This window comes from Paramormyrops kingsleyae, chromosome 10, assembly GCF_048594095.1.
Source record: "Paramormyrops kingsleyae isolate MSU_618 chromosome 10, PKINGS_0.4, whole genome shotgun sequence".
NCBI lineage: Eukaryota > Metazoa > Chordata > Actinopteri > Osteoglossiformes > Mormyridae > Paramormyrops > Paramormyrops kingsleyae.
In genome coordinates this window covers 26352121-26489823 of record NC_132806.1, presented here as the reverse complement: position 1 = coordinate 26489823, position 137703 = coordinate 26352121, and the positions used below count along the sequence as shown (strand labels likewise).

Sequence of the window (137703 nt, the reverse complement as noted above, 5' to 3'; positions counted from 1 at the left end):
GTTTTGTTGTGTCTTCAACTGTATCCTGACCTGTGCTGCCTTTTCTCTCTCGGTCCTGATGAATTTAATCAACACTCCCAAGAGTGTAATGAATAGTGAGCTGAAGAATCATAAAAAATAACAGATACTGTGAGTCTGTTCTCAGCAGCACTGGCGTGCCAAAACCCATTTCAAACTGAACTGAATGTAAATTCCATATTCTGTCAATGTGGATCTTTTGTGTCATTTGGGAATAATGTTGCACATTTCCCTAGAGGCACATTGCACATATACAGTCTGGTGTATATATTTTAAACTTGATGTTCGTTTTTTTTTCTGTAAATTTATAACTCCAATCCAACTGCTTGGGTTTCTTGTTGAATTCTGTGATCCATAAAAATTAATATTTCCACCCTTTCGTCATTATAATATAAGAATGACTCTGTTTTGTGTGTTTTTATTACACAAGGCAGATCGTTAATCATGGGGTTCCATCGCGCCAGCGACCAACTGAGTTTTATTTACACACAGAAAACTCAAAATTTAGCCACGTACCGTGTCCAGTCGCTTGCCAAGTATTACACATCCTGCCACACTGTAGGCCTACTGAAAGTAACATCTACTGTGTTCTACAAAAGTATCTATGCCACCACATTTTGCTTCTTCACATATTTGTCAGGGCGTACGGCACTAGAGATTGGGGGGGGGCTAAGGCTTTATTAGGGAGGTCTGACGGAAATTGCCCAAATTATTTAAACTAATTAGTGTACCTTTATTTGGGGGGGACTGTACAACGGACACTTGCCCGAATCAGTTTCCGGATTATTTTTTTACGGATACCGTAAAACACAGTGACTGTCGGGGAGAATTATGGCAAATAATCGGTATCTTATTCGAGAGGCGGAGGCGGTAGTCGGTAGCAGAAACGGGTCGGGCGAGTGTCGTCGGCGATCAGAAGGCTTAGGCAATATTCAGATTCACTGGACAGAACAGGGTTCGGGCGAGGTGCGCCGTCAGTCGTCGCGCTAGGCAGTAATCGAGGTATAAAGGCAAAAGAAATCGGGAAAACCAGGCAGGACAGGAAAAACCACAAGCGAAACGCTCAAACCCTATGAAAACCAAGATGAGCTCTGCTAGACGCGTATAAGTCAATTAGTGCAACTGATCAGGACTGGGAAGGGGCGTACGTAGCCCCAACCAGTTCTGCTGTAAACCGGGGCGGGCAGGGAAAAGGCTTCCCTGATGGTGCCAGTTGTGCAACTTGGGATTTCATGGGTGCGAGGATGTAGAAACTCAGTCTAACGTCATCGGGACTTACCCGGACCAGTGGGTGACACATATTAGTATATTTTTATTTTTAAATAGGGCCTACCGTGCAATAGGCCTACATCAGGATTTTTCTGCTAAAGATCAATATTGTATTTATTCTAAAGTACATTATATACCTAAATTCTCTGACCCTTTAAGTCTCTTTGTACAAAAAACCCCCATATAACACATATAACTGGAAACAATTTTTTTTATTATTAAGATAGACATATATTTTGAAACCGGTTTCAACGGTTCAGCAGTTTTAGACTGGACTTTTTTTTAGATTTGGCACTATCATTTGAAAACGCATTTCTGTTTTATGTGCATATAATGCTGGAAGACCCTTACATTTTTTAATTACGACCCCGTAAACACTGGTGTATAAATCGAATACGTTTGAATAACGTATGTTGATAAATGCTGACACCTAGTGGGCATTTTATTATTTATGTCGACATGAATGGATCAGAATTTTATTTTTTCATTTATACAAGTGTATATATTGCTGCATTAAAATTATATTTAAAAATCATTGAAATATTTGGTCATTGCGCGTGTGCAGTCTGTGTATTCTTCCCGAGTCGCGTGGTTTCTCCCCGCAGTGCAAAAGCATAAATTGCATGTTGTGTGTATGAGCCCTGGAATGAACTAGCATACCATCCTTGTACTGTGTTGTATGGGACAGTCTCCACCATTTCAAAGCAATGCATGCTTTGTTTATCAAAGAGTCAAAAGTAGAACAGTAAAAGCGATTTAACTGTAATCGCCGAAACTTAATACATATATCTTCCATTGGTGCCACTTTACAATAAGGCTACTCTTATAAAGGGATGAATGGTTATGAATGGTTTATAAGCAGGTTATTAATTAAGTTGTAACACTTTGAAAATCATTGCTAGACAATTATAAACAAGTTAAACCACAGTTTTCTTCGTAGTAATAAGTTATTACCATTTATAAGTGGCAATAGGGAGCCTTATTGTAAAATGCACCCTTCCATTTTAGACCTTGGCATGTGTATGTGCAGTATATCTCCGTGCCTGTATCTAAATATTTGACAAATATTGTGTCCAATAAAGTAGGCCTATATCTTACTTATCTTTTATTCTGTATGAACAGTTCAAGGGCCCAACAGCAGGTGATATACCGTATATCATGTTGTATGCTGGTACTGCACTACCAGAATACTATACTTCTGCTCTTAGTTCTCCCACGTAGATGAGAAACAGCGTCTGAAACAAGCATTAGCATCCAGCCTGGTTTTTGTACATGTGAAATGCAACAGCACAGCGGTAGGAAAATGCAATCGTATCCAGATGCTGAGTTCCAGGTGTAAAAATAGCACGGATAAAAGAATCCAAAGTATAAATTTTTGAATGCTCTCGGTATATTTAATTATCCATGAAAACACGAACCAACACTGCAAATGCAAACCTTCATTGAGACCAGATTAGGCTCATCATGACTGAGGCGGTAAAGCAATTAAGTGTGAAGGCTGAGGTCGAAAGCCAGGACCACCAGCTGGGCAATGGGCTGTAGAACTGTGGGACCTTCCAGAGGCGGGCGAACTCAAGGTGACGGGAAAAATCAAAGGTCAGATCGAGGGAAACCACAACGCTCAACTGACAGCAATTTTAAAGCATTACAGCCGGATGAGTATCTTAAACGCGGAGTTTTCTCTTTAGGGATAGTTGGATGCAGGGGCGTTGCTAGAGATTTTGGGCCCCATGAAAGCATATCATATTAGGCCCCCCAGTCCAAACCAATCCAGTTATTTTTTTAGGGCCCTTGGAATCGTCCTAGCTTTCCTCCCCCTTACGGCGCCCCTGGTTGGATGTGTAAATTCCGATTTAAAACTTTTGCGATAACCCACGACCAGCGGGAACTGGCGCACTTCCCATGCGGATGTAATGTTTCTCTTCCCAGTGTTCCCACCCAGTGATATCCCCGGCTGACGTTTTCCGAAGGTACAATAGCCCTCTGAACTGGGTGTGCTCAGGAACTCCGCACGGTCTGGATTATAACTTTGTGTCACACTTCTCTTCCGCATATTATTCCCCATTGGATGACTCGATTTTGTCCATTTAATCCAAATGACATCACTCTACTTCAACTACATTTTTCATCGCTACAGGCTTTGTTAAAATCCCTAAGAGATAGGTGACTAATGTATTCAGCCACGATGACTCACTCAGCATTCAGTCCACTGAATTAAACACATCGTGGCATGTATTTCCTACATGTTGTGTTGTCTTTTGCATACCGCCTGTGTGCATAATACTCCCAGCCTTTGTTTTAAACGCCGTCTTCGTTGTTGCGTGAATTGCACACAAATTTTATTTTATCAGGTCACTCTCCTTAAACTGTCGAGCAGACCGTTTGCAAACCGAGCCGAAGTGGTCTACACTGGCCTACCATTGGAAGTGCTCCAACTTTTTTTTAGGATTTGTGACTCATCGGAAATTCCCAGGGTCTACTTAGTAATTTTATTTTAGCTAATTTGAAATCTATCCCCGTTTTGCCCCTACTCTACATGTTTGGCCAGCTGGTTTTGCTGCCTGTGCATTTTTCGGAAGAGTAAACACAGGCTTTCTTACTACCTGAAAAGCAACCCACCCTGCCTCTAATCTGTTAAAGGCAAATATGAAAGGACTTTTAATTCTCGAAGGTCAGTTTTCCTTAAGTAAAAGACAAGGATGTAGGTTTGGTTTTAACATTAATAGGGACCAAATCAGCCACAACCCCCTCGCCCCCCCAAACAACAACAACAACAAATTTATTTTTGTATAGCGCATTATCACAACATTACATCGTCTCAAAGCGCTTTACAGCATCCCCACCCAAAGCCCCCAGTGGCAAGGAAAAACTCCCGAGAAGGAAGAAACCTTGGGAGGGACCAGACTCAAAGGGGCAGCCCATCCTCCAGGGACCGGCAGGGAGAGTCAAACACAGTAAAATTTGAGATACAAACATGGTACTCCCACAATATTGGTAGGGACACATGCCGACCAGGGGCAGACTTACCATAAACTAAAGGGTAGGCAGCCGCCAGGAACCTCATGAAGACAGAACTTCCAGAAGTTACATTTATGGACATAAGTTATTGACAAGACTAACACTGCATACCCAGTGTCTTTAGATACTGCCTCACTAGGGAGGTAGACAAATTGAACAAACGATTAACTAGATGGCCTCAAGGGTGGAGTAAGGTGTAGGGTAAAGTCTTCACACCATAAGAAGGAAGAGTTTGATATCTTAAATTTGCTTCCTCGATCCACCGGCGTGATACCTCCCCCCGGCGGTGAATTTTACCTACAGCACTCCCGCCCCCATCCTGATCAGTAAGTTTTAAACTTACATTTCAAGGAAAGTTTGAAAACTTACCATTGGCACCCAGCGTTTTGATTAGAATATTATTGATGTTCCATTCGCTGATTTGGGGGGGGGGGGGGCTATCCATGTTAGCCTAGAACCAAATGAGAAGCTAGTCCGCCCCTGATCCCTACTGTCTGTTCCCAGAAACAGAAATGTTCGCTTCATGTGGGGGTGGTCTGTTCTAAACTCCATCATTTAAAATTAGACACCTCTAAATACATCTAAATACACCTCTAAAACTGAAGTGTAAAAACTATACTACAGTTTTATTTTATTTATTAATTAAAAAAATAATAATTCTGGTCCAGGGTGATGTGTTAATCCAGTAAAGTAATGCAAACATTCAAAATGTTTTGATTAAATATTATTTATGATACATATAGTCATAAAAAAACAGTGAATGGTCTTTCTGTTGGTATACAGCCATTCATAACTAGTTCGGGTGCAAGCGGGTACAGCGGGTACAGTGGGTACAGCGGGTACAGAGTCCACATAATGTGCATAATGGTTATATACTTACATTCTGCTTAGGCACAAAATGACTCTCAGCACTTCTGAACTGAACTGATATCACAATAAAATTAATACACAGAGAATTTTTTGGAGCAAACATTTATAAGGCAACAGTAATAAGCAGCATTGTAATTTCTCTCTATTGGATTGCATCCAGTTTGTGCCCCGCAGGTTAACGGTGAGAAACAGAGTCCCTACCAGGATTAGCTCATCCTCATCCAAAAACAGCAACTTGAATTCTAAACGATAGTCAGTAAATATCCGTGTCGACCGACAAACTCTAGTCTGCTCTGCAAAAAAAAACGACTGTACAAATATACAAAACGCTGCAGTGCCCATGAGCTTTAGACGAAATTACAATAAAGTCCTCATAGCCCTAAAAGCTACATACAGTATTTTCTGGAACCAAAAATACACAAATAATTCAACTTTGGTATCCTGCAGAAAGTCAGGCATGGGAACTGGTCTCCTAGGACTCACCACAGCTTTGGGAGGCCGGTCTGTGGACGGGGTGAGTCAGTATGCCAGTGGGTCTGTGAGAAACATGGTGGGGGCTTTAGAGAACAAACGAATAAATAAATAAATAGTGAGATCGGGAGCCTCATACATATGAAGACGTGCTTCCGACACGTGGGAGAGGAGGTTCATTCTGGGCCGACTGCTGATCCAGAACAACAGACCTCTATCTGCAGGATTTGTCCAGGCACCGGATACCCACACAGCTCAGACTGTGCTCCAAGTTTTGGGGAGATCCAGAACTGCAACCGTGAATGCTTAATAAAAGCCCTTTGGTACTCAGTTGAGATTTTAGAATTAAATGACCCAATCCGTTCCATTTTCCATCTCCGCTTCTCCGGGACAAGACTGTGGTGGGACTGGAGCCTATCCCAGGAAGCACAGGGAATAGGCCGGGGGACACCATGGACAGAATGCCAGTTGGTACAGAACATACACAATATGAGCAATTTACAAACTCCAGTAAACCCGATGCGGGGACAGGAAGCAAAACCACAACCCTGAAGGTGTGAGGCCACAGCGCCACCTGCTGAACCACTAAATTAGTGTTTCCTATTAATTGCATTCTGAGAAATTTTCTGCATTTCTGGTCACCGTCTGGAACATTCTAGTTACGGCTTTCCGCCGTCTACCCACACAGCCCGCTGGGAAAAATCTCACTCCAGAAATAGCGCAGGAAACGGGAGCATAAGTGTGGCACTGTGAGATAGCGTGTGTCCATGGGGGTTCTGGCTGTGATGGGAGCCGGGCCAGGTCCAGAAAGGTGTGCGTCTGTCACGTCAGATGGCACTGGGACAGGGACGGGACTCAGTAGCGGTCCTGGTTGGAGAACTGCGGACGACAGTGCCTGAGTGTTTGCAAACACTAGCAGCTGAAAGCCATGACTGGCTGCTTGCTGGGGCTCCTGTCTGGGTCCACTGACGGCGGTCAGTGATGACTGGAGCCCAAGCTGTTAGTAGCACCTTCGTAAGTAGCCCTGTAGTTAGCAGACACCTTGATCCCAGGCCCAGGGGAAAATGGTCACTGTAGCCAGGCAGTCAGTAGTAGCCAGAGCCCAGGTCCAGGGGCAGCCCGAGGCCCAGCCCCAGGCTCTCCTTCAGCCCGCGCAGCTGCTCCTCGCCCAATCGGATCTTGTCCTCCAACTGCCGCTGCTCCACCAGCAGGGCAGCCTTCATCTTGACGAAGTGGCTGTAGTCGCGGAGCTGCTCGGCCGTGAGGCAGCGGCTCAGCACCAGGCACACCGCCTGCTCCCGCCGGTCCACGTGCTCCTTCAGCTCGCGCGCCTCGCCCAGCTGACTCAGCAGCTGCTGCTTCTTCTCCTGCAGGGGGAGCTGCAGAGCAGATGTAAATGGTTACTGGTGGGAGTTGTAACATGATGTGCCAGGTAGAATACAGCTAAATAAGAATAACTATAGGAACTGTGGTCATAAATGACCCCAGCCTTGTAAAATAAAATCAATCAGGAAATCCAAGTATTAAATTATATTGATTTAGCAGACGCTTTTGTGCACAGTGATGAGTAGAGTTAGCCAGTTCCTGGAGCAACTGGGGTTAAAGGTCTTGCTCAAGGACTCAGTGATGAAATAGGATTCAAACCAATAACCTAGTGATGGCCAAACAAAGCTTCATGAACCACTTGCTGTATTTTCTGATCCCGCTAGATGACGCGCTCTGTTCAAAAAAGGGCTCAAAACATGCCCCAAGAGCAAACCAATAGCGCCATCTAAGTGGGGACAAAAAAATGCAACAAATGATGCATGAAACTTCATTTGGCTTCACTACAACCACCTCCAGCTCATGGGCACAATGTCCCAGTTCGCAATCTATACAGGTCAGGAACTTCAATCCCCCAGGGCCAGACACACATCTCAGTTTATGAAAATCCACAGTCTTGATAGTTACTAACGTGCTGCTTGCATCTAATAAATGCAAAGGCCTTTCCTAGGCTCCCCTTTCCCCCAGCACCCTCAGTGACCCCTAGCCCACAGCCCCTACCCACCTTCTCGTGGTGGCCTGCGTCCGGCCCGAGGGCCTCCAGTGTGCTCTCCACGCGCAGCAGCCGACCCGACAGCGACAGCAGCAAGCTCACCACCTTGTCCAGGTCCCCAACCAGCATGCGGAACTTGTCCACTTCACCCGGCCTGCACACAGCGAGCACCAGCGCCTCCACCCCCTCGCCGAGCCGCGCGTTGGCACGCACCTCCTCCTGCAGGCCCCGCTGCGCCTCCCTCAGTACCCCCAGCTTCCTCCTCAAGCTCTCCATCAGCTGCTTCTGTGATGGAGGGTGAGGGCACAACCCTGAGCGCCCAGTCACTAACATAACCTGCCCCTCACATCAACCAACACCTTGTAGTAATATTACTATCACACTTACAGAGCGTCCACAGGATATGACATAACAGATATGCTCCTTAGACACACCCGTTCATTTCTGTCCTCTGTCATAAACTTTATGTCTTTGCTCATAGATCTCATACTATACGTGCCACTTGATTAAGTCCTCTTGTTCCAGAATGACAGTTAAGGCTTTAAGATGACATCAGAAATGTGTGGGGGTGTGGTTTTTACCATCCCAACACTTAATTTATGTAAAAATAATATTAATAAAAAAATGCTTTTCCCCCCTGGATCTCAAGGGAATATATATTCAAACAAGCAAGACAGGCAGTAAGCCACCATTAATCTGTACTACTCAAAATAATTTTTAACACTCCGAAGCCTACAGTTAGGTGCACGATTTTGGTCCCATGTTTTTCCCTGGGAGCAGGGAGTTGTGTTACCTTATAGGAGAGCTCCTGGTCGTCCTCCTCGTCGCCTCCCCCTGACAGCTCCTTAGCACTGCAGGCTGTGGAGCAGCAGTGGGTATGCCCGGGGCCCGAAACCTGAGGTCCAGGTGGCCCCTGTCTGGACCGCCTGTGCTGGGCAGAGGAGGACAAGTGAGGCTCCGGAGCGGCAAAGGCTTCCGTGTCTTATTTTAATGGCATGACTTTGTCCCATCTCCAGCAACCGGGAGAAGGAGTTTTTACGTCACTATGGTGTTCAAGCCCCACGGAGCTGTGGAAACAGCTACCCACCTTTCCAGGCTGTCCAAGCTAACGCGGTGGCAACCTCTCCACATCTCTGCCCTCTGCTCTTCCTGTCCAGCAGGGGGCAGCAGCTCTGCCAGGAGGTCAGCACGATTCCCGAACTCGCTGTCGGCGGCCGACAGGGCTTCTGTCGGACAGCATGGGTGTCTGGGAATAGAGGGGGGTGGGCGGGGCTCTGTCTCTGACAGCACGTCTATGTCCGTCTCCAGGACCATGGCCGGCTGAGCGAAACCCTGCACCTCCGTCTCTAACGTAGCCTCGTCTTCGCCGCAGCTGTCCTGGAACTCGTCGATGTCCGTCTCGAACGGCTGGCTATCCTCTGGGCATGCAGGGCTGAGTTCGGTCTCCTTGGTGGACAGCAGGCTGCACGGCTTCCCCTGGTGCCACGTCGTGGCATTTGTGGAGGTTCTGGCCTCGTATGGTGATGCCATATGGTGGGGGGTGTTACCTGTCACGGGGTCCCAAGGCCCACAATGACCACCCTGCGGGGGCCTCCTGTCCCACTCCGCTGTGCAACGCTGCGCCATGGAGACAGGTTTCAGGAGGGTAGGCCGGTCTCCACCAGCAAGGCCTGCAGTCCCTGAGTCACATGACCTGCAATGGGGCAGTAGCACCAGGTTAACTATCAGCCATTTATATATGCGACGGTCTACCATGCTGAATCATGGCAATGAGTGTCATTTCCTGAAGTAATGGTGAAAAAGCAAACAAGTCAAGGTAGTGTAACCAGGTGGTCTATAGAGCTGGATTAAGGCTCTGATCCTACTGCTGCCACATTCTGAATACTGAATCAAGGCAAGGGCAGCTGCCCAGACAGACTGCAGAAGAGAGGAGCTTATTTACCTTTGACAGGGCTCTGCCAATGGGCGGAGCCTGTTGGTCAGCCTGGGTGGGTCTGGGTGTTGGATTGGCAGTTCGGGTTCCTTCGGCGGCGGAGCCACTGGCCGAAAAGCCCCATGTGGGAAGGTGGGGCCGCACACGGGGGCCAAGCGTTCCTGGGAACATCGTTGGCACTGCCCAGTCTCCACTCCCAGGGGCAGGCTGTGGGAGCGCTGCCGGGTCACATCAAGGTCAGACTGTAGGGGGCTCTCTCTGCGAGGGGGGCCTGAGCACTGGGGGCCAGGGGCGTCCCGAGGTGGGGGAGGCGACGGGGTCGTGAAGAGGTTTTGTTGGGACGCCCGCCGGCGGTGGAACTCTGCCCAGTTGGGCGGCGGTGGCCTGGGAGGAGGAAGCCTCTTCTTCCTGCATCCTGGGCTGCTCTCCTCCAGCTCACTCAGCACGGGCCCCGCAAACTCCCCCGTGGGTGCACGTGGCCGCCACACACCCAGCCTTACGTCATTCTCCGACAGGGCACGGCCTCGCTGCAAGCACTGCTCCCCTGCAGTGACTTTGGAGTCACCCCAGCGACTCTCATAGCCCAGATGTCCAGCGCCATCTGCTGGCTGGATGTCTCTTTTGTAGCGAGGGTTGTCTCTGCAAAAAACAAGATGACAGATCTCAGCAGGAGGGACAGGATAAAGAATTCTGTTTATATAAAGGAAGGACTTTTCACATTAAATATTAGACACTTTTATTTAAAGCAGTGCACTTCTTTTTTAAGGAAGTAGGGTCAGTCAGTCCCAATCAAAGGAAATAAATGATTGCCGTTGCTAGGCGATGCGCCTGACCTTTCTGTTAGACTGTAGTTCCGGCTCAGGTTGGTTTGTTCCTTCTTCTTCAAGGGATGTGCCTGGAGAAGAGATTAACCAGCTTTTTACCCACGGACATGTGGGGGCTCAGATCCGAGATGAAGGACACTGTCCTGTGCCATCTGACCTTGGGGTGGCTCTGTGACTGAGCAACAGTCAACACAAACTCATTTCTGCTCCCCACTGACTCAAATACACATGTGCATTGTCGCAGAATTACAGCTACGCATATCCTGCATCCTTTCTAAGTCCTGGTTCGTGATCTATTTTATATTCCCCACACTGGCAATCCTCTCGCCTTGCGGGGCTTCCAGTCAAACCAGTTTAATACACTCGCACATCTGGTAATGCAAAATGAGAGTGGGATTATGGGGCGGTTATAAAATACAGGTCAGGATTTTCACCATGCCATTCGTGCTCCCTCACCCGGGGGGGGGGGGGGGGGGGGGGTATATGGCTTAACCCCAAACGACTGTAAAAATACCACAAATGAATGTAGACCTAAAAGAATTTGCACCTGAAACAGCAATGGTGGTCATTGTGAACTCCAGATTTATTTTAGATTTTCCGCAGAACTCTGTTCCCATCTTTTGTAGTGCATTTTGATTAAATGCAACAAGAAATCAACAGCGTCATAATCACCATGTTACAGTAACCTGAGTCAATTACCTTAATAGAAAGTGTGTGCAGTCAGATGAGGGCTCTGTTTTAAGCACTCCCAGTGGGGGCTTGGGGGGTCAGGCTACTGTGCAGACCAGTATATATAATTCTGTATGTCAATGTTTCCCAAACCGGTCCTCGGAGACTCCTAGACAGTCCACGCTTTTGCTCGATCCGAGCTCCCTGCCAGACAGTCCACATGGGGGGACCGGGTGACTGAGGACCGGGTTGGGAAACACTGCTCTATGTAATGTGGGCAGAATTGGCCCCCATATCCCCACCTGGAGAACTCCTCTGTGTCTGACGACAGGGCATGTGTTCTCGACCCAGCCTTAAGGTGGGTCATACGTTGCTCTGCAAATTACACGTTCATATTTGGAATCAAACACCAGCTGGACTTTAAGACAGGCGATAAAATGACCAGCCATGAGGTGGGACGGGTAGCAAGGGCCTTGACTGTGTACCTGGGGCATCAAAGGGGCATGGATACCTTGGCAGATTCAGGGGGCCCCAAAATCTACCTTTGGTGGTCCAAAATTTTACCTAAGGGGCCCAACATGACGTTTTGCCGTGCACTGCAGGGTTACGTTATGCAAATTAATACCCAGCTGGCTGAACTTAGGAACCGGAAAAGGGAGCATTATGTGTGAATGGTCATGTGATCTGTCTACTTGCTCACCTCTGTTGGCATGGATCTGTACCCAGGGTGCAAAGGCTGGCGGCCCTGACACCCCAGGGCGGTCACCGGGCGGAAGGCAGACCGGGGGTGTCTGGACTCTGGGTGCTCTGTGGGTGGTTGAGGATAATTCTGGGCATGGTTTTGGGGCCTAGTGTCTTTCTTGGTTCCCGGTGGGGGGCGGACTTCCTCTCGCTCACTCACACGCTGCCCATGACCCTCAGCAGGGCGCTGGGCACAGCCCTGGTAGGAATACCGCCTCTGATTGGTCACCAAGGTGTTCCACGGCGGGGTCATTCGGGTCAAGCTGTGGTGTCGCTGATTCTGTGCCTGGGAGCCCGGTAGGCTGGACATCGAGACGCTCCGGCTTGTTTGCTCGAAGAACCTCATCCTGTCAGCGAACGGGAGGATGTCACACTCGTCAGTTCTGGAGGAGCGCGAGGAGGTGGTCCTGCCCCTGCTCGGCCGTGCCCCCGTGTCACTCTGCTGCTCAGGCGCTGCCTCGGGCTGCAGTTTATGCTCCGGCGTCCAGCGCCAACGCCGCACCTTCCCTGCCGAGCCAGGCTCATCCGCCACTTGGGCACAAGCATGCCTGATCATTTGAGGTCGCTGGGCCACTGGCGGAGGACACCTGGTCTTGGTGGATGGAGATGGGGGGCATGGTTGAGGGGCAGACAGTCTATCATGTAGGGCTGGCACACTGGGGGCAGACAGTGGGCAGGCAGCCTCTGACTCCTGTAACTCGACCCCACTCTCCTCCTCCTCCACAGTCTCGTCCCCATAAAGAGGTGTACCGGGCCCCCGACTCTTCTGCAGCTGGGCCTTCTTGCGCTGGATCTCGTTGCGCAGATTGGTGGCGAAGCGTTCGTTGCGACGCCGCGACCTTGCCAAACGGCGTTGTCGGGACGAGCCAGGCTTGGGCTGCGGTTCGGCGCCTTTATACTCCTCGGCCTGCACTTCCACCGGCGAGGAGGCTTCCTCGGGTTTTCCCTCTCTTTCGTCAGTTGTCCCTGCAGGCACGCTGAGGGAGCGGCCCCATGTGCACGGGACATGCTCTCCGGAAGGTTCCGGTTCCTGCCCCAATGCAGGTGTGGAGCTCCTGCTTCCATCCAACCTCCTTGAGGCCTGGAGGCCGCTTTCGAGAACATCTGGCTGCTCCTTTGCAGGAGACCCAGGACATTGGCGGCCGGGTGAGGGAGTGCGACGGGACAGCCTTCTGGAGAGTTCCAGCTGCTGCAACTGATCAGACAGGAGCTTTTCGGGGGCGCTGTGCCTGTGCCCTCCAGTCAGATGCTGCCTCAGGGAGGACTGAAAACCCCCCCTGCTTTGACCATCTGGTGGCGTGGGACTGGGGGTCAGCGAGCCTGCCTCAGGGGCGGACAGACATGTAGCTGGGCTGCTGTCCCTGTAGCTGAGGGTATAGTACTGCTCCAGGCCAACGCCCTCGCACCCGTCATTGCCAACCGAGTCACACTGGTAACTCCTTGGACTCAGGTCCCGGTCAGCGGGTGGATCTTCAGTGTGACATTCAGGTGAATTTGAATGATTGGCAGAGGGCTTGTCTAGGGCTTCCACATGCCCCCTGGTAGCCCGGAAGCTGTCCCTGCGCATGGGGGGCTGTGGGCACCCCCGCGCTGCTCCTGTGCCACCCTGTTCCTCCTCGCAGCCGACGGACGCTGGCTTGGTTTCCTGCGTTTGGGAAAGGCAGCCAGGCTGCTCGTTCAGCACGCTGCCCACCAGCAGAGGGCGACTCTCGCCATTGCGGCCCAGCCCCTGGAGCAGGTTGTCAGTGGAGCCGGCCTCGCCGTGCCGCAGTGACACTGTGCAGTCCGAGGTGTTGGAGCTGGCTGAGAAAGAGCTGTAGGCGGAGTCCCGCTTGTTGTTGAAGATGGCTGGGTCCACTGGAGAGAGCTGGTTCTCATAATAGCCTTGACTGGGTAGGTCCAGACTCTCCATACTGCCCAGAGAGCCACTGTGATCAGTGCTGCAGTGTCCCGACAGCTGATTCCACTGCATCGACGGGTCACTGTAACAGCATCAGGGTCATGTGGTCAGCATACCCTCACGTCAATATCAAAACAACACAGCTTGTCCCATTTATCTCATCCTCCCCAGTACCACAGGATGTGCATGCAGCGATGGTCATAGTAATCTAAAGGAGTAAAAACTTCACTGTACGCGTCATTTTAATAAACGAGTTTATCATGCAAATCATTTATTATACACGTCATTTTTAACGTTTGAATGAGGAAAGGCTCTAGCGGTTTATTAAATACATACAGATTAATACAAGAAAAATTATCCATGTTATTGTCACGTCATCATATTGGTGTAATGTTAGCATTAGCATGAACCAACAGCTGTGTTTACGCCACGGAAATGTCCGTTAAAGGTGTGGTTACATCCAAATGCAAGATGCCCATATTTTGCTTTGTTCCAGAAACAACACATTATAGTATTAGTTATGTATGGACCGAAACACGGTTTTTACAATAAATGTATTGATGCAGTCGGTCGTGTGACGCATTTGAACCCACGGCAGCGATATGTGTATGAATGTTAAATCTGAAGTCCAGTCGGGACATAACAGCCTCGGGCCAGATAAAACACCAGAGAAGGTACCAAAGCCAGTAGTCTCGGGGATCTCGGTATGAAACGAGCTCAGTTTTGTGTAAATAGTCTATTATTCCAGCCAGTTAAAGGTAATTTAAAGTAATAGAGGGAAATTATGCCGATGAAATCAGGCTCTCGTTATGAGGAACACGCACTGAAATAAGTAAGTTCGTTTTCTGTTCGTGTGCCGAGGTACAACGACAGCAGCATATTCAATGTATTTATAGACAACAGCGGCATGTAATTGTGAATGCTGTCATTTCGGGAGCGCTTTTTAAAAACAACTGCAGGAAAGTACATTCTTCCGCAAATACCAATGAGACATTTGTATAGAGAAAGAATGGCTTCATAACAGCCCCAGGCAAATTTACTGAACCCTCGGGCGGGTTGTCCACGACTCCTGCAGTTTATAGAAAGAGTACATGCTCTTTTTAGTTTAAACACGCAGGTTTTCCCCAGGCACTCCCACTGGTCAGACCAAAAAAGACGCCTGAAATAAGCCCTAAAAATAACGGTAGCATCCTGTGTGGCGTATGTTGACTTTGGAGGTGAGATCATCGACTTCCTCCTGATTGTTTTTCTTTGGAAAGCTGTCAATGGCAGAAATTCCCAACACGACGGAGACCCACTTCAGGCATCTGTTTAATAACTGCATTATATTAAGCATTTTATTTTTATTTATCTTTATTAACCATTACGGCAAATCGCATTAGCGGTTTTTGAGTACTATGGGGTCTTGCTGAATTTGAGTGGGTTTCCCCTGGGTATCGTGATTACTTTCCACTTTGAAAATCATTCTTGCTAATGGTGGAAACTCTGCGAGTGACTGACGGTGTGTGTGTGTGTGTGGCAGAGCGCCTAAACCTCTGAAAAGCCTACAAACATAACTGGATAAGTAGTTGCTGAAAATGGATAGATAATCATATATATATATAAAGCCCATGTGAATAAACAAAACGTTAAGGAATGGTTGTCCTCTCACCTGTTGTCACCACCAGAATGCCACGGTGCGCTGAAGGGCATGGAGTGTAGCTGCATGGCAGAGGGGGGGTCCGGGCCGATGCCGGGGGGCTCCAACAGCTTGGCCAGGTGCCAGGAGTGGGGTCTGATAACCGGTACGTTCCGTCTGTCAGGTGGGGCACAAAAGGTAGCCGTCATGAGCTGGTATCTAACAGAGAATGTTAAAGGTCACTGTAGGGGACTGGCAGACATTTCAGCAAACAAACTGCAGGAAGAAACAGGTCACTAACATTTAGTTGAAGATTCTAGAAACCTGCAGGTGAAACAGAGAAGAAGGTGTGTGACACTGGAACAAATACAGATACCTGCGTGTGCAATAAGTAACTATCACTGTGTAAACACATCGAGTTGGGGAAGAAATGACTGTTTTCCGTGAAGCTGATAGCCCACCTGACCATCAGTATCTATCCACGGCCACCTCACAGTTTGGGGGGGTCTATGGATTGGTCATGAGCTGTGAACCAGCAGAACCCCCCCCCACCCCCCCCACCCCAAAAAGACACAGTCTTCAATCACTCTTTCAGCAGAATCACTGGCTAAAACCACCAGAAAAACTGAGACCTGCCAATATGGTTACGTAGCCGTTTACCACAGACATCGAATAGTTCTGCCTGGAGGACCTCAAGCTATTTCTGTAGCAAGTATACAGTAATTTCTAAACATCAGTTCTACATCTTGCATTTTCCCAAATTGAGTACCGAACAATTACAGATTATTGAGTAACCTTTTAACTGAAGGTGACAGTAAACAATAATCAGGACATGTCCAACAGGCAAGTTTAATTAATCTGCATTATTCCTCCTCCTCCCCCCCATCAAGTGTTCTCCAGCACAAACACCTGTATCCTGCCCACCCATAAACCCATCCTGTCCAGCCCGTTCTCCTTCTATAAGTCTCCAGTCCAGAACTTACTCAGCACCCTAAGGATTCACACAGCCACGAAACGGTGAGCGAGACCAGGGACAAAACGGCCGCTCTCCAGGTCTGTCTTATGAAGGCGTCCCCCTTTCAGATCCACGTATAGATAGCAGTGTCTCTTCTGACTCCACGAACGGAATCTTTCACCCTCCCCTACTTAATTCGGGGGAATCTGTCGCTCTCTCTGGTCCACAACGCAGTCTTGCTGGAATGTGCCACAACGAGCAGGTTGACACGTATAAATCCCGGTGTTTCCCATGTGACACGGGAATTCCCAGGTGTCCGCTGCCTGAGTAGCCGTCAGACACTAACCCATGTGACCGAGTTGCTTTTCTAGTCTCATTAACATCACAGAAAAAAGCTTCTTCTCCCTTGCTGCTAGTCTTTTCAGTGCCTGCCTGTGACCCGAGAGAGAGACTGGAGCAGAACTTCGAGAGAGTCTGAGATCGATGGTTCACTGTCACCAGTCTGACCGTTCTGGGCAGGAGTGAGCTCGGACCACTGTGTTCTCATACTCCCGCGGTCCTGGCGGTCCCCCTCTCGGTGACGCTGAAGGAAGGAAGCCCGCCTCAGACGGGGAGGAAGCAATGCTGGGCGGAGATAAAGGTCAGCCAGTGGCACTCCGCGATATGCTGGGCTCACTTCATTGTTGTTGGAGACAGCAGGAATGTGGGGGCTCTTTTCCTTTTCCTATGGAAGCCATTTGATTGGACAGGGGTGTCAGTTGGGAGCACAGAGGCCTCTGCTAGCTCTTCGCCATATGATTTACCTTTACTTGCAGTTTTCTCTCTGCTGATATCAAAACACCAATCTGGGTGTGATTGTAGGGGCCTGAATTGACCTACTCTTTGGACTTAATGCCTTAATATTATGAGATGGACAGATCAAGATGAAGTGTGAAGGTGGCTGATGTTCCAGGGACAGAGAGGTTGCCTGATGTTTAAGCGAAGGACAGTTCATACTTGGTCTGAACTCTGAGGCTGTTCTGTCTAGGTCAGATGGTGTCTGGGTTTAGGACATCCCAAGCAGAGAAGCTAGATAAGCCAAGTCTGATACCTCAGCATCTTCCACACCACAACACAATGAACCTGCCACTGATAGGCCATGCTGTATGAGAAAGTGTAATCACAGTGCATCATGGGATATGTTTTAGAATCATAGTGTATGTATCATAATTTAAACAGAGCTAGCAGGGCTGAGGTGAACAGTAGGTTCTTTGAACAGTAATTCTTTGCCCCCCCTCAACCTCTTCTGAATCACAGCTGTGGAAATGGGGGGGGGGGTCCAACAAAGACCTGCTGTAAGGCAGTTGGGGACAAGGGGTCAAAACCATTTCAGCTGGGTTGCCTGAAGTAGTAGGTCACACTCCGCATTAGCAGCGTCCTGGGTCAAACCATGTCCCTTTAGACTGATTCATAGGGTTCTGGCCCGACCCGTTAAAGCGCAGAGGAGCAACATGCGAAGGCCAGCTGCAGAGCAGCAAAGGCATGCCTGCAGAAACTGCCGGGTTCAGAGGGGAGAGAAACAAACCCCCCTCCATTACGAAAGAAAACAAACAGGAGAAACAGAGGCTAATGAGCTCGTCTCCCGGGATGCGGCCCGGGGGGGGAGGCAGTGGGAGACAAATTGCGGTGGGGGCATTCCCCCAGTGGATGGAAGAGGGAAAAGCACCCCCCCGGCAATATTTATTTTTTCTGGGCACCCGCTTTCAGAGCACAGCCGCATTCCAGCTAATCAGAGCAGGGAGACAGGGTCGTTATAACAGCCCCTGCAGGAAGGGTGCCGCCCACCACGGCCAACCCACACAATGCCCCGCTTGTTTGTTCTGCGTTGTTTTTGGTAGCTGAATTGAATAATTCCCCAAAGCACGTGACCCAGGGTGCAGCGGGAAGGCAGGACCCCCTCCACATTCCTGAAGCATCCTCCTGTCCCACCCCACCTGTAACAGGATGCAGGTAGGACTGAGGTGGCTGGATTGTATGTGGCAGCAGGTGTAGCAGGGGCTACAGGAACTCCAACAGCACCTGACCCACACGTACTGGCTGCTCCAAGGAAATAGGGGGCTAAACAGATGCCACCAAAAATGGGAACTGGTACCATTGAGAGCCGTTACAGAAATTCCTGAGATGAATACAGGAGCCATCAGAGGGGGGCCTGGATTTACGGAGGAATGTTGAATGGCTGGTTTGGGCCTTTTTTTCCCTAATCACTGGCCCCACCAGGACACCCTGGGGTCTGCCCCGTCCCGAAGCTCAGTACTGCCCCAGTGCCCTTAAAACGGTGTGCTCTAATCACCTCAGTGCTTAATTTATGGCCCTTGATCCGGTCACGTGCCGGCGCTGGTGTGGCCCACGTGTGACACGCGACCTAACAAGCAGCCGGTCCCTTAGCCAAACGCACCCACAGCAGGGTAACGTCACCTACGTCTGACCCCGGGTTGGTGCTGGGGGGTGCATAGGGACCCAGGATCAGTTGAGAAGAAGCCCATCTGATATCCATGAGAAAATACACTCAGGGGCCAGTTTATTAGGTACATCTGCTTGCTAATGCAAGCAGCCTGCTCCTCTGACCGGCGAATTGTGTCTCTGCCGCTGAGTAGATGCACAGATGCAGGGTCAGGAGGTTCAGTTACTGTTTGGCCAAGCATTAGAATGGGTAAGAGGTGTGATCAAAGTGATTCTGAAAGTTGTGTGATTATTGCTGCCAGAAGTGTTAGTTACGGCATCTCAGAAGCAGGCGCCCCGCAGAGATTGTTCACGCAGTGCAGTGTCTAGACTTTACGGTGAAAGGTATAATGAACAAGAAACATCCAGTCAAAACACTTAATTAACTGTTAATGAGAAAGGTCAGAGGGGAATGGCCAGACTCGTTAAGGCTAACAGGAAGGGCATTAGTGCAAAAATAACAGCTCCTACAACAATGGTGTGCAGAAAGGCTTAACTGAGAGTTACAATTTACCAAACTTACAGAGGTTCTGGAGGAAAAAGCAGGTTATACCCAGTACTAGTAAGGTGTACCTAATAAAGTGCCTGAGTGTAGGACAGGCCAGCTACTTTCTTCACCTTAGATTAAACTCAAATCAAAGGAGATTTAATTATCCAATAAGACAACAATACAATACACCTCTGTTTATGCTGATTTTTCTGCAATAATTGTTAAAAGCATCACATTTTCAGGCTTAAAGATATTTTAAGTCTTTAACTATCCATGGGTACCCTCGTCATTACTTTTCATCTGTCAAAAAATGTTTGAAAATGCACAATTACAACTAGGTAAACAGAATAATTACATATTGACATTGAGCTGCAATCTTCACTGTAAACACGAGCAGGTTCTCTAGTGGCCCAGCTGGTTAAATAAATACAAACATTAACAAATAACTTCCCAGAAGTCGCATAGCTGCAGGTTTTCTGAAATGACCAAATGGGCCACGCGCTGTCTGTATAAACACCTTTCCGGAAAACAAAGGGATGTTTGCTAGCAGTGCGGAAAAGGTCTGACACACACAACCCAAGAATGCAGCCAAAGGAAACACAATCAAGCTGCTTGAGATCAGATAACAACCCCCCCCCCCCCCCAAAGCACTCAGTCTCCCCCCCACCACCAAGACAAGCAACACCATTTACCTAAATGCAGCTGAAGTTATGAAATTAGGCTTTTTACATAGGTATTCCGGAAAGGTCCACCAAGCTGCACATGGCTTTCCTGTGAGACTCCAGGCCCATTAGGGTTAGGAAGCACAGCTGTGGAGGAAGACCAGTCTAGTTCCTTAACTCAGCCTGATGGTCCAGCACCCTCTCAAAGTGACCCTCAGGAACTCTGGCTTGTTGGAGCCTCTTTAATTCGGAGGCCCAGGTGACATAGCAGGTATGCGACTGGATATCATGTGACCAATAGGGTTGTTTTAAAGTCTCAGAAAGGTGTGCTGCTGTGGACTTTCAGAAAGCTACTTAGCATGCATGTTCACCTGCCTAACTGATAAATTCCAAATTAAACTGCAAACTATGCAGGTCACTTTGTATGTCAACAAAGACATTGAGAGATGTAATTATATAACAGATCTCCTACTGCTGTCCTGTTCCTTATCAGGCCTTGCAATCTGACCACGGACTGTGACATGATTCAACTGTGAAGTTGTTATGCTGACAAGAGCTACCATCTCTGTCAGGCTGGGTTGTTGTTCCGCCATACACCACCGTGGGGCAGTGTTACACGGAGGAATCCATGAGCCTCCTTCAATACAGTGCGACACTGTGGGAACTGGAAGCTGCCATCTGCCTCCCCCCCTCCCCAAAACCCGCCGTGAGTCAGGGCAGCACGGAAAAAGGCAAACATTCCAGACGATCTCAGGAACTGTCGGGATGTGTCAGAGGGTAAAGGTTACCCCATGTACCGGCGGCCGGCCACACTGACGTCAGCCACACTGCAGCTCGGCCAGAGTAAACACATCCAGCGAAGCAAACCCCTCCACTCCCACAGCATGCAGGGTCGGGGGTTGGGGGGTGCAATTCGGGGGCTAAGGAGCAGTTCCTTTTCCTTCGACGTTCTTATGTTCAGGTGCCTAGGTAGGCCGGTCTAGCCCGTGGTCCACAGAAAAAAAACGGGTGTACAGTGATGACCTCACTGCATGGTTCAGTACCTTTACCTACCCCTTGTACTACAAGCTAAAGCTTTTGCTCTACTTAATTTAACACGACAGACTTAGAACTTGCTTGCACCATTAAATTCGCTTCCTCCTGCCGCGACTGTCCATGATTTCCTTGCGGTCCACATTGGCAGATTACGCTGTGAAAGGTAAGCGACACAGAAGAGGAACAGGAAGGTGGGGGAGAGGCTTAGAGACACAGTGGCATGTAGGCCACACCCTTACCTGCGCACAACCATCCTCAGGGTCCTGTAGGAGCCCTTGATGAGCACCAATGCCTCCTGGCGTGAACCGTAGAGCTCGGAACCGCAGATGTTCACCAGCTCGTCCCCCACACGCAGCTTCCTGCACTGTGCTGCCTTTCCACCCTCCTCGATCTGTTGAGGGGGAGAGAGGGGTCAGAGGTCATGGATCACAAGCATACCACACTCTAAGAAAACCCAAAGACGTAAAAGTCGGTATTGGCTGACAGACACCAGCAGGACGTGCAGCCAGGCTCTGATTCTGTACCACATATAGGCACCAAAGACAGAGACAGTCATTAACACACTCTAAACACACAGCAATCTCCACCACCACCTTACACGGCAAACTTCCACAAAAAAAATTACACCTTATCCTTTACAGTGGACTTTATGACTTGATATACATAACTTATTTTTGAAGTTATTGAAGTGACTCATTGATACAGTATCAGGGTAATTCTTTTTGGTCTAATATCCAGTACTTTTGGCCAAGGGTCCAGACTCCCCAATCTCTGTGCCCCTTGCAGGCTCTACACACAGACCCACCCCAAGACTCACTGAAAGACAAATACCCCCCTGAGGAAGAAAAGCTGAACCGGAAAGAAACCCCCCTATGCTCTTGTACTGGATAAGCAGTTGGATGGATGAACAAAAGAAACACTAAGGGAGAAAACCAAGGCTCTGGAGCAGGTGTGCAGATCAGTGTGAGGCTGACCATGGTCACGTCACTCCCATAGCCGTCACAGCCTCTCCATCTGAGTACAGCGTGAGACAGAGAGACTTTAGCTGGCCTGACCCCTCACAGGGTGAGAACGCTGAGGCTCTCACGCTTTCCACCATCTGTGTCCATCGAAGCCACCGCCAAAGATCCCAGACACCATTGCACAAGGCTTGGCACAGAGCAGGCCGGCATTGCGCGGCCTTCCACCCTCCACACCCAACCATTCTGAGCAGAGAAGTCTCCCATATGCCTTCCTTTGTTTACACTTACCCCCGTTTTCTCTGGCTCCTTGAATTAGTCAAATTCATAGAGGCCACCGGCCAGATGGCCGGATTGCGGCCACATTGTGACCATCACACCAGGCAAGGCGACATAGTGGAGCTCTCCTGATTCTCAGCTCTGGAAGAGAGACCTCAAAAGGCCAGCAAGAGCGAGCCCGTGGACCCCTACCACACCAGCTCCAGCTGGGAGGCCTATACAGAAGGAAGTAGAAGAACTTCATGTGCGAGAAAGGTCCAGGTCTCGAGTCGTTGGGATTCCCCAATGGGCCATGAAGTTCCAACCTCTCAGCTCTGCTACTGGGGGTCTGGGAGCTCGGAGGCCACCTGTAGGAGGATGCAGGTAAACTGGAACCTCAAACCAGCCTCCCACTAGAGAAATAACTACAGACTACTGATTTCTTCTTGTTTTCCATTGTCTCGAAGCTGACAGGGAGTGGATTGGGGAAAGGACTTGGACAGATTCAGCGGGGGAGTCGAGGCAGTCCCAGACCAGCACCCTCTCTTCCCATGATGCTCTCCTGGCATGGGGCCCTCCGACAGCCGTGACGGGAGGAATGCATGTAATGGAGAAGTATTGCACAATTTATAACTGCAATTATAGACTGACATGGGCTGCCCCCTCCCCCTATCTGACAGCCATGTGGAACATCCCAGACTGCGTGACTTCCCCCTCCTCAGCCATGCGAGACCAGCTGGACACCGGCCGGCCCTTCTGTGATTCTAGTATCCCCTGTGTGTTAGCGATGGTACCGTCCCTCAGAGGATGAGTCTCTCTCCTCAAGCCACTACAGGCCGAACCTTGCACACCCCCTCCCCAGGGATTTAGGATAAGCCAGTTTGCTCAGGTAAATTGCTGGAAGTTCCTGGGTTATTCCACACGGTCAGATGCAGAGGGCTGAGCTCGAGGCTGTTAGTTCCCAACAAAGCCTTTATCTCCACAGCATCCCCAAGAATCACAATGGGACCTCAGGTGGCCTCGGCAGTAGCACAAATTGCTGAATCTCAGGTCATTTCATCTTCTAGGAAAAGGATAGAAAGAATAAATAGAGAGCCAGGAAAAACGGCGTAGCTTCAGAGCTCCCTGCCGGCCATTCTGACTGACTTTTTCCCCCAAGGCTGTGACTTAATGGAACGTGAGCCTCGTTAATTCCGTCTCCCTTGGCTTCCGCGTTTATTCACAGCACGGGGGCCGAGGGCCAACTCCTGGCACGCTTCAGTAAACCCAGGGGAGCTGTAGCTGGATGGGGCCCCGCGTCAGAGAGCGCTATGGAACCCTGGTGGGTGGGACTTACGCGAGTCCGCGGTGTCAGACTAGGCTTGAGCGAATGGTGAACCAGCAGGGTCGACCAATAAGGAGAGAATGTGTCAGTGATTGATAGCACATGATAATACAAAGACTGGTTTCTTCCAATGGTGACTCTAAGGCTCTGTGTGCAGAACTGCCATTTAGTTGTCCAAGGGCTTTTTTTTGTGTAGTTTCATGGGCAGAGAAAGAGGGAAATACCCTCTTTCTTAGCTTGTTGCTGGTGCCACACCCGTGTTCCACTGGACCTCTCCACGTCCTGCTCCAGGCCTGGCGCTGGTCCGGGTGCCCGACCCCGATCCCCGGTGAGCAGCCACCGCCGCCTCACAATGAGGTCCTTGTGTGGCTGGGAATGCTGCCCCCCCCCCTCAGCACGCTCCCTAAGGAACAACTGCTCATTAGGAACCAAAAAATAATAATAAAAAAACTCCACCTTGATCCTTTAAATAGAACTGGGCATGATATTTATGCTGCCTATTTTTAATTAGCCTCCATTATACAAGGAGCCTTGGAGAAATGCCTGTTTGGTTGGGAGGGGGAATTGCAGAATTAATTCCCCCTTTACTTTGTCTCCAATTCATCAGCAAGATGAAACAAACTCTCGGAGCGTCTGGGAGAGATGTAAAAATAAACCACCCAATTACCAGATGGCTGGAAACAGTGCTGATTTCATGGAGGTGATGACTTTATACAGTGAGCAGTATTGAGATGATTTTAACAGCCTGGGCAGTATACCATAAAGACAGGCCATGCTTCCCACCTCTGATGTTCATAGAGATGACAAACATTACCCCCCCCCCCCAAATAATAGCTGAGAAGCTTGCTTTACACCACACTGCACCCCACTACCCATGGGAGCAATTTTGTTAAGGATCAGCTCAACAGACCTTGACGGGCTCACGGATCGAACCAACACCGGATCTTCGGGGATGTAACTTCCTGAGGTCCCTCTGATATCTGGCCACCCCCCCCCCCCATCCCGAGGCAGAGGGCACCCCGCACTGATGTGGCAGCTAAAGCAAGCCAGGCCCAGGTCTTCCAGCTTCCTGTACACCCCACTCCCCCGGTCCGTGTGCCAAAGGAAACGTCACACCCGCTTGTTCTGGCCGTGCCAGGGTGTATGCGCTGGGCACAGTGCCCACCATTGTGCTGGGAGGGTTACTCACACTGGGCACGGGAGCCTGATGGTGACGCTGCCCAGTTACCTTGTACTCCATAAGCCCAGCAGCTGTGCCAGTCTGCCTTCCGCAGCCATACTGTGCCACACACTCACTGCGCCCTGCATGCCCGGTACACTGTCCCTCCCCCTGCACTGTCCACTGTAATGTCAGTTATGTTCTCCTATATGTATTCCCATTGTACAGTTTACATATGTAAATACTGACTTCTTTATTCATTTGATACTTTGCACAACTTCCTGTCCCTTTACTGCCAGATGTACACTATTTATGGTTATTAATGACAATCATCAGTGTTTAATGTTGTTTCTCTTTTATATTTATGTTTGTTTTCACAATAGTTGGGCAACTAAGCATTTCACTGCACATCGTACCAAGTCTAACTGTGTATGTGACAAATAAAACTAAAAATAGTAAAAATAAAAATAATATCCAGCATGCTGTCCCTCCCCCATAATGTCCAGCATGCTGTCCCTCCCCCATAATGTTCAGCATGCTGTCCCTCCCCCATAATGTCCAGCATGCTGTCCCTCCCCCATAATGTCCAGCATGCTGTCTCTCCCCCATAATGTCCAGCATGCTGTCGCTCCCCCATAATGTTCAGCATGCTGTCCCTCCCCCATAATGTCCAGCATGCTGTCCCTCCCCCATAATATCCAGCATGCTGTCCCTCCCCCATAATATCCAGCATGCTGTCCCTCCCCCATAATATCCAGCATGCTGTCCCTCCCCCATAATATCCAGCATGCTGTCCCTCCCCCATAATGTCCAGCATGCTGTCCCTCCCCCATAATGTTCAGCATGCTGTCCCTCCCCCATAATGTCCAGCATGCTGTCCCTCCCCCATAATATCCAGCATGCTGTCCCTCCCCCATAATGTCCAGCATGCTGTCCCTCCCCCATAATATCCAGCATGCTGTCCCTCCCCCATAATGTCCAGCATGCTGTCCCTCCCCCATAATGTTCAGCATGCTGTCCCTCCCCCATAATGTCCAGCATGCTGTCTCTCCCCCATAATATCCAGCATGCTGTCCCTCCCCCATAATATCCAGCATGCTGTCCCTCCCCCATAATGTCCAGCATGCTGTCCCTCCCCCATAATGTCCAGCATGCTGTCCCTCCCCCATAATGTCCAGCATGCTGTCTCTCCCCCATAATGTCCAGCATGCTGTCCCTCCCCCATAATGTCCAGCATGCTGTCTCTCCCCCATAATGTCCAGCATGCTGTCCCTCCCCCATAATATCCAGCATGCTGTCCCTCCCCCATAATGTCCAGCATGCTGTCCCTCCCCCATAATATCCAGCATGCTGTCCCTCCCCCATAATGTCCAGCATGCTGTCCCTCCCCCATAATGTCCAGCATGCTGTCCCTCCCCCATAATGTCCAGCATGCTGTCCCTCCCCCATAATGTCCAGCATGCTGTCCCTCCCCCATAATGTCCAGCATGCTGTCCCTCCCCCATAATGTCCAACATGCTGTCCCTCCCCCATAATGTCCAGCATGCTGTCCCTCCCCCATAATGTCCAGCATGCTGTCCCTCCCCCATAATATCCAGCATGCTGTCTCTCCCCCATAATATCCAGCATGCTGCCCCTCCCCCATAATGTCCAACATGCTGTCCCTCCCCCATAATGTCCAGCATGCTGTCCCTCCCCCATAATGTCCAGCATGCTGTCCCTCCCCCATAATGTCCAACATGCTGTCCCTCCCCTATAATGTCCAGCATGCTGTCCCTCCCCCATAATGTCCAGCATGCTGTCCCTCCCCCATAATGTCCAGCATGCTGTCCCTCCCCCATAATGTCCAGCATGCTGTCCCTCCCCCATAATGTCCATGCTGTGTTTATTGTGCCTCCTCAGTTCATTGTGCTTGTACCTCCCTGTCCTTATTATCACAGCTCCTGCCCCGATCCTGATCCCATCTGACAGATCCATGAAAGAAGCCTCACAAAAGCCCATTTTGTAAAGGCCCTCAAGTCATTTTGATTAGTCTGAATGTGATTCAAGCCTCCACTGGCTGACAGAATGATTAAGACACTGATAACCTGGAGCTGCATGAATGTCTGGATAAATACAGAGTAGTGGATTGGAGATCAGACTAACCATGTGCTATTCCAGTACCAAACCAAGGGGGGCGGGACTCATGTCTTCCCCTAATCTAGAGAAAACCACATAAATGGTAACCACGAGGTCCCTGGAGGCATGCGGACGAGCGCATCAGATGCAGCGATAGCTGCAGACTAGACCAGAATGCAGAGATGTTCGAGCCATGTCTAAACACCCAGGTTATACCACATGCGGTTGTCAAAGGCATGCGAGAAACATTTGGCATCAATTACACTCCTCTCCCGTCTAATTGTTCATATAGTAACTGATCCCCATTGCTGTGTCATATGACCATGCGTCCGTCTGTCTGCAGTTACGCGCATTCCATATGCGCATGCCTACCCAGCAGCATGTTGCATTAAATGTGAAATCCGCTCAGGTCACACCAAGGCTGCTCCCCTGCCAGACTGATCTCCCAGAAACACTCACATGTGGACCAGGGTCTCAACAAGGGCTTGGTCCACTGATATATGAATAAGATATTCATATATAAGATATTACACAGACGTGGATCCAGAAGCAGATTCCTCCTAGTAGTACTGCCTGGTACAACGAAGTGCCCCCCCTTCCCCCAAGCACACATTCACATAATGAATTTTACAGGAATTTCACAAAAAAAAGTCGGTAATGTTAAATTAGCCCACAGAGTCGTTCAGTCTCCCCACTGCCCTATCCAGTTTCACACAGTCACCATCCCTGCACCCCCCAACTGTGCTCAAGCCCCATCCCTAATGCCCCTCCCCCCAGTCCCTCTGCCCGATCGCCGTCTCTGACTCCCCCATTGACTCTGCTCGATCACCGTTCATGGGCCTCCCCCGCATCCCTAGTTTGGCAGGGCACTGAAAGAGAGCTCTGCTATCCTGCCAAAAATGCAAAACAAAAAAAAAACTCATGACTCACAGTGAGCTGAATCAACAGATTTGTGATCCCTATGCACTTTCCCACTGCCGTAAAGGAAAACGGTAACTTGTGCTCTTATCATCGCATAGAAAAAGGAAGCACTGTTCTGTTACAACATAAATCAATAGAAATTGCTGTAAGCATAGATAATCTGCAATCATCTGTATTTTATGAAGTAGTTAAAAAGCACAACTCCCACAACGGGCATCTCAGACTACAAAGCACACCTCCACACCACCATAATGTGCCCTCTACGTTAAAAAGTGGTCGTAAATAAATCCAGACGTGCGCCTCATACGACACATTCGCTTTACAAACTTTATGATCCATTTAACTTTTATTGGACGAGAATGCGAATAGGAAAGCAAAATGACTGCAATGTTATGTAATATGTCTGCATCTTTCGATCTGAGTGGCCAGGCACTGTTATCTCTAACTCCCCTTCTCTCACTAATGCCCCTACTCTCTCGCTAATGCCCCAACACTCTCACTACTACCCCTACTCTCTTGCTAATGCCCCAACACTCTCACCACTGCCCCTACTCTCTGTCTACTAACCCCTACTCTCTCAGTAATAGTTATACTGCCACTACTCTCTCACTACTTCTGCTACAATCTCACTAATGCCCCAATTGTTTCAGTTATTCCCCGATACTCTCACTATTGCCCTTATTTTCTCACTACCTCCTCTACTTCCTCACTACTTCCCATGCTCTCATTCTCGCCTAAATTCTCTTACTTTGTCCCCTGCTCTCTCACTATTTCCCCTACTCTGTCACTGCTACTAATTTCGCTCACTGCTAGCCCTACTGTGCCATAGCAGTCCTTGGCTTTTAATGTATGATCCCACAACAGCGTTTAAACGACAGAAGTGAAACACACGATGTACCAAATTGGTCATAAACAGGCTCGGCGTGAATCCCACGTGCGTATGGGCTAAAGCCTTCGGCGTCTACTTGAACAGTGGCTCACTGTCTAGCTAATTACACCAAATGTTCAGGCAAATTCATGGAAAACTGAACATCAGCTAAGTCGCTCTTCTCCCCTGAAGAGCTTTCTGATGGACCTTCAGCTACTCCTCACATCTCAGTGCATTTCCGGGCTCCCAGGGCTCAGACAGTGTCTATAATGATGTAATGAGAACCGGTTACCAGCAGCCACTCTAAAAAAAATCTGGGGGTCAATAGTGGGTACGTGTTAAATTATCCCAAGTCCAGAAATCATCAACTGCTCCCATAGCTGCTCGCAGCATAGAGAGGCACAACCGCACGCAGAAATAAAAAGTATTAGACGACAACCCTGAGGCAAAAACAGCAAAACCTGCGGTAGTCTGCTTTAGTGACCAGCATTGACGATGCAATAACAATGCTAAACATTTGAGCTGCATGCTCAGATAGGGAAGAGGGACTTCGAGGAGAGAAAGACCACGGCCAGTTTGTTTTAACCATAAAAAATGTTGTTGTCTAAAACAAACCACATTTTATACTGCCATGCTGTGAAATGTAATGTTTCTGTTCTGCGGTTAAACTAAGAAATAAAGATCCTGTGTGTCTGAGGCCAGAGTGACTAAAACTTGTTGTGATACACAGCAAAATGTATGTCCAGAAACAGGATGTGGTCATCGATGACTTCCTGCCTCATTCCTGCCAAATCATGTGACCCATCTTTACGTCAGGCTTCTGCTTGTACTCAAACAGGCACCGGTGCAATATGTTCTTTTAGATGTTCCAACTAGTGAGTGTGTTTGGCCTGTGGCTGCTGTGTGTCTGTACTTCGGCTCCAGGCAAGAAGCTGCGGCCCCAAGTGTCCCTGTGTCTGCTTGACCTTCGGGCAGACGCCGGCGACTCCGGTCAGAAGCCCCCAGGTCACAGGTCTTAGTACCACAGACCGGGAGATGGGAGCGACCACTGCACCTAAACCCAACCACCTCAGTCCACTGAACATAGCTCATGACATTGATCCTTCTGCTACCAACAGGCCGACAACGGCAATGTCAGTAATATTCGGCTGCTGTCCCACCAAACGTGTGGCCATCATAATCTAAAAATGACTCTTCTGACTGTCACATGCTGGTGACTTCACTGGACGTTCACCAGACTGTTATTGAAGGCGGAACTCAACTACCGGAATGAATGGTGGGGGTGGGGAGGGGCAGGCGGGCATGGGTGGGGACGGCAGGGGTGACTTCCTGACTACTCCGCAGTCTGGAAAAGCTGGGTAATGCAGTCGGGGGAGTGATGGCATGAGCCCTGAAGCACACGGGCAAAGGGGGGAAGGAGCTTTTTCCCAAAATCCTCTCCTGTAGCCAACTTAGCGTTACAAACTGCCAGAAAGAGCCCAGGACCCTGACGGCATGTCAGCGTCTCCGTCTCCTGGGATGCCGCCACCGTGCCTCGACATGTAGCTCGCATTGTTAGCATTGCTATTACGCTGCTTTGCTGATGCTATCTAAAGCAGCCCACTGCTTTCAACCCATTTGTATTCCGCTGGATATTTTCTATAGATATTTATCTCTCTGCGACCCATAACCATTTGTAAGACTGATGGATGGATGGATGGATGGATTTCTCTCTAGTTTTACTGGTTTGATATTGATAAATGTAATGTACAGCACCCTGCAAAAGCAGAGGGTCAGTCAGTAACAGCTGAGGGTCAATAACCTCCACCCTCACAAATCTGTGTATTTAGTTAGTTGGTGTCTCTGCTGCCTGTCAGCTGTCCTTACAGATACATCGTCTGCCATTTTCTGTCGGGGCCAGACGGCTTTGACACTGGGCGAATGCTGTGGCATTCCGCTCTTCGCCCGAGGGCTTAATTCTCCTTGCCAAGGAGGTGCAAGGCTCACCAGAGCTCGAGACAAGAAAGAGCAAAATGCAGATGGAGTTCTGTGCTGACAGAAAGCAAGACTAAGACGGGGGCGAAATGTATCGACATTTTCATTTTCCCAGCATCCCCTGGGTCCGCACTTATCATAAGAGAGCGAAACGGGTCACAGAGCAAACCTGCAACACTTCTCTCCTACGCCTCACTTATCTTGTGTGGCTGATATCAATTTTACATAAGAACACCTAACAAACAACTACTCTGGTAAGACAAACATTAGTGAGTATTGTACTTTGGAATTATGAAAGTTACATTTTGGAATTTTGAGACTGGGAATGTACACACCAAAGCTCTACATGCCACAGCAGAGGCCTGCGACAGACCCACTGGGTGAACTGGAATCTGTATCACGAATGAAACTTTCAAAGTATGCTCTCACATACGTTTCATGTTCTCTCACATACAGACATGCAAAAGATGTGAAAATGGATGTGGAGAGGCGCCACACACCAACGACTTACAAGCACGACCAACTCACGTGACACCCCCCCTCTACCAAAAAAAGGAGTCAGAGAATGAGATCTTGGGGGCTTGTTTCCTCATCAATATCATCATTCAAGAAAAATAAATCACTCCAGTGGGACGCAGCAAAAGAGTCCGACCACCCCGCCAATCAGCCCATTCGACTCAAACAATAACAAGTATATCTACTGGGAACCTTTCCATGTCTGGACACTGGAAATACGCTGCAATAAACCAGCACTGACTATGCAAAAAGTAAAGACATAAAATCCACCATTCTACAGGTGTCACTCTCAGACATAACAATTCTCTAAACTAAAGGCAAATATTGATCCAATTACATAAAACGACAGCTGTAAGACTTCCTCCGGGCAATACAGTGATGTGACATGGCTGCATAACCTATAGGATGTATATTCAAGTTCTTGAACCCGGCTATAGTACTGCAGAATTAGCAAGGAATTTAACTAGTAATATATTCCAACCATATATGGGAGGGGAACCCAGAGTACCTGAAGGAAACCCCACGGCGACGCAGGGAGAACAAGCTCCACATACATGGAACCCTGGCAGAGACTGGAACCCAGGTCCCAGAAGGGTGAGTGCTAACCACTGCACCACCATGCCACCCCTAGTAATATATCTGGCTGTATAAATGTATAAAACTTGTAAGTCACTGTAGCTAAGATGAATCCTCGGTGATAGAACATAAGTGCCTACTCCTTTCAAAAAAGTTCAATCATGAGTTTTTAAAATGTTTTAAATGTTTTTTCAGTGTCACTCAGGTAGACACAAAGTCACAGAGCTCAACCCGTCAATTACACAGAATAGCTGCGTAAGAACAGCCCCAGTGTCACGTCTCAAAATGGAGACTCTGCCTTTAAGGTGAACTCTGAAAGGCAGACTCTTAGATGAAAGCAACGTTTATCATTTCACAGGGAAAAATCTCACAATGTCTTCATTCATGGATTTGGAGACTGGGACGCAAAGAAACATGCATGGTTTCAGTATGCAAATTATAAAATGTCTGGGGACATGGAAAATTTCTACAGTCTGGACACAAAAATTGACATAAAATGTTTACTTTTCCACCACTGGCCAAAAAGAAACGGGCGCGCGGACACACACACGCGGGATTCATTGTAAATCCATTGTTGTAACATCCATTCAGATTAGCTGAGGACAAGCCAAGAGTTTATATGCTGGTATTTTGGCCCTGGATTTGTAATCTGCCATCTCTCACGTACGTTGAATACCTCACTGACATAAACAAATAAAATTATATTTAAAAAAAATAATAATAAATCCGTCCCAGTTTCGGTGAAAGTTTCATGGCGGCGCAGAGGAGGTGGGTGTGGAAAAGACACTGCGCGCTATGGTATGCGAATTAGGTGGCAGTAAATAAAACGATTCAAAGGCTCAAAGTTCACCGCGGGACACCATGGGAGTTGTTCCCGGGCGTCGGATGTTAGATGGGAGAAGAGAAGCGGAAAAATTCACCGCGTGTGAAATTCCCTTCAAAGCTGCCTGGAGCGGGACCCTCCCACGGTGCAGATAAGGCTCAGTAATGCTGTCATCCAGACAGCAAAATACTTACCTAATTAATGTCTAATTCATTCAGATGTTTACCTTTCAATGTCTGTCATTCAGACATTAGATTATGCATGAACAGCACAACGATCGACGAATATTTTCCTACATTGTTAAACAAAGTGATTCAACTACAACGAGTCCAGCTTTAACATATTTTCCTCTGTCTGCGTTACAATACTACACTGGAATATAACAAGCAATATACAGTTACTTTACATGTGATTTATGATCTCTAACGGAATCGTGAGAGCCTACAGTTTTCCAGAAGATAAAATTTATAGCCTAACACCCGCACAAAGTAAACACGATATTTCAATAAACCTAACGAAATAAATACAGACAGGGAACAAACAGCAAGCTCAGGTGGATTCTGGCAGAAAGCAACATTTGGAAAGACCCTCGACTATAGGTGGAAATGGCCAAAACCGACTTGGATAGCTGCGCTTGGCCAGAAGCAACGGACGCAACTAATAAAATATTTAGTACTTGTTATAAGTCTCAATAAATTTTAACCTTCCATGTCCAAAAAAGATGTTAAACATTGCATTTTAGAAACACTTGCAAATGTTGATTTGTTCTCAGATATGTTCTGTCAGTAGGGTTCTGTTAGAAATGTAAAAGGCAACCTCTGTACATGTTGGAGTGACAATGTGCAAAAGAGGCACATAATTCAGACATACCGAAAATACCAAAACAGTGTAAACTAACGTATTTAATGGCCCCCAGACAGGCGTATGTTAGCGGGGTAGAAACTGCAAAGCCATACTTTTGTTATGATGAGCGGCTCCCCGTGCTCCAGACCTCCTTTCAGCGTGAATCCCCACGGAGCCCCTCCGTGCAGCTGGACCTGGATGTGGTGGAAGGACACGAGCTGCTCCACCGTCTCCATGCGCTGCTCCGGCCGCGACACTCGCGTCCTCAGATGATCGCGGCTGTCCATGCGGCGTCGAGAAGGTCCCCGGTTTCCATCACCGCTACTACATTGCGGCTACCCAAAGGGGGGAGAGATGGAGAGCTACTTTTCAGTCCACAGGAAAAAGGGATCATGAGTGACAAGGAGGGGGGGGGGGACGGTTATAAGTGGGTCAGTTTTAAAAGTTCTGTGCGGAGTACGAAACGGGGAGGGCTCGGCAGAGGATCAACAGTTGCATTGTGCCCCCCTCAAAACTTACAATCGCTGCCTGCGGGTACTAAATTTGGCTTATTGCGTGTGGCTGTAGTTGTGTCTACCCGAAAATGTGAAAACTTTAGTTTTAGTACGTGGCAATCCTGCTGTTAAATGTTACTGCAAGAAAAAAATTCCAGTGACCGAAAGGCTCGTAGTTTTTAGGTTTGAAATTACAGCAGTAACTGTCGGATTTTATTTAGCGCTATTTCTTTGTGTCTTCTCTGTCTCGAACGCCTTGTAAAGTTTTGTAGTCAGATAGCCCTTTTACAGCAGAGATAGGAAAACCTCCGGGCCAACTACTGATTATTTATGTGCAGCTTTTAAACACTGCAGAATGCATTTGCCCGGCACACGTGCTGGAAAAGTTTCGAGCTAACACTATTTGGGAATAATGGATCGCCCTAAGCTTATGCGAAACATACATTGTTTTCGAAAAGGCTTTAAATCTGTTTAACTATGAATACATTTTGTATCGGTTAGAAATATTAAATTTGTAAGAGCATGCAGCTTAGTTTCACACAGAAGCAGTAGCTCCCCAATGTACATTCGCTTAATTAACCTCGGGACAGCAATGTGCCATAGCCTCCCTGAAAGAGTCCAGTTCAAACTGAAAACAACTGTGATCCATGAAATGTATACGAAGACCAAAAGCGCCGGCAAACACGGGTTAACTTTTTCAGTTAAAATGCTCTTAATTTATAACGTGGATTTTGTAATCACCATGAAAATATTATCACTGAAAACGAAATACATAAAATGAATGGATTTATTAACTGGATTTTATGTTGTGTATACACTAGTTCAGGGAGGTGACATTTTTATTTCAGAAACGATGTGGATCTGGAAATTCCATGGTTCAAAATTTCCTGCTTTTGAATCACAAGTAAAATGCCTATGTGTTGATGGGCAATTAGGAAGTATATGATGAATATAGTTCTTAAGAATGTGCCCCGTACTCTATTCCTGATTTTTTTTTTTTTTGGGGGGGGGGGGGGGTTCTGGATCTTATCCCAGGCAACATGTGGCACAGGGCAGGGGAACACCCTACATGGGATACCAAATGACAGGGTATATACACGCCTTAGAGCAACTTAGAGAACACAATGTTTTTTTATGTATTAATGGTGCGATTAATAGTAACCTCCCACGTAAAATGTAAAAACCTACAGCCAATAGCCGAGCGGGCTAATTCAAGTCACGTGGGTACTTTGGTTCCGGTTGGATTAAACCAGACGGTGGCTCACAGCGCATCGTAACCTCGCCACGGATTAGTAATTGCTGTCATTAATTAACCAATTGATCCCCAGTTTGGGAAATTGTGCTTTGTTTTGCCATACTGGATATTTATTAAAATATGAAATATTTAATTATAAATAATTTCTACTAGCTTGTTAGAGTACAGTAGCCAGGCCTACTGTAAACGAAAAAACACGTGTAAAATAAGCTGAAATGTGTGCCTTTATTTTTTCAAAATAGTTCCTTATTTACTTGCTTGCTTGAATGTCCGTTATTCAAAAAAAATAAAAAAAATCCAGGAACGTGTACTGTGAACTTTGTCCGACGTGTCCTGCTGCTAAAGAAGCCTTAATTCCAGTCGCCTAAAACCATCCATAAATATATGTTTCAGCGCTTGTCAGAAGGTGTTGTTTTCTTAGACGAATGCTGAGCTGCTACTGTATACCTTAATTAGCTGGAGTTTTCTCTGCCTTTCTGCAGTCGTCGTCTGCCGCAGATGCCCGCAACTACAGCAATTATGGTACCTCCACCCACCCACTGCAGAAAGCGCTGCCCCCGCTGCTTGTTGTCCGTGTCGCTGGGGAGACGCCCGAAGAAGCCACTCGGAGGTGAGGCCTGAGCGGGCAGCCGCAGAGCCGCTTTTGTGCATAAGATGCACCGTAGACAGAGCAACAGCCAGCACCAATCTGGAACAATTCTGCCATTAACTGGTTTCCTTGGTTCCTCTCCCTCATCCGCCACATACATTGGCTTGCTTAACTCGGTTCACAATGGGCCCCTTTGAAAATAGCTCCAGGAGTGGCATTTCACGGAATGGCCGCATTCCCGGCTTCTTCCGCGGTTACTGGAGCTCAAACTCGTAGCTCCCTCGCAAACTACTCAAAAGACTTTGTGCTGGCAAAAAGTACATAGGAATACAGTCACACCCCCATTTTTTCTTATTACAATAAATTCCTTTCTCACATTATATAGAAGTTTAGCAGGCAGATTTTGCAGATTCAGACTCCGAATGACCTCCAGTCTAACATACAATAACAGGGAATGCGGCACCATTCAACCACAGTCACGATTAAGCGCAGCTTCGACCTACATAGTGGAAATAACATCTTGATAACGTGACAGATGGATTAATTACAAAAGTGATTCACGTAAAGTACTTTTCTCTGGGGTACAATAACTTCCACTCTCCCACCTTTTCCAACCTCTGTCTTTTTACTGAATTCAGTAGTAGGCTAGAAAACAACGGCGACTGATTGTGTTTATTGAACTTGTTTATTCTGGCTGAGTTCTTGACAACCAAATATGATAATTGCCTTTCGGAGACCAGTCGGCTTCTCTGCTGGATAATCACATGAACACATATGCAGAGCAGTATAGAATTCCAACTCAGATATGTTAATAATTAGTTGAAGCCAGGACAGGGGTGGTGTGACTGGGCAGTGGTTAGCAGTGTTGCCTCATACCTCTGGGGCCAGGGTTCAGGTCTCTGCCTTGGCTCCATGTGTTGCTGTGGGGTTTCCTCTGGGTACTCTGGTTTCCCCCCCGCAGTCCAAAAACATGCTTATATTGCCCATAGCTGTGCATGTGTGAGTAAATGGGGTGAGTGAGTGTGCCCTGTGATGGGCGGCTGCCTCGTCCTGGTTTGTTTCCTGCCTTGTGCCCCTGGTCCCAGGACCTCTTGTGGTCCAAAATCGGAAAAGTTGGTTCAGGAAATGGATGAATGTAGACTGGTCAGCAATGGGGGGGGGGGGGGGGGATGCTATTGTTTCCTCACTGAGAAGCAGGTGAGAAACGGGGGCTTGTCAGTATGTGGAGATGACCCTCAACTTGTTGGTTGCAACTTAAGATCCTTGGTTGGCTGGAGTTTAGGATTAGCACCTTCCAACCAGTTTACCCTGGTTTGATTCCCAGTATGACAGTATACTTCATGTCTTTTCTAGCTTCTGATATGAGTCACAAGACATTACAAACTAAGGGAGGTTTTCAGTTCAGCGGATGTTTTAGGGGCTCTGTGGCCAGCAGGGAGTACAGCAGCAAAGAATGTTTCTGTGTAACCTGAAACTTGCTGGTTCACTTTCCAGGAGGTTCCCTGCTTCTGTTCCTCTGAAAAAGACGTTTAACCTGAATTCAGCATCAAATGTATCCAGGTGAGTGATGATAATTTATCCTGAATATCACTGCAAATGGCTCAGTCAGGCATCCATACTGCTAAATGATTGCCTTTGAGTTTTGAGTCCAATTTAAGTATTGAGGACATACACGGGAGGTACTCTGGTCTGAATTGAACCAAAACACAATATAATCCAAACCACAACTCCCCCCATGGTCAAGGGAAACCACCCCCCACCCGTGGTCCTTGGCTTTGTTTGGTCAGTTTGGACCTCGGAGAAAAGTACCCCTGTAATTCACTTTGCTGGTTTTCTTTCTACCAGAAGCCCCGTATCCCTCTCCAGATATGACAAGGCTGCCCTCTAGTGTTACCATTCAATGCTGAACCCTAAACCTTGTCCGTATTTCCAAAGTCCACGGGATTCATCGCATAGAACTTTTTTGGCCAGAATTATTGCAACTGGAATAATCGCTTTGAACGTTTACAGGTGTGTGTGTAATTCAGCTCTTCCTCAAAATGCCCTATCAGCTACCCCAGGATCTACCTGGTCTGTCTGTCCCAGCACCTCAGAAACTGCCACCTTTCTGAGATTTTCATGCTCTACAGTCTCCAGACAATGGTGTGATTAGCAAAAAGCAGTGGCAGTTCTGTGGCAAAAATGAGGGAGGTCAGAGGAGAACGGTCAGATTCGTTAAAGCTGACAAGATGGTCACAACTGCAAAAATAATAGCACGTCACAACAGTGGTGTACTGAAATGTTTCTGCAGACACACAACTCATTAATGCTTTAGGCAGTCCTGGAGGAAAAAGTGGGTCCTATCTGGGTCTATCTAGGTGTGCCTGATGAAGTGCTCACCAAGTGTAAATAAAGGGTGATTTCACATATTAATCAAAAGTCATTAGGCATTAAGCAAACTGACACAAAATAAATATCTTTGTGCCTAAAAGTCATACTCATTGTAGTTGAAGGTTAATCAAATCATTTTTTATTAGTTATAATAGATTCTTTTGTTGATACTACATGCTGGAGTTTGGAGAATATGATTGTGAAGACGTTATTTTCCATGTCTCCTGTCCAGTTGGTGGATTGGTTGCTCTGAGGCTAGGGATCTGTCCCAGTGATCGGAATGTTGCCAGTTCGAATCCTGTGAATGCCAGGAGTGATCCTACTCTGTTAGGCCCTTGAGCAAGGTCCTTAACTTGGAAATGTTTCGTCCTGGGTATGATGTTAATCTACATTCAGCTCGGTAAGGAGGTCCTCCAGCTTACAAGGAGATTTGGGGGTTGGTGGCAGGATTGGCACTCCAGCCACCAGAAGAAAACTCACACCGGTCCATTTGGACTGGTGTGGTGCTGAGGTACCACCTGCTGCACAGCTACACTCAGGTACAGCAGCCTGCTGTAATCAGTGTGTACTCCTCACCTCTGTCCAGTAGAGGTCAGTATACACTGGAAGTACATTCAAAACTTGTTCAATACCACAAAAATCAAGGTTTGCTTCAAATTGGTTTTACATTAGTTGACAGCTTACATAAGGCTCTAGTTTTATTCCCACTGCTTTTGAATGTAAGCATGTGTGCATGAAATTCAGAACAGTGTGTTGAGGATTTCAAGTTTATATGGAAATGGACCAGTTTCACTCCTGCCTCCTTTGGATTTGGTTGGGAAATACGAGTTACTTTTGCCACATACGGTGTGGACATCTCACCAGGGGCCTGGAAACCAGTGAATGCATTTTTGGCACAAATAATATAGCATTTAACTATTACTTATGTATTCATTAACCACAAAGTATGTCTTAGTTACATACTAATTATTAATTACATACTCATTGTTAATTCATTATTAATAAATTCTGACGTTTTATCTCAAGCAGTTACGGTATTTATTACTATCTGTGTTAATTCTGTAAACCTTTATGAACTACTGAAGGAATCAATAACACAAGTTAATTACTGATCTCGTATTTGCTCATGATTAATGAATCATCAATCAACTTTTATCCCAAGCAGTTACTATATTTGTTACTATATCTTAGTCCTGTAAATCTTTGTGAACTATTAAGGGAACTACTAAAGGAACAAGTCATAAAAGACACAAGTGAAATACTGATCTTATGTTTGTTCATCATGAATGAGTCATGATGCATCTTTTATCTCAAACAGTGACTATATTTGTTCATGATTTGTACTTAATTAGTAACTCGGTTATTAATAAGTATTTGTGCCCCATCAAGTAAAGTTTTGATTAACTCTGCTTTTAATTGAATTCAATAATGTCCCTCTAGACATCCTATTCATTTCCGAAGTGATGAATATTTGTGGTCAGTTCCATGCAATGCTTGTGCGATTCAGATCTTTAGCTTTAATTTAATGATTGTTTTAACTATAACCAGGGCTAAGAAATCCTGTTTGTACACAGAGGGTTACTGGGTCTAAAACCCAGCGAAATTGTATGACAGACAGACACACACATGCACACGCACACACACACGCACACACGCGCCCTCACACACTCTCAAGCACATATGCAGTAGGCTGGGAGACATGCTGTATTGCCAGAAATGAAAAGAAATAATCTAGAAAACCTAATATTCAAATTTCAAAATTCAAAAATGCTCATGAAAAAAAGTAAAGGCAACTAAGGTTAAAATAAAACAAGACTGTATTACAATGTATACCATTGTTTACATGCTACATAAACTCATATCCCTGCAAGAACCTCAGTATCTTGGAAAATTGAATTCGCTTTTTCCGATTACATCACATCTGGCTCATTTTTGAGCTCTGCTCTGGTGTGTGTGTGTTGCAGGAGAGCTTTCAAATGACCTGTGTGTTAAACAAACACCCCTATTTAGAAACGGCCACGTGGGAGGGGGTGGGCCATAGTGTGACTGAAGCCCCCTCATTCTTCATATTCTGCTCTGCCAACAGGTACAGTGAGGTGAGGTCCTCTTAGACGTCATTGGCTGGTCCTTGTTCTTAGACGTCATTGGCTGTCCCGCGCCCATATGGGAGTTGGAGTGCTCATTCTGGCATGGTGTACCTCTGTAAATGGGATAGGCTTTGGGAGCTTGGTATTCCCACACTGTTACACACTGGGATAAGAGGACACTGGGGTGTTTCCAGTGTTGACAATAAACAAGAGATGTTCGTGATATATACGGGGTGGGGGGGGGGGGGGAGAGAAGTCACAATAGCACTTCAATAGCAATGGTAAATTCCAAGGAAAAGACCCGGGGTAATTTAGTCTGATTTATTTATTCTCGGTTAGCCCCCCACCCCACCCCCATAGTGATCTTTGATCAGGTTGAACATGACGTGATGCAGTGAATTCCTGCCTCCTCCCAAAATTATTCCAGTGAATTGTTTTGAGGTTATCTATTTATTCCTGGGCAGATGATTTCTGAAACCAGAAATATATAAAAATTAAGTGAATATATGTACAGGGTTATCTTACCAAATGAATATTTACCATTGCTGAAATTGTTAATGATCCCGGTTGATGTTCTGGTATCGGAATGGGTAGTCTTTTTCTCAGAAGTTCTGTTCCTTGAAGCCATGTCCCAGTTGACCGTGTTTAAACATCAACCTGTCTGGGAAGACCACTGGACTCCGCCTCTCTTGGCAGGGACTGGGAGGTCAGCTTGGCGTACTTTGTCTCGTCTCTGGCCAGACCTTGGCTGAGCTCTGCAATCGGACAGCCGTCTGCCAAGACTCACAAACAAACAAGGAACCAGCACCAAAGGTCACCACCAGCTGCACAGAATCAGCCGAGTCCTTGACACTCAGCGTGGAAAGTCTATAGTGAAGTAGTGAAGTCTATAGTGAGCAGCTCTCTTGGCATGAAGAGGTTTAGTTATTCCCAGAGTACTCAAGTATGTGTGAGATAAAAGACAAACTGTGCTCCTGTTTAGACCGTGTGAATGTTTGTGTCACGTGATTTTGTTAAAAATATCAACCTCCGTTCTAGAAAGAAGAAGAATTACTTAGAAATAGGCAGACAACTGCTACTAAACATTGTGATTCACATTCCTACATAAAGCCAAGCATCTACGGATATCAGAATTTTTTGGTTTAGTATTGTATAGCATAAGCTTGTGAGATTCATATCGAAAGAAGGCTGTGTGATCAATAGCAAAGACCAAGGTTTGGCATTAATATGAAGGTCCAAAACAAGGGGAGATCCATATGGGTTGGACAATGTCCAAACCAGCCCTTCAACAAGCTACAGTGCTCAATTTTTTCATTTGTTCTGGACATTGAGAGACTCGCATATAACGAAGTAAGTGAGATATAAAAAGACACAGGTAAGACTGCACACTTCAAAAGGGAACAATGTCTTTGGGACAGATTGTTCTGTTGAAATATTGACTCAAAGTGCAGAACGCTACATTCTAGGCCTCTGTGACCTTTTGGATGACCTTTCACTGCCCCAGATGTTAAAGCTACTTGTGGAGCTGTTGGAGCACTGAGTTCCCTGTATTGTGGGATGGGTGGCTCAGTGTGATGCACTACAGCTTTACACTTGTAGGGTTGGGGGTCTGAGTCTGCTCTGTGTGTGGAATTTGCATGTCTTTCTCATTACATTCATTTAGCAGCCACTTTCATCCAAAGCGCCACACATTTTTGAGAAATCATGATCAGTCAGTTCCTGGATCCTTTGGTTTAAAGGCCTTGCTTAAGAAATCTTAGTGATATCACACTCTGCTGACCCTGGGACTTGACCCATTGACATTCTGGTGATAGGGACAGTGTCCCAACCTGCTGAGCTACAAACCACCCCCATGCTGTGTGGGTTCCTCTGGAGGGTGTGGGTACCGAAGGTGTCGGAGTCCCCTACACTGATGATCACCCAAAATTTACAGAGCGGTCCCCGGTTAGTGTATGTTACTGATCACCAATGATCACACTAAATTTCCCCCTTGTTGAGCACCTGTCGTTCAGTGTGATCATGTGATTAGGCAAACTGGCATCTCTAAATTGCCGATGATGTGTGATTGTGTGCCTCGTGATTGACTGCAATTCCTCCGTGAGGTGCATGTGTGTGACAGATATATCTCAACAGAATTTGTGCAGGTAGGGTCTATATCTATGGTGCCCATGTGTACCGCTCAATGATATATGTATGTGTTTGTGTCATATTTCTTAAATCTTTGTGGGGAAAGAGTCCATGTTGCTCGATGAGTACAGTATGTTATCTGATGAGCATGACTGGAAGTTATGAAAAGAAAGAAAATACCACCACAATTCAGCTGCTGGAAGATCAGCAATATTTGGTCAGATACCATTTCTTACTGTCACATATTAATTTAACCTCTATTCACCTGAGGCTGTTCCCTGGGGAGGTGCAGTGGGACAGTCCGATAGCTCATGGGCACAAGGGACATTTTATCTGTTGAACTGTTAAGTATTTAGCAAACAGCTGACGTCACCGCAGCGTTTTAAAGGACGGCCGGAGGGTGAGAGCGGAGTAGAGCGCACTGCGTTCGGGACGCCAGGGGCAGAGACTCACTGCACCACCTTCAAACAGCATCACAAGCTCACTGCGCCCTTGTTAGCGATGCCACAGCCCGTCTGCAGCATGAAAATGGCAGCCGTCTGGGCCTCGTTGCTTCTACTGTTGCTCCATCAGGTAGGACTTGTGGTTTGCTCCATTACAGGTTGATCTCTTGCAACAGAACTACAAGTTCTGAAGTTATGCTTTAAGTATTGACAAAGTGAGAATTTTTGTTCAGTATGTGTGATGCTATTTTTATCATACACTGGTAAAAATTTGTACCTTTGTCACTGGGGCTGTACCCTCAAGGGTCCGTCAGTTGTACCCTTAGCTGTAGATAATTGTTTAATATAGAAATGGACTCTGAGGAACATTCCTGTATCATTGATGGCACATTAATACTGTTTGTACCTTTGTCAGAGTCCATTTCTGTACCTTAAAAGGTACAATTACAAAGGCACAGCCCCAGTGACAAGCAAAGGTACAAATTTTTATACTTTTTTTCTGAGTATATTAACGCACTATATAGCTAGAATACTTGTTTGTCTTTTAAGTGGTAAAATTCCTTGGATTTCAATCCTTGAATTTATTGACCAGTTATTTACTGCCTGTTGGAAGTACATGTCAGCGACTGGAGTAATACATTTTCTTACCTGTTGTTGCAACTCAGGTCTGTTTTTTACATTTTTATTTTCTGGTATTGATCCCATCTGGATATGAAGCACCTTGTGTTACGGTGTGTGGATGTACTTACTGGTGTGTGTGTGTGTGTGTGTGAAAGGTGTCTGCAGGTCCTCTGCCGCCAGCTGAGAATCAGCATGTTGCTCCAGCGGCCGTCGCACTGCTGAGGCGCTTTGCCCGCATGACTCCCCTGTGGAGGATCATGGGAAATAAGCCACACAGGGCATACTGCCAGAACAACTACGAGTGCTCAACTGGGATCTGCTGGTGAGACATGCTGCGTCCTGCTCCCCGGGGCTGCTGACCTGTGAGTGTTAGACGTCCCAGTCTGCCTCGTTAACTCTCGGGCACCTCTCCTCTCTCCCAGGGACGGACACTGCTCTTTCAATCAGCCGGTGAAATCCTACAGGACGACCTGAAGTTCCCTCCTGTCTGTCTGGGGAAGCCGCCATCCAACGCAACCCTGGGGCCTTTATCACGAAGCAGGATTTCTAGCTTAGCCAGATAACTTGTCAGAGTTAAGGTATCCCAGTCTAAAGGGACTTTGTCTTCATTCACTTACATTCATTCACTTAGCCCAGATAACTTAAATCCGACACGCTAACCGGCTAAGCAAGAAATCCTGCTTCGTGATACAGACCCCTGGCATTTACGAAATCCAGATGCTGCACTCATGATTGCAGCCGCATGAGACACCACTTCTCTTGCATTACTGTATTCAGGTCAACATAACTTACACGGGCACGAATGAGGTCAGAGATAATAGACCAAAAGCATGCATTTGCTAACTCGCCTTCGCTTAGGGTACACCTGTACATCCTCAAATTCACACTCTCTTTAGTTTGCTGCACATTGCATCACATGATCACATATGCAGACCTGCTCATTCTTGCCTATATATACACACACACAAATGTATGTGTAGAATCACAAACGGTGCCTGACACATTTTCCAAGCAGGTGACCTTTGGCTGGAGTTTGATAAGGTGGAATCATTTGCTGTGTCAGTGCTTAAGGTTTTATGGAACTGGCAGGCCCCTCAAGCAAGGGTTTCACCACATGGCTTATGCACATGGCCAAAGACAACCAGAGCTCTCTCCATAAGCTCAACTGCACAAAGACTGCCATTGTATTTCCAGTAATTAAAAAAAACACAGACCTCTTTTCCAACCTTTTAAAATATTTTGCTTCTTTATTGTATTTTCTTAATACATTTATTGTAACCAGGTTAAACAGCCTTTTGACAGTATTTCCCACACACACAGGATAATTTTTTATCTGGCAAGTATGACAATTGCCTGACTCGTGCCTTATGAATCCAAGTTCCTTGCTGAGATATGAGAAGCAACAACTGTTTTTTTTTTTAAAAATGAAATATCAGAAGGAACTGACTAAAGTGGAAGTTACTGAACCATAGAAAGCAATTGGGGACAATCAAGGTAGATCAAACTCAGTGCCTTTTCATATCTTCTATAGCTCTGTGTTTTTCAAAGCAGTTTTACCGGTTTTGTATTAATCTGTTTGTCTTCTGTTGTTTCATTGATTGCATCCTTGGAGGTATGAGGTATGTGGTCTGGGATACAGATTATATTTCATGGTTACGTGTCTTTATTTATACAGCCTTTCAGGAAGGATTTTATTTTGTGTAGCACTCTTTCAATGTACCATTTCAGTCATGCTATTTTAGATGCTGTAACGTTAAGTCGGACCTTGCTTGTTGCTATCAGTCTTTAACGGTTGACACAGAACTTCTCGTATGGCTGCCATAACCTTGGATGATGGCTGATACATATATAATTGAAATGGTATTTGAGTTAAATTTAGATTACACAGAATAAACATTGCAGAAGTTCTTCTCCAGATGCACTTGGCCACTTTAGCATCATGTTTTATATAAAGCTGAATTATTCCAAATGAACTTTTTTTTATAATAATAGAAGTAGTATGTGATTGTTCAGACTAGAGTGTTATATGCTTTAACACACCACTTTTTTGCGCTACAACCTCTCGCAATATGGCAGATTCAGTTATGTACTGTATTTGCACAACCAGCGTACTGTAAAAATTCAGTTTTGTTTTGTATTGTTGCCTGTTACATGCTTGTAGCATGATATTTGTTTCACAGAAGGACAGTACAAAACCCATCACACTCTGCTTTGGCAATAAAGCATTTTGTTTCAAACCTGATATTTTGTCCGTGATGTTTCTGGTCAGATTCAACAAGAACAGAAAAAATATATATATTTCAACTGTGGAAGAATTCCAGTCTGCCATGTACAGTTCTTGGAATATTTTATTTGCTTACGGCTTTTTCAATTATTTACACAACACTGATACGTATTGCCCAAACTATTTATATAGCTGGGATTCGGTTAATCGGGTTAGAAACCCTGTTCAAAGATACAGCAGAAGCCTCTGCACTACAAGCCAACTTCCTATACCAATCAGCACACCTAGTGCTGAAAAAATCATATTAATAGCATCAAGCATTTATTATATATAGAAACTTTGTTGTAAGCACATTTATAATACTAAATACAAGCCCAAACTTAAAAAAATCTTCATCTCTCTTTAAATGTACATTGAGATTATGATGACATTCTATTACCTTAGTAGATGCTTTTATTGAAAGCAATGTACAACAGAGAAAGCAAGGTCAGATTTTCACTGGAGCACCTGGTGGATATGTGTATTGCTCAGGGAGCAAACAGTGAAATCACTCTGTGAAATGTGGTATTTGAACCAACAACCTTCTAATCGCCGGCATGGTGTCCAAACCTGCTGAGCCACTAACCACCCCCATTATTACTCAGCAAATGGAGAATGAAACAAAAAAAAAACTGGTTGCTTGACTCCAGTACACGCAGTCCTCCAGCTCTAGTCACCAAGGTCCTCAGGGTTGTTTAAACAAAAGCTACGCTGATGCAGCACCTTCGGCCCACTGAGTGGCGCCCGTTACACAATGCAAACTGCCGCAGGGTCCAGGCCCTCCGGAACACTGATCCAACGCTTTGGTCGAGTGCAAAGGGCGGATGCCACTTCAGCAGGGGGTGAGGTTTGAAACTCCTCAAAGAAACCGTTGGCTAACGCTGTGCTTCGGAAAGGAGTTGAGCAAATGTAGAGCATAGGGTCCCAGCAGCAGTGCGCTACTGGGAACACATTTAGCCTTTATAACATGTAAAAAAAAATGTACATTAAGTTTATTTCTGAGATACTAAAAAATAACAAAGTAATGCAGGATCACATCCATCCATCCATCCATCCATCCAACCACTTATCCTAAGCAGGTTTGCAGGTTCCCAGAAATTTCACAAAAATAATAGTGCTGGAGACTAAAAGTCATACTCATTTGCAAGGGGGGGGTCCGGGAACTCCTGAATTAGGATCATGTAGAACAAAGCAGCTAACACAGTGTGACAACTGAAGAAGCTGGTGTAGTTTTTTAGTTTTTATCATTTCATAATAGTGTACATCACTTAAAAAACAAGAAGCTAAAAATTACATTAAAATATTAATACAAATACTAATACTATTACTACTACTAATAATAATAATAAGGAAATTAAACATTTGGAACATGATTGTACTTGTCTGTGTTTGGGGCCCAGTATGATATGCTTTCTGGGGACTCAAAAATTCTAGCGGCACCCCTGACATTCCACCTTAGACATAGGCCTACTGATTTTAGGGAGGAGGATGAGGGACAAAATTTTATCAGCAAATATGGAATAGCGTTGCTTTTCAAAATATCCTACTGTATACCGCAGTATTATTTTTGGACGATATGACGGTATTAAAAATTATATACCGCCAAAGCCTATTGCTGGCTGGCTTGGGGATACTGGGGTACCGGCGCTAAAATTTACTGGCTTGGAGGGGCGGTAAAACTCTCCGGTTAATTTTACTGCTGCAGAAACGGAAGATTTCTTGAACGTTGCGCATCATTCGCGAGTGTCATGGAGCTGCTCTCTATTTCAGGGAAGACTCCAGCAACTTTCGGGATCGGAGGGATGATTGTAGAGATGAATGTCAACCAACTAAATCAAATTGTATGTGGGGGATTGACGAGAAAAGTGAAACGCTATTATTGCACATGGCTCTGGGCATTCTGTAATATTCCCAGTACTGTTTTCCAAAGCAAAAGGCAGGGATTTCGCCTGCAGTGCAGATGTTCGCCTTCACGTGTAGTATGCTCTATCCTAGAATCAACGTGTTCCAGGAGAAACCACTGAATTAATCAGTAAAAATCCACGTGTTTTTGTGACTGATGTGTCCTAGTCAATCGTGCTCTGTCCTAGTCAAACTGTTGTGCTGTGTGTATCAAGTAGGTCTATTTGAGTGTTTTTTGTACTGTGAACTTTTAACAAAACAGATGCTTTGGCATATGCGCCGCGTGAGCGCACCTTTATCTATCCGCATCTTGATGCAAGTGTCGTACTGGAAGTGCCATGTGGCACGTCCCTTTGGTGCGCGTGCCCGAACCCGCACGCGCGGCTCGAGGAGCCTGGACTGCGAGCAGTTGGGGCGCGTCACCAGCGTCCCAGTAAACATCGGAGACCAGCCGGAATAAGAACAACAAAAACAATGTTTCTACGTTTTATCTGTGGAGCCCCTTTGGCTACCTCAGTTTTGCTTGTTTATAAGTTGAAAAACCAATGATAGGCTGAATGTGTGAAGAGTAAACATTTTACAATAAAATTTAAACGACATAACTAAGATAACCACTGGCGTAAGTAGGTACGTCCCAAAAACGAGCCTGTAAATGGTTATTTGGTTATTAGGTTGTGACATAGGCCTATATTAGCATGTATAAATTACAGGTTATTTGAATCAAGCATTATAAGTGCATTTTACGTTCTCTTATTTGTATACTGCCAGAAAAAAATAAAGACATAAATAGAAAATATATTTATTTTTGTATTCTTCATATATGAAGTGGTTCAAAAATTTTCTGCAAAAGTTTCAAATGTAGGACATACAATATTACATCTAGAATTAAACAAATGCTCATCCTTATTAAATGAAGACCTTAAAAACTACGCAATTGGGACCCATGGTCAGAGTGTTATAAATACATCACAAAACAAGCATTCCGTCCATTTCTTACCAAAACCGTGTAACTACATTAACTATACTTAAGCTTCGGTACAGGTATGGGGTATGTGATTGTGATTTCTAACATACCACTTTTTTCATACAGTTGCTGCATCACAGTATTGTCGGGAGTCATTTATTTGTTTAACTTAACTAGTGCATACAAACAAGAAGTTATTTCTATTCAAGGATAAAATGCCGACATTGGTTATCGTGACCGGTGGTTCTGTTTTCAGACTGTTTGTGTTTTCCATCACGTTTATTTTGCACCACAAAAATCAAGTGGAGAACACATTTTTCAGTCCAAGACGAAGTGGTTCGTAGGACTAACAACAATCTATAATAGGCCTATAATGTACATCCCAGGAAACGCCAGCAGTAATTTCACAGGACAAACTCTAAACCAGAGGAACCAAACAGGCCTAATTCAAAATACTATCCACTACATCTTAATATTCTAAAATAATGGATTATTCTAATATAAACTGAATGAAGTAGGCCTAAGCAAAATTTTGCAGAAAAGAAAAAAATAAGGGTTATTTATTTAGAAACGTGTCATTCGGGTCCCCCCCCCCCAATTAGAGCGTTATACAGTTTACAACATGACCAAGTCCAAAAAATTATGCCTCTGCATATAACCTGGCAGAGCCTCGAGCATGTGAACATTTGACATTTTCAAGATGTATTTACGGAGAAGAATGTTACTTATGCATACATGCTGCCATCTGTCGGGGGTTCGGTGCCAGTAAAGGCTTTACAAGAAGTACTGGTCATACAGGTCAGTATTACTCTGAGGGGTGTTCTGTCTTAACTGGAGTGTTTAAGATGAACTGTGGTACTGATATATGATTGTTAAAATGCGTCACTGACAAACGGAGTTTATTTTAGATTTAATAAACACTCAGGTTTGATTAATGAATCCAGCACATGAATAAACTTAATTGTAATAGGCTACTTCAAGTTATGGTAAAATCGTACTTTCCCACTTTCTCTAATTTCCTCGTCATGGTTGCTCTTCTCTATCGTCAACCTGAGATTTTTAAAAAAAAACTTTCTATGGAAATGCATCTGCGATTATAGTGGCAAGCCATGAATTCTCTTATTATAGATGTTTCACTTTTTCAACGAGGAACACGTGTTTTGTGACCTGACAGCGGAATAGACCTCCTCAGGTCCTGGCAGTCACCTAAAACTTTTTTTTCGTATTTTAAGTTCACGACATCCGTATTTAGGCAAATGAATGTGAATGTGTGTCGGAAGTGTGAGACATCTGTATATAAATGAACACTTCAGTTGCCTTCCGTTTGGAGGATATTCCTGTAGACTTTTTGTTTGTTGTGCACAATTATTTAAGGATCTCGGGATTGCCTGCCGAGTTTCGGGTTGCAGCGTTTGAGATCACTAGAAGGCGGACGGAAACCTGCAAATTACAGAAGTTATTCACAAACCAGTAAGTCAAGCTGCATTTTGTAGTACAATGCTGTAAATACTATTTGTTTTTACGTTTGGTAACCCAACATTTAACTGGCTCAGAAAATTATTTTTCTGGGCTTAGCATATAGATAACAAACTATTCTTCATTATACATCCATGGTAGTGTTCAGATTCCCAGTTTAGTTTGTTTACGGGCAGGTAGGTCTTAACTGTCAGACACCCATGTCTGACCGCTCTAACTAGATGCAAGTCTAGAGATTGAGACGAAAACGTCGGCTGGTTGTTGAAATCGTTACATATGTTTTACAGTATATACAGACAAATGGTAGTATTTTATGCATTCCATGGGGAAATTCCGTGTAGTACTGCGTAGGTAATTGCCCCTCCAGTATATAATCGGATGCTTTTTCTGCCCTGCAACAGGTGAAGTAGTGTTCGTGCTACCCGAGGTCTGAAGTTCATTGGGAAGGAGAAAGGCCCGCCATGAGGAGCCGGAGTAACTCCGGAGTCAAACTTGACAATTATGTTCGGATTGTACAACAAACCATCCTTCGCTACCAAGTGAGCCCTGTCCCACTTCTACAGTGAAACAAATGCAGAAACCAAACAGTATCTTCATATAGTTTAATTTGCACGGTGCCATGTCTTAGCTTCCAAGAAGATTAACTACTACAAAACAGTCTGCAATTTGATGCCTTGAGACGGGATCAAGTCACAGCATTTGTACCAGCTGAGGGTCTCTTACCTTGCTAGGAATAGGCAGTGAAAGTCACACACATGCCAACGTATTTAAATCACCAGCTGAGTGACACATGCACTGCCCCTGACACGTCTGTGGTCAGCCGGACCCACTAATAACATGCTTGTGCAGATTCTGACATGCTGTTAATCGCTAACGCCAGTGGACAAAGAAATTCACGGAATGAGTAGAAAGCTGTATAACCCTAAAACACAAGGACTAACCACGATGACAGTCTTGACAGAGAGCGCCCCCCCATTTTTCTTCTTCACAGGACCCAGTGACGGGGCTGCTGCCAGCCAGTACGGAGCAGCCGGATGCCTGGGTGCGGGACAACGTGTACAGCATCCTGGCGGTTTGGGCCCTGAGCCTGGCGTATCGCAAGAACGCTGACCGCGATGAGGACAAGGCTAAGGCCTACGAACTGGAGCAGGTGGGCTCCCGAAATACCCCCCATGGGGGGGAAATTGTTACAAGGCGAATGTTTTGTTGCCACATGGGGGCGCCTTTTAGCCTGTTCAATCGCTGTGCGTTTACCAGGTACCTGTGTTTCAGTGCGTGTGAGAGAGTACCATGTGAAACGTTTTGTGGGTGTGCTATGGCTCCCAGTTTCATCCAGATTTCTGTTTTTTCTCTAGAGTGTTGTCAAGCTCATGCGGGGAATCCTCCAGTGCATGTTGAGGCAGGTGAGTCAGTCTTCATGAGGGGCCACCACTGACCAGTGTTAAGGATGAGAGGACTGAGGGTGATATGTTTTTGTAGATGACTCTACTTGACTTTAGGCAATTTTGGGGGCTTAAGGCAGCTCATTGGCTGCCATCTTCCAGTAATGCTGAACCATGTAGCATGTTTTAAAACATGCATCCAGAATCTTGGTGTCAAGTCACCTTCCATATAGGAGCACACCCAGAACACAGTGTTATGTTTTAAGAGCAGGGACCAATAAAGACTCAGCAGAAAGCTGGAGTGAATCCTGGGGTTTATATTGGTTGGCCAGAGTTTGTGCATGATTCATAATTTGACTGATTTGAAAAGTATGCAGGGCAGTACCACCCTGCATCCAATAAACACTTTGCTGGGCACACAGCCAACTGGCTAACATGCTGAGTCTTGTGAGTCTTGTGAGTCTTGTGAGTCTTGTGAGTCTTGTGAGTCTTGTGAGTCTTGTGAGTCTTGTGAGTGTGTGCTATCAGCCATCTCTGATGAAAGGGTCACCAACCAGGTCCTCACTTCATCAAAGAAAAAATCCTTGTTCCTCAAAGCATTTTTTTTTTGTGTTTCCCAGATCGACAAAGTGGAGCGTTTCAAGTATAGTAAGAGCACCATTGACAGCCTCCATGCCAAGTACAATACACGAACCTGTGCCACAGTAGTAGGGGACCAAGATTGGGGACACCTGCAGGTGGATGCTACATCCCTGTTCCTCCTTTACCTGGCACAGATGACTGCCTCAGGTACCAAAGAATGCCCCATCAATGTCCCATCAATGCCCCATCAATGCCCCATCCGCTTGTTCGCCCTGCTCTCTGCTGACAGCTGGCTGATGGGGAAGTGCTGACTAGCTGGTGTTTCATTGCAGGCTTGCACATTGTGTACACTCAGGATGAAGTGGATGTGGTGCAGAACCTGATGTTCTACATTGAGACCGCATACAAAATTGCCGTAGGTGTTACCATATGTTTTGTTTGTTTATTTCTTTTCCAAGGAAAATATTGTAATACTCTTCCTGTTTTTGCACCTCGTCCAAGGGTATGGAATCGTCTGTCTGCTCATTCAGAAGTTTCTCTTTCTTTCTCTTCCTCTCTCAGGATTATGGTATGTGGGAACGAGGAGACAAGACTAATCAGGGCATCCCTGAGATCAATGCCAGCTCTATCGGCATGGCTAAGGTGATGTGAAAGCAGAAACGTCAGTCTTCCGTCCTCTTCTGTGGTTTGTTGTCATAAATGCCCGACTCCCAGGCCTTTTAGAGCGATTGCACCCAGAGGCCGGAAAACTCAATGAGAAGAATAAGCGTCACAATATAAGTGAGAGGCAGTAATCCAGGTTCCTGTACATTCACAGGCTGCGTTGGAAGCCTTGGATGAACTGAACCTGTTTGGTGCCAAGGGAGGCCCCGGATCTGTCGTCCATGCTTTTGCCGATGATATCCAACACTGTCAGGTAATGCCAAAAGGGTCTCCGCATCTTCACACAAGACCATGTAGACTCTGTGGATCCCTCTGTGCTCCAGGCACCTGCATGAATTGAAATGAACATAATCTGATTGCAGGGATATAGTCAAAAGCCCTCACATCTAGGTGTGACTGATGAGATTAGGCTAATCCTGTTCTCTGTGCCTTCTCTGCAGTCCATCTTGAACTCCATGCTACCAAGAGCATCTACCTCAAAGGAAGTGGATGCTGGCCTCCTTTCCATCATTTCCTACCCAGCCTTTGCAGTGGAGGACATCAACATTGTGAACATTACTAAAGAAGAGATCATCTCCAAGCTGCAGGTGAGGAGCTGTGCCCCGGCACGCATAACTGCAATTGGTTCAACCCAAGTGGATTGTGGGACACGTAGTTAAACTAATTGTCTCTGCTGCAGGGGCGCTATGGATGCTGCCGCTTTCTGAGAGATGGTCACAGAACTCCTAAAGAGGTAAGAAGTAATTAATGGGGAGGGTATCATATGGCTAAGTACAAGAACTTCTGCGCATAATTCCTAAGTGATCAATCGTGTGCCCCTGTGGGTCCAGGACTGAAATGTTTCTGCATTGTCTATTAGTGCCATAATTAGGATGGAGAAGCTTTGGTGTGGCAAGGTGTCTAAGTGATCACTTCCTTATATATATATATATATACCCTTCCCTTCAGGACCCAAATAGGCTCTATTATGAGTCAGCTGAGCTCAAGCTTTTTGAGAACATTGAGTGCGAGTGGCCTCTCTTTTGGACCTATCTCATCCTTGATGGGATCTTCATCAACAGTCCCGAGCAGGTGAGTGGGACTCTGGGAGTGTAACTCTTATGAGGGAGCGTTCTTGCATGGCAAATGTGTGGAACCTTGTCTGCACATTCAGGTTGAGGAATACAGGGAGGCCCTTGATGGGATTCTGATCAAGCAAAAGGACGGGATCCGTCTGCTGCCGGAGCTCTACAGCGTGCCCCCAGACCGTGTGAGTACTCAGATTCCACCCCGTTTAGCTGTACAGCAAGGCTGTGAAGTCCTCAGCTCTGGTTCTGTTGTCATAATTATATGTAAGGAACCAATGTAATTCAGGTATTAATTGAGCTGATTAAGCCAGAGTTTCATGCGAGTGTGCATTTGTTCATCTGCCTCTGCTGTCCTAAACAGGTAGATGAGGAGTATGTCAACCCGCACTCCGTGGAGAGGATTCCTATGGGGAAGTGTCCCCTGAAGTGGGGACAGTCCCTCTACGTCTTGGGTAACCTTCTGGCTGAGGTGAGCTATTTTTTTTTTTTTTATTTTAAAATTTAGTTTAAAATGCCACTTACCCTTAAAAAGCAGGAAGATGAGGAACGCAGGCGTTTCAGTTTGCATCCAGAGCTCAGGTGATGCTTCATGAACCTCAGCGGTTGAAAGGTTCCTCTCTGGGTTCCAGGGCTTCTTGGCTCCAGGGGAGATAGACCCCCTCAACCGGCGTTTCTCCACTATCCCCAAACCTGATGTTGTGGTGCAGGGTGAGTTCTCTGCATCATCTTTGATAGAAAGAAAAAGGTTAGATTGTGTATATTTGTTTAATACAATATAAATGATTTAGCACGCTAAAGGCAATGATATGTCATAATTGTTATCACAATAAAGTGGATTTCCATCTGAAAATAATTTTTCTCATCACTAGATGGTCTGTGTGTCCAAAGGATATTGATATATATTCCCCATAAATCACTTATATTTTGACTTATCACCAAGATGTGTTTCTTAGTGAATCTAAAGCAAACTTTGTGTGTTCATGTTGTTGGTAATGTCACCGGTTTGTCTGACATCAGACGTGAAACACTAGCCTTTGGTGCCTCATGAAGGTGATATGTTTCCAGTGTCAATCTTGGCAGAGACTGAGGAGATCAAGCAGCTGCTGAAGAAGCATGGGTTTGATGTTGAAAGTGTGGCAGACATCCACCCAATCCGAGTGCAGCCCTCAAGAGTTTTGAGTCACATCTATGCCCGACTAGGTAAAAATCTTGGAACAGTAATGTATTGATATTGCTTGTCCCATGATTTAGTATTCCATCTATATTGTGGGTTCTGAGCTAAATTGTCTTCGTTTTAAACTTTCCCTTGATGGGTGATTGAGTTTTATTATATTACCAGCAGGGCTGCTTTGCTTTGACTATATCTGTACTGATGTGATCAAGCCCAGGGATGTGGATGATGCAGTCTAGTTAAATCATCTTCTAAAATTTGGGTGTAATGTTGCTCTGATTGATCGATGATTCAGTGAAAATGATGAAAGAATGAGTTTTAACAGATGAAGTGATTGACACATCACAGCACACAGCAAAGAAATGTATCCTCTGTACTTAACCCATATGTGACATCATAACATAGCAGTGGGCATCTAATTCAGTGCTTTGGGGCAGTACCTTGCTCAGGGTACCTCAGTGGAACCTTGCTGGTTGGGGATTTGTATCCACAACCTTTCAATCACAAGTGAGCTTCTCTAACCATTAGGGCACCACTGCCTACGCAATTAGGTTACAGTTAGGTCTTATCATACCCTGCAATTGGATTGCTCTGCTCTGAGTAATGGTGTTTTGATCTAAAATAATTTTGTACATTTCTCACAGGCCGTAACCCGAGACTAGGTCTAACAGGAAGACCATACCGGCGTATCGGTGTACTGGGTACCTCAAAATTCTACTTGATTCGCAACACGATCTTCTCCTTCACTCCCCAGGTGAGAACAGCCTGCTCTCAGGATTAGAACAGCTGGACTTTTCATTGAGTAACTCATTCATAAATGCTTTGCCTGGTTACTGGTGAACAGGTAAAGGGCTATAGGTGCTTCTATGGTAGTTTAAATTATGTTACAACCTGAGTTTACTATAGGTGCTTTTCCACTGCCACCAAGAACCGAGCCATACCGCGAACTGGTGGTTCTCCATTGTAAAGAATGCGAGACGTATCCGAGCCGTAACCACGCCGATGTGGGCCTGCCTGCTAAAAGGTCTGAAAGCGTGACCAGACTGAGCTGGTTACGTCGCCACCACCTGATTGGTCGAAATGCATGGAGGTACCAATGTTCTGATTATCTAAAGGAAAAAGCGTATGTTCTATATATTATTCGTTAGTAGTAGTATCGCACATTGGGTTGTATTAATGCGTTCCTGAAAACTCGAAACGTGGAAATTTCTAACCTCCTACTTAAAAAATGACTGTAGAACAGCTGAACGCAAATTTATGCTGAACACTAATTCCGCATTTGACGCTTGCATATAACAGGGATTCTCACAGACGTGCTAGCAGAAATTAGAACATGGTAAAAATAAATGCACTAAGTAATTCATGATGTACACAATGTGAACGGTAAATAAGCATCTCTTGGGTTTTACGTCAGTCTTGCTTTCCAAACCTGACACCTTCACCAAGCTGACTCTTCTGCAGTGGAAAACCGAAGTGAGCTGGAACCGCACTGTAACTAGTCTCTCTGCGAGGTACAGCTTGGGTACGGGTCGGTTCCTGTATGCTAGTGGAATAGTTCCATATGTAAAACACATTTAATCAAAGATCTGTGAGAGCCTTTTTTTTGTATCAGCTAATAATGTCTCTCAGTCTTTGAGTTATTGAGCCTTACGACTGACTTTTAACTTTGACTCTCAAGTGATGTTACTTACTGTATCACTGAGGTCTCCAAAGGGTGGATTCTGACCCTTAAGAAACGGAAAGCCATTTTTATAAGTGTTAACCAAGTTTGTAAAGTTTGTTTAATAACCAAACGTTTCTCATTCTTTGTATCCAGTTTATCGATCACCATCAGTTTTACCTTGCGCTGGACAACCATATGATTGTGGAGATGCTGCGCACAGAAATCTCCTACCTTTCTTCCCGCTGGAGAATGACTGGTCGTCCCACGGTCACCGTTCCGATCTCCCAGACCATGCTGAGTGAGCGCCTGTCCTGTTGAAGCATGCACCAAATGTAACCAATGCATAATGCATTTTGGTTTAAAAACTAGCGGTGTGCATTGTGTTACGGGACCATAGAAAAGCTACAAGGAAATATTCTTGGACGCACCAAGCACACTGCATGCTAATATGCTTTTAGGGTCAGTTCTGAATATGCAAGCTTTCCTGATGGGTACGCTGCCTCATTGCTTGTGGTATGCCATGCATGATTCTGTCTGCTGCAGCGGAAGACCACTCGGACCTGGACCCTGCGGTTCTGGCCGCTCTGAAGAAGATGCAGGATGGCTACTATGGAGGTGCCAGGTATGGCCTAAAGAAACTCATGGCATGTCCTGAAAATATGGTACAGCAAGGCCTAACCTCATCATGGTCAGCCTTGGTCCAGAGAGGATTTCAATGTAAGAAATGTACAAAACAATCAAACACTAGCTGGATGTTATTTTGTCATACAATCATGACTCTGCTGAAGTACGTATGACCTGAGGTAGAACAAATAAGTCTGTCTTTCAGCTTTTCATGAAGCAGGGGGGAGGTTTTGCGCTGTCCCTGTGTCTGGATGTGCACGTTATCTGTCCTTGGACTTGCACACGCAGGATCCAGACAGGGAAGCTGTCCGAGTTCCTGACCACTTCCTGCTGTGCTCACCTGAGCTTCATGGACAGTGGTAAGAGGCATGAGGGCTCCAGCATTGATGAAGAAGATGACATCTCCTACTTTGCTGGTGGAGCTGTGCATGAGTTTCAGTTTGATGATGGTAAGGATGTTGTGGCTCATTATGCTGATGTTCTGGGACCCCAGTCTCTCTTTACCAGGATACTGTAACTTTTTAAGGATTCGTTACCATGATGTGTGTGTGTGTGTCTGTATTTAACTGCTCCTGCTATTAAATTAGTCTGGAAAGATGCCTATTACTTTGAAGGACCTGAATGCTATTTTTAAAAAATGGCTTTCCCAGAGTTAATTTGACATCAGACATCCTTTCTTCTCATACAAGACTCACCTCACTTCAAGATGTAGCCCATTTAAAACACTGATCCATGTTTCCAAAATGTGGTGTCCTGATCCCACTGCCCTTACCATCAATCCAAGAAGATGTGCTGGTGAATGCGGTTTGATATTGTAGCATCTTTTTGGCATGTTCAACTGGGCCCTTTTAATCTAATGTCCGATCATAAAGCCTCTCTTTTGTCGGATATAAATTCTTTTTTCGCGGCATGCCTCCTGACTGGGATTCACTTCCACATCAGGAGTGGCATGTGGATGAATAGCGGTGGGCAAAAGAAATCTCTAACATTCAAGTATCAAGATATTGGGCTTCAGAACAGCTTCAGTCCTTGAGATGATGTCGTACAAGTCCTGAACTGTGTGTCGTGGGATATTGGATTTTTTTTCCCCATGATGGAAAGCCTCCTGTACTTTGAGGGCGGAAGGTAGTATAAATCTACTTCACACTCCAGAACATCCCATAAAGGTTCATGAGGGAACAGCGTTTACGCCATAATATTCACTCGGTCGTGCAAAATGACCATGCAGAACAATCATCGGACCTAATGACTCCCACAAGATGGCTGCCTAACATAACATAACATAACATAACATTTAGCAGCAGACATTGTGGGTTGATGGCATTCTTTGGCTTTCTCAAAACCAATCCATCTGAATGTAAGAAAACGGAGGAAAGATGACTCATCGGACCATGTAACTTTTTCCCCCATTACCCAGAGGAACTGGTTTTGTGTTCCTTACCCCAGACTGTCATTATGTCTTGGCTTTAGTCTAGGAATTATCCTCTTAACAACCACTATTTCTCTGAGTTTGTGTGAGTTTTGCATATGTGGTCGTGATTTTTGAGGCTCTTCTCATTGATGCGTTAAATAATTTTGGTTTGGTTGCAGTTTTTGTGACTGCACTGGCAATTTGAGCCCCGACTGTTTGGCTTCTGTGGAACTTTGTGTGTGAATTGCTCGCTGTTGTCTTGGAAACTCCTCATATTGATTGTCAAACTTTTTTTCTAGCTGTCAGATACTGCTAACTGGCATTCAGCCTGGTATGACTCACCTTGCTTTTCCATGCTTGTGATTTACTTACTTCAGACTTTGTCCTTTTTATGTTCGTTTATGCCTGTTTTGTCCACCCCTGCAGGGGTTTTCGTCTTTTATTTAAAGAAATCAATTATGGATTTGCAGTGCCAAGAAAAGTATAGTAATAAAACAATTTTCCAATATTAAGTGGTTTAACTACGTAAGGCTGCCTGAGAACCAATATGGGTGATAAGCTGTGGCCCGTCTGTGTCCCTAGAGAATGATGACCTGGTGCAATACTTGGATCAACTGTTGGCAACCACTGCACCCAAGTCCAGCCTGAAGAGCAGCAAGGTCAAGGGGGGCCTGAGCAGATTCCGTGTGGCTGCAACCAAGACCAGGGAGATGGTATCACTAGTGCAGAAGGCCAAGGAGCTGAACATACAGAGTGAGCGGCCTGACATTGCTGCCAGCCATTGGTAGTGTCAGCTCTGTCCTTGCGACTGAGACTGGTGTCTGTCTCTCTGTAGATGTGCACATGTATCTCCCGACCAAGCTGTTCCGGTCTCGCCAACCCTCCCTGAACCTGACGCATACCTCAGGACCTCAGGACACCGTGGTGTGACTCCTGCTTCACCCATTAAATCGATCTGTTTTCTATCTGCCTGCACAAAGGGGAACAGTTCCCCTAAAATAAAGTCTGTTCTATAATTAAAAGGGTTCGATTTAAACACCATCTGCTTAATGTTCTGCATGTATGATATGGTAAATGAAGTGCTGATCCACACTGTTTGCCCAGGAGACACAGACTGCTCAGCTCTCTGAAGGGAACCTGCCCAGGGATGCAGCAGGGGACATAGACTACCAGGCCTTGGTGCAGCTGCTGAAGGACACAGACAACCTGCAAGATCAGGCTGACATCCTCTACATTCTCTATAAAGACAAGTGAGGCTCTGCTGTTCATTACTGAGGGTTTATTTGGCCAAATCTGCCTGCATTTGACAGGCGTGCACTGGTGTGAGCTATAACTGATGTTTCCAGTCAGTCTAACTACAGCACCTGCTATTGGCTGGGTTCTTTTTCTAGGCATCATGGGATGTGTCATTGACTGACTTACTGGAGTGGCTCAGTACTAGGGCTGTCACTATTGCTTATTGATATAATCAAGGAATCTACCAATTTAATCTGACGATTCATTGAGTAATCGTTTAGAATAGTATGTAATTATAATATACATTGCAATTGATGCATGCTCAGTCACATGGAAAATTAAGGCACTTCAAATCACCTAAGTTGCGTGTTTTTGGACAGTGGAAGGAAACTGCAGGATTCACGAAAAAGCCACGCGGGCACAGGCTGAAGATACAAACTCCCCACCCACACAAAGCGGGGGTGTGCAGGGACAGCACTGCCCACTGCAGCACTGTGCTGACCTGACAGGCTTTCATGATGTGCAATGTTGATATCGAGACGGCATTTCATGCACATGCAATTGTCACATCACAACGATCGCGATAGTCTGCTGTGATAGTTGCGCTACAACATTTTTACTCTGTCATTGGGAACCAAACTTTACAACTTTAATGGTGGACTCACTCATGGATCTTGTGGCGTGTTTGTGAGAAATTAAACAAAAATAATTGAAGAGGGGGGAAAGGAAACAAGAACTGCATGGTCATGAAAAGACATTTGTTTATGGAAATATTTTGTATTCCATAGAGATACGATATTGAGCAGAAGCAAATGATTTGTTGGCCCTGCTTTGTCTGCTGGCACAACCCCACACACCACTAACTTATTTTCCAGACGTGTTGTTAGATAAGTTCAATTTGGCTATATAATTAATTTTAACTCCTAATTAATCTCAAAAACTTCAAATATAGTTTGAACTTTTCAGTACCGTTCAGCCTTAAAATGACACATTAAAAAAATGAATTAAAACAAATTGGTTTTATGTACCGTATTATATACATAATGCAGGTAGGCAATGGGGCTAATCAGCAGTGATTATTTTGACGTACAGGAATTGTAAAAAGTACATTAAGCATAATAATTAAAGCCAACGTAATGATGCTAAGCTATGGCACATGCTAACATCCCATGATCGCGTGAGTCCGTCAGACTCGAATGTCGTCTTAACGTGAATTTGCACAGCAGTCATGCTGTACGGCTATTGAAGTTCTCCTTTGCAATACTGACGACTGCAGTTTCATTCACTTTGATGCTTTCGTTCTTCATTTGGATCCTCGTCGTTTTCCTTCCGCCATATTGCTGAGCAATCGATTACGGAAATTTTAATCTGTGCTTTTTATGAATTGAGTAATCATGACGGCTCTAGTTAGTTCTGGTGCTCTTCTGCTCTGGAATGTTCACCTGGCTGCTGCAAGAGCGCCTCCTACAGTCATGTAGGCCTCCAGAAGATGGGACCAATGGGACATGGTGGGTGATGGTTTGGCTTGGGGTGAACACTGAGGTTCTTAAGCAGAATACTGCTGTATTGAAGTGCTCTTTCATATTCCAGGGGCATGGACTGGGACACTGGCCTACATGACCAGGACCCCACGGTAAGGACCCTGCTGACTGACCTGTATCAGCGGGCAGGGGACCTGCGGCAGTGGGGCCTGGTGCGGATGATCTGTGGGATGCTGCGGAAGAAGGTAGAGGAGCTGGATGAGGTACGCAGGTCACCGCGCTCAGGTAGAATCTGGGTTTCCCTGAGAAGGATGCACACCATTGTTAAAACTAGTCTCTCAAGCAGACTCTAGTTAAATAAAATACAATATCGGTCGCCAGAAATGTATCCAGTGTGGTTTAGAATTTCTTACCAATTTATACTGATGTGTATTTTTCCATTAAACTCTGCTCAAGGGTACAGCAGATTGCCTCCTGAGATTTGAATTTTCTGCCCACCTAGTGCTGAAATGTTAATGCATGACTATAAAAAATTATTCTCCAAATATTACTTAATGTGACAGGTGGCGATGGGGATCGTGCTCGTTAGCAGAAGGTTCTGGCACCCTGAGTCCGTTGCCTAGGTCTCGCTCAGCAGACTGCTTTGGGAGATCCTGAATTTTGGGTGGGTGGAGAATGTGTTTGGGTGCCAGTGAGTGGCTCATCGGTTGTGTTGGTCTGCAGGCCTGCTCAGACTTGCTGGCTCATCAGAAGCACCTGACTGTGGGGCTCCCCCCCGAACCTCGGGAGAAGACCATCTCCGCGTGAGTGGGGAAGCGGTGGGGCCTCACTGTGGTGTTACCACTACAGCAGTATTTCCCAGCTCAATCCTCAGGGACCCAAAGACAGTCCACATTTTTGCTCCCTCCCAGGGAGCAGAAATGTGGACTGTCTTTGGGTCGCTGAGGACTAGATTGGGAAACACTGCGCTAAAGGTATTAAAATCACCCAGTGCACCAGGAGCCTGAAAGACTGTTAGCCTAATTGCAGGATAATTGTATTTTTAAAAACTGTACATATTTTTATATTGTATATAATTGTATTTTTACACATTGCGTGATACCCTTTTATGCTTTTTGCACATGTACACTCAATTTTAAATATCATCTTTTTATCCTTTTGCCTCTATACTTTCATTTTACTGGTTGATTCCTTCTTTTATTGTAGTATATTGTTTTTGTTGTTTGCTTTTATTTTTGTTATTTTAGGGTCTGTTTAATCCTGTATGGTAAGGGCTATGCCTTAGTACTACAGTTTCCCTCAGAATAAAATTACATTTTATCCTTTCTTATCTTGTTACTAATTGTAAGCTAGTGAATTTCCCAAAGGACCTTCTGGGTTCATTCTGTATGTCTCTGTATTTATGCATTTCTCAGACTGGTCCTGGGGGGGCCCCTGACCATCTGGGGGAGTCCCCATGGACTTGAGAAACACTGCTGTATGTTTTCCACACAGGCCCCTGCCGCCCGACCAGCTGGCCAAGCTGATCGAAGAGGCCAGCGAGAACAACATCACGGTGGCCGTCCTCACTCAGGTAGCGGCCCGCCTCCCTGCCTCCCCGCCTCCCCCTTTGCTTACCCCGCCTACCTTTTGAGGTTAAAGTCAGCAGTCATGTCTGTCTGTCCCGCAGGAGATCATGGTCTTCCTGGCCATGAACATCCGCACGCAGCCCAGCCTCTTCAGCGAGATGTTCCGCCTCCGCATCGGCCTCATCATTCAGGTCATGGCCACGGAGCTGGCCCAGTCACTCAGCTGCTCGGGTCAGCACCCGACCACCCTGGGGGCTGGGTCTCCTGCCGAGCTGCAGTGTGACTCCATGCCTGACCCCTGAAACTATTATTCACTGATATCCTGAACCACAGTAAATGATTACACTGGCATACAAATGCAAAATACAGTAACTACACTGACACTGAGAAAAGGGTCTTCAAAGTGTTTGGAGTATCCACCTGCATGTCACATGGGTATGTAAATGATACTGTTTTCTTCAAAACCAGGCATAGTTTAACTAATATATTTAGTCTCAAGATAAAGCTGAGCCTAAGAGACCCAGCTTCAGTCATATCTCAGTTTTGATGAAATGTGCAGTTACAGTATTCTGCCATTGAATTGCAGTGTTTGTCTTCTGTTAAGTTCACCACATGGCCTCAGAAGTGCTGTACTGGTCGTCTTTTGTCAGTCTGATTTGACTGGTGGTCTGTATTCTGTCCGGGTCGGTCTGTCTTTAGGGGAGGAGGCCACAGAAAGCCTGATGAGTCTGAGCCCCTCTGACCTGAAGAACCTTCTCCACCACATCCTCAGCGGGAAGGAGTTTGGGGTGCAGAAGAGCGGTTGGTAAACTCTCTCTCTCCCTCTGGCTGATGGGGCAGACCCTCCATGGGGGGGGGGGGTGGAGGGCCCTGACCGCAGTGTGTGTCCTTGGGTCTGCAGTGCGCTCCGTGGATTCTGGCGTCAGCCCGGCCATCTCCATCCAGGAAGTGGGCAACGTGGGGGCCACCAAAAGCGAGCGGGTGGGGATCAGCAAGCTGAAGAGCGACATAAAGTTGGTACGGGCCCCCGCCTTCACCTTCCACTCTGACCTCCCACCTCCTCCACCGCTACCTCGTTGCTTGGGGTGTCGGTCTGCACCAGGATCTACAGGGTTTTGTTCAGTCGACTTTTAATTAGCATCTTCATCATTGGGTGATTAAGTGGTGAAAGAGAATAAATACAGCAAGTATGAATTGGTAATGAAAGTAGAGTAGTAAGAGTAAGGGGCAGGAACACAAACACTGTCACTTAATACTTCATTTTAGTAGCCTTTAAAAATATAGCAGGGTGTAGAGTAGACTTCTGACCTGAAGGTTGCTTGTTGTAGTTTCACATCTGCAATACCATAGAAACGGGCTCTTTACTAAATTAGTCCTGCAAAATATTCCACTGCACAAATGACTGTGGATAAATGTTGGATGTGAAGTACATGCCAGTCCGTGTGCGGGCTGTAGGGATGAATGGGGTGTGGGGTGTGCAGTGGGGGATTCAGAAGGGGCCGAACGGGCCACAGAGGAACCCTACGGAATGCCTCAGAGACCTGGGTCATGGTCGCACTTGACCTCAGTGAAACTCTCTGCCCCCTTCCAGATGGACGAACGCAGGGCGTCGCTGTCGGACCAGAATGAGGTGACGCGGTTTGGTGCTCTCTGGGCCGGTGGCTCGGTGTTAATCCTCCGACCCACTTGTAGTTTGTCAAAGTCTAGTATTTCCATATCCTGGATCATACTAGTTCTGGGGACCCGCTGTGCATGTTGGTTTCCATACCAAGCCAGCTGTCTAACAAATTTAACTTACTGGTGGCACCATTGTATGTCTGTTTTTAAATTAAAAAATAATAATCATAATAATACTGTAATTCCCCTTTAGTTTTATAAAAATGACATTAAATGGCCAAAGTAAGATTATTAAATTGTTGCGTTAATGGATTTGGGGAGGTAAACCTAATTATGCTCAGTTTACTATGTTCAGGACTTAATTTCTCATAATTGAGTTGTCACAGCTAAACTAAATGAAATACCTTCTTTGTACAATCCCCACCTCTTAATGAATTCCAGTGTTATTGCTTGTCAAATCACTGTCAACTGTCACTCAACAGCTCCGCCATGCCTAATTAAAAGGGGGTCACTGGATTGCTAGGTCGGCACGAGGGGGATAAAGTTTGGGAAACGAGATTTAGAAGAAACTGGTTATCTGGGCCTGGAATGTTTTCCTGAATATCACAAGTCTGTTAAACTAAAGGGTGGCAAGAAGCTTACTTTCTCTCTCTCGGAGAAAGGATCCAATCAGAAGTCAAGACTCTGGGGCTCTGCAGCAAACTCTAATGCTTGCTAATTAATTATTGCTAATTAATTATCATAACCTAATGCTAATCCCTTAATCTGGGTGATGCCTGGTTAGTGGTTCACCTGGCACTTTCCATCTTTTCTCGAGTGACCACAGAAGCAGCACTGAAGTTGATCTAATTCAAAAGTAGATCTTTGTGTAATTTTACTAAACCATTTACAGGGTATCCTAAAGTCGGGAGTCTAACCTCATTTTGAGCTTCCTTCCTTGCAGACCTTGACTCCACATTCACTGGACGTTGAGCGCATTGACTCTGGGGTATGTCCTGAAACAATCACCGGATAAAAGCTTTTAAGAAAGAAACCCCGAGGTTTCAAAGTAGGCTTGATGTGACATATTGACATCCGGTCCTGTCCTATGTTAAATAAAATGGGAGGATCTGCATCTTTTCCAGAGGTACAAACTCCCGTCAGTGGAGTCATTTGACACATCCCCAATATCTACGATGCCACGGGACAACCGGCAGGGTCAGTGGCTGCGTCGGAGACGCCTGGATGGGGCACTTAACAGGGTGCCAATTGGCTTCTACCAGAAGGTGTGGAAGATCCTGCAGAAGGTAAGCAGCAAGGTTTCCTTACAAAAATGTATCTTCCAAAAAAAAAATTTCCTCATGGGCGTTTTACTTGCACCAAAATGTTCTGAGGGCATAGGTATCTCAAAATAATTCATTATGTAGCTAATGATAGTCCATGCTACCTGCGGCAGCATAACAGGCTTGAAGGACTGACCTTGCTTGATGCACCTTTGTTTTGCAATCCTCTTGCTTTCCCGCAGTGCCATGGCCTATCCATTGAGGGGTTTGTCTTGCCATCATCAACCACACGTGAGGTGGGGCCTTCAGATTTTTTTTAGTATTTCAGCACAAATTATACACACTTCAGGGACTGTCCATCAGCGTTTAGTGTTTGAATATCGACTGCTGGGCCAGGACTCTAGTTCCCATCTCCTCCTTCCCAGATGACCCCTGGTGAGATCAAGTTTGCAGTGCACGTGGAGACTGTGTTGAACCGCGTGCCACAACCTGAGTACCGGCAGCTGCTGGTGGAGGCCATCCTGGTGCTCACCATGCTGGCAGAAATTGACATACCAAGTGTCGGCAGTATCATCCACGTGGAGAAGATTGTACACATTGCCAACGACATGTTTTATAAAGATCAGGTATGTGTTACGGTTTAATCTGCATTTTTTTTTCTCATATTTGGTTACATTTAAACACATTAGGTAAATTTTGAACCCATTTTGTAATTTTTTACAAAAGTATGTCAGCGTAGGTACCTTGCTGGAGGTTAGAAGTGGTAAGGCCATTCCTGGAATTCAAAGCACTCAGGTCTTGTTCCTTAATGAAGCTTTTTCTCATCAGTCTTCTGTCCCCTCATGCATTTCACAGAAAGACCTTGGGGCTGATGAAAGTCTTTTGGAGAAAGACCAGTCCAATGGGATCTGCAGGCTGCTATACGACAGCGCACCCAGTGGTCGCTTCGGCACCATGACGTATCTTGTCAGAGCTGTGGCCACCTACGTACAGGACTTTCTGCCCAGTGGTTCCTGTGCAATTCAGTGAAACGGGTTAACTAGTCAGGTCTCAGTCCTGAAAGAACTACTTTCAAGATGGAGGTTTGGTCAAGGTCTATGTGCCTCATCCAGACATTCTCTATGGAAATGGTGTTGTGGCTTGTTTTGTGTGCTGAGAAGCAAATCTACCTGATACAGAATTAAGTTAATTTTAATTATACATTATTTACTATCCCTAAAACTGGTAATAGAGAATGTTTTATAGTTCTGTTAATACAGGAAGTATGTCTTAAGCTGCAAATGGTACATGTTTTTATCCTTGTTTTGCAGAGGATTGTTTCAAGGAGTGAATAGAGATTTTATTATGTAGTTGTTGTTCAAGGTGATGTCACTAATACTTTGTTGTTCAAAAGCGTCTTTCCCCCCAACATAACATTTTAAAAACTCTTCTTTCATTGTGTAGACCTATTAATAATAGGTTAATGATTTAGAATTCAAAAGTGCATTCTGTTCACTTCTAACCAGTGCAATAAGGATAATTTAGAAAGATGTTACATACTGTAGGTGTATGTTTTCAAATGTAGTTATACAAGTCATTTGAAGTAAAGACCTAATTTAACATATTACTGCATTGTGATGTATGTGTTTTGTTTTAAATGGCCATTGGAAGATCATGGTAGATAATGTATTTTGAGTCGCTTCTTAATTTTCAGAAAAAACATTCTTACTCTTCTTTCTAACACCATTGTCTAGTTGTAAGGTCATTCAAGTTTCAAATAACTATGAGAACAGTCATTTTAATGTTCATGTTTGAAAGAAACTTTCTGTAATGCAAACAAAATAAAATCTGATCTGCTTTGTTCATTACCCCACTGTAGCCAGCAGCAGCTGCTAACCAACATTTTTTAGTGAAGCATCTCCAGTTTACCCCCCCCCCCCCAGTATAATTTCAGACCTGGTCATATATCAGTTATTATAATAAACATAATGGCAAATACCAGGGATGGGAACGAGTCATTCCTGGGAGAGTCCAAGTCTCAAGTCAAAACATGGCAGTCTGAGTCGTCTCGAGTCATTTGCACTGGAGTCCAAGTGTTTCCGTCATTATTGCTGCAAAGTCACAAGTCATCAAATTTGTGACTGGAGTCCAAGTTGAGTTGTGAGTCATGTAACTTGAGTCCATATCTATGTCAGTGTTTTTTTTTTTTAACCTTTAGTGAATAAACTTGCTGCAGCAAAGGCCTGCCAGAGTCCTATACATCATAGGATATATTCCTTATAGGCAGAGGGGGGTGAAAAGAGTGTGTCCACTCACGGTTGTCCTCGCATGGGTTTTATGTCCATGTGTATGCGGAGTGATGCATCTTTCCAACAAACTCCTTGGAAACCTTTCATTAAGCCAATTGAACATTAGACAGCAGAGAATGAATATACACAGAATTTATCAAATTAACGTCATGGTAACCTCTTTCTGAGTCATGGGGTACGAGTCAGGTCCAAGTCTCAAGTTAATTGACCTTGAGTCCAAGCCGAGTTGAGTCAAGTCAGCAAATTTGTGACTTGAGTCTGAGTCCAGTTGCGAGTCAGTGACTCAGATCACCACCTATGGTAAAAATTAATTATACTGTAGCCGTAAATGTTTTCCATTGTTGGCAATTTTCAATCCAATGTAGCCCTATTTAGCCTATTTATTGAGCCTTCAATTGAGTGACTATTACCTGGGCAGCATGTATGCAGGTTTTTAGGATGACCTTTAGGTCAGCCGTTCAAACCTAGGTGTGAGGACTCTTCAGCCAATCAGTCCTCTAATCAGTAACCTAATTAGAGAGCTGTAGTGAGAACCTACATACACAGAGGCCATTTCTGGATAAGACCGGCCACCCCTGACCTAGGGGTGTGTATTAGGAACCAAGATTTCTTGCTTAACTGGATAACTTTGGCTTTCCGATATCACGACGCTGGTTCACATCTAATCATTACCACTCATGCTACATGTCCGTGTTTCTGCCTCACTGTCCAGAAACAGCGCTTGGACCAATCAGAGAGAAGTAGTCGCTATATATTACGTGGGGTAACAATTAAATGGGCTTTCCCAAACTCTCGAAATGGCTCTAATCCTTACATTCTGCAAAAGACATAACTGCATCACTGTACTTACATATTCCTTTTGCACAATAAAAAAAATAGTTAAAATGAACCTTTTATTTATAGTATATACGTGAAATTACCTACAACAGAACTCTTGACTCTAAGAGTAGAGCAATGCCCTATCCATAAAAACTAACGATGATATTAGCGAATAAGTGAGGTTGTCTCACAAAGTGAGTCCACAGACAATTCATTAATTGCATTAAACAATTTACTTATTCAGACAACCACACGGGGAAAATGAAAAAAAAAATAAATAAATTTGAAAAAGACTGAGTGTAAGTGGCCACCCAACAAAATTATGTTAAAATTGTGACGCTGTGTCACAACTTATCTCTAAAACCAAATGGTAGGCTATATTTGGGCATGTGTGTCATTGCTTAAAGTATGTAGTCGTCTGAAAACCGGCTGTAGGCTATATTTACAGAGTTTGCACAAAATAGTACAAACAGCGTAAGGGAAATCGATTGGAGTTTCTGAACAACAAATCCCAGAAGGCCGTGCGCCTTATTCCACCGATTAAATCACTCTCACTAGAAACTAAACTAAAGGAAAGTGTTTAACCATCTTACAAATTGCATCCAACTGTCAGTCGTTATTATTCGGTTCGGAGGTCTAGAAGGGTGGTTCTAGAGCAAGTAAATCTCATTTGATTATGGGAAACTTGTGTCTCGTTTCCCCGGATTGTTTTATTCTCCAGAAAATACTTCGGACTGTTTTTCAAGTGACACCCGAACTGAATCTGGGGGAGTAAGGAGAGGTGGCAGCTCTCGGCAATCTGTTCAATTTAAATGAATAATAACGACCATCATAATGATAAATCATCCGGGCGCAGTGTGGCTTACGTGTACAGTCCGCAGTATATTGAAACCTGCGATTCTCTTTCAAAAGTCCCCAACCGGGTGAGGCGTGGATCCCGGTAGCAGCTCCTGCTGCCCGGCCGGCTGCACAGCATCTCGGCTTAAGTCTGTCAGCTTGCTAACCGTTACATAGCTTGTTATCTTACCGCTTTACTCAGAAACTCCCGGTTTGCTCGGCTGTTGACTGTGTGGATTAACTTTGATAGTTCTCATAGCCGAGTCGTAAACTCATTTTAGCGGGTGGTTTTGCTCAACTTTTGAGAACACGTTTATAATGTCGACAAACCAATTTGACAGACATGTACATGTTTCTCTCTTTACCCATTAGGCAAATATGGTGCACTGTTTGATAGAAGCCTATGGTTTGCTTAAAGACATGAGGTAAGTTAGCTGATACTAAACTAAATGAAACTGCGACTGAAGGCTGGCCGGTAGAGGCGTTTTTGCTGCCCCGGCTACTTGTTAACTAGTTAACATCGTAATGTGTTCCTTGTGAAGTTCTTTTGAAAGTATTTTCCTAGTTAACGTGACCAAAGGCGTACTGTTTTCTTTTCCATAACGTAGAAATCGTATGTAATCTAGAAATGATTTGCTCGTTGTTATTCTCAGCCATTATCAGTGATTTCCTCTTCATGAGGAGTTATGACACAGGATGTGTAACGAGCGGTAGTTTGCTCCTTACCTCCGTTACCGTAAAAACATTTTATTTTTTAATCTACCGCTGGTTAGGAATGTAAGTGATAACCTTTTAACCTGTGCAATTTGCTCTCTGCCTTCTGTTTATAGGACCTGTTCAATTATGCATTATTCTTGCATTTGTTTTCCTGTACTAGAGTAGTAAAGCCTCGAGTAGCCAGCATGGAAGACATGGCAGTTTTCCACACAGATTCCTACCTGGAGCATCTCCACAAGATCAGTGAAGATGGGGACAACGATGATCCTCAGTCAATTGACTTTGGCTTGGGTAAGCTGGGGGTGTATTTATATATTCATGTACAGTACGTGGTTTGGGAGTTACACTCTTAACTGCTTTTTTTTGGGACAAGGTGAGAGATCCACCTAGACCTGTGGTGGGTTTTTGAGATGACCTCTCAGTCAGCCAATAATAAAGCAATGATTCTCAATGCCAGTCCTGGACACCCTCTGTTATTGGCTGATTGAGAGGCCATCCCAAAAGCCTGCACCCACAGCGGCCCTCTGTAGAACAGGTTCCCCATCCCTGACCTAGACGGTGAAGATTTCAGGTGCACCAAAGGCCTTTTAGCAGGATACCATGTCATCTCAATTTTAAATCGCCAGCTGTCGTCAATGTAATCCTCAGATCTGTAGTCCGAATTATGCATTTGTATTTTATTATTTATTATTACTAAGGCTAAACAAGGACTCCATGCAGATCACAAACATAGACAAGAATCAAAATGTGACCCATTTATGTTTAATCAAATTCGAAAATATCCTTTGCTTACTGACATGTATTACTTAATGCAGTGTAATTATGCAGACAAGAGTGTAGAGGGCGCTTGAACACAGAGATTGTACTTGTGATATACTTCATAATAAAGTTTGGTGAATTATTTTGTCCCCGCTGGAACGACACAATAAACCGACTTAGAGAAAATGAATTAGTGTTGGCAGTCGTCCCTGGATGTTCAGAGTGTCGTGCTGATAGACGGTCACTTGAGACGTTTCTTCCCTGCGTGTGCGAGCCGGCCTGATCGACCCGCTGCCCGCAGGGACGTAGGAGAGCCGCTATTGTTTCTGGACAGAGAGTTGGCTTCTTCTGCCAAAGCGTCTGCGACTGAAACAACCTTGCTCTCCTCCAGGTCCCTTCACCAGCCCCCCTTCAGTTTCTCCTTCTCTTGCTCTTATCACCCTCGTCTTTTCTCCCATTCTCATTTTTCAGATTTAAATTAGAAAAAAAAAATGCTTTGTTTGCAAAAGTTTGTGCTTTGCAATCCACTGGAGTTCAACAGTGCACCATAAATTAAAATAGATGTATGGTTGAAATAACATAAAATAAAGTCTGACTTTTTTGCATTACTTGGTAGATCTTTATAGATATGCAGTGTCACTTCCAGAATGTTCTGTCTGTCTATCTGCCTGTCTAATGTCTTGCTGGATTAGTGATTGATTTATTTGTGACTTGTTTTATTTCTCTGCACATCCTCTGGGTATACATAATTTTACTACTATTTTTGCTTACATTTACTTTATGATAATGGTATCGTAAATTGCTTTTTGCACCTTTTATAAAAACCTTCTCTCTCTCTCTCTCTCTCTGTCTCTCTCTCTACGCTTCTTCTTGCCCTTGCAGGTTATGATTGCCCGGTGGTGGAGGGCATCTTTGATTATGCAGCGGCCGTTGGGGGGGCAACGCTGACGGCTGCAGAGTGCCTACTCGATGGGAAGGACAACGTAGCCATCAACTGGGCAGGCGGCTGGCACCATGCCAAGAAGTAAGTCTGGGGTGGGGCTTATTCCTCATTTATATTGGCTTGTGCCAGTTCGGGGACGGGGTGCTGCTTCATTTCTGTTCGCTCTAACATGGCGTTGTCGTTCTAGACTGCCATTGCTGTGGCCTAACTTGAAATCATGTTCTCCCTGAACATTCAGAAGTCTCGTCCTGGCTTTGACTATTATTATTATTATTATTATTATTATTATTTATTATTATTATTACAGTCAGCCCTGTTCATTAGAGGCTCTGACTCCATAGTTGTCCCACAAGGCAGCGATTCTCTATCACCCTCTGTTTCACGGCCTCTCACCGTGGAGGGTGACTCAGCTCTTCTTCTGGCTCGCAGGGACGAGGCCTCGGGCTTTTGCTACGTTAACGACGCGGTGCTGGGCATCCTGAAGCTAAGGGAGAAGTACGATCGAGTGCTGTACATAGACGTGGACTTGCACCACGGCGACGGTAACCGAACCAGCTGTCCTACTCAAGCGTTTCTGACTGGATCCTGTTCTACATGTCACATCACAGCAAACAGAATATGATCAGATTGCTGGCCGTTATGTCCAGATTTTAGCTGATCACCCATCGGATAACAAACTACCTCAACAAATGTTGTCACAATAACCAGATCTATAATGGTGTTTTCCAGTCTTAATGAGAAATTTGAAAGAATAACTACAAATGTATTCAGAAAAATTGCATTTTTTTTATTGAAAGTGTCACACCTGCCTAAACCTCTGCCGATCCTTAGTTTCTCTTAGGTCACTGTTTTTGTTTGTGTCCTTACAGGTGTGGAAGATGCTTTCAGCTTTACCTCCAAGGTCATGACAGTGTCCCTGCACAAATTCTCTCCTGGGTTCTTCCCAGGTAAGTTACCAACCAGTTTTGGAGGGACAGGGGGTGGAGTTGTAGATAATAGCTTAGAGTTAACCCTGAAATTTTTGGAACAATTGGATTGTCTTGCTGTATGATTTTCATGAATAATGAATGAAGTATGAATTCTGTGATTTTAAACAACAATATGGGAGAATTAATGATACTGACAGGAGGAGAGGGGCAGAGGGTGGGCATATCTGGCAGCTGATTGGGCACCGTCTGCGGCTGCAGGAACGGGGGGCCTCCACGACACGGGGCTGGGGAAGGGCCGCTGGCACGCCGTCAACGTGCCGCTAGAGGACGGCATCGGGGACGATCGCTACTTCCAGCTATTCACCAGGTCCGTGACCGTCCCTCCGCGTTCCAGCCACACTCGTGTCACCATGGCTGATTTATAGCCTCACATCTTTTCACTTCGCTCCCTAAGCACTAGCCGTGCGCTAAGCCCGTCGCATTAAGGTAGACAGGAAAGCCGTCTTTCATGGTGGGGGATCAGGGGTCTGTTACATGTCGAAATAGCCTATGTGCTTTGTATGGTGATATGTAAAGAAATATTTGTTTTGGCCAAATTTACAAGGCTCATCCCCTAACCTGCAAGTCAATTCACTTCACTATATTATTTTTAAGCCAATGTGCTTTTGAGCTTTGAGTAAAATGAGATTCTCAGTAATCTTAAAGATCTGCCTGTTTTCAGAGTGAGTCGTGTCAGCCTGAGCTCCACTCCAGATCGCCTGACCCACAGGGATTCTGTCTCGCGCTCGCGGTGTGACCGTCTGCCTTTCATGGTTGCCCCAGCGTTCTGCAGGAAGTGCACGCCTCCTTTAACCCGGAAGCAGTCGTGATGCAGCTGGGGGCGGACACCATTGCCGGAGACCCCATGTGCTCCTTCAATATGACGCCGGTGGGGGTGGGCCATTGCCTGGACTACGTGCTGACCTGGGAGCTGCCCACGCTGCTGCTTGGTGGAGGTGGGTGTGTCTGCGTGGGGGGGGGGGGGGGTGTTGTCTATCCATGTAGGCTTACTGGCTTATGCATCAAAAGCTCAGGTCTCCACTCCTGACGTTTAATGTGCAAAAACCTTTCTGGGCTGGTGGCCGAATGCTCCACAGCGCCCCCATGTGCCTGTCATCCTTTCATGTAGTTCTGAGGCAGCTTTCTAATCAGCATCTACTGAGGCTTTTCCATGAAACTTAGCTCCCTGCAGCAAACCCGTGTCCCCAGCCCAGATTAATTAGCTCCATACAAAGAAGGCATTTTTACTGACACTTCCCCCCCCACCCCCACCTTCCCTTTACCCGGAGGCAGGAGGCTACAACCTTGCCAACACTGCCCGATGCTGGACCTATCTGACAGGCGTCATACTGGGCCGGTCTCTAGCTTCAGAGATACCAGACCATGAGGTAAGTTTCCAGCATGGCTCTGGTTTCAGCCCCCATCCCCTGACTCTGTGCTGAGTCACTGACTCTAATGAAAGGCTTCCTTGAGTCTCAATGCCAGAACTTGTTTCTCTGTCCCACGCTCTGTCCCCAAGCTGAGCCAAGAGCCTGATCGCTGGAGTCCTCACCACCTGCTTCTGTATATTTGTTTATGCAGAGGTGGGTTGTTGTACGTTCTTGGTAAGAACCTAAGGCAGCGATAAGAGCTGGCGATGGCCGCCGCCGGGGTTCACGGCGATTGGCTGAGAGCTCTCCGCAGCAGCACAAAGAGGGCCCTTTTATAGCAGGGCTTCTGGGGGGAGTGGAGAGTCACGGTCTGTTGAATAAAAGACGTTTGTTGCTCGGGGTCCAGCCCGTTACCCCCGCATGACCTTTGACCTCATTAAGCCGCACACGCCTTCAAAAGGCCACGGCTCCCCTGGCTAATTAGGGCTCTGTTCACAAAAGGCTTGGAGGGGGGTGGCAAGTGAGCGTTAAACATCTGTGTCCCACCCAAATGTGGCTGAAACCATTGAGATACAAGGCGGTTACATAACTTAAAATAACCCTTTTGTATTTGTGTGCAAGTGGAGTACATGAGAATGTTGACTTCATCTGTAAACAAGTCCAGCCTGATGAATCTTCCAGAGATCCAACAATGCCCTGCCTTTAAATCCACAGCAGATTACTTTAGTTCATTTTTGTACTTTTGAGGGAAATCAGTTTTTTTGAGTCATGCTGCTTTTGAAGCATGTTGTTGCTCAGGCAGTCCTATCTGAAATCCCATAATAATCACCCAGCAAGCCTTAGCATGACTTTTCTGGGACCTGTTAGCTCCTGATCTTTTTCCACAAAGCCACAAATGAGGGCAGGAGCGCACTGTGGGTACAGGAGCAAGCAATTTTATGCTTCAGACTGTCTATATGCACTGTGGAGTATAATGGAGTATCATGGATGGCCCAGTATTGTTTCCTGCAGTGTACAGGCTTAGGTGAGGGGGGGGGGTAATAAATGGAGGCTCTGAGGGACCTTTAAGTATCTGTATGCTGTATTTAAGCACAAGGTGGGAGGCAAGGAATATAGATTGAAATGAGACCTGAATGTTAGCTTTTCCATTTCGCTACAGCATGTGATGAGAAACAGATGTGATCAGCATTCCTCCCACCACAGGGTGGTGCTGCACCTTCCGTCTCCCACTCTTGTTTGTCACTGGTTTCTTTTTACGGCTCACAGTGTAAACAGTACTTAGGCAAGGGCGGCTCAGATTGACCTGATCCTCTGTTGTCTCACATACATCATCACACAGACACACACACACTCACAATGAAGACTGCAGCAGAAAGGATTTTGCTCACCGTTTGCACTGAAACATACGTTCAGTTTTAGGTCTGAACAGTATTGAAATGTAACAAAATGCTGTGAGCAAATGCTTACACCAGGGGTAGCCAATCTTATCCGCAAAGGGCCGGTGTGTATGCGGGTTTTCGCTGCAACTCCCTAATTAGATCACTAATTAGAGGACTGATTGGCTGAAAGAGTCCTCACACCTGGGTTTGAACAGCTGACTTGCAGGTTATCCCAAAAACCTGCATACACACCGGCCCGTTGCGGATAAGATTGGCAACCCCTGGCTAACACAGTTTGGTGTTTAGAGTAACACCATTGAGGTTGAGATGGGTTGTATACTGATACTGAATGTTACGGTAGCGATGATCTCTATACAAACACTTTTGGGGGTTTTGGTAGAGATTAACCTTATTTTAATACTATTCAGGCTCTTTGTATGGATGATCATTATACTAATACGCTTTATGCTTTCAGTAGACCGGCATTTGTGAGGAAATGAAGTAAAACTGCTGGTTTGATAAACTCCCTCCTGGGACAGAGGAATCTCTGGCATGTAATCAGCATAAAAACCGTATTTACAGCTCGATTGTCAGCGTGTGTAATGGCTGAAGGGCCAAATGAGGACAGGTCCAGCGAGAGGGGCTGAGAAAGAGGAGAAGCCGCGCTTGGGGACTGGGGGACGCGCCAAGTGAGGGGTGGGGGGTGCCCTGCAGACAAAAAGCACTTTGTACCTGCCGGGTTGAATCCCTCTCCTCCATCCCCAGCTGCCTTGGCTCTGAGAGACTGCTTTGGCCAGCATCAGAAACAATGAAGACAGACTAAGTGGGGGGGGGGGGGCATGCAAGGGCCTCTTTGAGACCCCCAGAAGGGGGAATGTCCTACAGCACAAACGTGCTTTGATGTGACAGACCTCAGTAGTAGTGGGGGGGGGGGGGATTTCTACACCACATCTTTTTCCTTCTCCCAGTCCGGAATGTGGAATGGCAGGAAAAGCCGATTTTATGTATATGCATGACTGCATGTGGAGATGCTTAATTCTATGATCATCAGTTTTACTCCTCAGCAGGATGATAAACTAGAATTGCTAGAATTACTTTACATGGGTTTTATATACATAAACTTTGAGCGTTTAATGTTAGGTGCACTGATGGTGCTCAGAAAATGTTCTGGATGGTTTCCTGATGGATTACTTCTGAGCTCCTGCTGGATTCCTGGTCTTTCCTGCACCCAAGCCAGTCTGTGCCTCCCAGTCTGAAGTCCAGAGCTCCTCCTTAACCTGTCTGCTTTTTGGCTAATCTAGCTTCACTTGCTCCATTACCAGCACCATGATGTTGTAGATTTCCTGGCAATCCTATGAGAGATGAAGCACAACCAGAATGTCCTGTTGTGGGTTTGGGTCCTTCAGCTCCCCAGTCACCCTAGCATCTGGGCTTCCTCTCCCTTTTTGCAACGTTGCTCGTGCTGGTTTCCACCCCCGATTCCCATCACAGCCTCAGAGTAAAAAAAACAAACAAACACAGTTCTCTGGCGCCCTTTGCTTCCCACCAACGAGCAACACCCTTTATTTTTGTTCCCAAGATCTAGTGATCCCGTGGCTTTTTGTGTCAGTGTCTCTCTCCTTCCGTCCCCCGCTGGATGCCACCCTGGGAAGTAGAATGGAGATGGATTGGGGTGAATTCTTTTTAATCCCTTGTTCAGGGGATGAATGTTTCAATGTACTTTGGTTTAATGAAACACAGGAAATATCTCCCACTGTGGTCGTTTTGCAGTAACGTAAATTGACTTTGTTGCCTGTTCTGGTTCAGTTCTTCACAGAGTATGGGCCGGATTACTCGCTGGAGATCAGTCCTAGCTGCCGACCGGACCGCAACGAGACTCAGCAGCTCGACCGGGTCATCAGCACCATCAAAGGTAGCACTTGTAGCAGATAGCTACCATAGCTGCAGTTTTGATCATCTTCTGAAGCTTTGAAGCCCATGACAAATCTTCACTTCAACCTGTAACCATGACAGTTGGGTTGATGTTGATGTTGGCTGGTTGACATGTCAGAATTAGTGTCTTGGGTGGAATTTTATGGGACATTGTCCAGGTCTGCTGGGAGCATGATGACTGGCCCTGGGACAAACCAGTAAAGCTGGGGTTTGTGTCCAAGGCTTCAGGCAAAGGGCCAGGGGGCAGAAGCTGGGGCATTATTAAATTTCTTGTTGTCTCTATGGGCACAATATTGGCCCAGACTAGTGGGTGTGTTGAGAGATTATGAAGTCGTTCCCCAAGCTTATTTTCAGCCTCACAGTTGCCTGATGTATCCTACCACCCTCAAGTAAACATGTCCCCCACCCCACCTCACACACGCCATTCAGAAAGCCCCCCCCCAGACGACCTTCTTGTCCAGCAGCCCGGAGCTTTCGGTCTCCTGCTTGGGGGGGTGATGTGTCCCTTTCGACTAGCGAGGCTGCGTTGCCTACGGGGGAGCTGTGACCTCCAGGAAACTATGACAGTGTGGGGGAGGCTTAGTTTGGTGGTGATGGGGGGGGGGTATATGACCAGAACAGAATGGAAAGCTTTGAGAGGAGCACAAGGGACTGAGGAACATATGCTGGCAGCCAGTGTCACATCTGCTCCACCACCAGTTCAGAGAGTCATTGTTTGGAAGTTAGATTCATTGATACGTTTCTATGTCTGGGATGTTGCTCCGTCTATCCTATTGCTTGTGGCCTGAGGCGCCGATGGTCTGTCGTTAACCCACTTCACATCTGACCAGTGTAGCCTCATGGGTCGCCAACAGAGTGATGGACTCGAGGCCCTGCATCCGAGGGGGCAGGATGCACGGGGCTCACTGACAGGCGATTTGTAGTCGGGGCTCAAACAGACATGCAGACATATATTTGTTCGGGGTTCAAAGGAGCTGAAGTAGTTTGTTGGAGAAGAGTTACACAATGAAGACAAGGTCACATGACAGGACCGGATGGTGGTGGCTTCATGACTGTTTCACAACCATGTTTCTGCTAGATGCCTTCGAATAAATCATTGGTCACTGTAAACCCTGTATTTTATTCCTTTTCCTGGAATTTGGAGTTTAATCCCCTGCGTGTGATGCTCCATCAAGGCATCAAATTAAGTAGCATTTTAACTGGACGCCACAAGGAAAGTAACTGCATTTGGATTCATTTAGCTTTCGTTTGCGTGTGGCATGTTTGTGAATGACCGCGTGAAGAGCCAGTGAGCTGGGTGTGATTTGTTAGGCACTTCAGGGTGCTGATGTTGGGAAGGGAATAGTCCACTGCTCAGTTATGGCGAAAATCAAAATCACAGTTATTCTGGTCAATATTGAGAACGACTATTTAACACGATTACTCAGTGACTTTGGAAATATCATACATTTTTTTTTAATAACTTTTATAAACTTTTTTTTTTATTGTTCCTTTAGTACTGGATTTCCATGCATTCTGTAATTCAACTGACAAATAAATAAAAATGGGCTGGAAGGGGCTGCACTGGATCCATAACACGAAACAAAATGAGCGCATTATTGCGAAATTAAATGTGGCACAATAATTGTTTTGTCTAAATTATTTTCTTTCGATCATTGTTGAAAGCCAAAATTGTAATTGTAATTGAGATTAAAATTCTATTACTTGTCCAGCCTTACCCCGTGGTCATGCTCAGTCAAGCCCCCAAGTGCCCCATGACCTGGTGAGACAGTAGTTGGCCCCGCCCCTTGGCCCGCTTTTCCGTAATTGACTTCTGTGCCTGGTGGAACGTTTACGGGAATGCCGGCTTGTGGAGCGGGGAAAGGAAACAAGAGAAGGGTTGTTAGAAACCCACATGTGGTGGCTTTCTGCTAGCGATCCCCAGCTTCGCCTCGCTTCCTCTGATGCCGTGCGCTGATACTGAATGCAAATCCCAGCCACCATGATGGAAACGGCCATCTCTCTCTGAACGAAAGCACTTAGATAAAGGCTTCATAAGTTAACCTTCATAAGAACTGCTGAAACCTTCATATTTGGGAGGTTAACTGTGGAAGGGCACTTTATTTCATTGATTGAAATCTCCTTGCAGTTTCTTGAAAGTGACCTTTGATCAACTATTATTTGGCCCTGGTGACATTTAGAGAAGCTCCTGGTTATTGTACACAAAGCAGGAACAAGTGAGTTCACGCTATGTACTTATGTGTCATAGTTTGTTCTCCGCCCGTGATTGAATCGTCATCGTCTGAGGTCTCGTTAAACTTCCCCCTTGCTCCCACTTTCCGGGGAGTTCCAGCAGGTGTGATAGTCAGAGCCAGTTAGAGAGAATACCATCGACATTACCAAAGCTATGGGGTTTCTCTTCTGTGGGCTTGATATCACAGCCATAGGGAAATGCACGCCATCTTACTACCGGCCAGTGGGTGTCAATGCCACTCGCTTTGCATATGTCATATTTTTCCATGGCTGTCACGTCTTTTTAAAACGTTCTACTTTCAGGTGATGGTGACAGGCAGAGCCCAGTAGGCTTGTGGGGAATTAGACGTTATAACATTGATGTCTGTCTGGATGCCAGAACTTGTGACTTCCTTGAGTGTGTGTATTTGTATGCGTGGTTTCTTCAGACAGCACTTCTGCACGTGTGAGTCCGTTATATGAAATTTACCCCACCCCCCCCCCCCCCCTTTCCCCCGATGTCCCTGCTCTTGTTTACAGGGAATCTGAAGAATGTAGTGTAGGGCCACGCTTCAGCTCACGGTTCCAGACTCAGAGGGGCCTAATGAAGACAGTATGTTGACCCGCTTGCCGGAGGGGAGCTTTTAAAAACATTGCTTCAATGTTTCCAGGAAACGTTCTAACGAGAGTCTGTTTGCTAATGCTGCTCGTTCGAGTCTGTTTTATTTAATGTCTTTTAAAGGGGTTGCAAATAGGTTATTTTTAACCAAATGTCCATTTGAAATCAAAATTTAGACATACTCGTAGGTTATGGAAATACTGTGTGCGAAACATGACATACGTGAATGGTTTTACGCCTTTTGTTAATGTTCTTGGATATCGACGCTGTAACTCCAGTTAGTGTTCAAACAGATGTTACCTGTTATAGGTAGACCCACGCGGCGAACTGTTAGAACATGTACCTCGGATCTAAGTTAATAGGTTGGAGGTGAAGCCGTTGGCTTGCGTCCTTGGCTCCACCAAAAACGGCTTCCATTCCGAACCCCTTTCTGCCACCCCCACCCTGAGGATTTGCTCATGGCCCTGAATGCTGGCTCAGGCAGGATGACGTCAGCCCAGCGGGGGGTCGCTGGGAGGCTGCCAGTCCAAGGCCGCACCAACTGTGGGATTATCAGCACTGTACACACAAATTGTCAGCAACGCGACCTGTCAGTACAGATTCATGCAGAACATTACTTTAAATGTCAATGATAAGAAATGGTTTAGGTTTCAGAATAACTCCAAACGGTTTAGACTTAGAAGCGTTTTGTATTTTTTTAACTTTGTTATTCACTGTAAATATTCCTCAATAAAAAGGTGATCAAACTTGATTTTGTGGTTCACTGTGTGTCATTCTGGTGTCTAGCAGCTGAACCTGTTGGAGCTATTAACCGTTTATGTTTTAAATGCTGTGTATGACTCATACACGTACTTTCGCCTTTCCTGGCGCCGACGGGACGTCTTTGATGCAATGGGAACCAACACAGGTCCATAGCATGACTCCTCTGCTTTAGTGGCTGCATGTGACTTGAAATTTGTGAGACGGAGTCAGTTTATTTGCCAGTGTACCTGCTGCCGATGGGACACCATATTGGTTAACTGTAAGTAATGCCGCAGTATTCGTGTAGATCGCAGAGTTGGAGTCACCAAGCAGTCTAATAGTTATTACGCTGTTTTAAGACTCAAGGAATGTGGTGACACTTCACTTAAGGGGACAGAGGTAATGTAGCAGTGCACTCTTACTTAATGTATTAATTAACCAGAAATTAAATGATAGTTACGTATTGATCCCATGTTCATTCATCATTAATCATTCATGATGGTCCATGTATTTCATTCAGTTACTATATTAGTTCATGATTTGTACTTGAGTAGTAACTGAGTTACTAAGTTACCTGTGCTCTCTCAAGTGAAGTGCTTAATGTTATAAATTGCGCCTATATTTGAACTTAACCTGTATAACCTGTTTTTAACTAAATTTCTAAACTGTATCATATAATGCACTGGCGATGCATTGAATTCCAATGATGTTATTTATCAATTTGATCCTTTTCTTCTGCACCGTGGGGTTGCCAACTTTGGTCAGCTGACTTGAGTGAGATTTTAATTTTGAGACAAGTCTGCACACGTATTTACATGTATATAAGTTATTACATTGTAAATAGTATAGGGTTTACAAGCCACCTCAATGCTTCTGATGTGGCTAATTTTAGGTTTATAATACAATATATATTTGCCGTAATATTTCCTGCGTGAACGTGAGTCTGAAAGTGTGTCACGACAGATACGTGAGAGCTGGCAGCTTCCAGCTTCATTGTGAAGTTGCTGTTCCCCCTAATTTACTTAACTTTAGTCCTATTAATACATTACTAACCTACTCGTAAGCCTAATACTGAGCACGTTTTGATGGTTGACAGGGAAATGTAGAAGCCATCAGGGCTGTGGGGCGATAAAGACGATGCCAACCGACCGTTTGTGTGATTTGCATACATTTCCCCAGCGGACATGGAGGTTGGGTAGCTCTTATCCAAGTTGCAAAGGCCGGGTCGCGGTAATGGAAACGCGCGCTGAACGAGACAGATGCGCCCCTTTGTCCGTTTAACAGAAACGATGCCAAGGGTGTAACGCCTCTTCCACCTTGCCATCACGCTCAGTTATTTTTAACAGTCACCGCTGTATAATTCTTGGCGGGAGGCGCCCATTTAAAAGGAATATTAACAAATAGCATGTAAATGTGGAAGCTGGTAGGATTTTTAGAAAGGGGGTTGACATGCATGTTTTGTTTATGCTCTTCTTTTTTATTTACTATTTAAAAATAGTTTCACAAATCTTAGCATTAAAAAATCTGAAACATATTAACCTCATGTGGGAATAATATGAAGAAATATCCTTTGAAAATAACTACACTTTGAGTCAGTCATATATGTTTCCAATATAAAAAAATATATTAAATGACGGTGTGTGTCCTTGCTTTGGGTCATGGTTAGTTGTGTCTTCATCTATTTATACAGTTTTGTCTCATAAAATGTTATTAAACATCTTTTAATCAATGAGTAGCTAATGATATTTAATAATATTTGTTTGCCAAGTATCATTTCATATCTGAATATGAATAAATAAATAGTCGATATACAACAGGCAGCGTCCAAGTGCTTTATATAGGGCGTATATGCGTCGGTCCAGTTCAGAATCCACTCCGGGTCGCAGCTACTGCCCTCCCGCGCACTCGCTCCCGAGGCTGGGATGCGCGCTTATAACAGCGCACTTCTTCTGAAGCGGTCACAAATAATCGCGATACCTCGATTGCTGGCGGAATGACCCGAGCGGCCGGTGCGCAAGATATGTTATGTACAAAGCCAATGACTTCACTCGTGTACATAGTACATTAAATTGAACAGCAAGTTTATATATACAAGTATATTTTCTTGTCTTATCTGACATTGATGGTTGAAGGTGGACTAAACTTTCCGTTGTGCTGCTCTCACACAGTTTTTTTTACAGGTAAGTTACTAAATATGTCTGATGATATATAAACAGTTTTGCATTTTTCTGTGTTTTTCGCGAAGGCATGTATTGGAATTAGATGATGACAGAAAAAATAAGAAAATATTTTTAATAGCAATGTCTGTTTTGATTTGCTTTTTCAAAATTATATTTCTGCCTTAATAGCCTAATATAACTATATATAATTACGAATACATTTATAAAATTATTGATTGTATTAACCATCATTACTGTACACGTTACTTTATTTTTGTGTATATGTTGCGTTTTTCTCAAAAAAATACCCCAACAACTTTCATTGATTATAAGCTCTTGCAAGTGGAAAAGACGTTTCACTAGATTTACGATACGGGTCAAGGTCAGATAGTTTGAATGAATCCTATGTTTTTCAGTTTTAAGCAGGAGTGTACCTAATAAGTAATTGAAATTTCATACTGATAATATCACCACGCTTTGTACAGGAATTTTTAAACGATCTGTCTGTAAACTCTTACTACACCCTGCTGTCAATACGGTTAAGTTGCCAGCTACCAATATAGTAGCTATGAACTGAGGTATTTTCCCGTCTCCTCACCCACAGCAAAGCACACAGACAAACACAGCGATTGTCACTGGTCCTGCAGACCACGAAACATAGCTAGGATAAATCTTCAGGTGAAAGTGAGTGCCACCTAGTGTCCATAGTGGGGCATGACACTCTGTCCGCATGTGTGCACCAGCCCTCTGCAATCACGCTGACCTGACCATAAACCTTGGAGCCAGGGACGGAGGTGGGGAGGGAGCCCTAATCAGTTAGACAATTAACTCTCCTCAAGGCCTGCTTGTGAAGCCAGAAATTGAGCATAGGAAATATCTCCATTCTGGAGAAGGGACTTCTCTCATGCTCTCACAGTCGTTGGTATAATGAACAGGCAGGTGAGGTGATTTCCTAAACAGTTCATGCTGGGCCTGGGAGTTCTCTTCACTAATTTGATTCTCTCTAAGTAGGATACTGGCTGTTACTAGCTAATTTACCATGGGGCCAACACTCATTCGCAGTGTTGGATGATGTTGTGTTAACCAGGCAACTTCAAAACCTTTTCAAAACAGAAAAAAACAGTTGTTATCTTTAGATATCTTCAGCAATATATTTAATAGTGCTCATTTTGAGAAGCAGATGCAAGCAAGAGAAATGCATAATGATGGTGTTAAATATTGAATATCCAGATATTTCCAATGTTCTTTATGTACTTTAACTCCTAGTATTGCATCTCTGGTGTTTGTCTCTCATTCTCAGTAGGTGTTCCCAGGTGATGAGCTCACTGCTCTTCCCCAGGTGCGGTATGAAGGATCGTGAGTCAGTGGCTCTCCTGCACTACACAGGCACAGGCTCAGCAAAGGTGACCGGTCCATTTTCCTCAGCGAGCCTCCCGGCCTCATTCCCCACGATGGGCAAGCCCCAGCCGTTCAGCCTCCCCCCCGGCCCCCAGCTGCTTGCTAGCAGGCAGCTTCAGAAGCTCAACAGTCACTATCAGAGCTTGGCAAGTGCCGCTACCCCAACTGCCGGACCGCCCAGAAGCTACGGACCAGCAGTCGCTTCGGGCCCCGGACACATGGTACCGCCACCTCTCGGGACCTCCCCGGGACCTGGACTCATTGATTCTGACCCAGTTGATGAGGAGGTTTTGATGTCTCTGGTGGTGGAGTTGGGGTTAGACCGGGCCAATGAGCTTCCAGAGCTATGGCTGGGCCAGAACGAGGTGGAGTTCATCTCGGATGTTTCTGCCTTATGATGTGCGTGTGATCTCCTACCCGACATGGAGAGAGAGCCAGTGTGACTTAGCCTGACTGCGAGTGCCTGGGAATGGGGGTCAAGTTCCCTGCTGATGTGATGATGACAATTCAGAGGACGGCAGTCAGCTGAGGACAGCGTTCCTGCAACAGGCAGCATGTTTCTGCTTTTCTAACGGCCTTGTCTGCGTTTAAGAAAAGGGGGGGGGGGGTGGGTGGGGTGAGGTCAAGTGAAGAGATGCTGAGAAGCCTGGGGATCCACAACAATCCCTGTGGGACGACCAACTCCTGCTTGTGAACCTTAAAGAACTGTGTCCTGTAGACCCACCACTGACGTTTGCCATTTACACCCTAACAATTCAGGCTCACTTGGCGAAATTTTGAATCCAACATATTCCACGTGAAACTGACATGGGAGGTGAAACCAAGGAAGATGAGCCGGACGGTTCTACTAATGCTGACTGTTTGCTCGCTCTGACGGAGTCTTTTCTTCTTTAGCCACCTCACCTATTTACTGCCTGTCATCACATACAATAATGATGAAAATCCAAAGATCAGCACTTGTATGATGATATTCACTGTGTTTGGAATGGATATCCCACATGTGGGGTGGGGTGGGGGTGGGGGGGGTGTTCCCATAGGCCTGAAACCAAAGGCTGGGGATTAACAACAAAAAGAAAAAAGACATGTAATCAGTGGCAGGGGCTTACTTCCTGGGAGGTGGTGTTTGGAGATGACTAAATAGGAGCTAGTGACTGGAGTTTAGTGACTGGGGCTCTTATGACTGGACACTGGTCACTCGAGCTTATTGGTTGGGGGCTGGTGACCTGGAGATACAGACTGAGGCTTTGTGAATGGGAATTGCTGACCAGTGAAAAGTGACTAATACCATACTGCCATCGAAGCAAATCATGGGAGAGATCAGTAAGACATATCAATCAGAGTGGCTCTTCACAGTTTTCTTCTGGGTGGGGGTGGGGTGTTACAGAATTACATTCTTATAACTGGATCTCTGAATCTCTGCACCAATGACACGGGGAGCATGGTTGGTTGAGGTCAGCCACGTTTTGAAAAACAAGGCAAATTGTGAATACTATCAAATATTCCCAAAATAATTGTTCAGAAGTTCAGGAGTATGCCGTTTCCAGTTGCTGGACTGCTGGATCGTCAGTCCTGTGTATATCGTGCATCTCTAAGGAAGAGAATGAGAAAAGAAGTGTGTGTTGCTTTGCATGTGTGTGTGTGTGTGTGTGCGTGCACATATTAGCTTTATTGTGGGTTTTGCTATCAGAAACTTCCACAGGGAACAAAAGCGATTTGCCAGTGAAAACATGCCTGTTGAGTTTGCTATGAGGTATTGTATTAGCAATTAGCATGTGAAAAGACTGGCTTAACTGACCACCACTGTTTTACTGTCTTAGTTTTAAGTATCATAAATCATTTGTTTTTTCTTTTCCTAATGCTGAGTCTCCCAGCGGAGACTGCATGAGTGAAAATAATTTGAAATCACTGTTAATGAAGTACATAAAACCATGTGAATTTCATTTGGTACCCATGATTTGTTGTTTATGTCATTATTTGTTTATTGGTCTTCTGAAAGGGCGTGATGACGTTCATGGTGTTTCGCCTGTTTCTCATCACACTTTCTTATGAAAATCATTATCACTTTAAATTTGCTTAGCACTTTCCCAATGTTGTATTTTTAATAAATAATGCAAACTTGCTTAACTGTGTTAAGATATCTGCGGCTTACTGCATGATTTAAAAATAAATTATACAAAACTGGATCTCCTTTTAAACATGGATTTATTTATATGATCATACTGCCATCTTGTGGCAAGTACAGAAAATTAAACTACGCCCGAAACGGTTGATAGTAGTGTTTTTGATCCATATTTGCAGAACACGCTAAAGACTGTTACATACAATGTATGAATGTATTAACATGACCTATAATTTAAAATACTTTCATCGTGTGGATAAACATACTTATGTATATTCCCAAACGGTCCCGTGAGGTCAGCAGAAGAGGATTTCTTTTGCATGTGACCCTGTTCATGCAACAGGGAGGATGACTTGTGTGCAGGGTCTGACATTTGGCAAAGGAACAGACGCTTCCAGTACGTAAACAGCCGCTCTAATCCTCCGCTGGCATTTCCTGCCAGGATAAGAGTCACCCAGTGTGCAGAAGCGAGACTCGATCCGTTTCATTAAAGAGAAAGTTAGACATCATTATATAAAATGTGAGCTAAAAACACGAAAATCACTTTTGCCTAAAAATAGTCAGTCTGTCACTCACACTCATAGGTGCAAAGAACAAGTCACCCAGTTTGTCACACTCATGGGTCCCATTGGATGGCAGCAGTACAAGATCTCAGACCACAAAACATTACATCCTGAATATGTGTAAGTGTGCCGTGTAACGTTTAATTGCAAGCCAAGCTGCAAATCACAGTATTGCTCTTGTCACTAGCGTACATAATCGAGAGGATCATTTGTGGAAAAGTAGAGCACAGCGATCTCTACTAGAAAAATATCTGGATTTATAATTAAAAATGCTGAATAAACACCCAAGTACTTAAACAGGTAAGGTGCTGAGCTAACACGTCACAATTAAACAATACAATTTATTAAAAGCGTTGTCGCTGTAAATCACGTTGCCTTGTATTCCGTATTCTCGTTGTCCGTAGTTACATCTATATGGCTTTTCATTTCTCAACATTATACAACGGTAATGACACAGGGGAGCTTACGTCATTTCTACATTTCTATAGGCCTATGTGTCAGCAAAGCCTACGCTACAATACACCCACCTCTCACAACAACGATGGGTACGTGTTGGTGCACTCACTAATATGACTACACTAGTCATTTATGGGAATTATCTGTTATCTAATTAAACGACATAAACATGTGATCGTGGTGATACTGCGCAACAACAGCTAAACCGCCGGTGCCAGCATACAGCTCATCTATGCCTAGAGGTGGCAATTTCAGGTCCAGAAATTAAAACCAACCAACCAGTTGAGCATAAAGAGTCACAGTTACAGAGTACTCAACTGGTTGGTTGAAACAAAAATCATGGTCTGGATTTTTACTTTCTGGACCTGAAATTGCCACCTCTGCCTATAATCATCATGATACAGCATGCTGCTCTAATTTCCTCGCTTGTTACACATTCGGTCCTCCCCGCTAGTGGGCAGACATTAATAAAAGTGTACGTCGGAACGAACTGACCCTCGCAGGCACCCTTCCTTTTTGTCGTTTTCATCCGGGGTATGAAAGTGGGAAGTCTTTTCCCCCGTAGACTGCGCCATGGTGAGCTGATCGGCTATATGTTTCCTAAAAAAATACACATCCTGAAACATCCTCCTTTTAATTCATAGCATTAAAGTTCTGCAGCAAAGCATGTAATGTTTAGCGTCTTCTGAATTAGTTGGTCCCAATATTGTTTTGAGGAAATTTAAATTCAACCCGGTGAACTATGTTGAAAACCTCTTGCTGTCAGCATTGATTTGGCGTTACACATTTATGAAAAGGAGCATTTGTAGTTTTTCTTTATTAGATTTTTTTTTGTTTTTGTACGTGGTGTTCGTGTCAAGTTCAAACATGTCAAGTTATTAAGTCAGTTTTAAATAAGTCGTATTGGTAAGGCCTCATTCGAGGCCGGATTTTACTACTCCAGCTAGCCGGCACCGATTCAGTTTGCTACTTAGCTGGAGCAGTGACACTGTCCCTAAACATTTTGAGACAAAACCCGTTTTCCCCCAGATCTGCTTTTGGTTACAGCTGATGTGCCGGACTAAGTCTCTGTCGGATTTGTTTATGCACAGTTTGAGCTAGTTCGTAGTTCATTAGCTACTCAAATACTAATGAAGACAAGGCGATCGGGTCCTGTTGCGGGGGGCATGTATTAAACTTGTATCCGTTTCATAGGCTCGAGGACCGAAGAAGCACTTGAAGCGCGTGGCAGCGCCCAAACATTGGATGCTGGACAAGCTTACTGGAGTGTTTGTGAGTACCGGTCTTGTCTAAATCCATCGATGTCAGCAGTACAAATGATTGTTTTAAAACCGGCATTGCAGTGTCTAGGCAAAGGATGTTGCTGCAATCTTTGGCCTTCAGCTTGAGCTGTCAGACTTTAGTGTGCCATCTATAAGAGATGGTCGTAACTTGCATTTCCTGTCAGTTCTGGCTATATCACCTGTAAGGAAGCTGAAGCTACTCCCCGTGTCCCAGGCACCTCGACCTTCAACCGGCCCCCACAAGCTGAGGGAGTGCTTACCCCTCATCATCTTCCTGAGGAACCGGCTGAAGTACGCCCTGACCGGAGATGAGGTCAAGAAGATCTGCATGCAGAGGTTCATCAAGATTGACGGCAAGGTCCGCACCGACATCACGTACCCCGCTGGATTCATGGGTGAGTGGTGGTTTCATTTTGGTTGGCATGGTAACACCGGCTTCCTCCCCTGTGCAACTGCCCACCATTAAACAGTCATATACTCTAGAGGTCGCTCTGTGGGGTTTCGTTGTTGCCGAGGCGATGCATTGCCATATGTGTGTATGGAAAGAACAGGTGCCAGTACTCCGGTTGTTATTCAGTACCAGCAGATTATGACTTTTTGATACTCTCAAGAGAACATTAGCCAGCTTCAAGCACTGTGTATGTTTCAGTCTTTTGTGGGGTAAAGAAAGAAATATCTTGCGAAACACATACGGAATTCAGGCAGTCAGTACGGTTACATGCACCTTAAGAAAACTGAATTATCGTCTTAGGTGACACCGGACTTGTAAAGTACATGTAAACGTGTTAGGTCGACTGAAATCATACTAAATTAAATTTCTTAGTTGGACTAAGACACCCAGATAATGCGATTGGGAGTCGATTTACTCCTGCATATATACGATCAATCAAACCGGCCGCGGCGCTTTGCACATGCTCCACAGTCCCCCCCCGATCTCCACCAGAATTAACGGAAGAATCTAGTACACAGAAGCAGCTTGAAGTCTAGCAGAGGACGTACTGCACATACTAAATGTACAGCGCTCTAAAACTGTCCAATTCACCACTTAACTATAGAGCACTTTTCCACCCCACCAGGTACCGTACTTTTGGTACTTCAAGGAGGTACGCAATTGGTCAGCGGGGAAAAAGCCCAATACTAACAAGCTGAAAGGAGCCATATCGCCACCTATCGTAGCGGAGTCAAATATACTTCGGTCAATAAATTGATTCCCCTCCCCTGCATGTATACTGGGACAAGACAGTAGTCCGATTAAATGGCATAGTCGATCTATAACCGTAGCTGGACTTAGCTGTGTATGTAAACATACTCAGTGTTATGAGTAAGGGTAATAATTAATGACAATAATTGATACTTTATTCATCCTCCTAGGGAAATTCTCTTTATACCTCCCCCAACTTACTCTTAGTAGGTAAGAATAAGCTGCCCACGAAGGGCAGCCGCCTGTTGGGGTGCCCAGGGAGCTGGGTGTTAAGGGCCTTGCTCAAGGACTCAGAGACGTGCCAAGGCCGGGTTCGAACTGGCAATCTTCTGATCACAGGCAGGCACACAGGCTTAGCCCACTGACCCATGTGCTGCCCCCAGGATGCTTGACCTAGCGATTTTATCCTGGATTGGAATCTAATCAGACTTGGTGTTGAAAAATTTTCTTTGGCTGCTTGAATGTTCTATATTCCTCATGAAAACACTGCATTGGTGTTCAATAGATTTAGTATGTTGTCCTGACTGTGGTGTTTATTGTGGAAAGATGTGGGCAGTCGAAAGCGCTAGTAACGCATTTAAGAACAACAGTCTTGTGTGAGCAGCTCCCTGGTTCCCTGCAGGCCTGGGTAATGTAAGGACACGTGAGCAAATGACGCTCGGCTCAGTGAGCGCTGTGATAGATCAGATCCAGGCGCCTGGACGTGGGTGGATGAGAAGTTGCAGGCTGAAGCCTGATTGTATTAACCTGCCAGTGGACTGTGCCGACTTGAGTGTGGGGGGGTGAAGCTATAATTGTAACACGCAATGTGTTTCCCCTGAAACTTAAATGCTTTTGCAGCCCCTGAAAGGTGATGAGAAGTTAGGGATGGTGCCAGCAGGGTGCTGAAAAAGTTGCATGTAAATCATCAATGCATCTGCTTCTCTCTTTGTACTGTTCTTGTTTTGAGTGGGTTACTTGATTTCGAGAAGGTCCATGACCGCCACCTAGGGGATTAAATTGACAGCTGTTTCATGCCAGTCTTTGGGCTGGTCCTGGTGCTTCACCCAAAGGAAGCAAAGAATGGGCAGGGCTCTAAGCATAGAGGGACCTGCGGTGTTGGAAAGGAAGTGCCTCTCCTGCCAGGTTAAGACTAAGTTATTCACACTTGAAGAATGAAAAAGATCCGCTTTTCTGGGGTCCAGCCCAGAACAGCTGTTCCCTCTGTGTGGGGCACCTAAGTGGCTACCAGGCTCTTTGGCAAGGTGTCATCCGATTCATTAAACCTGAATAGCCCTGCTGACTCGTATAGGCTAACCGTGAGTTGTGAATGAAACGGATTTCAACACTTCTGATGTCTTCTCCCAGATGTGGTCAGCATTGAGAAGACTGGAGAGCATTTCCGATTGATCTACGACGGCAAGGGACGCTTTGCCGTCCACCGCATCACTGCAGAGGAATCCAAGGTGTGTGGTGGTCATGGTGGGTCAGGGCTTGTGAGGACGTGACGCTCTAATGATAATACCCTGTTAGCTAAGCTTAGCCTTCACATGTGTTAGATGCCTCCAGCCTTGATCAGTTTCCAGAATAAAAGTTTTTTCTCTGTTGTGTTGCTTTCCCACCTGCAGTATAAGCTGTGTAAAGTGAGGAAGATCATCATTGGCACAAAGGGTATCCCACATTTGGTGACCCATGACGCCCGAACCATCCGCTACCCAGACCCCCTGATTAAGGTCAATGACACAGTCCGCATCGACCTGGAGAGCGGGAAAATCACTGACTTCATTAAGTTCGACACCGGTGAGATGGACAGTCTGATCTCAATGCCTACGCGCGTCTTGTGATCCAACCCAGTTTTTCTAGCAGACCATACTCTGGATTTTAAAATATCGTATGGTCTCCACGCAAGCTTCTGCCCATGTGACTTATGCTTGACCAATCCCTGCAGGCAACCTGTGCATGGTGACAGGTGGTGCCAACTTGGGGCGTATCGGGGTGGTCACCAACCGGGAGCGGCACCCCGGCTCCTTCGACGTGGTGCACGTGAAGGACAGCACAGGGAACAGCTTTGCCACCAGGCTCACCAACATCTTCATCATCGGCAAGGTGAGTGCTGATGGATTGGAGCCAGAGGTGTATGAACATGTGTGGTGGGCTCAGCCTGTTATGAAGGGAGATCGTGGGTGTTTACGTCATTGTGGTCTGTATGTGCTGTTCGTGACAGACGGCACCTTTTGCTGCCACTTATCAATCATAGCTTATGAAATAACTGATTTTATTAAGTACAGTATGAGAGTCCACATCAAGGGGGAACTCCCTCAATGGGAAGCCAGCCACATAGACACACTACAGGCAATTCAAAGACTCGAGTCCAGCGAAGTTCAATCTCTTGGCTTGAGGGAGCCAATTAGAGTTCCTGGAGGAAACTTACACTAGGAGAAACTCCTCAAACAGAGCTGTAGGCTAGAGTTGAACCCCCAGCCCTGGGAGGTATGAAGTCACTGTGCTACACACTAATAGACCATGAGTGCATCTACATGACATTGAAATTAAAATCCCTTTTGGAAGAACGTGATTTGCATTTCACTTCTTAAGGCGTTGGCACATACCACAATTAGGTTTCAAGGTTTAACCCTTCCCCAGGATGTGATTGGACCAGTAGTGCACTAGCGGTGGTTTTGAACTTCCTTTTGCTTCCTTCAGGGCAACAAGCCATGGGTGTCCCTACCACGGGGCAAGGGCATCCGGTTGACCATTGCCGAAGAGAGGGACAAGAGGCTGGCGGCCAAGCATGGTAGCAACTAAGGGGCACGGCATCTTAACAGAGCCATGTTCCTCCTATTACCCCCACAGAACCCACATGAAATAAAAGGTTATTAACAACCAATCAGGTGGCTTTGGAGTATTGCTTTTTTATGGTGCGTGTTGGGTGTTCAGATGTTGACGTCCTATTTGTGTGGGATTGGTTTCATTCCTCTTTGAAGTGGGTGGTGGACAGCTCCATTCCGTAGTTGCTTGCTGTTATTTGTCCTTAACTCCATTAAGTGTGTTTACTCTGTTTTAGGTGTCCGTTTTTATTTCTAAGTAGCTAAAATTGCAAGCCATTGAAAGCTGGCTGTGGTGACCCTGCAGGTTAAATGGCTGCTTTCATTTTCCATCTGCTTTCCACGTGTGAAATTAAACTTTTTTTTTAAACATGCTGTGCTGCTGAGTAGCCTGCTACTCATATTTGTGAAGTGAGGATGAGAGCGTGTTTTGTGTCGAGATTTTAAGGGTTCTGGTTGACTGTCTCCTACCCTGTATCTTCATCTGGGTTCCTGTCCAGTATTCTTTGTTTAGAGAATCCGATAGTGCTTATTTAAACAGATGGATAATTTATTATTAGGTGCCATATTGTCTGCTGATTCATTATTGCCATATATATGCCATTTTTCTAGAATGTTCTGTCTGCGCTATTGGGCTTCCCAATGACGTGTTAATCGTGATGACTGAGTCAATTCATTCTGTTGCCAGTTAACCTCTTCCATTCTTGCCCACATTTTTCTTGTCTTATTGGTTTTTTCCAGTGTACTTGGTCTTATACCCAAAGTAAGACTGATTTCTAGTGCTGCTTTTAGTGAAAATGTATGCTCAATTATATAAGATGTTTCCCTTGCGTAATTAGGTCTTTTCTAGCATCATAGTTCAAAGGTGTCAATTAGTGATGCTCCGATTGATCGGCCACTGATCATGATCGGCCGATATTGGCTAAAAATAGCTTGATCGGCGAACCCCAAAAGCGTTGATGACTTGACGTAAATTACTCGCGCGACTTTTTCACACGTGCATGCACGGCGCACAGGTAAACAACAGCAGAGCGGAGCTTACTAGTGGCAACATGAGTTCTCCCGTCTGGAAGTTTTTCAAAGTGTCCGATAAAGACGTAAAGTTAGCCGTTTGCAATGTATGTCGTGATGAAATCCCTCGAGGTGGAAGCAAGCAACGGCATTTTAACACCACTAACATGATTAGGCATCTTGGAACACGCCATACAACTGAATATGCTGAGTATGAGAAACTAAACCACTCTGCTCTCGGGGAACATTTCATGTGTTGACCCTGGAGGTGTCAGGCAACAGTGCTGACCAAAGTGTCACTGCCCCTCCTTCATTGTGGGGAGACAAGTGTCAAGCGCTTGATTCTTCAAGATCTTGACTGTAGCCTATTTCTACAGTTTTTTTTTTCCAATATAGTTAATTTAGAGTTAGTTTCATTTCTACAAATGGTGCAAACTCTGCTAGATTATAGATAAAAGATTCCCATTCCCCTGCCATTCTGTGATCGGCAATCGGCAGATCATGATTTTGGTGATCGGTAATCGGTGATCGGCCCCAAAAATGCTGATCGGAGCATCTCTAGTGTCAATACTCTTCCAGCCTTGCTTCTCAGTTGTCCAACTTCAACATTAACAGAATTATAGAAAAATACCATATAAATGGATACAATAATTCTTTTCTTTCTTAACCTTCACAAATGATGGTTCTGTCCGTAGGTGTTTGGTTCAGTCTTGAACTACAGGTTGTTTTTCTAACTCTGCCGGACATAGTCCTCCGTAACGCTCTTCAGTTGTTTGCGGTTACCTCAGGGTTGGCTGAGAGAGAGCCTTGTGGTTTCAGTCTAGCTGGCTGCTAGTTTTTCCCTCCGTGGGTGTTGGAAGGGCGTCTTCATGCTTTTCCCCTCACATCCCCACAAACAGACTTGCTCCAGAAGGCCATATGGTCACTGCTGGGCAGCCGCAAGCTCCTCCCCCTCTGGCAGCGGCCAGTGGACTCCATATAGGGAGCCACGAGATGCCAGAGTAGGTGCCTGATGCATCTATGCTCGCACCCAGGCCAGGACAAGCTTAATTCACCATAGTGTGTGAGAGACACAGATAGACCTGCAGAACATCTTCTGTGTACATTGGGCTCTTTATAGAAATACACGCTGTTTGGGTTATACAAGAAATCTGAAAATAAGCACTTTCAAAAAGGTGAGAATCCCCAGACGGTCGTAAGGTTCCCTCTCTTCTGACGTGTCCGTTATATTTCCCGAGTCAAATAAATGTTTTGATGCTATTTCCCAAGTACATTCTACATATAAATGAGGAATTTTAGTACGTATATCACGGAGGATAAAGGGGGAAATTAAAGAAAAGAGTTTAAACGGCCGGAGTCGTGATTAGTGGTTCCGGAGCGTGTGTTTCTCCTCAGATACTTGAAGCGCTGAAGTGGGTCGGGCGGGCGTTCCGGGAACAATGGTAACATTCATGTCGGACTGCAGAGGGAGGGGTCCAGATGTTTCCAATCAGTTTCTCGCAAGCGATAAACTTTCTTCGTAGTTGGTAAGAAACGGCCCCCGATAAGATGAACTGGCACGATGACTTGCCGGTTCGCTCTCCCTCCCCCCCCCAGGGCAACATCCACCACAGAGCGGCACAGTATCTCACCACGCCATCCGTGCAGGACAACCTCTGGGTGTGGGGGCCAGATGTGCGGTGGCAGGGGGGCGACTATTTGTATTAAAGCAACAGAGCTGAGCGTTGCAAAACTTGGCTGCGTTTCAACGTCGGAATTTGTTTCACGGTCCAGCGCAGCTGTTCAAAACCGCTCCTTTTTCTGCACCGTTTTAAAAATGCGTTGTATTAAACATACAGTGGCGAAGCAATACTCCCACAAAGTCGACTTATAATGGACATGTGCTTCAAGTTTTCCAAAAAGCCAAACATACGAAAGGTATAACTATATGCACACTTCTTGTAGCCCGTCAAAATACCACTTTATTAAATAGATAAAATGCCTATGTGTTTTACCTAAGATGGAAATATAATGCAAGTACATGATAAGGCTGCTAAGACTTATTTATCATACATTTTGCTGCGCTGCACTCGATGACAGTGATAGAGTCACTAATTCGTTGCAGAAACATAACTCACGTTCAAACTCTGACGTCCCACTATGCGGCTCTGGATAGGGGCGAAGCCTGGGAGATCAGAAACCTCTGACAGGTTTACATCTAGGGAGAATGGTACACGAGAGCTCCGCGTAGCGAACAATTAATTGCAACAGTTAAAAAAAAGGAAGGGAAAATGAGAGTCCTCCGCTGTAATCCCAAGTTATAGAGGCTCAACAATAGCATCGCAAGTTTTTCGCCCGAAGTACTCGCCTTCAGCAGTGAGAGTACTTCGGGGGGGGAGAGAGAAGATCGACAATGCCTTTCTGCAAGAGGACGATTGCCCCCAAAGATTTGTGCAAAGACGGCGCAAATGGACAGAGCGCGATTTTCGGCGACCTCGTGGACGTGTGCGGATTCACCCTGTGCTCTGCACTCCGACAACTGGCGGATTTGTCTCGGCAGTCGGTCAGCATCTTAGAGGAGCTTGAGGGGGAATTCGTGTCTATTTGTCACCGGTCCGGAACGCTGGAGTGCAAAGTTATCGGTCTGCAAAAGTACATTTCTTCTTTGGCCACCAAGTCCCCGACAAAGAGTAAGAAATTCTCTTTATTTTAAGTAATCAATACTATCGTATAACCGCCTCAATATCATCGCAGTCTATTCATTTCTAGCTTTGTTTGGATTCCATTTACTTCAGCATGCGTCATTTTGTCTGAATAGCCTAAAAATTGCGTTGGCTATTTGGCAGTGGGTGTGGACACAAGATGTGCAGTGGGATGCATTCCTTCTTGTGGACTTTAAGTAGTTGCACGATTTTTATTACATACTTTTGAATAGTAATGATTTAAGTTATTGTTTTTATTTTTAGAGTGCATCGTTAGGTAGTATGCCTGCATAAATTGTTTCAGAAAATGAAATTGGCGGAAAAGTTGACATATGATCTGTAAGCTTGAAAGTACTAATTGTGGAGGATTCTGACCTTCACCCTTTTTCATACTGACATTATATATGCAGTAGTGATGTGTATATGGATTGCTTGCTGACGCCACATTAATAATCTTTGGCCAGAATGTACGATAGAACTCCACGCGTTGCTGTTAATTAATATAAGATTCTCTCAAGTTCTAACTTTATAACCCATTACATCAAATCTGGCTCAGTTCGAAATGTTACTAGGCAGCGAAAAGAATGAAAGGACAATGTTTGCAGTTGCTTCCAAAATAACGCATCGTTATGGATCTTTAACCGATTGCAATGTGCCAGGTGCTGTTTTGATTTAATTAAACAATCGATCTGGAAGAATAATGTGCCTTTTCAGAACTCAAGCCAGGTCTTCCAAGTACAGTCATACATTGATCGTTTTCCAAAAAATATGTCAAACCATTTCTCACTTGGGGATAAATCATTTAGCTCAAACATTTGGTGTGAAATTTGCTATGGCCATGAGGAATATAAGATAAGATCTGATCTGAACTGGGTGGACCTAGCTTACCAGCCTCTGCTGAGCGTGGTCGGTCTGTGGATGGTGCGGAGGCGCGTGGGCGTCTTCAATTCACGTGTACCCAGAGGGCGCCAAAGCGCCACATAGAAACTCCAACTAGGCTCCAATTATTTTTCTAGCCTCTCTTTTCTGCATACACTGTTTCCCAATACATTAGTGAATTAATCTGTTGCCATTTTCCATGGTCTCCAAGAAATCTACTATTTAAACAAATAACCTGCTTGAATGAACAGAGTGGAATGAAGTGAATTTAATAGTAGATATCCATTCTGTCTTGCAGGAATATAAATTTTTAAGCGCCATAACAAGTAGCTGACTAGATAGCAAATTATATTGCTCTAGATACCTGGGAGATACTAGAGCGCTGTAACAATGTTGAAATCAGAAGCCGTTCTCTCCTCTTTGGCGCCACACTTCTTGCCACCGCGTATCATTTACACTGTCCTGCACGTAATTATGTTGCTCAGAATTCCTGTGCTGTCCACTTCCTTTTCTTTTTCTTATCAATTGCCAGGCTGCATTCACGACTTATGTAAACTGTCCGGCAGGACATTCACTGTTATCTTTTTCGGGGTAAATATGAGTCGGAGAAGAATCCAGAGGCTGACACCATTTCCGTTGGAGGGGGGAGCCTGAAACGTGATGCGTTTTTCCACTGCCCCCCCCCCCCCCACACACACACACACATATCCCTGTAGAGGGAAGCAAGGCTGGCTCACACTCAGGGTTCATGTGAAAGTTAGGGACGGGTGATGTCACAAGACAGAAGCTTGCAGAAAGGCTGGGGCGCCTGCCAGCCTACGCCCCCCCAGGTCCAGTTTTTCCATGCCCAGAGGAGGGGAACGTCGCCCCTGGGAACTCGGTCCCAGCCGTCCAGTTTATCCCGCAATGTTTCACTTCTAAGGATGTCTTATCAGCCAGAAATCAGGACCTCCAAAATGGGCTTAGACTAGATCGAAATTGCCCATTTAAGATGAAGAAATGACTCCTAAAATATAGCTGTGGTGAATAAGAATCCAAGAATGTTTATTTTGCTTGTATTTAAAAGCAGATGGAGTCTCACATTTCCTCAAGTGCAGTATAGTCTGGAAAACAAGATTCAAGAATTATGTAATTATTATAATTCGTATTATGCGGAGGGCCGTATTGTTGCCGTGAAGGCTGTTTGCATCCGTATAATTACATAAAGTGTTAATTTGGAGAGTAAAGAAATGAATGGAAATATCAACAAACGCTTCGGGTGTTCATGGTACAGAAGCACATGGCCAGAGATGGCTCATACGCACCGGTTCCCATAGCATGAGAGCGTCTGTGTTTATAACGGCCCGGACGCCAGTGCAGGGAGCAGCATCTGGGATCAGGCCCTCAGGGCTCACATTTGGAGGAGATACCTGAGTTGGGGTGGAATACATGTCCTGGGGGGCGAATCTAGGTGAAATGCAGTGAGAACGGCTAAGCGATTGCAGCCCTGGCGTCCGGCCACGTCTTTCTGCTGTAATATTGACCTCTTGCCTTTTTAATCATGGGGATTTTCCCCTCCTTCACTCTCTTGCCTGGCCGTTGTCATGGCAACACTCCAGATGTGCCTGCAGGCTCATTCTCTTGGCAGCATTACTTACATTTTTGTTTTTTGCATAAGTGCGATGTTGAGAAACTTTGGTCGCTGTTCAGTGGGCAGATCGCTTACGATGTATCAGAGCTGTTCCTTGCCATTTGGTGGTGGTGGTGTGGGGGGGGGGGGGTTGGGGTATCATCAATCTTCATTGACCCCTTTTCTCCGTTTGTTTTTTTGTCCTTTCCTAGAGAAAACAGATTTAAAGGGGGCGATTTTTCATGCTGCACTGAACATGACTTTGCGACTTGGGGCTGGTGCTGCGCTCCCTTGTCGTTACGCTACGCTTCCCCTCGGCCGCGATATGCTCTCCCGTGACGCCGTGGAACTGTTCACTGCCATGTCTCCATCATTCATCTCAGTACCTCAGAACCGTCTCCAAGTGCACGTAAATCACTCAGACATTCATTCAATTAACACGCTCTCTCCAGTGAGGGAGATTTCCATTGCTGAACTCAGGATAAACACTAAGCTGGACAAAATTCAGTAAAGCTGCCTGACAGATGAGTCTCGTGTCACGGTGAGAAGCACTCCAGATGAACAGTGTGGCGCTTTTCAGTTCCCACAGACCCGAAGGCTTCACTCTGCGGCTGGAGTCACAAGATGATTGGCACTTGGTAGATGTGGGCGGGGCTTCCTCTCAGCCACCTGACACACATCATGTACTCTCAGAAAAAGGGGTAAACATTTGTACCTTTGCTTGTCACCGGGGCTGTACTGTCAATAGTCTGCCAATTATATCCTTAACTTTAGGCAATTGTACAAAAGGTACAGAAATGGACTCTGAGAAACATTTTTGTACCATTGATGGTACGTTAATGCTGTTTGTATCTTTGTTCCTCAGAGTCCATTTCTGTACCTTAAAAGGTACAATTACAAGGGTACAAATTTTTACCCTTTTTTTCTGGGAGTGTGCACGTCCCTTTGTCTTTCTCTTTTGGATTTGGGTGAGGGAGATGCTTGCAGTGTTTCCACACTAAAGTATTCATGGGGTTGGCGAATGCAGGCTTCTGAAACCATATGCGTTTAATGAAATCGAACAACTAGACGAAACATTTGCTTAATAGGCAAAAGATTTACTGGCGTTTTTCCATTGGTTGAGCTGACTCTCTGATGCACTTCCTCTTACTGTAAGCTCACTGAAGTTGGGGGTCATGGTTTGCTGTGTAAGCACACATCTAGTTATTTAGCAGATGTATATTTTTTGAGAGAGAAATGTCAGACGATCCCTGCAGTAAATGAGGGTTACGGACTTTGCTCAAGGGCCCAACGGTGAAACCAGCCTGCTGACCTTGGGATTTGAACCGACAACCTTCCGATCACAGACACAGCACCCTAATGGCAAGTCATGCATGGCATGGATATATGGTGACTGTCACCTGACTGGAAATGAATCTTGAGCGCCATCGTACGACGGCCCGTGAATCCCCCTTAATCCAGTTCCGCCTTGCCTGTCCCAGGCCCCTGGAAAGCCTTGATGCTGGGGCCACATAGGGAACAACGCCAAGCTTCTAACAGCTCCAGCACTCCCACAACCCACCCAGGTTTGGCTCCCCTTGATTTGGCAGCCTAAGATACCAGAGGACCCACCCAGGGTACCACTCTGCCACCAGTTTCCAGTTATCACCATGGTTACCCACTCCCACACCATGGAGACAAGGAGCAGAGCAAATGCAGGGTCAGAGGCCTTCACCATCTCCATGTCTTCCGCTGTTTTGGTTAATAAAACTCCAAAAGGGGAGGGATTTGTGGTGCCTCAGAAAGACCCCAATTTAAGCTAAACGCACAGGTCCAACAGCACTGAGAGACCTGTACCTGGAAGTGTGTGGGTGTGTGTGTATGTGCATTAACGTCAGTGTTTGTGTACCCAAGACTATTCTGGACATTAATTAGCTTTACTATGGGTATTAGAAATTATCAGTGCATGTGTCTGTTTTAGCAAAAGTGTATTTTTATTGCCTGTATATTGAAGGTATGTCAGTTCCTTAACACCATTTCTCTTGTACCTAAAGGTGTATTAGCATCAGTGTTTGTGCATCCAGGAGTATGTTTGACATCAGCTAATTTTATTGGGTTTTATAGTTTGGGCGTGTGCATGTTTATTTTAACAAAAGTGTATTTTTATTGCCTCAATATGCGAACAGCGAGTGCCTCTGTATGCGTGTGTTCCTTTTCTCTCAAGGTGTGTGTGCGCGTGTTTTTGTAATTACAACATTATGGCCACTAGATTTCCACACAATACGATAAAAACCTGTAACTCTCTACCTTGTGAGATTTACTCTGTCCCCACAAGGTTAACCTCAGTTTTATAAAAATCTGTGAATGCGATCAAGAAACTAAAAATGCCAAAAGTCTCTATTTTGTTTGGTTAGTTATGGTTAAGGTTTGGGCTGGGATTAGGGTTATGTACGTAGGGTTATTCCCAAATGAATGGAGAGTCCGCAGCACAGTAAATGATCAGGTGCCACAGGGGATTTGACTCCAGTCCTGCTGAAGTGAAGACACTCCTTGTTCCTCGCTTCTCATCAAACTTGCTCAAAACCTTCTTTTGTTTTTTTACATCTGCCTGCATCTCCCCGCCTTCTAAAAACTACATATATTACAACATATATTACATTACCTCTAACTGCTCTGTGTTGCTGCCTCTATGCTAATGTGACAAGTCATGAAAGGAGGGAGTCTGATCTGAGGTCAGCAGGATGTGAACAGAGAGGGAGAAGGAAGCCATGACTACTGCTGTGTAAGCTCTCTGCTCGCTCTATCAACAAGATTCTCCATTTATGCTTCACCTGCAGCGTAGCGCTTAAACATCTCCTGCCACTTCATACGCTAAAAATATGGATTACATTCATCACAAGCTGGTCAGTGCCTTATTTACATTGCGTTTTGTTTTTTTTAGTGGATACTTCTACCCAAAGCGATGTACATTTTGAGAAAGCAGGGTTAGACCGTCCCCGGAGCCGTTAGGGATGAAGGGCCTTACTCAAGGGCCCAACTGTGTAATGATTCTGATGAATGGGATTTGAACCAATGACCTTCCCATCGCAGGTGTAGTATCCAAATCCACTAAGCTCCTCATGCTTTAAAACATCCATCCATCCATCCATCCATCTTCTACTGTTTTTCCGGGTCGGGTCGCGGGGGCAGCAGCTCTACTCTGAGTCCCTCCCGAATGACCGAGCTCCTCACCCTATCTCTACGGGAGAGCCCAGCCACCCTGCGGAGGAAACCTATTTCAGCCTCTTGTATTCATGGCTATACGACATAAATGAATAAATACAGAAAAAGAATAATACATGATATTTGTTGCACATTTACTGACAGAAAATTTAACAATATGGTTATTATTTGTTTTGTCATCCATCCATATCCACCCTTAGTCCAGGTTTGCGGTGACACTGGGGTCTGTCCGGGAAGTTCCGGGCACAGGGGAGGGATCCCGCCTTTTCGTGCTGCCTCATTTTTTCTGGACAGGATCATGGGGGGACCTATATAGGATTAAAAAATATTATTAATAATAATACTTTATATTATTATAATAATTTTGTCGAAGAAGCGCGTGTGAGTGTGTGCATGTGTGAGTGTGCGCATGTGTGAGTGTGCGTGGGCGTGTCTGTGCCTGCGTCCGCCCACCTGCCCATGTGCGTGAGCCGGTGCCCCCGCTGTCTCCTGCAGACGCCCAGGTCCAGGGCTGACGCTGCAGCTTCCGCAGTGCCAGGAGGGAGGCGGGCAGCGCCATGCACACTGCAGCCTCCGGAGGCACTTTCTCTCACGCTCTTTCATAAGCCCCCGGTCAGTGCCGGGGAGGGGGGGGGGGGTGTCTCGCAGGAGCGGCAGGCGGAGCGGAGTGCGGGGGAGCACCGCGGACAACCCTGTCAGGAGGGGAGGGGCACGGCGGCCGACGGCGGATCAATGCGCTGGAGGAGGAGGAGGACACCTGGGAGGGAGGGGAGCGGGGGGCCAGGCGAGAATGGGGGAGCCAAGGAGAGCGGCGCTCACGTCCTCATGCCGTTCCTGAGAGGTAGGGGGCGTGTGTGTGTGTGTGTCAGGGCGCCGGGGGGCCAAGCACTGCTTGTGGAGACAAGGTCAGCACTGGTATTGCAATAGGAATGTTAGCTAACGGCACTGGAGTCCCCACAAAGATCTGTGAATGCAATCAAAAAAGTAAAAATGGCAAAAGTCTCGTGTTTTGTTTGGTTACTTATGGTTAAGGTTAGGGCTGGGTAGGGGTTAAGGTCGTCATGTTGTGATTAGAGTGATTAGAGATTAGAAATGAATGGAGAGTCCCCACAAAGATATAATCACAAACCTGTGTGTGTGTGTGTGTGTGTGTGTGTGTTTGGCTTAGGGGTGGTGGTGGTTCTGGGGTGTGTAGACTGTTGTACTCACACCTCTCCGGGGTTCATAAATGGCAGTTCGCCTTAATTTCTCAGCCCGTTGCATCTCGTTTAATTCGCTATGATTTGCTGCACCCACATTCAGGCCATTTCTGGGGGGCGGGGGGGACGACCCTGTGCTGGGTTTGGGGGTTCAGTGGTGCCTCCGGCCTCTTTTCTGGGGCTCCCTGCTCTGCTCCTCATGAAGAACGCAGTTAACAGCTTTCGCACGGATCTGAAGGCAGGTGGCCAGCGGCAGGTGGCCGTCCTGGAGCCAGAGTCCCGTCTCCTTGTTTCCAGAATTATGTCAGAGTCGGAGCCTGAGATGATTTTCGGTCTGCTTGCTTTACGGAAACTTTTACAACTGCATGCTTTAGGGGACGATGCCAGAATGGAGCAGTATATAGCAGGTTATAAGGGACAGAGGGTGATTATCAGACTGTGGAGGCTGAACTTTCATGTCAGATGTTTGAGAAAACATCTGACTATTTCATCCATAACGGGAGATGGGGATGCTTCAGGCCTGACTCACTGTGTGCAGTTATTTTTAATTTCACAGAAAGGCAGCATAAGGAGCGGCTCGTCCTCCTGCGCAGGCCTTCAGGCAACGGGGAGGCGACCAGCGCTCCCCTCTGGTCACATGACCTTTGATCACGGCACGGATTGGCTGCCTGCATGTGGCCAGAGGTTTGTAGCGGATTCTTCTGGCAGTTTTTAGTTTTGGTCGCCTAACTTCTTGCGCTCTCTGTGTTGTGGTTATATTTACGTTATTTGTCGGAGGATCCATTGCACAAGAACTGGCTGCAGAGAGGAAGTGACTCTTGCTCAGCAGCCTCCCAGGTCCTGTCTCCCTGGATCTTCAGGGAGACGACCTTTCTTAGGAGACACAAAGTCCTTGAGGGGTTTGAGGAGCGGCGCAGGGTGTGTTAAGGCAGCAGTTCAAGCATAAATGTTTGGATTAAGGAACCTAGGAATCATGCTTGTTTACGTGAGGCGTTTTCTGACTCATCTCAGGAATGGCATTTTTTATGAAAATGTCCTGGCATAAATGCCCCCCCCCCCCCCAAAAAAAAGGTGTCTGCTGTACAGTGTGTACCCTTCCTCTCCGTTTGTTGGTACACAGTTGGTAAAAGCACATGCAGCGATCTTCACCGCGTGCGTCTCTGCGGTCGCATGTCGTGGTCGCGACGTCAGCAGCTCATTGGTGGCGAGGGTGGGATTTCTGCCACCATCTTGCTGGGGAGCCTGGGCTCTGGGCTGTGAATCTGCTCTCTTGTCCAGAGAGCCATTTCCTGTTTGAAACACCCCCACCACCCCTTGTCCTGGACCACTGAGAGCAGCCGGAGGGGAAGGGATTAGGGGTGACATTTGGAGGGCCGGTAGCTATGACACATAGCTGAGTAATTGCGATTGATGTCCAGCATTTCACAGGTCAAGACAAACAAAGGTCTGTGGTTTCTGTTGAATGCCTGGAGAAAATACCCATAATCCCATTCTCTTTCTATCCTGCATACAATCAGCGTCAAACATTCTGATATTGCCATGACAACAAAAAAATCCTAACTTTGTTTTCAATATTGCAGGAACTCAGAGGTGCTGGAATTCCTCTGTTACAGTAGAGGTCAGCATTCAACCCCTTTTAACAGTGTTCTTCCTGTCACAGTTACCGTAGTAACTGTACCCTGTATTATCATTTTGTCACGTCCATGTGAAAAAGCAGTTTCATCCACGGGTTCCTGTCTCCCACCATAAATGATGTACTGGTCTTGGGTCATTGTTTCTCGGTTTATCTGTTTCTCCTGGCTTCTTTCGGCTAGACAAACAGTTATCGTCGTCGTCTGGAAAGCAGACGGCAGGCTGCGTGAGCCTATGGTGGATGTAGGCCAGGACTCAATCGGGGATGGCGTCAAGTTTCCGACTCGCTGTATTTCATGTGATGTCATGTGCAATTAATGGTGACCAGGTTTTCTCAACATGTGAAGATGATTCTGGTCTTTAAAGACGTTTATTTGCACAGCCTGGTCCTTAAAACATCACATGAGGACCAGCACGATTCCCCTGGGGTGGGGGGTGCTGTCCGCCGAGATCTCACAATTCAAGTGATGGGTTGAAAGCGAGCATAAATCTGACTGGGGGTGCTGATGGCTCCATGGACAGGAAATGAACGATGTGTTGGAAGTGTCCCCGCCAATGCTGGGCGTCCCCGTGGCCCATAATGCAAAGCAGATGTTTTGCTCAGTCTTCCACCTATTAATTCGAAAGTCATGTTGTTTCGAGCGGAATGGCGCCAAAGCAATAACCTTGATCCTTGAAACCCCGCCCCCCTCCCCATCGTTCATTGAATTTGTAAAAGGCGTCGGCATGAGGGCGTAAAATGCAGAGGACTCCCTGAGCGTGAGCAGGGGCCCTGTTTTTTCGGGCTGAATGACGATGACGGACTGTGGTCAGGCCAGTGCAGTCAGCAGTCCCGGTTTGGGATTCGTGCCTGAGATTCAGAGGAGGGCAGTTTTCCCAGCGCGCTCTCGGACACCCGGAGATCCGGGTCTTTATGAATTTTCCTTTCTCACAGTCGTAGAGTGGCAGGAATGTACACGACGTCGTGTTTGTGTGAGGGCTGGGTTTGAACTTTCTGCAGGGCAAAGCCAACTCTGTCTGTCCCACTGTTCCTTAAAATGGAAATGACTCTGTCTGCATTGTTTCAGTCCCCGTACCTCGCATTACGTGCATGGCTGACCCCACCTGGGACCAGCACTGCAAGTAAAGAGCTTAAGACCGAAAGCTTCTCTTGGAGCTGCTGAGGAGACTCGATTCTCAGAAGCTCTTCTGATAACTTCCTCTAATCCCCGTCGTCCAGCTGGACTCTTACAGAGTCTCCATGGGAATCCAGGGACCTTTCTGTCCCAAAAGTCGTCTTATCTCCCAGCCCCCCATCTCTAAACACCTGCAGGGTGGTGCTGAATGAGTTCTTTTGTAGAGTGTGGGGTCCAGGAAGCGTGTTGGGTTTCAGGGTGGAACAGCGTCGGGGGGGTGGGGGGGGGGGGGGTTCGGGGGGTAGAGTCTCCATGAGCTGAAGGCGTTAAGCCAGAGTGACTTACAGCTGGGGTCAGAGTTATGCACTTTGGTGGCTGTTTTATTGAGGAATGCTCTGTAATTTGCTCAATGACAAGTGTACAACAGCTGGGCTTACTTACCACCTCCAGGAAGATATCTAGTCAGTCAAATGCAGTGAAACCATATGGTATATAAAGCATATATCATGGACCCGGCATAAGAAATTATATGGGAATTTTTTTTGGGGAGTTTTGCAGAAGCCGCAGACGAAACACAAAAAGTTTAGCAACTCATAAAAGCATAAAATATATGTACAGTGCTGGTTTGGAGGACGCCAAGTGGGTTTACAGCGGCCTCTCGTGACGTCTCACAGTCACCTCCGTGTCTCCTGCCCCTATCTTTCTGCTTTGGTTCATTCCGCACATATGCTTGCTTTGCTCATCAAAGGGGCCAAGGAGACCAAAAAATTGTGTGCATTTTTCCCAGTTCGCGGGGAAACTCCAGAACATGCTTGGTCTTTATGTAATTCTTTAAAATTTCAGTGTCACCTCTTTATCAGCTTTTGATGTTAGGAAAGTGGTCAGAAGCTTTCAGGTGTGTTTTTGGGCATGACTGAGTGCTGACTGAGTACTGAGTATTGGGTACTGGGTACTGCTTCTGCGGGGGTTCAGGTGAAACCGGCCAGTGGGTGCTTTCGGTAGCTCAGAAGCGATTCAGCTCCTCTGAACTCCATACTGGTGTACGGAGGCTGGCTGCCCCGCGGGGGGGGGCGTGGGTACGGCTGACTGATCATGCATTTCTTCACCATTCTGGTCTTGAGGAATGCTACCTGTCTGGAAATAAGGGGCAGATGCGTGCTGTTCTGCGGAATCCCAGCAAGCACGGAGTGAGTGCGTCCTCTCGGTCGCCGGTTCCCTCGCCTGATCCCGGGCCTGCATCCGCACCATCTTCCGAGGCAGGTGGGGGGTATGTTTCACGTTCACGCTCGAATTCCACTTTCCTTGCGACCTTCGTGATAATGTGCGTGCCCTCGGTGTGTCGGTCTTCATCGTGAGCCGGATCCACCTCGTGTGGAGGTTTGTAGCTGACTGCAGGTTAAGGAGATGATGGCACAGGTGCTGCAGTGGTTCAGGTGTTAGACCATGTATTACCGGAATCTCCGTACACATGGATACTCGTAGTCAGATCCAGGTCAGAATCTTAGATGGTCTGCTCCTTGTTTCATAACTGTGCTTGAAAGTTGACACTTAAATAGCACAGCGAGTAGCAGGAGGGAGTGCATGTTTAAGGGAGGTCTGGGGACAGGGGAAAAGCCCACATATTTTCTACTGAGAACTGTGTGAACAAAGTTCTGCTCTGTGTGATGGAATGAGCAATCGCCCGACTTTCAGAGGTTTATCAGGTGTAAAATGTGCATTTCTACCTTGTCTAGTTCACCTGCCCTTCAACACCATGAGGTTATTCAATAATCTCCTCACTCTTTCCTCCAAAAATCCCTGCATCCTTCGGATCTGTTCGCTGCCACAAGGAAGTGAAATTTTCAAAGGGGTTTTTAAAGGTGTCAGCGGTAAACGGTGTCACCTAGATAGCATGATCACATGGAAAGGTGCTCAGGACGTCACCTAGATAGCATGATCACATGGAAAGGTGCTCAGGACGAGGGCAGGATTGGTACATTCTGAGAGCAAAATACTAGGGTGTGATATTTTGCCTGCTAGAATTAGCTTTGAGAGGGAGGGAGGGAGGGAGGGAGAGAGACAACAAGAAAGTAGGAATGAGGGAGAGCAAGAAGGAGAGAGAACAAGTAGGAGGGAGTGAGAAAGAGAAAGAACGTAAAAGACTTTTTCTACTGAATCACCAAGGAAGCTGAACAAATGTCCTATAGATGGTTATGTGCATGTGTCTAAAAAGCTGGATTCCTGCCACTGAACTCCTGCTGTAAAAAAAACAAATAAGGATGAAACGGGGAAGGGAGGGGTAATGAGAGAACAGAAATGGGTGGAGGGAGAATGAAGGGATGAAGGAAAATGAGAACGGAGAGCTCAGCTGATGACCTGAGGTGGACTGTGGTCTCATGGTATGTGTATAAAGAAAGACTCTGTATATCGGATAATGTGTTTCGAGGGTAACACTGCTGCTCCCCATGTCCAGGGTTGAGGGTTCGAATGCTGCCACCTGTCTGTGTTTATGGAGCTTGCATGTTCTCCCTCTGTTCTGCAGGGTTCCTCTGGGGACTCCGGTTTATCCCACAGTTAGTTCTCCTGGTGTCCCTGAGTTGCCCAAAGGGTGTGCTTGTGTGTGCGTGTGTTTTCCTTGTGATGGAGTGGCACCCAGCCCAGGGTGTGCCCTGCCTTCTGCCCTGTGTATCCTGGGAGAGGCTGCAGGCTGGCAGAACAGGATGATGCATAGCGTACTTCAGGGTATGCTGGAAGAAAATCTTTTTATTAGTCATTGACATGGGAAATGCACAGTGGGGATCCTGTGATTTGGCTCTCCCTATGTGGGACAGGGCTCTCCTACTTTATCTGAGTCCTGTGAATGGACACCTTACCCTGCCCCCCCCCACAGGACCTGTATGTGTCAGGCATGCCATTGAATGATAATCTGACCGGTGATGTAATAGTCTTAGCCACGCCCCTCAAACTTCACATATACCAGATCACTTTCAAGCCACATCACGGACCTACGCGGTAAGCCAGCCAATCAGAGCAGAGCTTATCAACATATTAACGAGCCCACCAGAAAAGGGGACTTCCCGGCATACCTGACATGCTTTGTAAACACCAGAGAGCACTTTAAAATACCTCCTCCAAGGGCAGTATGAGGAAGCTGCTCACACACTTCCTCCTTTATCAAACAACTGAAAAAAAAAACTAAAAAATCAAATCAGAAGTACTCATCAGTATTGCCAAAAAGTACCAAAAGTAGCCAGGCAATGTACATCCTACACTTAAGTTACTAATGATCAGTTTCAAATTCCTTTAACAATGAAAAACCTTACATCTATTATAGACATTTTGTTCACTGACAGTAATGTTGGTGTCCTTTCAACAGCGGTTAAATTAAACCAAACTAACAAAGAACCATTTTCTAGTTAATACTGTACCTTACTGTCATTAATTAATGTAGAATTTAAACAAGATCTGAGTGATTTGCCTCCCAGATGGATATGGCAATGATTCCTGGTTTTCATATTCGACTTCTTATGCCTGCCTGTAGTTTAAAAGCATTTTTAGTTCCTTAAAAATTACTGCAACACTTAATCCAATATCAAATTATGTTGGACAACGCATTGCAAAATCTAAGCATCCTGTTTTTATGAGGAGGCTGCACACAGTTTATTTTTCACATAGAGAGGAGAGGGCATCTTTACCTGAGCACAGGCGTGACCTTATGGGAAGTAGCTGTAGACACAATTCTTTGTATTACCACTAGGGGGCACAGAAGTACAGCAAACAGAGGGGCGGTGCCCATTTGTAGATGCTGTAGTTGTAGGTCCATTGAAAGGTGCACACACATTTTTTTTCCAAAATCATGGCTTCTTGGTCATTTTCTCATCCTCAGATTTCCAATAGACCCCTCCTGAGACACACACACACACACACACACACAGGATTGTAATTATATGTTTGTGGGGACTCTCCATTCATTTCTATGCAGAAAACTCTAATCCCAACATGTCGACCTTAACCCGTACCCAGCCCTAACCTTAACCACAAGTAACCAAACAAATTACGAGACCTTTGGCATTTTGAGTTTTTTGATTGCATTCACAGATCTTTGTGGGGACCTGAAAAATGGTCTCCACAATGTCAAAATAGCAGGTTTTTATCACACACACAAACGCACGCACACGCACACACACGTCATGTTTATTTGCCCCCAGACAGTTTACACAGCTGCACTCTTACTGCAGATTCTGAGGCCCAATAGCTAAGGAGCTCGAGTGAGCTGCCTTCTGGGATATTAAACTCTGCCGAACACGCCGCTGTCAGTGACGAATTCCAGTTGGAGCCACCGGCCGAGACAAAGAGGCCCAGCAGGGGCCGTAACGGGGAAAATTACCCGGAATGGAAGCAGAGCATGAAGCTGGGAAACCCCTTACCCTGACTGGATATGCTTCTCATTTTAATGGCTACACCTTTAATGCATGTCACTGCCAAAGTGAGCCCTAATTCAGAGTCACCCGGTATTCGGGTGAGTGGATGCAGACCCACGGCGATGTGCGACATCACCGTGGATGCGGGTCTCCACACCGGTCCTGAGGGCTCCACGGTCGTTACGGTTACTGCCGCCATGATGCTCCCATCTCTGCCATCTCCTCAGCAGAGCAGACACCGCTGCTCCGGGCTGCTGACCCGTTTCCTTTTTTCACTGTAATGTTTCTTCCAGATGGGCTGGAGGTCCATGCCAGGAATCTGGGCCCGTTGCCAGCGGCTCTGCCACTGGGCCCCACGGTGCCGGGGGTGGGGGGGGGAGGTTACTGACGCCGTATCGCTGAGCTATAGCCACAGCCCGTCACCGTCGCCCCCCCCCCCCTCCCCCGTCTCTCCGCACCTCGCCACGGTCCGGAGCTTTGTGGCTGTTACTCCTCATGCTGTTACATCAGGGTTGTGCCGCTCGCTGGCCTGGGGGAGTGATCCAAGCCGGCCTCCGTGCTCCGACGCAGCCAAAGAGCCGCAGACCGCGGTCACACCTGCTGTCTCTGTGCAGAACGAGTGTCCGAGGCCCCGTGAATTATGGGCTCTGCTCGGCCTCGCCGGCCTGCCCCAGCTCCATCATGCCGAAGATGTATGTTTTGCTTTCTGCCTTTTCTTTATACTTTGTGGTCTGGTTTCTCGGAGTCTGAGTTTCACACCCTGGGGAGCAGTAAACTATGGGGGGGTTGTTCGGGGTGGGGCCCGCAGTGGTGGTGAAGGTGACGCGGTACAGTTATCGAGGCCGACGACCTGGATGCGAGGAGAGCGTGAGATGCTCTGGGCGGCTCACCGGGTGGCCTGGAGATATCAGGGATGAAGGCCGAGATGCTGAAGGGCGGGGGAGTTATAAACTTTCTACATCTATATATTTAACTGTACACATAATAGATTATTTTTGGAGCTTTCATGACGAGGAGTAAGTGAGGCCTGCTGATGGCGGAAGGTCTACAGCTAGAGGGCGCTGTTGGAAAGGAGGAGATTCCTCTCTTCTAGGCTCTGCTGGATTCAGGGTGTGTACAATGTCAGGGGAACGTGATTGTGCCCCCCCCCCCCCACCACTACGACCCTTTCGTGATGCGAATCACATCATGCCTCCTCTGAGCTTCAGCGGTCAGGAGCTGAGCTCCGCATCTCCGGCTCCACCTGCAGACCCTGTGTGAGATCCTCGCGCTCCGTCTCCTGGCAACCGCACGACTCTGCCTGCATGCAGATTGGCGGCGCGTGCCCGTGCAAATTTGCTGCGCGGTGAACTGCATGGGCAGGGGTTTGCCACTCGTTGCCCACCCATGGGTCACTCTGGACAAGCGGCAAGACCAAATGAATGGGATGGAAACCCAGTGGGCCGGCACAACACTGCCACACCAGTGCGTGGGGCATTTGATTGCAGCCCAACTTGCATGCCTCGACCGCTGTTTAATATTTATGCCTGTTTCTCAAATCTTGTCCAGGATGTACCGCTGCCTTGTGCCCTGTGCTGCCTGGGATAGGCTCCAGGCCTCCCAGTTGACCCTGAGCAGGATAAGCAGCTGGAAAATGGATGGATGGATAAATCAGCTGGAATGACTACAGCAAATGTAGGACCTTTGAACTGCCCTTGCATGTGAAATCAAAAATATGTAGCAACCCTGACCCCTGGTGACCACTCTGGGTACTGCATGCCTGAGTGCATTCCAGCTTTGGGTCCTGCCAGATCCTTTCATGTTTTACCCTGAGCACCATTCAAATTGGTTGAAGACCGAACCAGTGTTTCAGAGCACAGATGAACGCTGATTTTACGAAGGATGCCTGGTTAACAGCTTTAAGCCTGAGGTTTCTGTGAAGCTGTATTCCCAGATGATCGCACGCCTACTCCCCCCTGGGCCGCCATAAGGCGATTAAGGGCCATCTGAAGGCGGTCGCCGTCCTGCGTCTCATTGTTTTGTGGGACAGTGACCTTCAGACAGAGTTGATGAAGTGAATGTGTGTTGGGGCCCCGCCCCCGAATTGTAGGATTGGCTGAAAGCCAGCGATAACAGGTCAGCCTGCAGTCGCAGTAGAAATTACAAGGGGAACATTGTGTTGCTGTGGCATTGGGAGAGCACTAATAAGACTGTTCCTAAGTAAGATGAAAGCTACATTTCTTGGACTGTTTTGGGCTTTTCTCAAGGGGTAACATTCATCGATAGAACATGGTTCTAGAGCACCGGTAGCTGGGATGGTACTGCCTCCTCCCTTCTTTTTTGCACCCTCCGTTCTCCCTCCCCTCTGAACTGCCCAGACACACCTCACCCTCCTGCTCTGAGGATGACCAGCAGGCCGAGGGGGTGGGGGGGGGGGGGTACCAGGCTGCATCCACAGCCTCACATAAGTTATAGTGGTGTAATTCACGGCTGTAGCTGCAGGGAAAATGAAACAGAGCTAAAATGCATAAATAACTCAAGATCAAGAGACCGCCGGGTTTATAGGCCTTCCAGGCGGTGGCCTGTAGCCCCGCCCCCGGGGCGGAGCCTAATCTCATGACTGTATTCAGACCACGGGGCCGATGACGGAGGTTCCTTATTAACGAGTGGCTAATTACCGGGTAATCCTGCCAGCTGGATGTCCGCTGAGCCGCCACAGGTCGTGATGGGCGACGTGCGCCGCGACGGCTGGGGTCGTGACCGGGCCATGGTGGTGACTTTTCTTTCTGGACGTAGGTGAGCTGTTAGAGGTGTCAGTGGGCACAAGTGACCAGTGTTTGCTTCAGCAGGGGGGCGTGGAGGGTCGGCTCAGTTTGACAGCGGAAAGGCCTGCGTGTTTGGTCCTGGGGCAGCTCTCGTACCGTCCTGCACAGTCTCTGTGAGAGAAAACAGACGTGGGAAGGCTGGTGACTCTGATCCCAGGAGATGCTCTGCTTAACCTCGGAAAGGCCATGAAAAAAACAGAAGTGTCAGGTTAACAACAGAATAAGAACCACAACAACAACATTAACGATATTAATACCGGCCGCCTCTGGGAGATCTGCTCTTTGCCTGCTGGCTGTGAGCATGTGAAAAGGTGAGATCCAGCGTTTTGACTGGCCCTGCTGCCGAACGATGCGGGAGAAGGTAGGAATTGTCTTGAAAGGAGTTTGATTTGGTTTGGCAAAAGAAAGACAGCGTGAGTATCCCCTTCAGAGGGGAGGGGGCGGGCACGTGGACACGCGTGTTCCTGATGGTCGCCTTGGCGGCGTTGTTCGCGAACGCCAATTTATTTGTGATTCATTTACATGCACGGTTTTTTTTTTATGTCTCTCCTGTTCTCAAAGGAAAAGTAGCAGAAGCTGTATGAGTGATGACCAGCTCTGAGGAAATGCCTGGGGGATAAGAAATGGCAACCGTAGCGTATGAGAAGATCTACTGCACATGTGCATGCGAATGTGATTGTGTGTGAAGAGGACAGACACACAAATCGGGTGACTTCCTCCTGTCAAAAAGTCACTGCCTGATCCACACCTGAGTGTGAACCAGGTGGGTCATGATAAGATTACTGTCTGTCAGTGAGCCAATCCAGTGCTAAGCTGATCCACCGTCAGGCACCGATTACCGGGCAACACGATGGACGGGGCAAGTCTAGGCTGCCTATTGCACGAATCAGCACCCTCCTGTCACGTAGGTGATCGGCTTGTTAATGGCAGTGCTGGGCTGGTTAAAAGCATTGTGACATGGGCAGTATGGGGCCGTCATGTGTGCAGTGCTGGTTAATACTCACCATGGTGGGTGTAAGAGCTGTTAACTGGTACAGAAATAATTAACAGGAGTGCAGTGTGTACAGGGCTGGTTAATCGTGTGGAATGTATTCAATTGTGTAGTAGTGATCAGAATCGCTCAGAGGGAGGTTAAATAGTGACCGCAGCCGCCCCCCCCCCCACCCGCCGCCCCCCCCATCGTGTGTACACGGATAGAGACTCCCTTACACGCAGAGTCTGCTGTCATGTGATGTTTGCCAGACAGATGCCTGTGATGAATGTATAAGAGGCAGTGCTGGCGTGACACTGAGCATGTGCCTGCAGAGGGCGGGGCCAGCGGCGGGGGGGGGGGGGGTTCTGCTGGCTCACGTGCCATTATATAGACGGTCCTGACTGCAGGTTATTTATTATCTTTTTCCTCTTGCGCTTTTCTGGACCCACTCTCCCGCGTCCTTGGGAGACGTCCTGTTCTGTGTCCCGGTCTCCCTCCTCTTCTCGCTCCCTCTCCCTCTCGCTTTCTCTCTCTCTTCCCCTCTCCCCCAACGCTGCCCCCCTCCCGGCTGCAGTGGTGGCTCCGCCTCCCCCCTGTCAATGAGTCTGGCATCCACAGCAACGCTGCCATCGCAGCCAGAGGAACGCTCTCCCAGCCTTTGAGCCACGCACTCTTGCAGGCACGCACGCACACACACGGACACACGCGCGCACACACACCGGCGCCAGGACGCGATCACGCAGACACACACGTGGCCTCACACGGACGGCGGCTCGCACACCATCTCGCACACACGTACACACGCACGCACACACACGCACGCACGTGCACGACCCTGCTCTGTCGCCCGAGGTGGCAGGAACTCTGGGATGAGGTGATGTTCTGGGATAGGAAGCACGGAGTGATGGGGAACTCCCAGCGCCGGTCCAAGGGGAGGCACCGACCCCTGGGGGCAACAGGTACCTGAGCGGACGGGGTGGGACAGCTGCTCTTTAGCGCACTGGGTTTGCATTTGCGGCAGTGGGTGGGGGTCAGTGTCAGATACGGCTCTCCTGGTGTGCGATATGCTATGTAGGTTCAGCTGGATCGGCCAGCATCTGGTGGGACTGGGTGGGATGGATGAACTTGGGTTTTGGGTAGACTGGGTTCAGTGGTAACTAGAGGGGCTAGAGATTGGATGGACTTGGTGGACAGGGGCGGGGAGATTTTACTGCCAGTCGCTGTGAGCCCAGCTGCGAGGATGGTGTCACCGGAGAGATGAGGATGCTCACTGCTGGCAGGACAGCGGACCACACGGGACACGCATACACATGCTTACACACGCATACACACTCATACACACGTGTAGCCGCGCTCATCTCCATGCCAGTACATGCATACGGGCACGTTACTTCGCACACGTGCAAATGCTCACACCGGCGCCCACCCACACTTATACACATGCATGCACATGCACACACACACGCCTGCACACCTATTCGCTGAACCCCCATACATGTGGCCCGCTCATTATTTGCCGCCATCGATCACCGCTGCCGGTTCCCTTGACTACCGCGGTGTGCTATGCATGTCGAAGGAAATGCCACACGTCCGCGACGCCGATCGTCCAGCCGATGACCTCTCCCTGCCCGGGGAGAGCCGGGGCTGCGGCGGCGTGTGGTCGCCATGGTGACATGCCAGCATTGAGGCGGGTTGGGGGGGGGGGCAGGGGGCCGCCATGGCCCCCTGCTTCTTGCGCCTGTGTGCGTTAATCCCAGCAGGCTTCAGGGAGTAGGAGGTGCAGTCAGCGTGTGTTTAAATCCCATTTGAGTATCTTGTTTGTGTTCTTATGCTCTTTGGGTTTGGGTGTGTGTGTGGTGTCCTGGCAGAGGATTAACATTAACATTTAAAATATACTATATGTACAAAGTCTGTTTTCTTCCCATGTTCATGTCGTGGATCCCAGAATTTATGGGTCCAATCCCAGGGTTTGTGGGCCTGATCTCAGGATTTGTGGGTCCAATCCCAGGGTTTGTGGGCCTGATCTCAGAATTTGCGGATCTAATCTTGGGGTTTCTGGGCCTCATCGTAGCATTTAAGGGTCGGGTCCAGCTGCAGGTCTTTCCTTGTTTCCTGGCACGATTCCAGTCATGAATAGCTTTCCATGTGTTTGTTGGGTCAGAGACCGTTTCGGACTACAGCAGGAAGGTGCCTCACCCAAAGCCCAGCCAAAGGTCCCAGTGTGAAGATGACCTGAGTGACAGTGGGGTATGGAAAGTAAGTCACAAAACCCCCTGCTGGTCCCCAGGCAGGAAAACAGTTTGGCTGCCTTTGGGAAGGAAAGAGTGGCGCTGGGGGTCGTGTGGCTGGAGACCGGGAAGGAAGCATCCACATGTTTGTCCTGGAGCTGGTGACAGACAGACCCCTCCTACCAGTGCCTGTCGCTCCGTCTCCCTCACTCTCTCCTCCTCTCTCCATATGCCACCTTCTCCCTCAATATCTCCTTCTTATCTCCTCCTTTCTTAATCTCCTCCATCTATTTTTTTCTTTATTTCTCCATCTCCATCGTTCTGCTCTGTATCTTCTTCCCCGGCTCCTCCCATCCCATTTGCCTCACCCCCACATTTGTGGACATGAAGGGACTGGATCATTTCTGGGGTGAGAGAGGTAACCTGGGACACGCTGGAGCAGAAGCAGGTACTGGGATTGTCGCAGGGTGGGTGGGGATGTTGGGGGTATGTACTTGTTAAGTTTCTTTCTCATACTAGTGGTCATAATGCTTACTACATGCCCATACAATGCTTGTGTTAACCAATCCATCCACTGACTTTTAACCCCGAAATCTGTTACATTGGTCAGGGTTGTTGCCTGTTCCATGCCTGCATTAAATCCCTTTGCATAAATCTCAGTATGCTGCTTAAATTAAATGCCTGTCTGCCTATAATAAATGGGCATAATAAATGTTTGCATATATTAAATACCTGCATAGTGTCTATACTAAATGCCTAAAAAAGTCTAAATACTAAATGCCTATTATAAAAACCCGTACAGTGCCACTACTCGGTGCTTATTCTATGATTATTTTAAATTCCTGTAATACCTGTATAGTGCCTTTACTAAATGTCTATTCTACATTGCTATGATACATGCCCATAGGGTGCCTTTTAAATTCCTATAATACTTGTACAGTGCTTTTCTCAATGCATATTTTATGCCTATTCTAAATTCCTATAATATAAAAACACCAGTAGAAATACCTGTAGAATACCTATACTAAATGCCAATAATAAATACATGTAGAGTACCTATACTAAACGCGTATGCTATGTATATTCTAAATTCCTACAATAATTATTAGATTAGATTATATTAGATTAGACAAACTTTATTGATTCTTGGAGAAATCAAGTAGAGTGCCTTTACTAAATGCCTATTCTAAATTAATGAATACCTGTAGAGTACCTGTATTTATTGCCTGCAGTCGAACCCTTGAGAGAGACTCTACCTAAGCGTACAATCCGAAGTTAATGATAGACGTGTGTCTCTGCTTGTGTGCACTACAGAAAACTGACTGTGTATCTCAATATTCGAGCGCCCCCCCCCCACGGCTGGAGTCTAATCGTCTCTCTAGTCTGCAGTTGTCTGTTTGTGCTCTTCCGCATGAGTGAAATACTGACCAAAATCGCGAGCGGGAGTCAGCAGTTTGAGCCGCAGCGGCTCAGCTGTGAAAAGGAGGGAGGCATCCAGAAAAGGGGAGGCTAAGTGAGAGCTATAGTCTGAACCAGCCACTGACTGGTGTGACGACAGTGACAGGCTGTCTCGCTCTCCTCCGGTCTGTGAAAAGCAAAGGATTCTGGGTCAGGAACACAAGGCCATGTAATCCACCCCTGATGTGCCAATCCAGTGGATACAATCATTGCCTGAAATTATTGTTCAGTGTCCCATGATAGGTTGGGATGGACCCAGAGCACATGCTGTCAGAAAGACATCCAAGACCACCTTGTCACTGCCATCAGCCTAAAACTCCTTATTACTCCTTATTACATTTATGTTCAGTGTCACATTACAGAGCATTGTCTGTGGGACAGTAATTCCAGTAATTCCGAATTAGAATGAGACCCCATGGATTGTCTGCTTGGGTAGAGCTTCATGTGTCTTTCACACGATCCAGCAATATTTCAAAGTCAGATATTTAAATATTGTGCCAGGCTTGAAGCCTTCCTTTTATTTAATACTATATCATCAAGACACAATGGCCCAGGAACTGTTACGGAGAGATAGTTTCATTCCCTTGGTGACTGTTCATATCTTTTTGCCTCAGACATCAGGTCAGGGCTATAAATTTGAATACCGACCAGTATAATTTTTTTCCCGCTGCTGTTTCATCCAGGCTGAGATCAGTGCCTCGTTGGGCAAGACAATGGCCTGGAATGAAGGGTGTGGATGAGGAGCAATGCGAGCCGCCGTCATAGCGGAGGTGATGGCACAATTCATCCCGCGGTCGTCTGTCCAATCGTATGTGGAGCTCATTCCCCAAAGCGATTGATTACCCAGGCCGAGTGATAAAAATAGGCGAGATGGCATTTCCCTCCATCTGGCTCACCATCGCTCAGCTGCGGCGGTAAAACCGAACGGCGTCGCTACCGATCGCTTCAGACCCAAGAGCGCAAGGAGAAGTAGCAGGAAGCTGTCGTTTTCAGATAGGTGTCGGTCAGGGCTTTACGTTAAAGGATGCTTTGTGTCACAACAAGTGATTTAGCAGAAAATCCAATTATTCATCTCCTCCATCTCCATTTATCCAGTACAGGGTTGGAGTATATCCTAGGAAGCATAGGGCACTAGGCTGGGGTACACCCTGCATGGGATGTCGGTTCATCACAGGGTGCACACCACACACACTCACTTAGACAATCACACAGTATAGAAATGCTCTGGACAGCAGGAGGAAACAGGAGTACACAGAGGACTCTCGCACAACGCAGACCCCAGGGTGGGAGTCGAACCCAATACCCTGGAGGTGTGAGGCGATTGTGCCACCCAATGCCACCCTTCAGTAGAAATTAGCTGCATATTAAAGCAAATTGTGTGTTTTCCGATGAAGCAAATCACTAGGCAATCAAGTGTATTCACTGCTCCAGACTTGGTGTTTATCTTAGCTTCTCTGCTGGATCTGCTTGCTGGGCTGAGACCAGGCTGAATGTTCTCTGGTGGTCAACAGAAAATAATTGGGGAAAATACACAATATCCAATTAAAGGGTCTAGCATGTACTGTACCCACTTGATCACCTTCAACTGAATCATACCTGTTTTGTCTTGCTAACTGCAAGCTGCTCTGATTTTTTTTTTCACATTTTAGTTATGCAGCTGAATCCTTTATTTGGTGTTGATTACCTGGGTGGTTTGCTGTGGCTGTTCAGACTAAATACCTTCTTCAAGGGTCCATGTCCTTAACTATTGTAGTACCTGCTGTTCATGTGGCCTGTTTGCCATGTTACCTGTTTGCCATGTGATCTGTTTGCCATGTGACCTGTTAAGGTAGCACCTTTCTAAGCATTGCGGTCAGCTAGTCTAACTAACCTTGCAAGTGGCTCCTGGGTCCATGGACAGAAATGAGGGTGTGGTATAAAAATGGGAGGGTGGCCACGTGTTAGCAGTGAATTATGGTGGATGGAAATTTGGAGATGTGGCCAGTTAGGTCCGTGCCAGAAAGCCAGCGCTTTCAGGCGATTCCTGTGCAAATGAATCCCGAAATGCCCGCTGCTTTGATGGTTCGGAAGCGATCGGCTTCACAGCTTGCCACCCCACAAATTAAATAGCACTGGAATTAGGCCCAAAGTGTCACACAGTCGACAGCATCAGTGTGTTTTAATAACAGCAGAGTGTCCCTTGGCAGGGCTGGGAAAACAAACAAGCGCAAGTGCTGAATTATTTAGTCTACCGTCCTTACCTGACGCTTGCGTGTCCCATCCCGGCCTCCCGTCTCTCCCTGCCGTCTCTCGCTGCTCCGGGTCACAGCAGCTCCTGGCTACGTCATCTGGATGATCCAAACAACCTGTGAGACCCCCTTCCGACAGCCACTAGCCTCCCCCTCCAAAGCTGTCAGAGGAAAGCTTTCCGAGATACCGTGATACGTACATTGCTATTAGATTGGGTCTGTTTTTGGGGGCATTTCTTAATCCCTGAGCTGACAGTCATCTGAGAGTAATTAATTAGTCTGCTTGTGGTTAATTAAGCCTGCCGTGTCTTCCACTGGACACTGGATCAGGGGCATGTTCTGTGGTTGTCCTGGCGATGGAGTGGGGCGGAACTGGAGAATATTCCTCTGTCCTCTGATTGTATTGTCTTGCATTTGTTTATAGAGAACCATGCAAGATTTAGGGATTGTATGTCTTGCTTCGGGCTCATTGGTGAATAGAATCACATAACCATTATATTTTTTTAGCTCCTTTTACCCAAAGTGAAGTACCATTGAGAAAGTAGAGTCAGTGAGTCTCTGGAGCAATTGGGGTTAATGGCCTTGCTCAAGGACCCAACAATGAAATTACTCTGCCAACACTAGGATTTGAACTGGCAACCTTCCGATCACAGGCACAGTACCCTAACCTGCTGTGCCACACATCACCCCCACACAGGTGGGCGGAATGGGAACCATTTGTAGGTGCACAGGAATTTAACAAAACTGGGGAAAGATTAAAAACAAAGGCAGCCATTTTAGCATGGTTACTGGGGAGATCAGAGGAAAACCAAACCAACACTGGGTAATGGAAAGGGCTTCATATGGTTGACAATAAAGCCTTGTGATGGACAGACATCCCATACAGAGTGTCCCCAGCCCTGTTCTCAGTGCTTCCTGGGATGCGCTCCAAGCTGGTCCTCACCTGGATGAGGAGCTAGAAGATTGACACAGAAGGACGGATGCCAAAAACGAATAAGCGAAGTGAATGAATGCACTTTACGCTTGACTGTCCCCTACTCTGTCTACCCCCACCTCCATCTCACCGGGATGTTAAATGGAATTATAGTCACATGGCATAGTGTTTACATGAGGACTGCTTGACATGGGATTGTTTCCGTGTACGTACCAGAGAAAGACTGAAAACGATGGTGCCAGTTGAAGGTGCCAATATACCCCCATTCATCATTATCCTTTATGCCATCCTCAGCTGGAGGCAGTAGGGGGCGTTGCAGTTAAAGGAATCAAGCTTGTGCCTAAACGGCTGCAGATTGAAGCCCCAGGAGGACCCCCTTGTCGTTACTTCCTGTGGCCATAATGCAGCGGCATAGGGTATCTTTATCTTCAAAAATATAACAATAAAGCAGCTCGAGTTGAGCTGGCGAGGTTTCAGAATGCGAGTGAGCGAGCGAGAGAGACACGTTTGGGCCTGCGTGCGCTTTTCTGAGCCGTCTGCCAGGAATAGACGGGAGCAGGTGCAATTTCACCCACTATGGTTCTTTGAAGAAGAACGGCTCTGAAAAAAAAAACGTCTGGTGCAGTAATTACAAAGAAATCCATTTGTACCCTGCCTAGCAGAGTGTGAAGACACCCGAGTGATTAGGTTTGGAAAAACCCAACAAAAACATTAGTGACACTTGTGTTCCGAGTTCCGGTAGGCAAGGAATTATTCACAACAATGGCTGACACCTGTCAAAGTGTTAGATGAAGGACATCCTATCTCTGCGGGCCAGGTCATTGTGGTTACCCTTGCGTTGTAGTGTAGATTCATGTATGCATACTTATTGATTGGTTTAACTTTAGTTTGACCCCTGCTTGACCGCAGTCCGACCCTTAGCTGACCCTCCTGACCCTGAGCTGTACCCAATGACATTGAACACTGTCTCTGCGAGGCTCGGGGAGCTTACAGGCAGTATACAGCTGCTGAAAGCTGACAGGAGATGCCTCTGAACCTCTGATGAGAAGATCCACCCGGTCATCCTATGGTTTCCAGTATCGTGTCCATTCAACATCTGCTTGCCATCGTTATATCTCTCCTCGTCGTTAAAAGAAGGTGAAACTCACTCACTGGCAACTTGCACAAAATGCACTGCTGGAGGCTCTCTGGGTCACAAATGGAACATGCCGGTGTTTACCTAGTTTGCCATGTCTGCGACCAGAAAGACAGTTTGGGCCGGGACCCCCACTGTTTACCCCATGGTTAACGCAGCACCCCCTACCCCCAAAAACACACCACGGCTGCTTACTGGTCACAGTCATCTTATTAATTATACTCAGAAATGCGATTACAGAGCGTTTCTTCCGCCACGTCTGTGGCTCCTCCCCTGTGATGCCGCATTACCTAATGGATGTCTCTTGGTAGTATGCAAATTCCACACATTCTTACATTTTGCTCTCTCTCTCTCTCTCTCTCCCTTTCCCTCACGTTTTCACTCTCTTCCTGCCTCCCTTCCTTTCCTTTCCTTCCCCTCTCTCTATCTCTTTCGCTCTCTCTCTCTCTCTCTCTCTCTCTATTTCTCTCTCTCTCTCTCTCTGTACCAGCCACCACTAACTTGGACGCGGAGAGCAAGCGAGCGGCCCACTTCCGATCGTCATGGCAACAGCATGTGAATGTGTTCGGCTCGTGGAGTAGGCCGGAGTGCGTGCAGCAGCTGCGTCAGGAGGCAGAGCTCAATCTCCAGAGCCTGCTCCAAGGTAGGAGCTTTGGGGGCTTTTTGGGGGTGCGGGGGGTGCGGGGGGTGTGGGGCTGTGGGCGTGAGCTGGGCACCGTCTGACTGCCCCCCATCTTTTTCCTCTCATTTTTTTCCCCTAAACGTGCGGCGAGATGCGAGGTACTTCTCGTCCACCCTCCGATCTTCCTCTCTCTCTCTCTCTCTCTCTCTCTCTCTCCCTCCCTCCCTTTTCCATCTCCTGTCATCCTCAGCGCCTGCCCCTCCCTTTCAGCGTTTTCATTCATCTTTATTGGCAGCTCGAATTATCCGTCTATGCCCTCGTTTCCGTGAAGGAGCGGGCAAATGAACGAGTGAGCGATCGGGAGAAAGGGAACGCCTTTGAAGCGCCACTGCCGCCGCGCGTCCCGGCCGCCGCTCGATGCTCCTTCCCGCGTCGCCGAGCCTCACATCAGGGAGAGGATCGGCGTGCTCGGCAGGACTGTGGCTGTAGGGTGAATACCAGCGATACCGATGCCAAACCAGTGAGGCCAGTTAGGGCAAGTGGTGCCAGTGCCAAACCAACTAAGTTCCAGTGATGCCAGTGACAACAGTGATAAACAAGTGGCACCCAGACCAGAACCCATTCAGAACCAGCAATTGCACTGGAGAAACAGAACAGGACCCCTGATTACTGTGACAGAACCAACTCTGAAATAATGAACCGGTATAGACTCAGTGACACCAGTGATGGACCAGTTTAGTATCAGAGATATCAGCCCCAGGTTGATCAAAACTGCAAGTAAACAACCCCTTACTTTGTCCGATATTGCCTGGGGATGAAGATGTATGCTAATCCATGTTCCTGCTTGGAATCGACCCGTAAGACCAGTAAGGAAGCCAGTTAGCCTGCCTTGCACACCTGTATCTCATTTGGTGTTACTGTACATGCTGACTTGCTGTCTCCCGTGAAGCCACATCTGCTGACGGAGCACTCGCTGGTCCTCCTCTGTCCGCACGCGTCAGGTGTTTGGTTCCCGTGTTTGGTTACCTGCGCCGCACCGTGATTCCGTGTCTTCCATCCTTTTCTAGTTTGGAGAAGTGTGGTTATATATGAAGGGAGGGCAATATTGGAAAGGAGTGTGTGTGGGCGTCTGGAAGGTTTTGCCATCTAACCTTCAACTGATATTTTGATGTGTTTTTGTGATTATTATATTGTTGGGACCAGATTTCCCCATAATGTGATTAAAAACCAGTAACTTTTTACATTAATTTCGGTCCCCACAAGGATAACCTTAGTTTTATAAAAATCTGTGAATGCAATCAAAAAAAAAAAAAAAGCCAAAATTCTTGTATTTTGTTTGGTTACTTATGATTAAGGTTAGGGCTGGGTAGGGGTTAAGGTCATCATAGCTGGGATTATGGTTATGCCATAGAAATGAATGGACAGTCCCCATAAATATATGAATATCTAGACTGTGGTTGCTGGCTGGGATGGCTCTGTCTGAGGAATCAGCTGTGGTCTCGCTGGAAGCATGCACCCTGCTCCCTGTTTGCCCTATTTCGTTCGAGGTCGTTTATAAACCTCAGTGTTTGTTTGTGTTTGTTTTTCCCAGGGTAATGACGTAATCTGGGCATCTGGTTATGAGTACGCGTATGTGCATATGTTTAAAAAGCTCGTTTTTAAATATGCGTGCTTATGTAAGCATATGTGCTGCATGTTCCCTTAAGCACAATGCTGACACACAGACCCCTGTCTTGTTTATCTGGTTTGTGCTGAACGCCGAGCTGAAGTTTTGAGAATCCGGAGCTATTTTCTCTCTGACGTTTGTCGCCTGGTGAGGGAGAGACTCGACTTTGCTCTAGGAGTCCGGTAGCGTGGGTTGCTTTTGTCATGAGCTTCTCTGGGCGTCTGCTGCCGAATTGAATCTCTGAAACAGCAACACGTTAACACATCAACATATTACTGCATGCGCATGCATGTGAGGCACATGGGAGAGATACTGCGTGTTAGAAAATATACTTTGCTTGTGAGCATCTGTTAGGCTGTGTGTGTGCATGTTTTTTTGTGTCTTCCATGTCCAGGTTTGTTTGTGTCTTCCATGTCAAGGTTTGTTTGTGTCTTCCATGTCCAGGTTTGTTTGTGTCTTCCATGTCCAGGTTTGTTTGTGTCTTCCATGTCCAGGTTTGTTTGTGTCTTTTCCATACAGTATGCATGTTTGTTTGAGTCGTCCATGTGCAGGGGCCTGTATCACAAAGCTGATTTTTTGAGTAGGATGATAACTTTTCCGATATAAGGTAGTCTGGACTAAATGTTAGTGACCGAAGATATAGTTTATTTAAACTGGAGTACCTTAAATCCGACAAGCTAACCAATAAATCTTGCTTTGTGAATCAGGCCACTAGTTTTGTTTGTCTTTCATGAGCATATTTGCTTGTATTTTCCATGTGCAGGTTTGTGCATCTGTACGAGGGGAATCAGTATCCCAACACACAGTCCAATGGGTACTTTAAACATTCCCCAGTACCTTGCACCCTAATAAACACCCTCAAATCCCCAGTATTTTGCACCTGAATAAATACTCCCAGCCTGCATCTGAATAACTGAGCGACAGACTGATACTGTGCTGGGGTGTACACCCATTTGCACAGTGCATCCTCCCACCAGCAGTTGGACGAATGCTCTGGCTCCCAATATGCCATCCCCCCCCCCAGCGCTAACACATGGGGAGACAACCCATGTCTGTAGTAATCTGCCGGTCTGTTTTTTCATTATTCTTGTTCCTTAAATTTCCTTAATATTCCAAATTTCTGTTTCTCAGGATATTTTATTTGTGTACTGTGTACTTTTTAATTTGTTTGAATCACGATTACCTGCTTTCACTATCTGTGCTGTCTCTGCACTTTGCTCTATACATATGTTCATCTCTACTCTGCATACTCACTGCTGTATGCAGAAGAATTTCCCCCCCTGGGATCAATAAAGTTTATCTCAATGTTCATCTTAATACAGTGGGACTCCTCCCAACAGGCAGGGGCGGTGGTGGTGGGGGTGGGGGGGGGGGGGGCACTACAGGGCCTAAGGGTGGAAAGCTTTTAGGAGAGCACTTGCAGTTGGGGGGGGTGGACAGTGGAACAGCCTGAGCATGAGAAGGAGAATGATAGAGACTCACTGTTCCCTCTCTTCTTCTATATCTCCTCCCTCCTCCACATGGGGGGGGCACGCAGACTTTGAGGAGCACCTCTACGAGCCTAAAGTGACCGGGCAGACGTTCCGACACCCCTCCTCACTGAGCTCGGAGGACACCTCCCTGAGTGACCCCCCCGGGCTGATCAGCCAGAAACCAGAGTTCATCTTCCTGGTGAGCGTCCCCCCCCCCCCGTCCTGTCTCACACATGGTTTTACCCTTTCGGTACATTTATCACTGTTTAATTAAACTCCCGACATCTCATTACAGTTAAACCTTTTTTTTTTTGTCTTTTGGGTATTGTCAGTAAATGCAATTTAAAATGATGATATAAATGCCGTACTACAAATTACACATTAAAAATTGTGTTAAAAAATGGTTTTTCAGGTGCCAAACAAAAACAAGAAAGATGCTCCTGTATGCATTCCAGCCGAATATTTCTTCATTTAAAATGTGTGTACACATTTGTGTTCATGTCCTAAATACTTAATTATTGATGCAGGTAAACATATTTAATTAATTTGTATTTATAAGCACTATTTTCAGAATGAGAGTACACTCTTGTCTCCTCAGCCGGCTTCCAGTGAGGAGTGTGAGGGGGGGGCCACGCCCATAGGGTTTTGGAGTCAAGAGCACAGCATCACTGCTGAGAAGCCGCCCTGGCCCCCTAGTGGTCGGGCCCAAGAACAGCAGTGGCCAACAGACACCACAGGTGCGCCCTGCTTCTCTTCAGATCCCACCCCCCTCCCTTCTTACCTCACCCCCATTACCCCATTATCCGCCTCTCCATCCAGTCGTGAGGCTGCTATGAAGCCAGACTGGATGCCTGTATCCTTTTCCCCCATTTTTGCCCATCCTGCCCCATCTGTAATGCCTCACCTACCCTCTGTCCATCCCCCAGTACAGCAGCTCGTGTCGGTGAGCAGGACAGGGGCCGCCATGGTCCCGCGGTCATGCTCCGCTCGAGGCCAGACAGCGGCGGCAAACAGGTAGCCGTTGCCGTGGCAACCCCGGCTCCTCCGCTGCCCGGCTAGGCTCAGGGGAGATGGCGGAGGAATGTCAGTCCCCGGTTTACGCTGAGCGAGGCAAAGAACTCTGACATGCGTCTGCCCTGCCACAGTACATAGTAGCTATCGCAGTAGCATGTCTGCTCAGCCAGTAACAGATCAATTCTGCTATTAATGCCCCCCCTCTAAATAACATGGGGGGCATAAACATCAGGTGATGTGCCAGTTCCCATTGCCATGACCCAATGCCTATTTTGGACCCTTTTTTGTATTAGTTAGTTAGTTTGTTTGTTTACACACTGTATTTATTTGTTTATTTATTTGTCTATGTTTATTTATTTTTCTCCCCACTGCCTTTTGTTTTCCCCGTCTTTTACCCCCTGACCCCAAATAAAATCCCTGTTCCCCCCTTCCATCGCCATGTCCCTTAGCTCATACAAACCTTGCACACTCCCAATAAGTGATGTTTTCCCCTTGTGCAAGTATGAATACAGGTACACTGGAATACTTCTGTTTGCACATCCCATCTTGCGCTCCTTTGTGAGACACACACACACACACACACACACACACACACACACACACGCACACACACACATATATACAGTTGAGACCGATACTCGGGGTCGGATCACAGAGTCGGCCATTTATCTGGCACTTTTGGTGCATTTCAGGGTTTTAAGGGCCCAAGCGGACATGTGACTAAGCTGAACTGGTCAGAGGCCTAAGCCACACGCTGCCCCCCATCCATCCAGTATCATATTCACGTTTCCAGTAACATGTCCACTGTCCTAGTATGAACTGATTCTACGGATAGTGCTCAGTACTGAGTAACACTATTCAGCAACACTTGTTGCATTTACTACACCAGGAATCAGCACCAAGTAGCACATATTAAGTATCTTATGCAATGTCACTCAAAATTTCAGACAGTTCACAGAGAACATAATTCATCATATAGAATATTTTTTACCATACTGTAAAAGAATTCACAAGAAACTAAATTAGAAATGAATATGACCCTTTTAATAAAGGATTTAACAAAGGATCTCTATGGAAACGTTAAGGAAGTACTAATGATTTCCAGAACTCCTGATGGCATCATAGGGTGAAATTTCTCAGTAAAAACTCATGTAGGGATGTGTGCATATGTCTCATAGGAGAGCAAGAACCAATGTACCTATACATGTGTAAATGGTAAATGAAGCATCATTTCATTTACATTTTTCATGTAGTTAAAATGTAAAAGCATTTACTTGCAGTTTATGGACAAAAGTATTGGGGCACCTGGTCATTACACCTACAGGAACTTTTGACATCCCGTTCTAAATCCACAGCATCAATATAGAGTTGGTCCCTCTTTTGCAGCTATAATAGCTGCCACTCTTCTGGAAAGGCTTACCACCAGATTTTGGTGTGTGTCTGTAGGAATTTTTGCCCATTCATCCAGAAGAGCATTTGTGAGGTCAAGCACTGACGTGAAGGCCCGCCTCGCAATTTCCATTCTAGTTCATCAAAAAAGTTGTTCGATGGCATTGAGATCTGGGCTCTGTGCAGGCCAGTTAAGTTCTTCCACACCAAACTCACCCAACCATGTCTTTATGGACCTTGGTTTGTGCATGCTGGAACAGAATAGGGTCTTCCCCAAACTGTTCCCAGTTCAAAGCATAGAATTGTTCAAAATGTCTTAGATTGCTGAAACATTAAGAGTCAGTAAGAGCCAAAACCAGACTCATCCATCAGAGTGCCAGACATAGAAGAGTGATTTGTCACTCCACAGAACATGTTTCCACTGCTCCAGAGTCCAGTGGTGGGGTGCTTTACACCACTCCATCTGACGCTTGGCATTGTGCTTGGTGATGTGAGGCTTGCATGCAGCTGCTCAGCCATTCCCATTCCCCGAAGCTCCCAAAACAGTTTTTGTGCTGAGTTTAATGCCAGAAGAAGTTCAGAACTCTGCAGTTACTGAGTAAACAGGGTGTTGCTGACTTCTACACACTATGCGCCTTAGCATTCAGCGACCCCACTCAGTTACTTTACATGGTCTGCCATTTCCTGGCTGAGTTTCTGTTGTTCAAAAATGCTTCTACTTTGCAATAATAGCACTTACTGTTGACTGTGGACTCGCAGGGAAGGAATTTCATGAACTGACTTATTGCAAAGGTGGTATCCTATGCGTATACCAGGCTTGTATTCACTGAGCTATTCAGAATGACCCATTCTTTCATAAGTGTTTGTAAACTTGACTGCATGCCTATGTGCTTGATTTTATACACCTGTATAAGACAGGTCCTGACTTCCTCTCCATCTAGCCCTGAATTCAATGATTAAGTGGTGTGTCCCAATACTTTAGTCCATATAGTGTATCATGGAATTATGTTCTTGTGTTCCTACAGGTGATGAGGCACTTCTACATGTTGACCTGATTCAGGGAATCTGCGGTCCTGAGTCTGACACTAGGTTGCTAACGCCATCTCCCGAAACCCAGAGCCCCCATCTGTTCCTGAGGAAGACCTACAGTGACCTGGAGCAGAACTTGCTGCACTCCCCTGGGAGCCCATCAGGTGCAATGGAGCATGCCGGCCTGATGTGTGGCAGCCCCTCCTGGAACGGGCCCAAGGGCTCCACCTTCTCACCATCTTGGAACAACTCCATGGATTATGTGATGGCTCATGGTCCAGCTACGAAACCACCAACTAACCAACAGCAAGCTGACCTGCTGCTGGACCCCTCCCAGAGTGGGTCAAGCCTCTCCTACAGCTCAGGCTCACACTCTAGCTCCTTTACCTCCAACTCTGTGGAGCCATCAGCCAGAGCTCTGGCTACCACCAGCATTATGGCAGGCAAACGGGCCGAGACTGAAGGTGCTGCAGCAAGTCCCAGGGATCGGGAAAAGAGACCCATGCGGCCCGGGGCCCTCAGGTTCCGTGAACGGTCCCTGTCAACCCCAACAGACTCTGAATCATTCTGCTCGGCCGACAATGTGTCTTGCATGGATACCCAACGCTTAGGAGCCGAGAGCTATGCCTTGATGTACCCTAGTGGGAGTTCCGAGGATGGTGCAAGCGCTGACAATGAGTCTCTGGCGGTGACTGATTTCCACCCTGATGGGCGACTGAGGATAAGGTCCCGAAGCATCTCCCTGAAGAAGTCGAAGAAGAAGCCCCCACCCCCAGTGCGCAGCGTGTCTCTGGTGAAGAACCTTAGGGGGGCACGTGCTGAGGGCCCTCAAAGAGAGAGCAGGCCCAGAAGCCTCTACCTTCCCAGAGAGCACTTGCATGACTCTTATTTATCAGACTATGTGCTCGGGGGAGATGGCAGATCCCTGAAAGAGGAGCCTGACATACCATTGTCCATCAGAGAGACGATGGAGGGGAGTCAGGCACCAGACCAGGAAGTGGAGCTGTCCTTCCCTGACCAATGGCAGCTAAATGAGTGGCACTCCAGTGACCCCTACAGGTCACTGTCTGGTTCTAGCACAGCAACAGGCACGACAGTGATAGAGTGCCTGAAAGCACGAGGTAGCTCAGAGTCCCTTGACTCCCCTGGCACCTCTCGTGCCACCTCACCCTCTCAGTTCTCTGTTGAAGCAGAGGCAAAAATCTCCCCCTTCAAGCCCCATGGGCTAATGTCCCCCTCCAGTGGCTACTCAAGCCAGTCAGAGACCCCAACACCAACAATACCCAGTGCTCAAGTGACTGGACCATCGCCATTGGCTTGCAAGATGCGGCCAAAGATACCAGAGAGGAAGTCCTCGCTACCTGCCACATCCCCCATGGAGAGACCTGCCAGGTCACGCCTTTCCTTTGAACTGCCTGTGGCATCTGCCTCAGAATTGCCCTCTATCAAGCCCAAGCCCAAGGCTAGCCGACGACACTCTGATACATCTCCTACCAGCCAGTCAGGGCAGCCAGTGGTAACCCAGACTGATCTGAGAAACGTGCGTCTTCGTTCTGTTGGCCGCTCAGAGATTGAGGATAACCTGGACTGCCCCGTGGACATCATCGAGGAGGAGCAAATGAGGGATGACGACAGCCCCCCTGTCACACTCCGTGAAAAACCTAAACCACCAGTAGCGGTGAAGCCCCCCCTTCCCAAACGACCCCTCAACCTGATGCTGGAGTCTCCTTCCTCCTCTCTACAGGGTCCAGAATCTCCACCAATCTCGCCCAAAGAATGGCGAATGCCTGTAGGGAACATCTACATGGTGGTGAAAAAACCCAAGAAGAAACCTCTGCAAGCAGCACCCATTGCCACTCAAGAGATCCCTCAACATCAGGAAGTGCTGGACATTCAGCAAGGGGCCAGCCTCATTGATCTTCCCTCCCCCTCCAGCCCAAAGAAGGAGCATCAGACCAGGACATTGACCAGCAGTGTCACTGTCTCCTGTTTGGCAGAGCTGGACAGAAAGCGGATCAAGGTTCCCCCTCCGGTCCCAAAGAAACCCAGTGTCCTCCTGCTGCCCTCTAGTGTTGTCCACTCCAATGGGGCAGATGACAGCGGCCCCCCATCGCCGGGTGGGGAGCGTGTGTCTGAAGAATTTCCAGCTGTAGAGGAAAGCCAGGTCCAGACAAAACAAAGTGAACCTCAAGACAGTGATGTCACAGCATTTCCTACAGGGACACTGACAGGTAAGAAATATTGTTGCTCATCCTATGTAAAATGAGTGAATATTTTTCTGGACATAATTGCTTTACCTTGCTCAGCAACTCAAAATATAATGGCTACTATAAAGGAGGAAAACCTTTTGTAATGTAAAGCCTCCTATGCTTGTTACTGTTAATGCTAATGTGCAGCAATTCTTAGTGTTGCAAAGCAAGATCTTGGTTGAAGATGCAAATGGTCAAGGTGGGAATAATCATGGTTATTTTTCCTGCAGGGATCCCTGCATATGTATTTTCTGAGGAGTGCGGCTCTATTGCAGAGATGGAAGCCCTGCACATCTCTGAGGAGCCTACAGAGGGTGTGTTTGGCCTCACACCATCGCCCCATACTACAGAAGATCTGTTCACTATCATCCACAGGTAATGTGGCACCTCATATAGGGTCCTGTCAGGGTGCAGATGACCTCTAATCTTGGGATCTACATGATCTCTGTTTGCCCCGAGCCACCGCAACCTAAACCGTAAACAAATATGCTGCACATCCTTTCCATGTCGTTTAAACAAAGCCACGGTTTGGTGAAGATGTCACTTCTCCCTGACTTAATGGATTACTAATTTAAATTTTATTTAACATTCTTGTATTCAGTCAGCCCAATTAGCCCATGGGGGCTGTAACTTCACACGTTTGATGTCAACCCTAATCTAGTTATTATTAGTACATTTTAACTGATATTGCCAGGGCAAATGGGAGAACTTCAAATGCTCCTCCCACTTTTCCTATTCCAAAACGATACAGTTCTGTGTGAGAGTGTGACAGAAGATTGTTTACAGTTTGAAATAAGATTTTGAGTGCAAAATAACCCATCAGCAGTAAAAAGTACATTCTCGGAACCAACTTCTTTCTTGAGAGCTCCTTATATCCGCCATATCTTTTTTCCTCCTTCGTTGTTTTCTCACACTTACCGCTATGCTCCAGTAAGATAGATTAAGGCCATATGTTCACTGTGACAGTTAATGCCTTGACCTTCGGTAGGTCTTGGGCTGTGAGATGAAACATATGGTCTTAATGAATCTCCATTAACAGCCTCCTGTTAAACACAACGGACAATAAGAAAAAGGTAACTGTCACTTTTTGTTCCAAAACCTTGGACCATGTGGATTCTAATTGAATTTTTCTCACCCTCTCTTTTGGGCCAGGTCCAAACGAAAAGTTCTGGGGCGCAGGGAACCGTCGGCTACCTTTACCAGTCGGCCAAGCCTGGTGTCTCCAGTGCGGACTGACCCGCGGTCCCACACGCTGGGGGCCACACCCCGATCCAGTTCACGGAACCAGAACTTCATGGCCCTGTTGCAGAAGAAGAACAACAAACCCAGCACTGGCAGCAGAGTGTCAGCCATGGAGCTTTTGAAGAGCACCAACCCGCTCGCCCGCCGGGTTACCGAATTCAACCAGTCTGAGCTGGACCCGACCGATGGCCCCAGAACACCCCAGGGACAGTGAACTCCTGGCCAATTTGGAAAAAGGCAGGGAGTCCTGTACTGACACGTCGCATTTATATGACATTTATTTGCAGAGATCTCCAACCAGCGAGACACCACTCTCAATGTTCTGTGGATTCCAATTCGGAAAAAGTCACAATTATGTTTTCTTTGCTGTTCAAGTCACAGTCCAGTAGTCCCCTGGGCCACACTGGAAGAACATTAGCGTAATTGTTCTGGGAGTAAGAGTGTGGAACATAAAAAAATCTAACTGGAAAAATAACATCAGTGGAACTGTTTTGTAAAGCATGGAATACTACAGCTGATCTGGAAGGGCAACATCGGGAACTTGGGTGGACACAGATATGAGTAAGAAAGTGAAAAGAGACTCGGATATCTCTATGGAGTGTGGTCTAGCTGGACCAAAATGGATATTTGCCTCCTGAGAACAAAGCATAAGTCTCATTTAAAGGTCTTCAAATGAAAGCAAACAGGTAAACAATCCAAAACATTCCACAAAGACTTGCCAGAAGGACATGGTAGCCCTCATGTTCTAGGGAAAAAAGCACTTTCATTAACTTAAGACATGAGCCTACAGCCATTTTCCCCCAAAATATTGAACTTGTATATAGCTATATATAAATATATAAACTTAACTGCAGAGCTGTTTGATGGTTTTAACAAGCGAATGTAAATGTACAAATGCCTTGGGATGAAGGACATGGAAGACAGCCACCACACATGACCTCTGAAGGTTGCCACGGAGCCCTACTCTGCCCGGATACACACACTATGCGCAGGAACCAGGAATGGTCTGCAGGGGTTTGGCCGTGCTCGCTGGAGGTGGACTGGGGCTAGATGGAGAGGAAGTCAGGTGATCTTGGAAAGATGCAAGGGAAGACACCTCCAGTGCAGCCACAGGTTGCTACCGTCCAGTGTCGCTGTGCAATCAAGTGTTTCTTATCACTCAGGAAACCCTTTTGGCGTGTGTGAGCATACACGCATGCTAGTGGACACACATACACATCAAACCACCTGGCAACAGCGAGGATGACATTTGTCCTCAGGGTGGCTAGATTGCTTTGGCTGTTATCCTCTGCATGGTGTGTGATGGCAGTACGGGACACTGCGAAAGGATACTCTGCCTGTGCCTGTAGTGTCAAGCTACAGCCTTGCCTGAGGTTCAGCTAATCTTCTTGCTATCTCTACAGTCAAGGTTAGAGAAAGTCACAAAACGGAAGACGCATTCCTCAGAGCAAGGGTTTTCCAACCAGATGTCCACCGCCCTCTGGTGGTCGGTGAAGCAGTTGATGGGGGTCCACAGGAATGTTGACAAAATGCTGGTACTGTCATCCAGTTTAGATTAAAAATGTTGGATGCGTTGTTTGTTGCTTATGTGATCATGCATTAGTGGTAGGGGTTTAAGAAAGCTTGATACGCTCTGCACTCTAGCATTCACGGTAGACACGAGTTGCAGCCAAAAAACGTTAGTTCCCTTGAGCCAGGTTACTGAACACAGCGTGAGTGGGTGGGTTGGGGTTGTTTAAGGTGGGGCAGGGTGAGGGGGGGGGGGCAAAAGCAGGGGAACAATAAATGCACAGATTCCAGCGGCAGAAAAAACACGAAGCAACTGAGCAAATGAAGAAGCGTTTGGAGAACTAAAGATGTTGCCCAAAAGCATCACGGTGAAATGAACTGGGACAATTCTCTCAGTAGGCCGGGATATGGGTGCAGCATTCCGGGGAAGCTGTGCTGCCGATCCGAAGCGTGTTTATAGGCATGCCGAGACAGCCGACATCACTGGCCGCGGCCGGCCGGACTGTCTGTCTGTGGTGCTGGGACCCTGTACACATTGGTTTTCTGCTGTTCTTTCCATATATCGATATTTCAGGTAATCCAACGACTTATAGATACAGAAAAAAAAAACTAAGTAAATGTGTGACGCTTGTTTTAAATATTTAGTGAATGAAACAGAAAAAAGAAAACCAGTGTTTGTTTGCCTTGTTCTCTGGCGTTCTGCCTCTATGTTTTTTAAACACCTAGGTATTGCACTTCCATTAGGAGTATCCAGAGGATGTTTCATTGTTATGATAACCACTATTATAGTTGTTATAACCCATGTGTTTCCTGTACTGCCCTTCTGCCAGTAAAGGCCTCTGCAACTTGTTAGCTCAAAGGGTCTCTCTATTAACCCCCCTGTGCAATTGGCTACATTGACCAATGTACCCCACTCTCCTGAAGTCTGGGCGTGGGATTTTAACTCCGAAGGGTTGTCCTTCAGGGTAGAACAAACCCAGACACCCTGTCGCACATGCTCAAGTGTGTCAATGGCTGTGCTGGACCACATCAGGAACAGGTTCTCTATGGCTTGGAAGGTGGGGCCCAGCTGTAAGCCATGTTCCACCGGGGTGAAATTCTCTTCCTCTCCCCCTACTCTCTCCGGGGGCTGCTCATGGTGGGGGGGGGGGCAACTTTTAAAGCTTTTCCTTACTCTCAGAGGGGAGGTCGAAGAGGGAGAAAATGGAGACGGCGAGAGGATGCAGAATAACATTGACTGCTAACCATAGAGTAGAAGACGACGTTCTAGGTTGCTATAGCTAACAGTGAAGAAAAAACAGGAACACAGAAGAGCGTGGTTGCAATATGAAGTGTTATTCTGTATGAAGTAGAAAAGAAACTGCAGCAGAACTGATTTAGTAGATAGGTAGTAATCTAACAACTGGTTTATTACTTTGGCTTGGGGAGGGCACTTCGCCTGACAGATTGCCAGAATCGAAAAGCTTTAAAAACGCTCCCTCGTGGGACGAGGCAGCAGTCCATGCGGGTTTATAAACGAAAACTGGGAATTATATTTTTGTTATTTTACATTGTATGGACATATTTAAAATATTCAGAGTATTAACCTCAGTCTCCAGTGAGTCTGTTAAGCAGTTCAGTCTCGCCAATGTGATGAAATTATATCATTTAAATAAATTATTTTTCTTGCTTAAGGAATGCACACAGACTGTTATTTATTTTGGTACAAAAAATGTTTTCTTTATGCTGCGAAGCCATTACTCTCCTTCCCTCTTTATCTCTTTCGGCCTGTGTCTCTCGCTCTCTCCACATCGTGTCAAGTTCTGATAAAAAAAAAATTCTGAATATTTTCGGTTTTAAATTTGCTGTTCTTTCACGCCCAGCGTTCGAAGTAAGATTTGCACTGTTGTCGCCATTCTGAAACCCAGAAAACGATGTTTTTGTGTTTTGCGTCTGTTCAAGATTAAAATCAGATAAGTGGAGCAGGAAAAACATTTGTTTCAAAGTAGAATATTAGTGCAACATAAAACCAAAAAAACAGCTTATGTAAGCTGCTATCCTTAGATATATATGTGCTTACACTGCCGTCTTGTGGCTGGTAAGGTATTCATTTCTTTTGTAATGCTCAGTAACTTTTATTCACTCGGTTATGATGAAGTGATTTACATTTAGGATAATTTATAAAACATTGTTGTGATAATAATAGATACATCATTTATCCTTCTCTAACTGTAAGTGAGAGCAAGCTGTCTACCTGTTGCAATGCCCAGGGAGCTGGGGGTTAAGGGTCTTACTCAAGAACTCACAGATGTGCCAGTGCTGGGCTTGAACCAACACGCTTCTGATCACAGGCACAGAGGTTTAGCCCACTAAGTCACACACACACACATTTAGGTGCAGAGGATATAGCTTGTTTGTAAAACACATTGTACTTGGTTAAGCTCCACTTGGGTGTGTCCAGTGTTCAATGAACCACATGTTCTAACTGTTTTGTTCAGATACAGCGTTTGATTGCATTCAGTATTTCTCAAGATTTGTCACAGAGAAGGTACTCTTCCCAAGACATCTATGTATAAGCATTAGACATGCAAGGTGGGTGGTGTAGCAGATACTGAACTTACAGCACAGAGGCTACAACAGGATCTTGATTTAATTAGTGACTGGGCTGATACCTGGCAGATGAAATTTAATGTAGACAAATGTAAGGTAATCCATGCAGGGAGCAGAAATATAAAGTACAGATATTTTATTGGTTCCACTGAAATAAAGGTAGCTGATTATGAGAAAGACCTTGGTGTGTATGTTGATGCTTCCATGTCCCACTCTCGCCAGTGTG

The 137703-nt window shown here is 46.4% G+C and overlaps 6 protein-coding genes and 1 long non-coding RNA gene across 27 annotated transcripts; 6 read left to right on the top strand and 1 right to left on the bottom strand.

The window, feature by feature from the left end:
• Positions 1 to 5014: 5014 nt before the first annotated feature.
• Positions 5015 to 35798, bottom strand: LOC111836356 (protein Shroom4-like). Of its 3 annotated transcripts, none has more exons than XM_023797503.2 (11): positions 35522 to 35798; positions 33439 to 33660; positions 21226 to 21377; positions 15400 to 15543; positions 11808 to 13830; positions 10448 to 10509; positions 9624 to 10253; positions 8769 to 9374; positions 8475 to 8607; positions 7694 to 7963; positions 5015 to 7025 (listed from the first exon to the last, which is right to left on the bottom strand). In XM_023797503.2, the coding sequence occupies exons 1-11, from the start codon at positions 35723 to 35725 to the stop codon at positions 6732 to 6734; spliced, it is 4740 nt and encodes a 1579-aa protein (XP_023653271.2). In that variant the 5' UTR covers positions 35726 to 35798; the 3' UTR covers positions 5015 to 6731. The 3 variants fall into 3 exon arrangements, with proteins under 3 accessions (XP_023653271.2, XP_023653270.2, XP_072573702.1); XM_023797502.2 differs by having other exon boundaries at positions 7694 to 7966; positions 35522 to 35797; XM_072717601.1 differs by lacking the exon at positions 35522 to 35798 and having other exon boundaries at positions 7694 to 7966; positions 33439 to 33911.
• LOC111836357 (uncharacterized) lies at positions 14253 to 24198 on the top strand. The gene is made up of 5 exons (XR_002836395.2): positions 14253 to 14422; positions 15416 to 15532; positions 16738 to 16961; positions 21773 to 22587; positions 22671 to 24198. It is a non-coding gene; the product is annotated as an uncharacterized lncRNA (long non-coding RNA).
• A 13414-nt stretch (positions 35799 to 49212) lies between the features above and the next one.
• On the top strand, positions 49213 to 67490 carry phka1a (phosphorylase kinase, alpha 1a (muscle)). Of its 5 annotated transcripts, XM_072717600.1 has the most exons (35): positions 49213 to 49238; positions 49815 to 49910; positions 50318 to 50455; positions 50908 to 51066; positions 51272 to 51319; positions 51919 to 52087; positions 52213 to 52295; positions 52442 to 52522; positions 52698 to 52796; positions 52984 to 53130; positions 53223 to 53276; positions 53492 to 53614; positions 53697 to 53792; positions 53972 to 54079; positions 54240 to 54318; positions 54676 to 54810; positions 55426 to 55535; positions 56598 to 56742; positions 56988 to 57066; positions 57357 to 57517; positions 59062 to 59232; positions 59315 to 59403; positions 59584 to 59729; positions 61306 to 61459; positions 61920 to 61999; positions 62691 to 62769; positions 62866 to 62995; positions 63464 to 63565; positions 63666 to 63781; positions 64356 to 64394; positions 65325 to 65369; positions 65506 to 65667; positions 65886 to 65939; positions 66069 to 66269; positions 66499 to 67490. In XM_072717600.1, the coding sequence occupies exons 3-35, from the start codon at positions 50378 to 50380 to the stop codon at positions 66670 to 66672; spliced, it is 3696 nt and encodes a 1231-aa protein (XP_072573701.1). In that variant the 5' UTR covers positions 49213 to 49238; positions 49815 to 49910; positions 50318 to 50377; the 3' UTR covers positions 66673 to 67490. The 5 variants fall into 5 exon arrangements, with proteins under 5 accessions (XP_072573701.1, XP_023653364.1, XP_023653362.1 ...); XM_023797596.2 differs by lacking the exon at positions 49213 to 49238 and having other exon boundaries at positions 49537 to 49910; positions 57357 to 57427; XM_023797594.2 differs by lacking the exon at positions 49213 to 49238 and having other exon boundaries at positions 49574 to 49910.
• Positions 67491 to 69332: 1842 nt separating this feature from the next.
• Positions 69333 to 81236, top strand: hdac8 (histone deacetylase 8). Of its 2 annotated transcripts, none has more exons than XM_072717597.1 (11): positions 69333 to 69409; positions 69960 to 70012; positions 70465 to 70595; positions 71946 to 72087; positions 72436 to 72548; positions 72876 to 72953; positions 73194 to 73302; positions 73758 to 73930; positions 74268 to 74362; positions 77530 to 77635; positions 80407 to 81236. In XM_072717597.1, exons 2-11 carry the CDS (start codon positions 69966 to 69968, stop codon positions 80427 to 80429), a joined length of 1017 nt encoding a protein of 338 aa, XP_072573698.1. In that variant the 5' UTR covers positions 69333 to 69409; positions 69960 to 69965; the 3' UTR covers positions 80430 to 81236. The 2 variants fall into 2 exon arrangements, with proteins under 2 accessions (XP_072573698.1, XP_023653366.2); XM_023797598.2 differs by lacking the exon at positions 69333 to 69409 and adding an exon at positions 69419 to 69673.
• A 73-nt stretch (positions 81237 to 81309) lies between these two features.
• Positions 81310 to 86966, top strand: LOC111836390 (cbp/p300-interacting transactivator 1-like). Of its 9 annotated transcripts, none has more exons than XM_072717598.1 (2): positions 81310 to 81506; positions 84725 to 86966. In XM_072717598.1, the coding sequence occupies exon 2, from the start codon at positions 84732 to 84734 to the stop codon at positions 85179 to 85181; it is 450 nt and encodes a 149-aa protein (XP_072573699.1). In that variant the 5' UTR covers positions 81310 to 81506; positions 84725 to 84731; the 3' UTR covers positions 85182 to 86966. The 9 variants fall into 9 exon arrangements, with proteins under 9 accessions (XP_072573699.1, XP_023653370.2, XP_023653368.2 ...); XM_023797602.2 differs by having other exon boundaries at positions 81313 to 81506; positions 84689 to 86966; XM_023797600.2 differs by having other exon boundaries at positions 81314 to 81506; positions 84686 to 86966.
• A 1445-nt stretch (positions 86967 to 88411) lies between these two features.
• LOC111836452 (ribosomal protein S4 X-linked) lies at positions 88412 to 93271 on the top strand. The gene is made up of 7 exons (XM_023797737.2): positions 88412 to 88497; positions 89116 to 89193; positions 89419 to 89599; positions 91753 to 91850; positions 92013 to 92184; positions 92333 to 92490; positions 93088 to 93271. The coding sequence occupies exons 1-7, from the start codon at positions 88495 to 88497 to the stop codon at positions 93187 to 93189; spliced, it is 792 nt and encodes a 263-aa protein (XP_023653505.1). The 5' UTR covers positions 88412 to 88494; the 3' UTR covers positions 93190 to 93271.
• Positions 93272 to 95888: 2617 nt separating this feature from the next.
• Positions 95889 to 136561, top strand: nhsl2 (NHS-like 2). Of its 6 annotated transcripts, none has more exons than XM_023797731.2 (7): positions 95889 to 96889; positions 123187 to 123339; positions 126522 to 126655; positions 127055 to 127193; positions 129885 to 132119; positions 132413 to 132512; positions 133290 to 136561. In XM_023797731.2, the coding sequence occupies exons 1-7, from the start codon at positions 96613 to 96615 to the stop codon at positions 133591 to 133593; spliced, it is 3342 nt and encodes a 1113-aa protein (XP_023653499.2). In that variant the 5' UTR covers positions 95889 to 96612; the 3' UTR covers positions 133594 to 136561. The 6 variants fall into 6 exon arrangements, with proteins under 6 accessions (XP_023653499.2, XP_023653498.2, XP_023653504.2 ...); XM_023797730.2 differs by having other exon boundaries at positions 95892 to 96889; positions 132368 to 132512; XM_023797736.2 differs by lacking the exon at positions 95889 to 96889 and adding an exon at positions 103349 to 103431 and having other exon boundaries at positions 132368 to 132512.
• Positions 136562 to 137703: the final 1142 nt, after the last annotated feature.

Bases quoted from the DNA above. Each gene is read 5' to 3' on its own strand.
- LOC111836356 (XM_023797502.2), bottom strand. From the start codon at position 35,725: ATGCACAAAAGCGGCTCTGCGGCTGCCCGCTCAGGCCTCACCTCCGAG. The intron at 9,375-9,623 runs GTAAATAAGCTC...GCCCCATTGCAG, and splicing joins TTGGCAGAGCCCTGTCAAAG to GTCATGTGACTCAGGGACTG. The intron at 7,026-7,693 runs GTGGGTAGGGGC...TCTGCTCTGCAG, and splicing joins ACGCAGGCCACCACGAGAAG to CTCCCCCTGCAGGAGAAGAA.
- phka1a (XM_072717600.1), top strand. From the start codon at position 50,378: ATGAGGAGCCGGAGTAACTCCGGAGTCAAACTTGACAATTATGTTCGG. The intron at 51,320-51,918 runs GTGAGTCAGTCT...TGTGTTTCCCAG, and splicing joins TCCAGTGCATGTTGAGGCAG to ATCGACAAAGTGGAGCGTTT. The intron at 65,668-65,885 runs GTAAGCAGCAAG...GCTTTCCCGCAG, and splicing joins TGTGGAAGATCCTGCAGAAG to TGCCATGGCCTATCCATTGA.
- LOC111836452 (XM_023797737.2), top strand. The intron at 89,194-89,418 runs GTGAGTACCGGT...CCCGTGTCCCAG, and splicing joins ACAAGCTTACTGGAGTGTTT to GCACCTCGACCTTCAACCGG. The intron at 92,491-93,087 runs GTGAGTGCTGAT...TGCTTCCTTCAG, and splicing joins ACATCTTCATCATCGGCAAG to GGCAACAAGCCATGGGTGTC.
- hdac8 (XM_023797598.2), top strand. From the start codon at position 69,563: ATGAATAATAACGACCATCATAATGATAAATCATCCGGGCGCAGTGTG. The intron at 72,088-72,435 runs GTAAGTCTGGGG...TCTGGCTCGCAG, and splicing joins GGCTGGCACCATGCCAAGAA to GGACGAGGCCTCGGGCTTTT. The intron at 73,931-74,267 runs GTGGGTGTGTCT...ACCCGGAGGCAG, and splicing joins CACGCTGCTGCTTGGTGGAG to GAGGCTACAACCTTGCCAAC.
- LOC111836390 (XM_023797602.2), top strand. From the start codon at position 84,702: ATGAGCTCACTGCTCTTCCCCAGGTGCGGTATGAAGGATCGTGAGTCA.
- nhsl2 (XM_023797730.2), top strand. From the start codon at position 96,613: ATGCCTTTCTGCAAGAGGACGATTGCCCCCAAAGATTTGTGCAAAGAC. The intron at 126,656-127,054 runs GTGAGCGTCCCC...TTGTCTCCTCAG, and splicing joins AACCAGAGTTCATCTTCCTG to CCGGCTTCCAGTGAGGAGTG. The intron at 132,120-132,367 runs GTAAGAAATATT...TTTTTCCTGCAG, and splicing joins TCCTACAGGGACACTGACAG to GGATCCCTGCATATGTATTT.